The sequence below is a fragment of the Mugil cephalus genome, chromosome 8, assembly GCF_022458985.1.
Source record: "Mugil cephalus isolate CIBA_MC_2020 chromosome 8, CIBA_Mcephalus_1.1, whole genome shotgun sequence".
NCBI lineage: Eukaryota > Metazoa > Chordata > Actinopteri > Mugiliformes > Mugilidae > Mugil > Mugil cephalus.
The window spans coordinates 17,640,458-17,757,662 of record NC_061777.1 but is presented as its reverse complement, the minus strand read 5'-3'; the positions used below and the strand labels follow the sequence as shown (position 1 = coordinate 17,757,662).

Genomic DNA, 117,205 nt, shown 5'->3' with positions numbered 1-117,205 from the left:
ACACTAGTATAAGAGATAATTTACGATCAGTTTACCTTCCAATACAAATGGGAGTGGGCTTCAAACAGAATAGGACGTTCAAATAATGTGGATTTGTGTATTTTTATGTAACAGTTTTTGTTTTGTTTTCGTGCCGTGCTTCATTTAGACAATTTCCTCTACTGTACTTTAAATAGCCCACGAGACAGGGTGATACATTTTGATGAAGGTGTGTGAATTGAGTCCAGGTGGCCACATGTGAAACCTCCTCTCTGTCTGACTCACTCTGTCTGAGCCGGATGCGCTAGGACCGCGGGGACCAGAGCGCAGACGAAGACGGAATGGGCGCACTTAGGGTAGTAACTAAGTGAGTTTAGAGTGTGACAGAGACAAGCAGGCAAAAACCGCTAGATTCTGGGAATTACGCAGGAGCCTATGCAGACTGGGTCACGTCTCATCCGAACTAAAACTTTTTTTTCCCCCCACTCTCCAATGGTTCAATTTTTAAAATTGCGCGTGAGAGCAATGAGACATCCTGGACTGGAGAAACTACCGAGGAAAACTCTTAGGAGCAGGGAAGCATCTGAGAAAAGTTAGCCACTATACTTTTTTTTCTTCTTCTCCATTTTACTTCTTGATATAAATGAAACGGCGGCTCTGACAGTGACTGCTCCGTCTCTTTTTACCTCTGGATTAACTTTAAAGGGGCGAGAGAACGGTTTTCTGGACACTCCCAAGTGTCCCAAAAGAGATGTAAACCTCTTAAGGTAATCAATACAAGCAGTAACTTTCTAAGACGGGGTGCTGCGCGTGTTTGTAGCTGTTAGAGGCGTTTGGATGGACACACATCAGCTGGATTTATTAGCCGTTTGGACCAAAGCGAGCCGTGCGCCCGGGCAGCCATGACATAACGGGACACTTGGAAAATCAACGGTGCTGAATATTTCTGGAGTGACCGGGTGGTGCGTGTTCGTCGCCGAGCGCTGGAACTCCAACTTCACCATACGTCCAAGGCCTGAAATATAATCGTGCTACTTCCAGCCCTTCTTACACCCCTTTGAGAGCTTCATGGTGGAGATATGGGATGACTGGAGGCGGAGGTGCAGCTGAGGTGAGATCCAGCCGAAGGACAATGTTTGCGCCCGACGTTGGCATCCCTCTGCTGCCGGGGCGTCTGGTACTGATGCTGCTCCTCCTGTCCGCCTCGGAGCCGAGGCTCTCCCAGGCTTGCCCCGGGCCGCTCGCCTCCACCAGCGGCTGCGTCTGCTCGGAGGAGCGCCCCAAGGCGCACGGCGTCCAGGCGATGGGTAAAAAGGTCAGCTGCAGCAAAGAAGAGTTGACTGAACTTCCGGATGCCAGTTTGCTGCCCAACAGGACGATGACACTGTGAGTTGGAGTAGTTTGAAATTTATTCTAATCAATCCACGATCAGTATAACTCGCTCTGGTGGTGCCACTGGACTTTGATAATATAGTAAAACATATTTTGTTGAAAAAGTAAGAACCAATCAATACATTTTGGATGACAACTTTATTTCCTGATCGTATTTCTAACATGCGTGCGTTCTAGGATGGTGAGAATTAGTTTTAGTTGAGTAATTTATCTCATAATGAACTGGTTCTTAGAGTTCAGTGTTCAATATCAGGCCCACACACCCACGACCTCGTGACCTTAGTTTTAACTGTATTGGGGACCTGCTGCAGTAATAAGGCTTGTTAGGTCACAAGTTTACATCTTGATCTACTTTAACTCTGTAGAGGGCTGAGCAGTTGCCTCTCTGTAAAGCATTAAGAGGATCGGTGAGGCCAGGCTGACTGTAGCCATCATCTGGTCCTGCCTCTCTGACACAACTCTGTCACTTTAAATTCTGCTCAGCCAGACGCTCCATGTTCAGCTCACACTTTCTCCCTCCGCAACCGTCTCTTCTGTGCACATGGTCCAGCTGACTTGGCCTCGGAAAACTAGAATAAACAGAAACACATTCAGATTTAATTTTTTCAGACCCGTTGCTTTATTGGTGGGTTGGCTCCCACTTTAAATACTGCAACACCCTGTCTCGCTGTCTCACTCTGGTTGGGAGTAAAAAAAAACAAAAAAACACACATCTGGGACGAGCTGGACAGCACTAATTCTAGGCCCGTTTACTGTGATATATTTAATTATGAGGCAGATATTTGTGTGGTCTGTTTGGACCAAACTTGAAAGGGCCACAACCTTGGCCAAAACACACTGTTGCTCGTGGTGCACGGCCTTCCAATGTCTTACTGACACATCTTTGGGGTGGTGATTGTGTTCTGTTGTAACGCAGCACTTTCTTCAGACTTTCTGAAGACGCTGCACGTTCCCACAGTATGTTACAGACTGCAGGCAGCACATGGGCACAGTAAAAAAAAAAAAGAAGAAAGAAAAAAGAGAGAGAAAAGAGAACATGTTCAGCTGCCCCTCTGCAGCAAGCATATGAGGTAAAGTAAGGGGATTTATGCCCCAGGAGAGCTAAAGCCAGCCAGCAGTCCATTTATAGGGCCTTATGTTTCTTGGTTAATAAAGGCGGGATAAACATCTGGGGAACACATTGCTAAAAACCAGAGGGAAAAAAATGGCTTGGGTAGCAGTGGTCGAGGTGATTGAAGATAATCTTCTATCCACGCACCTACTAATTTTGGTCGAGTTGTTTTTGCGCAGATGTTTTGCATTCTGCGACACGTTTACGAGGCTCCGTACGAGGAACAAACAATTCCCCTCGCCATTTTCTTTACCTTTCCCGGGCAACGGGTTTGTTTTCCTGAACGTTCGGCAAGTTCTCCGAGCGCCCGTGTTCCCATCGCTGCTCATGACATTAGCTCCAGATGTGGAATGCGAGGAGTTGTGTGTTGATATTCGTGTTATTCCTGACATTCCTCAGTCCTCTCGGAGGCTGCAAAACTGTATCCCAGGTGCAGCAGGGGAGCCTTTCCCCCGTGCCCTGCGCCGCCCTGGATCCTCCTCGCGATCGGAGGGGCCGACAGCCGGACCCGCCGCCTTTTCTCCTCTCCTGGAAGGATCCTCTCCTCCACGCTGAGCGGGCGGAGGCTGCAGGACACAAGGCCCGAGGCTTCCGGGGCCGGCTGCTATGTGTAATGCACAACAGCTGGCCCCTGTGAACATTCCAGCTGAGGCCCCTCAGCCTCATGGGAAATCACAACGGGGATTTGTTTATTAAAACTATTAGTTGGCTGTTTGTTGTTCCTGCCAGCCATAAAGGAGCAAACAGTCGCCCCGATATTGTCACCTTCTCTTTTGGCCTCTAAGTGCCTGCGCTGCACTCGGCTCTCTGCCGGCTACGCTGCCGCCTGTCAGATTGCACAAATCACCGCTTCCGCAAACTCACACTTATCAGTCCTTTAACAATGCATAATTCTGGTCTCAGCCGTCTTCCATGAGCTCCAGTCGCCCGTCCCACTTTCCCTCTTCTTCTTTATCTCCAGCTCCCCACTTCCCTCCCCCACCCCACCCCCTCTGTCATGAGTTCATCCACATGCAGTAACTCTCAACCTAAATATTTAGTCGTCTTGGTAGGAAACTGCCATGTCCAAACTCCTTCCAGATGTGAGCCTGCGCAGGCTTGTGTTTTGGCCTAATTATGCACGGCTGCAAGGGAGCTGGATCACTTGCGAGAGGAAGAGGAGCGGAAGGGCAGAGAGGGGAAAATAGATAAGAGTGTGAAGCTGAAAAGTGCTGTTGTTGAGGGGGTAACTGGGAACGAGGGGCGGAAGTGGAGACGGAGGCCGACGCGGAGGAGAAAGTTGAGCGAGGGGAGCAGGAGAAGAAGTGGGAACCAAGAGGGGAGCGAGAGAAAAAAAAAATTAAAAAAAAGAGTGCTGAGCAAGAATGAGGATGGAGGAGAAGCTTGGCAGGCGGTTCAGAGGGATGTGCCCCTGGAGACCGAAAACTCCCCAGCCCCTGACCAACAGATCTTCAACACTGGGGTGAGAGGGAGTAGGAGGAGGAGGAGGAGGAGGAGGAGGATCCTCAATGTAGCAGCGCAGCTTCACTTCCAAAGCAGGGCTCCACGTCTCTATTGTTATCGCCTGACTGGAGAGTGCGAATGAGAAACCGCTGTCATTTTGAAGTTTAAAATAAATAAATAAATCAGCGCCCGGAACGTGCGCGCGTATCGCATGCGCCGAGGCGACAGCTCAGAGACGCGCCGAGAAATAACTCTCCCCGCGCTGCGTGGTGGCAGCTGTATTTGTTTTAATGTTTTAATGGATAACAGGCAAATGAAGGGAACATACGGTACAGTGGCAGTTTATGTGCGAACGCGCTGGTGCTTCTTTGCTTGTGGTTTCTCCCCAAGTCGATGCCGTGCTCCTCCCCCTGCGTATTTTGTTGTCATCGTCCTCGATGACTGATGGCCCCGGGCTCCGTGGGTGCCAGGCTGAATGAGTGGGCACAGATGCTCAGGGTGTGGGGTCAGCACGCCCAGCCTTGCCCTAATGCCCCCTCGCCCAAGACAGCTCCAGTTGCTCCCCGCATGTTTGAGCTTAAGCCCAGTATGTCAGTGTTGCTCGATAGTAATGCAGCGGAAGATAAAAATACCCCATAGGACAACAATATTTTTATCACTAAGGCTCAGCACTAGTAGTATATATTTACAGCATGGCCCGGACTTTGTTTTAACTTGGTTCTTTAACTTCTTAATGCGCTCGATACCACTTTTATAGGGAGCTACAGTTGGCAAACTCTTTGCTTAGCGTGAGGAAAAGCTCAACATCTGCCTACGAGTGCCCGTAAACCTCCACAGTAAAAACATTCACTGCTTAGTAACTACAAAAACCAAAGTGTAACTTTGTTTCTTTTATGTCTTCAGGCCAAGCTAAGATAAGCAGCTGCAAACAGTGATGGCGCGCAACATTTAGCACACGAGCATATTTAGGCAAGCCTCACCACTCTGCATCCATCTTGGTTACACCCACGTGCTTGCAAGAGAATGGGGAGGGAGAGACTGACTGCAGCTCCAGAAGTGCCCGAGACTTTAAATACTGAGGAGCGTCGCTCAAATATGATAAACAGTCTTGCTGACAAAAAAGCATTTCCTTATTCCAGACCTTATACAAGGGGCAAGCTAATTCCTGATATAGATACAGTATAGTCAAGCAAAATGAAGTACACTCACACCTTCCAAGTCTCTCTGTACCTGCTGTTTTACAAATCAACCCTGGTTTTGGGTGGAGAGACAAGATGTGCGTCTTAAAACCTCTAGCGTTGATATTATGCACTTTTCCTATTCTTTACAATTCTGATTTTTTTTTTATTTGATTTAAAAAAAAAAAAAGGTGTCAAACTGTTACAAATTTAGATTATGCAGTCATACAAACTCTTCCTATTGGTCCGTGTTAAAGCTCAATTTAGCAGGACGGATGCTTTTACTGACTCAAAGGGTTGATCTATGGGTTTACTGCAGTAAAAACAATGAAGAACTGAGTTCTCAGCTGCTCTAAAGACACACTGTTACCATGTTAAATGATGCATGGTTATTTTAACACTATAAACCTTTGAGAGTGGTATATTATCGCAAATTGTTTCATTGAATTATCTTGAATAGCCTCTTTTTACTGGATCCCTCGTTAGCCAACAGCTAGGCTACTGTTGCTTCAGCTGGATGCAGATTCTTTCTTTCTTTTTGCTTTACTTGCATAAATTAAACAGATTAATGATTTAGCCTTGCAATTAGCTGGTAGGAAGATGTTGCTACCTTTGGATAAGTGGAAACTTTTGGACTTGGTGGTGGCAACATTGAAATTTGTGTACACAAAGTTGTATGTAGAAACATCAGCCTTGGGTTGTGAGATCACCGCATCGCAAACTAAATAACCAGGTAACTTAATGTGGAAAATGCAAAGTCATAATTAGTATGAGGCCGCTGGGAACCATTTTTCTCCCGATTTAACATTATTTAACTTGTCAGGGGATTTCAACTTACTAAGTTGTGAATATCACAACAAGGTACCGATCATACGAATATGGAAAACATTTAAGACTAGTTGCTCCTTTGTTGCTGGCCCTTGTGATGAGCTAATCGAGCCCTGGGTGGAGTTAACCAGATCTGAGATCATCCAGGAATCAGAGGGGCGAAGTGATTTCTTCAGCATGTTTGTTTAAGTTACCTGAGAATAAAATAATTACAGACAATTTAATTTAAATTTAATTTAATTTAAAGCAACTCTCCAGCGTAGCTTCACTTCATCTTCTGTGTGACTGGCTAGGGTTAAGATTAGGAATGAAATGATTCTCCTGGAGAGGTCGGCTTTTACTATTCATCCAGTTTCTTTGTATTTTTTTAGTTTAGTTCACCGTCATGTAGCCTGTTATCGTTTACTGCGTCTTATGACTCCTCAGTTTATTCAAAGCCCATTCACTCCAGCACTGTCATTTATTGGCCGCATGCTGTGTGTGCCTTTATTCACCGTTACGTCTCCTGAGTCACATTGTCGATCTCTAACTTGTGGCCGTTGCTTGGGCTGAGTACTGAAGGGCCAGCAGATGTGTTGGTGGTTTATGTCGGGTCCGTGAGTCAATGTGTGTTGAGACGGGAGTATGTCGTTGAAACGTCCCAAACCATCACCTTATCAGCAGGAGGAGAATTCCAAAAGCGGGGAGAGCAGAGGACCCCAGGCATTCCTGCAGCGATAGGGTTTATTTATCTGGGGAAAGGTGTTGAGAGGAGGGGGAGCAAGCTCTCCTCCGCACATGTTAGGTGGGGCAGTGGTCAGCAATAAATCAAAAAAGCAAACAAAGGCCTGACACTGGATACTCTGAGCTTTATGCTGCAGCTGCGGCACCTGCTAATGCCATGCAAGCCTCGGATTTTATTGTGCCCCCGCAGGTCAAGGTAACGCGACCGGAGTGGGACGTCTCCCCGCTGTGCGGTGCCGCGCCGTAGCTGCCGTGACGTCCGCCGCGATGAATGCGCGTTTCACTTATCGCCTTGTTGGGTTTGTTGATTAAAAGGCTGCCATATTCCCGGACTTGGCAAAAACAGTGATGTGTTGTCACAGTAATCTCATACCTCAAGAGGCTTTTTGTTATTTTAGTTTTTCCTTTCTCGCCGCTCTCTTCTTATCTTACTCCAAAAACGCCTGACTTTGACTTTTCTTTGCCAGTGCTAACTTCCCTCTCCCTGCGTCTGACCACAGCGGCCCCCGAGGTTCCTGCTCTGGGTCGGCAACACATGGATACTGTTGTAGATAATGGGTGTCTATAGCGGGAATGCCTGTGGCTTGTGTGTGCTTTCGTGTTTCTGATAGGCTTTCTCTTGAGATGTAATCCACAGCAATAGTACATCATTTTCTGGATTTCAGACATTCAGTTATGTTATGTGCTTTATTTACATTTTAACATGCTCTTAATTTGCATTTGAACATGCTACAGTTGTGTTTTCGGAGGTATACGGAGCTTAAAGCGCAAACAAAGCAAGTTAAACAAGGCCATTACCATGTCAATAATGTTTTTAAACAACTTCCTGCAACACATACAAACTGTTCAGAGTTCTGAGAAAATCAGTCTGGATCTTAATGCAAGTGCTGAGAGCCAAAATCATGACACCGCATCCAGGCTGGTCCGTGTTTCACAACTTCATCTCTAATCCAATATCAAATTCAGCTCTCCTTTAATGACTGTGGAACATGAGCCATGTCCTTGGAGTTTTAAACATTTTACAACACTACAGCATCGCACAATTAGCTTTATTCTTAAGTCTGTATCAAAAACCTACCTCTCCCACAAAAAAGACAAAAACAAACGCTTACCAGTGGACCAATGCAACCCTTTGCTCAACTAAGGTGATGTGAGTTATTTAAATGAAAATAAAAGATACAGAGCACTATTAGATTAACAGCCTCATTGAGTATCCAGAGCTGGACTATCAGTCAGTTTAGAGATTTCATCTGAAAATTGGATTTTGAAAGAGATTTTTTTCCTTTGTAACGGGCGAGGACAGAAAGGTTGCGAACAGTTTGACATTTTGGAAAACATTTAGTTTCATTTGCATTTCCAAGAGGAGATCAGTTTTCTTTTAGTATAAATGTGAAGTTTTGACGCCCTAGCTCAGCATGAAGACACGTGGAAGGAGCAGCACAGTCTCACGGCTGTTTATGACATAGTTGCAAAATTTAATGCGTTTAAAAAAAAAGATACAAAATATCATCAGTTAACTCGTGGATGTGGACGCACAATTTTAATTTCTTCTCGCGATGTTGAGCACAACCTGCATGAAGTGGCAGGTAGAAAGACTGAAGTCTACCAGAAGAGCTCGGAGGTGTGTTTGGCTCTAGTCAGACGTGGAACTTTAATCTGAGAGACTTGGACCGTATTCACATTTTTACACTTTTACGCTTAAATTGCCAATCTTGTCTGTTTTTATGTTGCTCTTTTGTGCTGCTTTTCATTTGGTTTAGGTAATAGAAACACTTTGGATAAGATCACTTGTGGCTTGTGTTAAAATGGACCCTTTGCCTGGCTTTGGCAGGAACATTAACGTCAGTTGAATTACATTACGGTGCTTTCAGGGTCGTGCTCTGCTTCATACAAGTCACTTTAATAACATTTTATGGCTATTTCACAAACTCTCCTGATACCGCGCTGGAAACTGCTACCCTAGTACAAATATAGTAGCTCCATATGAAAACATATGAAGTACAACGCATTAACAAGTCAAAATTACAAGGTTTTTTTTTTTACCTTCAAACAAAGTCATACTTGTAAAGGTACCCGTAAAAAACCTAAAAACAAGCAGCAGCTCATCTACATAAATGCTCCACCATCAGTCCAATCCACTTTGCTGTTGCGCTATTACACAGAACCACAAGATATTAAAAATCTGTCACTTCAGTTCTTTTATCCATCGCTCCTTCTGCAAATATACAGCTGCAGTCAGTTGTGAAATGAAGCAATAACGGTTTATTAAAATCCGCGCTGATGGACCAAACCGCTGCTTAAAGATACCGTACACTCGCGAATGCGCATTCCCTCGCCTCGAATCAAATCATTCTTCGGAAGGCATGTTGGCTTACCATGCTTTTATAAAACATTCCTGGTGATTGTTTAATAAATCGTGATAAATTCTGGTGTTGAAACTGGTTGACATGCAGTAAACGCGACTGGGGCAGTGACCACCGATAGCGAGTCTGAAAACGCCGCGGCCACACAGCGAGGGGGAGAGAGAGAAAAAAAAGAAAAAAAAAAGAGCTCTACAAAACAGAAGCTCAACCTTCTCGCAGATGCCTGTAAAGGCAGCGAGTATCTGGGGGCGCGGAGGATTTTGGCCAACCCTTTGAAAAAAGTAGCCTGATTTCCCAGCCCCGTTCTCCGCTCAGAAGCAGAAAACAGAGGCTGGTTATGAGACAGAACAATGAGACAATGTTAGCCAGGCATACACCGCATTCCACTCTCTGTCTCAAACGGCTAAATTCACTAAATTGCCTCATTAAAAGTGTTAAAACACTTCAGACCGTGATTAAATCGGCTATTGTGTTCATTCTCTGCAGCCATAAACTTTCCAATTTGGTTTGTCTCTGACTCTAAATATTGCCGTAATTTATTACAGATTTTACAGTAAGCGCTCGTACTTTAGCTTGTGTTCCGCCGGTGGTTAATATTCCTCGTAGCTACTTGTTTATGTCTTCAAAGTTCACTGCTTGTTCAGCCTTCATAAATTGTGTATAGAAACACACTCCACGGACAGTTCCTGTTAGCAAAACTCGATGAATTGTCTAATATGACCTTCCTCTGCGAAGTGTGTATTGTTAGTCTGCTTGTGCCTGTGCACACACGCACATATGGGAAGGGCGTGCATGGCCACAGCTCTCAAAATAGGCTTCAGTACTCCCCTCTCTAATTAGAGACATTTCAAAAACCCAGATTTTAATTTTAGACTAGTTGCTTTTGGGCCACTTAAGCACACACACACACACACACACACACAAACATGCACACATCGAGTTAAACGTACACACTTTCCGTATAAATAAATCTGATAGGTCAAACACTTGTGCATCTAAATCTGCACACACACACACACACACACTGCCACAAACCACAAAGCCGAACTCCCCGGCCCAGCCTGCTAACCCAAGCACAATGCAGCGCGCTCTATAATAAGTGGTTGCACATATCAGATGCTCAGTCTCCATGCTAAGCTCCGAGGCAAAAACGTACGATGACAAAAAAAAAACAAAAAACGAGCAATGCGAGAGTCTTCACATACTACAAATCATCTAACTCATATAGTTTGTCACACAGGCGGATGACAAGAATCTGTTCCGCTCCTTCATGTGGCTCCTTCCGCCCTCCTCTCCTCTCCCCGTTTGATGGCTGGATTACTCAATCAGGGCTTGCAAAATGATTTCATGAAAAATATTTTGCATGCAATTACACGGACGCTCCTTTCCATGACAGGCGGCAAGTGGGACTTGTAACTTGGCAGCGTTCCCCGGTAGCTGCAGCGAGCCCTCTGGTGGGTCAGGCACAATGGGCACATTCACATCTTGACATGCATTTGCTGCTAAAGTGCCTGTTGTGCTGAAGGGCATTTAGTCTCTCTCGGCTACATTCAGCGCCGTGACTCTCTGAGGACGGGCCCTGGGTGCCGGGGGTGGGAGGCCGGTGTTCGGTTGGGGGTGCTCCTGGGACCGCTGGCTTAGGTGGCTCTCTGTCTCTTTACAGCGAAAGGGTTAAGCTATTTGGACGGACTGAATGGTGAGCCCAGTCTGGAGGCCTCTTATAAAGTACTTATTGTAACAAAAATGACACAACCTCCTCCCAGTCTGAGAGATCTCTCCGCTCATGCTCTCCTTTATTCCTCCTCCCTCCACCTTCCCTTTCTTGTCTCTGCGAGAGTGTCCATTAGCAGCGAGGGCTCTGAGAGAGACTGATGCAGCTTTTTTTTTTTTCGAAGCGTGACACAAACTCCGAGGCCTTAATGCTCGTCGTGCCACTAAAAACCAAGGGCTTTCTCAAGATAAAGATGCGGCGACGGCGCAGACATGAATTTGAAAAACAAACGCATAAAAAAACATCTTCATCATCTTCATTATGCTGGGGGTTGGCTGCCGCACGCCGGGCCGGCGTGGAGTCTTTCGCAGTTTTATTTTTATTTTTCACAGTCTGCTCACACACATTTGCTGCAATGACAGTTTACTTTCCCAAAACTATAAGCCCACTAAAAAAGCCACACTTCGTCTAGCCAAACCTCAGACGTTGGGGGAAAAAAAAATTAAGCATTTTATTCAAAACATGTTATCCTCCATCTACGTGAAAAAAAAAAAAAAAAAAAATCACTTCTCCTGCCAAATACAAAAATACCACAGAAATAAGAATACCATGACAGAAAGGCTGCTCAGCGTTCATGTGTACGTTTTCCTCACTGTTGTGTACGTTGTCTTTTTTCATTGACTCAGGAAATTTTACTTAATATCAATCAATGCACACACGCACACACATCCTGTGTGATATCGCAACCCAGACAGCCCAACCACAAATGAAGGTCCACAACAATTATTCCCTGTTAATTAGTCCCCACAGACAGGAACCCACGCACATCAAGCGGTCACTGTGTGTGTACATGCAAAAGTACTTATTACTGCCTGTAACTGAAGAGGTACACAGGCGTTCCCTCATGGCACAGGTACGATCCTGTTAGCTGAAACGCAACTCCGCGATGGAGGCCAGGCTCCAGTCTGGGAGGTTAAACTGTAATGTCACGGAGGTCTGTCGCGGCGTTTGATCCGTCAGACCCGGCGTTTGGATCGAGGAGGCGGCGTTGGAAAAACCGGTAACAGCCAAATGAAGTAATACAGCTTTTAATCCGTCCTCCGGTTACACCACAATATTTTGTTGATCCGCGACGTCTGCCCGCATCACTCTGAGTGATATGTGTGTGATGTGTATATGAAGAGAAGTGCTGCCATGTTCACTTAGCTCTCCTCCGCGAACTGCCTATATCCTTGAAATGAAACGCCGGGCAAGGAAAAATCACCGAAATGGAAAGCAAAACAGGGGAAAATGCAGTAAAAAAAAAAAAAAAAAAGTCAAGTTTTTGTGTGTTATGTTCTCGGCTGTAAGACACACGTAATAAAGTGCTCCCACAATGCCGTGCTCTTAGCGTGAAAGTGGATAATCGCGGTGCCCTCGGCGGAGTTTCGGTTCCCTCCGGGCTAAATTCTTATTGCTTTTTATTTATACGAACTTGAGCACCGCTGTGACACAGACCAGCATGTGCATTATCAAATCAGCATGCTAATTAAAGCAGGCTTAATTCAATAATGACGCTCTGAGACTCTCATTTAAAATCACTCTCATTATCTGGCTCCCATTGGTCTCTGATTCAGGACTGGATTTATGCCACGTTACCAATCTCTCTCAAGGGTTCTTGTCTTTCAGCTCGCGTGTGGTCCTTGAGGGTAAGAGACCAATCCAAAGTTAAATGATGTTTACACAGCGGCCCATTGGGTTGTTTTAACTCTTTATTACGCCTAACCTTTGCCCCTCTATTCCTTTTGGCCTCGGAGTTAGATCGGAGCCCGGGGTGGGACGGGAGGTCAAGCGTCCAATCAGCTTCTGCATCGTTTCGTCTCTGATCGCGCTGCAGCGGCTCCAGGTGTTGTGCTGGTGATGCTGCAGGAATGCTCCAGAATGACAGGAAACATTACTATTGTTCAAAGAGTAATACATACGTAATGAGAGCAGGCAACTTAGCCTGCAGATGAGTTGTTATTAAAAATAAATCCCTCCTTGAGACCTGTTTTCTGCCTGTGGTTTCTGCAGAGGCCTGCAGCTACACAGAGCTCACTGTCTGAGTCAAGCGTGCTTAAATATTTAGAGGGCAACAGCAGCCAATTGAATTCAGGGCTTTTTTTTTTTTTTTTCATGTGCACCTCGCTGATGTCCCAGACTAAATGCCAAGCCGAGGCTGGAGCATTTCCTGTGTGGGTTTACAAATTTTTCAACGTTTTAAGCGTGTGCAGCAAGGGGCGAAAGAATATCAACACCGAACTCTCAGTGGTGTGTGACGGCACACAGAGCGTCCTGTTGTGTCTGGATTTATGGCTTTCTGACTGCGGTTAGGAGAGGAGATAGTAGGATGTGTTTTCCAGCCCTGTCCGTCGGTGGCAGGTTGTCATTTGGAAAACGCTGGCTAGCTCCCCCATGTGTCGGTGCTGTGTGCCACGCAGCTGGGGGTCTCCCCAGCTCCACCGCCGCGACGATTCCACGGCCAACTGATTGGTTGACAACGGCCTAAAATCAAAAGCAGCTGTACGACGGCTGTTACAGACCTTTACTGTTTACAGTACACACAGGTACACACACACTGCCAGGCCTGGGGCGGCGTGTTACATTGAGACATCCATCCAGCTCCAAGTCAAGGGAAGAGCGGAAGTAAATCAGCGAGCAAATACGATTTGCGACATGCTGTCATGCCCCTGTGTGGCCCTCAAAGGCTTTGCGGGTTTAGGGAGCAAATTGAGCGTACCAACAAAGTGAGCGGCACGGCGCAGGGAGGAGCTGCGGCGGTTTACTAGACAACACTCTTTGTATGGTTTTTACATTTCACACTCCATCGGGCAACAAGTAAAAGCCCCGAAGCTTAAATCGAGTACTACAGAACTTCGGAAAATTGCATTAAAAGAGTAAATCATTACAGAAATTGAAATGTACAGGGCCTATTTAGTACATTTATGCAAATTATATTAAAATTTTAGCAAAATTGAACTAGTTGGGGTCAATCAAGCACAAATGCAGCTAAATGTTCCTTGAGTGCCAGGGGACTTTCAGCTATAAGATGGTGACAGTTTCAGTCGCTCTGCGACAAGAGAGCTCTGGGGAAGGGAAGCCGGTGTCTGTGCTTCTGTTTGACCTGGCTCTTTTCATCTGACCTCCTGCTTTTTGATCTCCATGTAAACGAAATTACATGAAATGGTTGGACAAGATCTCAGAGCCTGACATGTGGCCCTGCTGTTTTTTCTCTTCTTTTTTTTTTTTTTTTTTTTTTTTTTTTACAGAGATGAGATGAATTCAATTAGTCCATCAGATTACTCGGAGGCCTTTGTGGTTTGAAAGGGTTAAGTGAATGAGAGACGGTTAATGCGGCCCTGATATGCCATCCGTAGCCTGGACTGAGTTAGCATGCTGTCATGCCGTGCACCGTTCAACTCACGGACCTCCAAAGCAGATTAACTCTGCTGTCTGATCCGTCGAGACGTTGAGCAGAAAGAAGTCGCTTGTATACAGTCAAACCTCAGTGGCAAAATGGTGGTGAGCCGACGTTAGGCCTACTAGTAGCTCAGCCACCATGACTAAGAAGCCCCCTCATCTTCTCTGCTTGTAAAGCTCTGTTAACCTTTGTCTGCTTCCAGTGATGAAGCGATGCCCTCTCATATGCCTCAGCTGTCACCTGCCTTGGGACACAGCCCCGTCTGTCTGATGGCTGTCCAGGAAGTGCTCTCTCCACAACCCCTGACCTCTGTAACCGGGTTCTGAATAAACAGCTAATTGGCTGGGTTTCCTGTTTAGCCTGTTGGGAACGCGGACTATTTCTGTCTGTTTACAGAGTTCTGCCTGTCTCGCTTTCTCAGAGTTGTACTCCCCATATTGTTTATGAAAGAACAATGTCCTTCACTACCACTGTGCTCCAAACATCGGGCTTTGGGGACTCTTCAGTAGTGTCCAGCCTCTGCTACTCCCTTGCATTCCTGGAAATCTGCCTTTTGTTGTCTGGAAGAGGTTTTCGGTTAGCTCATTTCATAGTTTCTGTTTATTTATGAAGGTCAGCTTTTAAGTCCCGCTTAACCGTGTAGCTAATTGAAATATTGTGGGCTGTAATTAGGATTATTGTGACGGGAAGACACGTGAAAATGTTATTTTTTTTCTAAATAGGCACATCTGTAGAATGAATACGTGTAACTCGTGCCGTAAATGTATGAAAGAGAATATGTTATTCTTATGGGTTATTGGAGCTCACCAAAAACAAACATGTGCATGATCGTCTGACTAATCGTTTTCTGCACAATAAGCTTAGTCAAAGAGGAACTATCTGTATCTAAACTATCTGTGTCGAATTAAATGGCTTGGTTTTTTTTTTTTGCCAGATGTGACTTTCTCTTCTCCTATCTGTATTGAATTATTCAGGCAGTTCCGGATCTTCTGTAGCTTTCATCTTGGGGCCTGCATCCATTTATAGGAGAGATTCAGTGCCCAAAGTTGAGCGAGAGACCTCAAGGCCTAGGAGTCACAGGTTCAAATTCAGGCTATACCACGAGAGGAGTGCTCTCGCCTGACATCCACGCTCAAATGTCTTGACTTAATAACTATGATTTATTTCAGCCGTTCAGTGTGGATTTGTGAACATGACATGTTTTTATTTTTTTTCCAAAGCTAGAAATAATGCTCTCATCTGGGATGACGTTGGTTTCTGGGACTTCGACTTTGGAAATTTTGGGGGAGAGCAAATTCTATTGATAGCATGTTTTCAGGGCACAGCTTAAAATAAACAGTGATTTTGGTCTTAAATGTTGAGCAAACTAGCCAGAGAGGCTTCACTTCCACTATTACAGTCATTATTGGTGGAGCAAATCTATTCTCTTGATTGCAGCCCACTTTAAAAATGCATTTCTCCGGTTTCTAATTTTGGTAGATAATTGTAGGAAGATAATGACGGAGTTGTCCACGATAACTGGAGCAGAAGATGATTTACTTTCCATATTGGCTTATTCTCTTTCCTTTTTTTTTTTTTTCCTCCGCTCGTTTTAATATTGTGGCTGTCAGTGAAGTTGCTCAAGTGAAGACGTAAGTCAGGCCAGTTTATCCCTGTACACCAAGATTGGACGATTAAATCTGGTCATTAACTGAGTTGGAAGGCGCAGAGCTGAAGGCAGTGTTTTTATTGATGTGGCAGGAAACAGGGGGGCTGACTGCTGCTGCTGAATCTGTAAATCTCTCAGACTGTTCACAGTCAGCTCCCTCCTTTAAAGGCGCACACACAGCTCCACTCTCTCGATTAAGAACACGCTTAATGTCGCAAACAGCCCATTAAACGCCATGTGGTAGGGGCGAGGATGATGTGAAACTGAAGGGTGTGTTAATGATGGCAGGCTGTCGCCATGGCAGGGCCTCCGCTGTACCCTGAGCCCTTGCTGAGCAGACGTGGGCTGGTCAGTGGATCCACAGGGCCAGACACTGTAATTGTATAAAATTTTAAATCTGTCTCCTGAAAATTAGTTGGGACGCACTGGTCTTGGTTAAATATTGATGAGTCAACACGGACCTGACGCCTCCTTTCTAATAGTTGAGTAAAACTCGGTCATGTTTGGATCTTTGGTGTCCCACAGCATCACAGGGTACTCTACACAGATGTGATATTGATCTGTTTCTCTGGTGTTGTGTTTTTTCTTTTTTCTCTTTGCTTTGTGTGCCCATCTTCCACCCAGATGTCCTTCTAAACTTTTGTGCACTATACAAACATCAAACTTCTTTAACTGTAAAGCTATTGGTAGCTAATGGTAGCATATTTGTTTCCAACGTTGCCTCTCCTACAAACACCTGGTGTGATAAAAGAGACTAAATAAATGCATCACGTGTTCTTGGTCTGTCAGAGAATAATCTTTCTAGGTTCTGCATTTTCTGAGTTTGTAGAATAGATCACTATAAGCATCCACAAGACTGTAAACACATTCGCTAATACCCAATGTCTCTAGTTAGACGAAATGCATTTAACTCAGGATATTGTCCCTTCAGTCCATATAAGAGTCCATCCTAGCTGCCTTTGAGTAGTAGTAGATATTTAGTATTTCTCTGTCAGACAAACTGATCTCAGCTTTACTTCCACTGTGCCCCGGAGCATTCTGCCCACCGGTCTGATAACAGCCCCATAGTCCAAATGATTCGCCAGCGGGGAAAGGGCTAATTAACATGGTCTGTGCCGCCATTTGTTTGAAGTGGAGTGATACCTTTGATGTAAAAATGTATGCGAAATTATTATCAAGATTACAGCCTCTCTCAGAATCTTGATGTTCTGTTCCCTCTTGTTAACATTTATTAGAAACATCCAGTGTCTCTGGTCGGGCTAATCTCTCAAGTGACCGGTGCTCCAAGAGCACGCTCCGGCTTTCCTGTTCGGTTAAACCGGAACTCTGCCTCGACGATCAAGATATTTATTTAGCATATTTTAGATTCTGTTGCAAATTTCTAATGATATTTTCTCTTTTTTTTTTTTACAGGATACTGAGCCACAACAAAATCAGAGCTCTGAGAAACGGATCCTTCTTTGGACTTTATGCTTTGGAGAAGCTGTGAGTGTCCTGTTTCTTCTTCTTCTTTTTTTGAAGATTGCACCTCTGCAGATGCTCTAATGTCATGTTTATTGCTTATATTAGATTTATGCGTTGCGTCCTCGTGTGTTGCTTTTGGCCTGCACCTGGCCCAGGCCTCGCAGAAACACACAGACAGGCTATCAGGGAGATCTGAATAGATCTGCGGAGATCAGAGCAGCGCTGTGCGCATCTATCCAGTCGTGGGCTACTCTCCAGCAGGGAGGATGATACACTCAGACTGGCTATCACTAAGTTATGTTGAAAACTTCACATAATTACACTTCAGTCCTTCATTATCAGGTAAGCCCCACTCCACAGGACAAGATAAGGGAGATCTCTGGGAGGAGGCGCATGTTGGCAGCTCCACTTGTGGTTTGCAGACAGTCTGGCCCTCCTTAGTATCTCGGCATCTGACTCTCTGAATGGGGTGTGAGACAAGTGATGCATGAGGTAATTTCTTGGGGAGTTATGACAGGATGCGAAGCACTTGTGTTGACAAACAGGATAGGAAGGAAACTGCTATTGGCTCATGTTCAGCCACAGGCTACTACCTCTGTCTCCGCGGATAGTCTGATGTGAGGCTCGCAGACAGTGTGTTTCCCACCAAACACGTTTTTTTTTTTTTTTTTTTAAGGTGTGCTGTTTCACCAGCATCCCAGTAACATTTTGTGGCAACGGCAGACGCGGTGAAGCCTCAGTCAGGATACTGTAGTCTGGCAGACGCTCTTGTTTTGCTGGAAGGAGAAAGGGTAGGTTTATTAGTTCCACATGCCACTCGGGGGCTGCCACCCATGAAGATAACGAGCTTCTCAAAAATGTTGAAAGAAAGAAAAATATGGCAATTTGCTGCAGTTGTTAGGTTGTTAGTACCTACCTACTGGAGATCGCACCAGATGTGCCAGTCGAGACCGAAAGCCGAATTCGCTGAAATTGCTGTTTCTTTATGTCTGGTATGAGAACGCCATAGCTGGACGGTTCCAAGGCCAAGCTGTCAGTTCTCACCTCAGCAGTCTGGCACCGAGGACGCTGATAAAACTGTTGACAGGAAGAGACGACAACAAGATCCCCGGAGCTAATGCTGCTCCGGTAATAGTTGGTATAAAAGGAGAACTAAAGAAGATCCGCAGCTTGAAGTGTTTGATGTAAAATGAGCCGATGTTGCTTGTTTTTGAAAGTGGAGACAAGGCTCCCTGTAGCGCTGTAGGGTCAGTGGGTCGGGTAACCTGAGCTCACCCGCTAACTGCCGCCTGTACCTGGAACAATGATAAAACTAGCGGGGGCAACAGGGTGGAGCTTTCCTGGAGACTTAACTAAAAGCCGGGACCTGGGAGAAAGACACACACACACACACACACACTTTCCAAGGCTCCACAGTGGGGGAGATATAAGTATCTGGTTTAGGGAGAGGACATAACGTAAATCACGCAGGCCCCATTTCACTGCTCTGCCTCAACCTCTGCTGGATCTTTGACACACGGCGGTGGAGGTTTACTCAGTCATCCTGACGTCTCCAACCTTAAATTGAGCCGTGAACGGCTTATAATTACATCTGAGCTCATGGGAAAAATGCTGTGAAAAGCGCCACATTTTACATTGGCCACCGGCGGACGGGGTCGAAGGGACGAATTGAAACGTGAGCGCACGGGAGAGGTCTGCTTGTGAGCTTTTGTCTCTCCGTGCTGCGAGATTTTAGTCGTGTTCGGTCTCCCCGGCCTGAGGCTCTTCTCGTCTCCTCATTGTTTCCAGTATGTGTCGTCTACATGTGCTTGTCATTTGCCGCAGTAGTGAACAGTTACTCATATTATGTGGTCATTGCTGTAATCAAAGGCCAGCCCACTAGGGCTGAGTAAACACACATCAGGGAATTACACTGCACCTCTTCCCCTATGCGACAAGGATAAACAACGGCCCGCTCACACACACACACACACACACACACACACACACACACACTCACACTCTCGGCCCGTCTCTGTTGTCACTGTAACCCTTGAGTGTGTTTTCTAGCACGGGCACCCTCACTTCTTGCCTCGTCATTTCAAAAGTAACTCTCTCGGCAGACGCACACACATCCACGCGCTCACACCAGACCTCTATTCAGAGCTGAATGCAGTCTGATCTGCTGTTGTTAGCGGGAGAATACAGCTCCGGGGCAGGCCACCCTCCTCCGGGCCTGAGCCAGACAGCGCAGCTACACAGTTAGCCCTTTCATTGGGACAAACCTCCTCAAAGCCACTACTGCCTTCATAACCTGCCAAACCACCCAAGTGCAGAGGAGCAATTTAGGCTTGTTTGTTTTTGCCCTCTTACTGGACTACTGTGTTTTTGTAGCTCTTTTAAATAGGCTAACCATCCAACAGCTACATTTAGATCTTGGAATACCTTGAGTGTTTCCATCTCCTGGGATGAACACACCAGTCGAAACGTACCTCGCATCTGTGGCCGTGCTTGCTAAAGGAGCAAATTGTGCATTACGTGCAAAATAAGTCACATTCAGACGCCGCGGGGGGCCCTCGACACTGCACTTGGGCACCTATTCGCGCACCTCCACCTCTTCCGATGGGAGCTTTCGCTGGCAGCCCCACTAACAAGCCGGGACCTTTATGAGTTGCGGACAGATCCCAGCAGCCTGTCCTGCACTGATTTGAGGCAAGGTAATGAGAATAATGAGCGCAGAGGGCCGGGGCAGTCTGGCTCTTGTCCAGCTGGGCCCCACTGCACCATGGGACACAGGACAGGCAGGCAGGGCACAAGGGGCCCTCATTACCAGGTCTGTTCGCCCTACGGGGAGAGAGGGAGCATGGAGCAGGGAGGGAGACCGGAGGGCAGTGATGATGATGGATGAGGGAACAGCAGGGTGTTTGAAGCCGACAGGTCTGAAAGGCAGAAGTGAGACTTGTGGTTAGGACTGTTTAGAGGCTCGAGGTGTTGTCAGCACGATAGACTTCTAAAAGGACCCCTACCTATTCTAATTGATATGACTGCACTTTTACTTATTGCACCACAGGGGAGTATGTGTGCAGGAAATATTATGTAAGCAGGAAATAAGGAGTTGCTGGTGATTTATACTCGTATGCTCACGACAAGAATGAAGGGAAGTTTGTGACCAATAAACCACACAGGGCACGAGAAGAGCGACGATTTGTTTAGGAAAACGTCACGCGTGATGGAACAGACACCGCTCCGACACCACGGTTGTCATTATTGGGGCCGGTTTATTACATTTTTGACCTGATCGCATGCGTTTTACAGAGGCGGGGACACGGGTCACTCGGTCTTCGCCCCGGCTGTCTCTGAAACCAACCTTGAAATCGTCTCGCTGCCATTCTGAGCTGCCGGGGTTAGGAAGGAGTCCAACTTAAACAACTTTGCCATCTGACACAAGAGAAGGGGAGCCGAGATGGCTAAAGATGGTATGGTGGCGGCTGCAGGGAGAGGGAAATGGAGGAAGAAGGAGGGAGAGGGAGGGAGAGAAGGAAAACACGCTCCTTCCGTTTGTCTTATATAAATCTGAGGTTGTTTTTCTTAGCAGGAGATTAACATTATTTCCACGTAGGCTAAGCGGAATTACCTTGATGAGTGGGAACAAAAAAAGAGGTGGGCAGCTCTATAGCATGTAAAAACAGTGGAGAATGTGTAGACATGGCAAGGAGCCTTTCTGTCTAGACCAGTCTGGGTAGGACAAGGTTCAGATTGTACCGGCCCGTCGCTCTGAAGGGAGCTAAGGGAAGCTGCAGAGGTTGCATATGGGAGCCTCGCTTCCCCCCTCGCAGGAAAAATGAACATTTGTGTTAGTGTGTTTTCCCGCACACGCCATTGAGTGGTTCCTGGTTAGGCAACGGTCAACTAATGAGAGTGCATGACATTAAGGGGTGGAGAGGGTGAGGAAGGGGTTAAGCGTGCTGGAGAGTGGAAACAGAAAGGGGGTGCTGCTGGAGTTGATAGACTCCAGATGTGTCTTTCAGATAAACTGAAGGAACGGGGTGTGTTTGTATTGCAAGCCTAGCTCAGTCATGGCTCTGGGGGTTTATTGAAACAGCGAGCAAGCCCGCTCATAAGCCCATTACCAAATCGTACGCTTTATGTGCCAGTAACTCCCTGTCACACACTCCCGCAGCAAACTTGATATGGTTTCAATGGCATTTTCCTCTGGAGGAACTTGAGCTTTCTGTGGACTTGCTTCCTTTTCTGCTTTATTTTTGCATCTTCCTTCTCGCCGCGCACTGGGTCTCTTGCTGTTCCTCCCCTTTGACACTTTCTGCATCCTGTAGTCCACCTACTGGCTGAAAATATCTTCTCATTGATAATTTGAATGAAAGACGCCGGCCTTTGTTTCCTTCCCAGTTACACATTGTTTCAATTCCATCAACATTAACATACAGATGAAGACTGAATGACTCGATTCGAAAGCTCGGACTTTACACGATCACTCATCTCAGAGACAAATATTACAATCTAAAGTATGTCACATCAGATTTATAAACAGACTTTCATTGTTTCCGAAGCCTTGCATGCTGGAAGGTCTCATGAAAACGAACGGGGCTGCCAAAGAGGGCATCGCCCCCTTCGCTCGGCCACTCCAAAAACCAGAACTAGAGTCAATAAAGGTCCACGGTTCCAGAGTTTTCCTTGGCAGAACAACCTTCATCTCCTCTCCCTTCACATTATAGAAGCGTATAATCAACTTAGGGAATTTTACACATCCAATAAAAGTATTGCTTTTTCTGTACATCCCGCTAACGGCAGTGCGCTTGGTTAGATCCGCAGTTTATGTTATAATCAGTCATGAGCAGAGTTGAGAGCCTTATTTGTTTTAACCACGGTGTAGTACAGAGGATAATAAGTTGGGGGGGTTTGAAAGGAAATATCTTAAGCATGTGTCCAGCGCATATAAGCTAGCCCTTGTATCCTTTAGCTTCCTGGCCGAACTAAAGCAATTGGTTTCCTGATGAACACAGACAAAAAGTTGATCAGGTGTAGCCAATCTGAGAGGAACCAGAAAAAGCAAAGAAAATAATCTGGGGAAGGGGCAGCAAAGCAGGAAATTAGTAGAAAAACAAGAGCTCGGCAGATCCTGGTTTCCTGTTTTGGGGGGAAGGCAAGAGTACGTTTGGGGCCTGTGTTACAGAGCCCCCATTGTGAGCAAGTGTGTTGAGGAGCAGGGAGGTGGGGGTCTACGGGGCCATACACAGGGACGATTCTGCTTCGTTCTGAGTCCCTAACCCACCTGCCCCTCCCTACAGGGGAAAGCTAACTAGTAAAAAAGGAGAAAAAGGAAACTGTAAAAATAAACGAGCAAGGGCCTCTGCGAGCGACGCCAACCAGACAGGAAATGACACGCGGCACAAAAATGGTCTCCACTGACCTCTGTCAGGAACCAAGGTGGCAGTTAAACCCTCGTGCGTTTTTCCTTTAATCCGCGGGCATTTTTGTTTCTGTCTCCTGCTCTGCTTCTGCTTATTTGTCTTTTATATTCAGCGTGTGTACAGTATAGGAATTAGCCCGATGTAAAGATTTCCATTAAAAAAATTCCAGCAACAGGAAATTCTTGATTCCAGTCTGGTGATAATGAGTGGCCATTCCTGGCTTCAGTCATTTTCCCAGCTCCCCCCGGGGCCAGGGCCCAAACAATGTCAGCACTCCAGTCCCTGCTGCTGTGCTCCTGATAATGGAGCACTCCATGTCTGAAGCGCTTTACAGACCATGTCTTCATTATTACCCTCTCGCTGCCCTACAAGCACGTCGCTCCTCTCCAGTCTGGTCTGCATGGGGCCCAGGTGCTCATCCCCTATACCCACAGAGCAATGACTCTTCAGAATGGCAGAGGACCAACCCCATTGATCAGGAGGGGGGGAAAAAAACGTAGATTCTTAATGGCAGCTTCTGGTATTAGCCCCGGCAGCAGCAGACAATAGCCCTTTTTGGGTTGGTAGTGAGCTTGAGTCTGCCACAATCCAATCGTACAGGCCACATGTGGCGAAGGGGATAAAGCCCCGCACTCAGGAGGTTACAAAGCATAACTCAAACAGAAAGGCCGTGGACACAGTAATAATACGTTGGAGAAGTCCATGCTACTATGGAGGAGGATAACAACAAGTAATAGCTGCAGTTCAAATGTCTGGGATTTTAGACAGCGATACTTTCGGGATCAGAAAGCGCGAGGCTTTGAAGTTTTCCTTGCCTGCGTTGTTATCCTCTTGCTCGGTGATAGCTGTTGTCATCAGTGTCAAGGCCGCTGAGCTGTGAAGCTGTTGTCAGCGAGGGCACTGTCTACTCCAGAGGGCACGCGGACGAGTCATCGCCTGAGCGCGAGGCCTGCAAGGAGATGCAGCTCGCACTCGACTGTAGGTCTGAAATAAAGCTGGACGCGAATCAGAGAGCGCAGGAACATGGTGATTGGCCGCAGCAGGGGAGATTTGGGTTGGATCGCGGCGGCGAACAAGCGCTGACATTTTGGGCTACCGTAAAGGCTCCGTTCTTGGCCGGCGCGTCGAGCCGTGTTGACTCTGGTGAGCTCCTTTGCATTCCCCAGCTTGGTGATAAGAGAGTGTGTCAGAATTCGATAATTCGGCGGGCCAAAACACACAGAGCGCTGTCCCCTTTCAAACCAGACAGGAAACGCAATATGATTTAGCGCTTGAAAATTGGTCACTCGCTCGTCTTCAGAAAGCTCAAGCAACATATGATCTCTGCTCTGTCACATGTGGCCGCCTGCGTCATTGGATCTGTTTAAGTGTGGCCTGGTTATGGTTAGGATCATATATGCATGTGTAACATTAAGTGCTGCTCAATGTAACATCATCTATGAACAGCGAATGCAACTTTTCCGTGCTTGTCTGCGTGTATGCATTTGATCTTTTGATAGAATTATTGAGATTTGGAGCTGTTTTCCGTTTTGTAGTGCAGTTGAGTACAGAGGATCTCAGTCACAAAAAAAGAAACATTTTAATCTTCACTTCAACAGAAAAATTAAGGACGGAAGAGGTGAGATTGCTGTCTAGCAGACTCTTCTGGATTTGGCCTTCACTTGAGCTCCGCTTTAGCCGTCGATTTAATCCAAATACGAACGCATGTTTGATACAGGTTACACATGGATGTCAGTGTTGCGAGTGCACGCTCGTCCATGAGTGTGAAAGACATGGAAAGAGAGGGAGTGACAGACCTCAGTGAAAGGAAACAGTGGGCAGTGCCTCGTCTTTCATCGCCGCACTAATGAGCCCCGGGACGCACAGGCTGGAAACAGCAGTATTGTTCTCCCCCCGCCCTGGTCAACAAATCCTATACAGCTACTGACACACAGAAACACATGTATATTCAGAGAGGTACACAGGCACACAAAGATCAGCACATACAGTGCATTGTGACACGCATATACAAACACACACACACAGTAGATTATTGTTATTGTCAGAATCATAGAGGTGGAAATATCTCTTCCTTTTTTTAAAAAGCTGTGAAATTGTTGCAAAATGTTCTGTCTGAAAATCTGGCATCCTCTCAAAGAGCCGGGCTGAGCTGTCAGAGGCAATATTTTGAGGCAAACACAAATAGACTTCAGCCTCATTGGTCTGAGGCCAGATCGCTCCATCATTATAACCTGTCTCCTGTTTGCAATCTAAATACGAGCCACGGCGGAGCGGGATCTTGGAACGAAAGCACAAAAACCTCTGATCACTTGAGTGCATCCTAGCCCATACCGCACGGTATAATCATTCTGCTGGAAGCCATTTTGTAAGAGCGATTTCCCTGGCCTAGATTCACCAGACAAGTTCTTGGAAAGTGGACAAAACAATGGCTAAGAGATGCCTGAGGTCGTATGTGGTGTGAGGCCTCTCGGTGGAGAGCAGCACTGACAGATAATCTCTGCGGAAAAAAGAAAACACCAGAAAGTCCCCGATACCACGAGGCATCTCCACGAGAAATGCCGGCTCTGCGTTGGTGCTTGTGAAGTCCTGAAAGGAAATCCCTCTCTGGTCCCGACTGGTCCGATGGGAGCAGACATTTTTCATGGAATAGGAACACGCGTTGTCAATAACCGTCCATCTCCTGACCTGATCTAACCCCACTATTCCCGCCTGACCAATAAAAAAGAAAAGAGAGAAGAAAAAAGGGCTCGGATTCATAATCTAATGCAGGTTAGCTGATGGGGAAGGGTTATCTGGTCGAAGAGTTTAACTCATGGGTGTGGAGTGGGAAAAGGGTGGAGATAAGTGCAGCGGATAGTATGAAACCAGATATTCAAAGGCAGCTACAGAGATGAATATTTATGGTTTGCAGTGGTCAAGTTTACTGTGGGAAGACCCACTTTGAACCGAGCAGAAGAAATGACGAACCCTCGCGCTAGCTGTTTTAGATTCCGCTGATATCTTATTTGTTTAAGCATCTGCGTGCTGCTTCTCTCAAACCCAGGTGGCTGCTGGGATAAGATTTCAGATCTGTGGGCTGAGGTATCCCGCTGTGTCCCGCTAGAGGAGCCAGGTTTGGGAAACGAGTCTGCACTACCGTTTGTTTGAAACTCGCAGACGCCTCTCTCTGTGTGTTAAAAGAAGTGTTCAACATTTTTAGAAAACCCACCGCAGAAATCAGAGAGTGAAACGGATCGTTTTGGCAATTTTCTGCCAGTTATGTGCTGAACGGCTTCTTGGCCATGAGCGGTAACTTCCTGGAATCTCTACTAGTTGTTTGTGCTTGTGGCCAAGAGTTACATGCTCTTACGCTTTGGTTTCGTCAACGTAAAACAGGATTTAATTTGTTAATTAGTAACCTTTTGTGGTACGGATTTTATTACTATTTAGGGCAGCACCTGGCAAACCGTTTCCCCTTAACTCCAGTTTTTATGCTAAGCTAACTAACTCCAGAGCATAAAATGTGTCAATGTGAAGATCTGACCGCCAGCAAGAAGTGTGGAACAATTCTATAGCCAGCATCGTACTTAAGTGCATTTTCATGGTAACTAAATATTTTCTCTCTCTTTCTCTCCCAGGGACCTCAAGCACAACTTAATCAGCACCATCATGCCTGGAGCCTTCCAGGGCTTATCTGAGCTTCGGAAACTGTAAGTACACATCAGCATAAAAATCACATTCCAATCGGGTTCAGAGCAACAAACATAAACATTGATGGAAGTCGGGGACACAGGCTCATAAATTCTGGCTTAAACGTATGAGACAAGCTAGTTTGTTTAAGATTGTTCACAGGCTGACAGTAGCCGAGGCAAACCCATGATAGTATATACTGTTTTGGCAGCTCATGGCAGCGTGCGTTATATTGAGCTCCTGGGGTTAGTGTGACCATAAAGGCCTCTTCACTGCTGATCTCTGGAGAGGCCCCGGGATGTCATCTCCATACCCGGCTTTCAAACCCTGAGGAAAACCTCAGGATTACGCCGAGGCTCCTCAGACTTCATTGAATGTGACAAGGCGACTGCTTGCAGCCGCTCGCTGCCTCACTCGTCGAGTTTTTGGACGCGGGGGTCTGGTTGCAGCGTGGGCCGAAAACCGTTCGTCTGCGCCGCTCGGTGTGACTCCCCTTCCCTCCTCCTCCTGCTTGTGTTTTCCCTGCAAGGTCTGGGGCTTCTCAAAACAAACAGGGGGAGATAAACACATGCTCTGGACAGCTCTCTGCCGGGTAGTGTCAGGGGTGCAACAGAGCAGATCCCTCTCTGGCTGCAGCCATACATCACACTCAGAGGTGGACAACAGAGCAGGGGCCTTGCTTTTACCCCTCTGGTGATAAACTTTTACTCAGATCCTATGGAGTCCTGATAAGGGAAAGTGGCCGGGGCTGCAGGCCTGCTTATTTAAACCTTTAGCTTCACAGCCTGGAACGTAAAATTGCAAACTTTAGCAGAATAACACTGATTGGTTTTGCTATAAAGACGAAGGAGGTCCGACGAAGTTTCGCATGCATATGCACGTATACGTACAAGACATCATCCTCCGAGGCTTGAGCGGTTGAGACAAGCGCTCGTAATTTGAAAATAACTAACACATTCCTCTGTTGTTTTTTCTTACACTTTAAGCGACCTTTCCAACAACCGCATTGGCTGCCTGACTGCAGACATGTTCCAGGGGCTGACCAATCTCACTAAACTGTAAGAGACAGATTCATTGATTCCATAAAAATCCCGAACTCTCTGTGGTAAAGCTGACTTGTTCGTATCCAATTTGTCTCCCGTTAGGAACCTCTCCGGCAACATCGTGTCCACCATGGATTCAGGGGTGTTCGAAGAGCTACCGTCCCTCAAGCTAGTGTGAGTGTTAAACTCCGTCAGCATTTACACACTGCTAACAAAGCTCAGTCTCACAGTACGCTATTCCACATCTGAAGGGTCTGCTTAATGTGTTGTACATTGTATAACAACATGATTTGTCGCTGGTGGTATATTACTTAAGCTGTGATAAATCAGAGGATGACTCTACAAATATTCCAAATCTAAACAAATTAGATTTTCATGTACAGTACTGAAAATAAGTGAGCCTCTTTATGTACGGGTGGAAACAAGAAATCTCAATCATAAAACAATTCAACGGTGGGTGTCAGCCCTGTTTTTCATAAACACGTATCATGTGTTGTGGTGGTGGAGCCGAACCTGAATACGATATTCGGCATATGATATTTTTTTTTACAAATACTCATTTTGAACAAATCATTTTGAAGTTATTTGTATTCTAGAAGAAGACAAACATCCTATCATTAAGCTGCCGTTCCTCAAGTGACCGCAGTGAATGTTTGTGCGTCTGCCTGGATTGAGTGACGTTCAGGAGTCAGGGTGAAAAGTCTTGACTAACTGAGTGGACGAAACACAACTTAACTGCATCAGTAGTTTTGTCGAATGGAGAAACATAACTTTTAGGAAGCAGGGTTTGACCGAGAGGTTATTCTGTTAAGTTACATTAGTATTGAGACGTCTGCTGTCAGGTTCTCTCACATTAAGCATTCATGTTCTTGCTTTTATGTACCTCCAAGTGCTTTATAGTCACAGACACATCTACCCATTCACACACACATTCGCACACCTGTGCCACACAACTGGAGGTTGGAGCCACAGTCTCCCACAAGCACCAAATCATCTATATTAGCTGCATTTAATGGTAAACACCAACCAGCATTGCATATACATCCATAATTATTATAATGGCAAATTAAAGAATACTTATTTTTACACCTACATATCTAAAATTAGAAGTGTAACTTAAAAAACAGGATTATTACACATGTTTTGGATTTTATTTGAATACAAATAAAACTACTTTTTTTCCCCTCAACAAATACAGATACTGGATGGTTTGCACAGCCCTAATGTGTTGATACTGTACTGTGATGACGTGGTGCTGTCGTTCAGTTAAAACGGTTTCTGAGCCTCCTCAGGTCGAGTGAATCCTAAAAACCCCCCACTGATGATTTATGATCATGTCTCCCTTTAGGAACTTCAACTCCGAGTACCTGTCGTGCGACTGCGGGCTGCGCTGGGTCCCAGGCTTCTTGCGCACCAGTTCAGTACGTTTAGGAGAGGAAACCTTGTGCGCCTTCCCCAAGAGCCTGAGAGGAAAGCCTCTGCGTGGACTAAAGGAAAACCAGCTGAGCTGTGGTGAGAGCTCCTCCACAGTGAGGCGGGCGAACGCAGCGGTTCACCACCTTATTTCAAACAACTTTGCCCTTGTAAATGACAGTGACAGTGCAGTCATAATAACGTTCAAGATCATTTCAGCTATTTCAAGAATCGTTGGAGCAAACGAGTCAAAAGCGTTTTAATCCCAGCAGCTCAGAAGGCGCATATTTGTGAAAGCATCAGTGAGCTGCGCTGACAGCTAATCCTGTGGGTTGCATTTACGAATTGGTGCAGGCTGCATCCAATCTGTTGAAGAACAGCCGACTTATAATAGCTTCTGTGGAAACATTTAGCTGAGGTTGGATAATGAGAGAGCAGCAGAAATAATTCAGAGTGGTGTGTAACGGTCACATCTGCGTCTCTTCCCTCCGCGTTGCTCAGACGGCCCTCTGGAGCTGCACACCCTGTCGCTTCTGCCCTCCCAACGTCAGGTGGTCTTCAGGGGTGATCGGCTGCCCTTCCACTGCACCGCTGCTCTGGTGGATAAGATGACCACCTTACACTGGCGTTTCAACGGTCAGCTGGTGACGTCCGACCCAGAAATGGATATCCAGCTTGAGAACAGTGTGCTGCATGACTGCACCTTCATCACCAGGTGGAGTAGCAGGGTACAAATGGGCTCTGAGTGCCTCGGTTTGCCCTAATTTGTTCTGTTGATGCTGCCTTTCAGTCTTTATTCAGTCTCTCAGCTGCCCTTTCAGCTGAAAAGACATTGCTGGGCAAATAGAGATGATTGCTTTCTCTTGCTGAAGCGGTATGTGGTAATTATGTGTTATAATGAGCTTTTCTTATTGTCTTTGTCCAGTGAACTTATCTTATTCAACGTACATGTGGAGGCCAGCGGAAAGTGGGAGTGTGTGGTTTCTACTGGGCGGGGCAACACCTCTCAGGCTGTGGAAATAGTTGTGCTGGAGAACAGCGCCTCCTTCTGTCCAGAAGATAAAGTTGTAAACAACCGTGGGGAGTTCAGGTTAGTTACAGTCACAGTGGCACATTATTATGTATCATACGATACACATCATATCACATATATATATATATATCATCACAAAACTGCAGATCTAGCATTCTAATTATTCAGTGGTGTTAATGCACAGGTGGCCCAGAACTGTGGCAGGCATCACCTCTTATCAGTACTGCCTGCAGCTGCGTTATCCCTCCCTGACCATCGAAGGGGGCATGGAGCAGAAAAAAGCTTCTCGATACTGTGACCGTACTGGAAAGTGGCAGGACGGCGACTACTCAAACTGTCACTACACCAATGGCATCACCCGTGTCCTGCACACTTTCATCCTGGTCAGTATGCTGGTCAGACCACGGCGCGTGGTTCCTCTTCAGCACATAACGCAGACTTAGTGTCTTGACGTGACAGCTCATGTCCTTGTTGTATTTTTGCCTTTTTCGTCTCAGAGGCCCATCAACGCCTCCAACGCTGTCACAGTCGCACATCAGGTCCGCACCTACACGCTGGAGGCTGCAGGTTTCACCGACTCAGTAGACGTGATGTATGTGGCACAGATCATGGAGAAGTTTATGGAATATGTCAAGCCGCTGCGAGAGGTGAGAACCATTTAATTGCGTAATTAAAAGAGCCTTTTACGAATGGGGGCCAGGTGTAACATTATTACCCTCGTAAATCTGCTCCAGTTGTCAGAGGTGATGGTCGAGATGGGCAGTAACCTGATGCAGGTGGATGACCAGATCCTTGCCCTCGCTCAGAGAGAGAAGAGAGCCTGTAGCTCCATCGTCTACTCCCTAGAGACGCTGGCCTGGCCGCAGCTACACAGCCATGCTCAGGACTTCTCCATGGTACAAATATAGCCATAGTTTATTGTGAGATATATTTACGTTTGTGTAATTTGTTAGTAAATCGGAAACTTGATTTCTACAGGTGTCTAAGAACATTGTGATGGAGGCCCACCTAATTCGACCGGCCCACTTCACTGGTATAACCTGCACCGTGTATCAGCGGCGCGAGGTGTCAGCGGGAAGCCCAGGAATGGAAATTCCAGAGTCAGCTCATGAACAACAGCTTAATTTCCGCTGCAGCACTGGCTCCCATAACACCTCCCTCAACAATTTCCCCATAAAGGTGAAGAATAAGTATTTGTCCTTGCACTGCCTTGTTCCCTCTGTTACCACATGCTCATGTACCCAACACGTTTTAATTTCAATATTCATTACATGATTTGCATGTGTCCTCCAGAGTTCTGTAGCCCTGGCGTCAGTGACTCTCCCGGCAACTCTGTTTCCTCCTGATGCCACAGCGGACTGTAAGCTACAGTTTGTGGCTTTCCGAACTGGCAGCTTTTTCCCTTTGTCTGGGAACTCGAGCAGCGCTGCCTCTCGCAGACGTAGCGTCAACACTCCTGTCGTCTTTGTTGGACTCGGTACGGAAAGACATCAGCACATTTAATTTAGAAAAATATAATTAAATTTTTAGTTTGTCAAAATAAACAAATATTGGAATGAGATTTTCAAAGTAGATAATAGCTGGAAATGAATATAAATTTCGTGTTTGTCGTTCACGTTCAAATAGAAATAGTGGAATTAGCCTACAGTGTAGTGGCACTGGAAATAACACGTGTAAAGTGAACAACTCAAAAAAAAAAAACTATCATGTTATGTTAACATAATCATGTCTGAGTGTTTTAACTGAATGCCCATTTTTTTGTCTTGATAATTTCCCCCTTATCTTTGCCAGACGGCTGCAGCATGTGGAACTACTCGGAGCCCATCTGGGTGTCGCTGCGCCACTTGTCCCCCGGTACTGATGCCGTGGCAGCTCAGTGGAGTGTTAAGGGGCCGGAGAAGCAGGGAGGCTGGAGCCAGGAGGGTTGCCAGCTGGTCCATAGCGACAGCAGCACCTCCACAATGCGCTGCTACGTGCTTAGCAATTATGCTGTCCTGCAGGTGCAGTAGACTCGAGTATTTAATCAGTTCCTCCAGGCTGGCAGAGGTTGAATGAGACTTTCATTTGACTTGTGTGTGATTTCTCTCTAGGAGGTGCCCGACTTCCCCAACTCCACAGGCAGTTCCATAAAGGTGCTCCACCCCGTGGTGTATGCCTGCACTGCGCTGCTGCTCCTGTGCCTCTTCACCATCATCATTACGCATATATTACACCACAGGTAGTGTTGTCTTCATGACTTCTTGCTGCATTCTCTTATTTCCTACAAATTCTCACGATTTGACTTCATCTTCCTGCAGCTCAATTCACATATCAAGAAAAAGCTGGCACACATTGCTGAATACCTGCTTCCACATCGCCATGACAACAGCCATCTACGCAGGAGGCATAAGCTTGACCAGCTACCCAGTGGTTTGTCAAGCAGTAAGTTTTGAATTTGTTGTTTTAAATATTGTCAATCCAATTTAAGCAGTTTACCTGTGGACCCGGTGTCTAATCTGACTGCATTACAGGTGGGCATTGCCCTGCACTACTCCTCGCTGTCAACCCTGCTGTGGATCGGAGTCAGCGCCAGGGTCATTTACAAAGAAACCGTGTGGAGAATGCCACGGCAGCCAGAGGGAGATTCTCCTACTCCGCCTACTCAGCGACCCATGCTCAGGTCAGTGAACAAGCTACAGCTCACCTTCACACCCTCCCTTTACCATGGGATTATTGTTTCCCGTCAATATGGTGCTTTTGAGTGGCTACTCAAAGGTGGTCATTGTGCTCAACAACCATACAACCATCCCTCTGTTTTTAAGAAACCTTGGGGGGGACATAACAGTGTGTTTGCTGTAAGGCAAAAAAAAAAAAGAAAAAGTCAGATGAACTCTGATCAGGGGAGGTGAGGAATGTAAGAGTCCAACACAACAGAAGCAGTGGGCGTTGTAATAAATCTGCGCTCAGGAGCTTCAAGGAGTGCACTGTCTTCTCCAATGTTCCCTTCTATTTCTTCTCTCGCTTTCCTACCTCTGTGATCTTGAAGCGGCAATCATACGCTGTGCCCCTGACCTCGCTGGACCTCCAGCCACCCCTTTGTTACCCACTTGGCCACATGGGACCAGGCTGCAATAAATCTCAGACTTTGGGAGCCTATATTGACCCTTGTAACCCTCTGCCCACTAAGAGAGTGAAAGGTCTCACAGCCCTGTGCAGATTATAGACAGCCGGAGAGACATTAAAACACAAAAAGGAAAATGACACGGTCATGCTCACTTTCAAAAACATCGTAGCAGCCAAAGGTCACATAGCATCCTGTGGCACAAACAAGAACTGCTTTTTATTTCTGAAACTGCAGCTGGGAACGTTTGTTTGATATGGTGTTCACTGTCGTTCAAGGTTCTATTTGATAGCTGATGGAGTTCCCCTCATCATTTGTGGGATCACCGCAGCTGTCAATGTCAACAACTATGGAGACAACAGCCCTTAGTAAGCCATTTTCTGTTTTATCCTTGAATCACTTTGTATTATTTTATTTGGTGCTGAAGTGAATAATTCAGAGAGACATGCTGAATGCACAAAGATGTCCTTGTTTTGCGCTGACTTCCATCTTTTCTGCTCATACAGCTGCTGGCTGGTCTGGCGCTCGAGTCTGGGGTCATTCTTTGTCCCCGCCGGCCTAGTTGTGTTGGTGACCTGGATCTACTTCCTGTGCACTGTGTTTCGCCTGAAGCACCGTGTGGCCAAAGAATGCACAGGAACCACCTTGTCCTCTCCTGTGACTGAGAGCCATCCTGCGCTGGCAGGAAGCACCAGCCTGCTGTCCACAGACTCGGTGGTGGGACCTATAAACCCCATTGTGCCTCCAGAGGACGAGTACTCTCTGAAGACACAGTTCTCTGTGCTGGTGGCCACCCACTTCCTGTTTGTGGTTCTGTGGTGTTGTGGAGCCATGGCAATGTGGCTAACGGGCCACACAAGCTTGTTATTCAGCTGTCTCTATGGGGTGACCGCCATCGTTTTGGGGGTGTTTCTGGTGGTGCACCACTGCTTTCGACGTCTGGATGTGCAGGCCTCGTGGCTGGCTTGTTGCCCGGGCTATCAGCGCGCGCATCCCATCTCTACTTACACACACACCTGCACTACTGGGAGTGGAGTTCAGACGTCTGAGCAGGGATCCCAGCTTTTCATCAACTGCCACCCACCTGGCGATTCTCACAACTCTTCATCAGCCAGGTCATCGTCCACGCCGAGTGGGATCAGCAGCGTTGGCCCTGGGCCTTGCAAGCTCACCAACCTGCTGCAGGTGGCACAAGACAGTCCAAACAACACCTCACGTGTCACTACCGGCAACAACACTAGCACCAGTACTGACAACGTCACCAAGCCAACAAACAATGTTCCTCCCATCATTAACTCTGCAGCGCCTGTACACCCCCAGAGAAGGAAAGTGAGTAGCAGAACTAAACAAGGGAGTAGCCAGTATTATCATCGGGGTGAAGGCAGAGGTCACTACCGTCTCAAAGCTCTAAGGACTGCGGGAGGTGGGGGCAGTCTTGGAGCTCTGGGCCCCACAGGTTTAGAGCACCTCAACTCATCACATGCTGTTTACAAAGCGGCCACCAGTGAGAATGGCAGCCTCCACCACAGCCTCTCAGAGAACCAGGGTAGTCCACTGACGAATGGGAAGCGGGTGGGAGAGTCGGTCGCCACCAGCCCCTCAGAGGGTAGTGACGGAAGCAGCGGAAGCCGCAAACCCTTCCCGCTGCTGCCGTCCATGGCCAGCAGAGCGGCCATGCACGGAGCTCAGCGCCGATGCGCCAGCAGAGACAATTTGAAACTGGCCGCATCCGCAGAACGTGAGACTAAGCGCTGCTCGTACCCTTTGAACAGTGTCACCACCACTGTGCCGGGGGCCGCGGCGCCAAATGGCACCCTAAAAAACTCTGTGCTAGAGCTGGAGCAGGACATGAGCGGCACCGACCAATCCCAGAGCTCTGTTGGAATGAAGAGTGGTTTGTGGAAAAGCGAAACCACAGTATAAAATATACCTACATGTGAACATCTATGCATGACCTTAATGAACTCTTAAATGACAGGGTTATGTTGTATGGTCTTTTAATAATTATATAATTTAAGATATAATATCACAAAGGCAGCCAGGACCCTAAACTGGTACTTTTGCCTCTGTAGCATTGTAAGAGTTTGCTGTGAAATGGAAAAAAATAATAACGCAGGTTTTTTTTTTTAATTGTCATTTTCAAACATAAGATACGCATTTATTTTATTCACTTTCCAAAAATATACAAGATATCTCTGAAATTGACATGTAATGTTGATTTTGGATGTCTAATGAAAGCTTTATTGTTGCAGATGTGATTTTTCTATGCATATCAACTATAGCATGAAATGGAACGCAAGATGGCCCATTTCCGAAGTACGGCTGTATGCATTTAATCTGTGGACAATCTTTCACCATTACGTTTGCTTCAAGTAACTGTTTGTGTGTGCTCACTTATGCACTTGTACATTCTCTCTGTGTTTATGCATGTGTGTGTGTGTGTTTGTGCACAGTCAGAGTGAGAGAGAGAATTTGCATGAATGTGGTTGTACAGAATGTCAGAGTGAATTAAAAACACTATGCGAGACTTTTGATTATAAAAAAATGTTTCCTTTTTTTCTGTGTATTCCCATCAGCACTGAAAGAGATTCTGGTGTGGTAAATTTAGAAAGAATAAAAATGTTTGATTGACTGCCCCCTGCTGGATAGCAGAAACGCTTCTCAGTTGGTGCTGCACTAAAAAACGGATTAACCTTACAGGCTACTGGTATACCACAGGTTTTACAGTGACAAATTCATCCAACAATAGAATCCAATTCTGGTGGCATAAGTGTAATTTCTCGAAAGAGTATTCCTAAAATACTTTCTACTTACCAGACCAGAATGACCAGAATATGAACAGTGCATTTCACCAGACTTACAAAAGCCTAAGTCATACTTCCGTTTTTTAGTCCATTTGATAAACTTCCAATTCAGGAAATTACAGCATCAGGAAGTTGTATTTCTATTGTGCACTTCGTTGTCAAGGCTCTTTCCATTGTTCTCTCGGCCACTTACTCTATATTGTTGTAGTACACTTGGTGTTTTACTGTGTCACCAGCCTGTGGCATGTGGGCTTACCACTACATACTCTGAGCATTTTGATCAGCCCCAACAACCATGTGACTCTGACTTTTACTGAACCTCTAATGGAAAATAAACAAAAGATGTGTCCTGTTGATGATTCAGTATGTATTTTAAGAACCGTAAATATAATCTGATCTTAACTTTGCCTCTACATCACTAACTACAATTTTGTCCAAGTCCAAAGTTGTTCAATGTATTTAAGGGAAAGTATTGAACCTCATAAGGCACTTTTTGAATAAGAAGTAGTCACATTAGCATTTCTATCTAGGTACTAGATGCTACTAGCTACTTACATTTCTTAAACTTGTGCCGAAATCCAAATCCACTGACAATTGTTTTTACGATAATTCACATTTAAAATTATTAATGACACATTTCACTAAATGTTTCAAAACATTCAGTTTGTGGAGCTAACTCCGCTTTGCATATTATGCCATAAAAAAAAACATGAATGCGAGGAGTTGTCACTGTGACATGTGTGTTTTCATCCTGCAGTTTAACACGTGAGGAAATCTAACAAACAACATTATATTTGTTTAGGCGTTTGTGTGCTACACCAGGCCGGTAACTAACAATGTGTTTTTTAGGAGGTGTATATTTGCATTTTATTATTTATTTATTCGTAGTCGCAATGTGGGAGTTTTATTTTCAGCTCTTGCGTTGTCATTTTAGGTCCACAGTAAAATAAAATGAGACAACTCATGTATTCTATTTGTTAAGTACTAAACTCTCATCACTGGGCTCAGGTCAGAATTACTTGTTGTCATATTCACGTTTTCAAGACTTTTGCCTCGATAAACTGATCTCTGATCAGGGGCTAATGCTGCTTAACGGTCTTCCATGTCGCGACGCCCTCCTCCTCAGCCGACCAATCACAGAGCGGCCTCGAAGATTGACAGGCGAGTTAACCAATCAGAGAGCGCTGTGTAGAGTATGGGTGGGAACTCATAACATCAGGGAAGTATAGTGTTCAACTTAGCAGAAAAACAAAGCAGGGGAATTGTGTTGATGAAAGCCTCTTAAAGGAATTAGTCCCACTGCCCTGATGTCCTGGGTGTGTTACCCGGGCTAGCACCAGCGTCACTTTAGTTCACCGGGTGTTACTCAACTCAAATGTCATCAGAGGCTTAGGTGTAGCGCTGCGAAGAGGAGGGAGAAGTATTACGACATCCAGTCGAGCTTCCTGAACTCAAGGGAAGCTAGGTAACCAAAGACCTGAAGCCACAGAGGACGCAGGTCTGAGTACAGGAAGAGGTTAACCAACAGTCCGAAGTTTTAAACGAATCCTACAAAACTATCAGGACTGACTTTTGATAGAAGCTGACCGTCTTTCCGCGATGTCTCTGGCCGACCAGAGCCAGCAGTGGTTTCCTACGAGTGTCCAGGTAACGGTGCACCAGGCTCGGAGCCTGCGTGTTAAGGGCAAGAATGGCACCAACGACGCCTATGCCATCATCCAGGTGGCCAAGGACAAGTTTTCCACATCCGTGGCGGAGAAATGTGTCGCTCCGGTGTGGAAGGAGGAGGCTTCCTTCGACCTGCCGCTCTTCCACCCGGGAAACGCCGAGCGCTGTACGCTGTATGTGGTAGTTATGCACCGAGCCCAGGTGGGACTGGACAAGTTCCTGGGACAAGCCGTGGTCAACTTACTGGACCTCCATGACAACAAGTCCCGCAAGAAGACAGAGTGAGTGATTATTGTTATACAGACACGGTCGGCCTTTAAATTGCTCTCAACAATGTTCATATGTGTTGTTATTTTTTTTATTTGTGAGGGTATGTGTTGTAGTTTAGGGTCACATGTATTTATCCACAAGTTCAGATAAAGTCATCTCAAAGTTCAATTTACTTCGATCTGGGTCAAGTTACAGAGCAGTGCACCACATAAACAAAGACTGACAAATTGTCCCTCCTAGAAACAGGTTAACAAACATTAGTTTGCTCTAACCTCCAGCAGACACTGCTCTTTCCCTCTAGCATTCATTTACGTTTCTTTCTAGTATTCATTTACATTTCCTTTCCTATATTGTTTAGAGCCAGGGCTTCTTTTTCAGTGAAACGTATTTCCATTTCCCACTGAGTGATCCAGTCTGACGCGGTGCAGGTTCAAGTTTTCCAGTTGCACCTACCTCATTGCTTAACTTATTCACAATGGGACATTGCATCATTTGGATTTTTCCTAAAATACAAAACATTTCACTCATTTCGCAGGTTGGTCTTACTACAAACACAGTGGCAAACACAGTTTGTAGTAAGACAAAGCCAAATTAAATTGTAAAACGCACTCAGATCACATGGCCAGGGTTACTCCTTGAGTGATAATGAATATTACATTAGTCATAGTTAGACTTTACTCCGTATCATGGCCCTCTATATCACAAAGGGTTTTGGCATTGCAGAGCAAATAAGAACTGGTTTCTGAGACAATGGGATACGCAAATGAATGATTGAGTCTTGTCGTGGCACCGTTTACACATCACTTATAGTCAAATTAATGTAGATATTATCATCAGGCCGTGAACATGCTGATAGACTCCCTCTTCCTATCAGTGTCTGGTATGACAAACAGTCAACGGATATTATTCTGTTTTTCCTTTGTCTGTTTTCATTGGACCAACCCTATAAACGGTTGGCTGAGACTCCTACTTGATAAGTTGGTGTGACACCTACGTTGTCACTGCCAGCTACATGACAGAGGCCTGTCTCCAGATCATTTTGCACATTCCTCCAGGCTATTGACTAGCTTGCAAGGCGTGTGCTCACACCCTTGTGCGTTATATATTAATCAGGATGACACGTTCGGTTTGACGTAGCGTGGGTGCACCGTGGGCGTAGCAGGAACCAAAATAAAACATGGTCTTAGTGTGGAATTGGTGTACACACGCCCCTTTATGTAAGAGGAAGTTTAAAAATAATTATAGTCTAATATAGACTTTTTCCACAGTGGCAAAACCTTTCTCATGGCTCGCAATTGTGAAGTGACCGTTAGCAAACAGTGAGCCAGAGATTGTACATTCTCACTAATCACTCAAACTGGGACAGCTAAGATACGGTGCCGGAATGACCTAATCCGCTCGTTGTTTTACCGTCACATCGCGTCATATCATAAATGTTATCTCGTGTTTTCCCAGTAGGGTTTTACATGTTTCAGGCAAAGTTCATATCTTTGCACTTCCTTTTCATGTCTGAGCTCCTGCGCTCTGCTCGCTTGTCTCGCTCCCTCCGTCTCCTTTAAGGATCCGGTATGCACGCTGGGCCCTGGATGTTGCTTTTCTTTTTCTTTTTTTTTTTTTTTTGCCTCGAAGTGTGTGGTGTTAGATTACTATCCTGCCTCCCCATTGTGCTGATGCAGGGTGTGACACTGAAGACTTTGTTTTCCATCTGGATGGGAACCCCACTGATGCCTCTGGCACAAAAGAACGAATTCGAGTAGAAATGGCATTTTAAGGCCACATCATCTGAGCTTGTTAAAGAATATGATAAGAAATAATTAAGTTATAGTTGAATAATTCACATTTTCTCATTTTTGCAGCTCCATTTTTTTTTCTTAATCTGTTCAACAGCATATTTGATATTTTTGCCAGTAACTGATAGAAACAAACCGTGATTATTTTCATTCAGTTGTGACATTATTTTTTGTCCAGTACTAACAAATGATGCACACAAGCAACGACAGTGCAGAATAGTTCATCTGCCACAGTAGTAAAAGCACAGTATCCTCACATTTATATATTTAAACATATTAATACTGCAAGTTTTTACTTCAAATATAACTTGGAGTACATTTCCAATTTCCTGTCACTCAGCCAGTGGAGAGCTCCAGATATTTTGGAGTTGTTATATTGGACCACTTCCAATCATTGCAGAACTGGTTCCCTGAGTCAGGTTCATTTGTTCAGACACCCGAGCCACCGTATTTATTTTGTAAACAAACAGAAGAGAATTAGCAGTAAAGCATTTCCCATTCTGATATATGATATCCACCCAGCATTACAATCGACGTCACTGAATACAAATAAAGCTTTCCTCCTGTGGTATTAAGATATTATTTATTAATGAGCCTTTGTAATGCAATTAAGTGACAGATCATGACATCAGTGTCGGGTGTCTGGGTATATGGCGATTTGTTTTTTTTTCTTTGCTGAAAGCCTCTCAGGTGGCCACTCACAGGCCTCTCTGTTAATCATTTCACATCTAAGAGAAGCGTATTCAACGGTAAACAGAGGGAACCTGTCCTGCAGGACCAATGAGAACATGCACCAAAGGCAGGGCTCTGTATTTCTGTCCCAACAATACAGAACGTATACACCCTGACTGCCTGTTAATAATCGCAGCAACGCATTGTGTCGTTTCATTGTACACCCTCCCGTAATTGATGTAGACGAGAACAACGACAAACAACTTCTGGAACATTTTGAGAATGTGTTATCTCCCCCGTCTTTGTGCTTTGACTCGGTTAGCGATTGTTTGCCTTGGCAGTCTCTGTTCAGATTGGGAGAAGAGGAATGTTTGAATTAGACTCAGAGTAACTTTCATTACATCACGTACCGCGCAGCACCTCCCTGCGTCTGTGAAAGTGTGAGGAATGCTGGTTCACTCCCATGCCTGCTTCCTGGCTGTTATCCCCACAAGAGACCGTCTGGACGTCTGCCTCGCGACACTAAAAACGAATGCCGTGACACTAAACTCCGTATGAACTGTCTGGTTGATAGATGCCGTGCTTAAAAACAGACATGGCTATCTTACATTTATCTCATTTTATCACTCACGGTGTTACACCGAACCTTACAGTGTCTCGCATTTTGTACAAAATAAGGCTGGGGATTCACACATTTTCTTGAGGCGAAGCAGTTGAAAGACGGAATTAAAATTCTAAAAAGGGAAAAGGCTTTTCATAAGGGGCACTTCTGCCACAGTATTAGCACGTCTAATAGCAGAAAGACTTGAAATGGACAAGAAAACGCTCGTATGTAATGGCGGTAATTGCTTGTTTGGGGTCGGTTTTAAGTAGTGCCCTCCAGAACACTCTTACCTTTCCCTTGCAGACAATAAGTGCTGATCCTGTACAACAGAGAGGACATGAGAGGGGAGAGCTCAAACAAAGCTGTAATTGTCAGGCTTTATCTGCCGTTGGCATGGTACTCCCAACAGGAACTGGAACAAGCTGTGCACTAGTTAATGATATATATCAGTGTGTGTTGTGACTAGATACAGCAGGCTAACGATAATACATCTGACATACTGTACATACTGTCATATGGAGCAAAAACCATATCTGTATCTACCGAGTGATGATGCTCATTACATGTGTAGGCGTATTTTACAAAGCGGTATTAATGTTTACTTGTAGGCAAAGGCCAAGTGCTAGATGTCAAAAACACTTCTTATTAAAACAGACTGCAGTGAACTGTCTCCCTCACACTCACACCAGGAAGACTGGTAATATGCATTATACATATTACCAGTCTTCCTTCTCCTTTTGTTGATTGTTGGTGTGTTATGTTAATGTCTGAGTATGTTTGTGTACACGCTACTGGACACTTGAATTTCCCCCAGGGGATGAGTAAAGTGTTTTTCTATTCTAGTCTCACGCTGCGGAAGTGCTAGACACTGTGTGTTTACATGCCAGGTTTATAGGACCGACTCATAATGAAATAAAAAATACCATATCATAAAAAGTATGGTTTTGAAACTACAACGATGTACCGTAGTCATTTTGAAAAGCTTAAATGTTTTTCGTTGTTTTTCCCAATAAATGACGTAAACAATTACACCATCATCAAAATGAATCTTCTTGAAGTATTTGCATGAATTTAACCTGAAACAAACGTGCAACATGCTGCATGTTCTTTTATTTTTTTATAAGCTCAGTTAAATACCTGATGAATCTATGTAATGTCACAATCTAGTATAACATGACCATCACATGGTCTGAAATCATAAATCAAGCACAATAAAGGTAAATCATTACTTTTTCTGCAAATACTATGCAGCGTCATATTTTTTATATTCGCCGACATCAAGACGAGGCCCAGAACAAGAGTTTTCGTTTGGGGACCTTTTATGTTGTCCTAACAACGTATCATGCGTAGAGGACAAATGGAAGTCAGGCTTAGTTTGTACCCTTGCACCTGGTCTACGCAGAGCCTCCCTGTGCGCTGGTGTGGGCGCATTGTTTCTTTAATTAGGTAATTAAAATTCTAGGAGGCCAAGGGTCAGCCTTCAGTTACTAAACTGGAAATGGAAGTGAGAAGCTCATGTTGGAGTTTAAGATAATAAATGTGGATCATCAGTAACTTTTACAGACATCGCTGAAACACCTGATGTAGAGAAGACATCTGAGCTGGTGTGTAGTAGCCAGAATAAAAGAGATACTTTTTTAAACCAATCACAGTCTTTACTGTGACATGTGGTTACATTTCTGAGGAGGCCGGGCTTTAGTGTAGGAGACCCAGGCTTATAAATTAGGTGTCAAAGGTGATAAAACGGGGCTTTAATTCAGTGTAACAGTCTGTGTCTGCGCACAACAGTTTTGATCATTAATTCTGAAAGAGATTCTTTCCAAACGTCTGATCATCATTCCTTCTGTCGTTTTCAGATGGTTCAAGCTGGTGGACAAGAGTGGAAAGCAGGACAAGGAGCGAGGGGAGGTGCTGCTTGATATTCAGTTTATGAGAAACAACATGTCAGCCAGCATGTTTGACCTTTCCATGCAGGACAAGCCGCGCTCTCGCATCTCCAAGCTGAAGGATAAAGTCCGTGGGAAGAAGAAAGATGGCTTCTCAGACTCCGCTTCGGCTATTGTTCCATCTGTCAGCCAGGTCCTCACTGACAGCGAGGGGGAGGCTGATGCACAGTCACTTAATCAAATACCAGGAACAAAAAAGAAATCTAAACTCAAAACCCTCTTTGCGCCCAAGTCCAACTTGCAGCGTAACGTCTCTCAGTCCATGTCTACGCTGGGTACTCTCCCCGAGAAGAATTCATCTCTCAGTAGCAGCCGCTCATCTGGCCTCAATGTGGACTCTCCCGAAGGTAATGAACCCTTTCTGTGCTCTTTACCGTTTGATGACTGCATGTTGACAGTGATAGCTTTCCTCTTTCCACAGTAAATAAAGGTATTTTGTAGTTCAACAATGACTTCATGCTTCACTGTCTCTCTTCCTACAGTCAAAAAGAAGTTCAAATTACTGGGACACAAGCGAACAGGCAGCTCAGACAGCAAGGTGTCTCAGGGTCCATTTTCCTTACTGGGTCGCTCCAAGCAGAGCAACAGTGACCTGAACAACTTGTGCATCAACGGCAGCCATGTGTACACGGAGGAGACCGAGCCCAAGAGTGGATCTACGCTGAGTCTGAACAGCTCAGGCCAAGGCTCCGTTGAGGATATTCGCAAACACACCTCTGATCTCCCTGCAGATTCATTTAATGCTGCTCCCCCCCCACGTGCGTCTTCAGATAAGGTTTTAATGGAGCAACAGCGCCATCAAGAGGAGGAGGATAGAAGGAAGGCAGAGGAAAAGCGTTTAGCAGAAGCAAAGAGGCTGGAGGAAGAGGAGAAATACAGGGTAGAGATGAAGAGGCTGCAGGAGGAAGAGGAGCGCAGGTCCCAAGAGGAACAGGAGAGGAAAAGACGCTTCCTCGAGGATGAAGCAAGGAGGAAGAAACAGAAGGAAGAGGAGGAGGAAAGGAGGAGGCAAGAACAAGATCGCAGCATCCTGGAAGCACAAGAAAACCAGAAGGCTGAGGAGGAACGGCGCAAAGCCGAGGAGCAGAAACGCCAGGAGGAGGCTTCCATGAGTGACAGGCTGTCGTCCCTGTTTGGTATGATCAGAAAGAAGGAGGAGAAAAAGGAGGAGGTGCAGCAACAAACTAAGGAGGAGCAGCTTCCCACCCCAGCCCCTCGGCTCTCCCACCGCTCCGACAACCCATTTGATGACGCTCCTCTCAGGTCCGATCCTCCACTAAGCACTAACCAAAGCCAGGAGGATCCTCAGAAATCCAGCGTCAAACCACAAAACCCCTCTGCCATGGTCTTCCTCAACCGCAACGCTAAAGTGTCTGCAGTCAAACCCAGGTAGGTCCAGTTTGGTATTAAATGTAGATATTAAGGCAAATCAGCTGTACTGGCCAAGTGCATATACACACACACACAAACAAGTTGTTTTTGCTGTACTCACAAAGAGTAGCAAGGTTGCCTGGGGACTAGATACCTTGCTCAAGGACATTTCAGCCAATGAATTGGTGAGCCGACAGTTTCAATAAATCACTGGTAATAATAATGTTAGTCTTATACTTCTTGGGATGCTATTGTTTTTTTTTGTTTTTTTGTTTTTTTTGCAGTCACACTGCAATACTTAGTCTGTCTTCAGGTTAGACTGTCTTCATCGGCACTGCAAAATAAACTGAAAAACTGTCCCTGGCACTGTTTTGATTGTGTAGCTATTGTATTTAACATTTTCTTTCTTTCTTTTTTTAATTTCTGTCCATTTATAGTATATAATTAACACGTAACTGATACCAGTCAGAAATATTATTTCAGAAACCTGAAACACTCTGTTCACCGTCTCTGTCAACATTGAAACTTTGGCAAAGAAAACACAACTTTCTGTCCTTTTTGCGTTAACAATGACTCAGCCTCGCAATTGTCTGAATTCCTTCCCATGGCTGACGGACTTGTTTCACCAGTTTGGTCTCCTTACGGATGAGAGATTAGGTGTGGCTTCTGTTACTGAAGATGTTGTGAAACAGGTTGTGGAGTGAACAGAGCTCAAAAAGACTGACTGAGCCACAGTGTTTCTTTCTGCGTGTCGGTTCGGTTAACTTTTTAGATTAGATTCGTTGTAGTAGTTTGTGGACTGGATCGGACTGGAGTCGAAATGGTAAGAAGATTTAGCTTTTTGTCTGCCTCTGTTTCCCAGAAGGCCTTGTTTTCAAAAATGTTCGTTAGCCGAGGCAGTTTAAGTTGTTGGTAGCATTTGGTTGTAAGTTGTGTCTCTTTGCAGGGTGATTTCTTTGCAGCAGAGATTCATTTCTCAGTGTGACCAAGTCACATCTAAAATGAGTTATTGCAAATCATGTGACTAGCAGAAGCTGTGTGTGTAGATTGGCCATTGACATTACACTGTGGATCATTTTAGGACCAAATTATTTTGTTGTATTTTAGTGGCTGCCCCTTTTGGTGCATTACTGTGATAATGTTTTTGTGAGGGATCACAGAAACATCACATTATTCTCTCTTTATGTGGTTTGGGATAGTTGTGAAGAGCTATGCATTCTTGTGTTATATATGAAGAATAAGGTCTAAATTATGAAAAGCTGTGGCTGGGTATGAGTTAAATTAGTTATCAACTTGTTGACATGAAATGCTCTGGTTTGACTGGTGATGGGTTTTACATTGGTGACGTGACTTGTGGTCACACTGACCTGTAGGCCTTTGTTTTCACTCCTTGGCAGATTGGCTTTGGAGTCTGAACCCACTGACTGCCAAAACTCTGATCAGCTGTGCCCTTCTCCTGCCAACTCAGAGTCCACCCTTTCTAGTGTCCCGTTCGAGTCCCCTGATACTTTCTCCACCCTCCACACATCCCTAGCTCCGCAAAACGTAAGGCGAAGCTTGTCCGACAGCACGGAGAATTTGTCGTCTGGGGGATCTTCATCCACAATGGCAGATCAGAAGAAAAGAGCCCCCTTTCCACCCAACTATGCTGACAAACAGACAGGAGGAAGTCATGGTCATCTCAGAGAGATAAACAACCCTGCATACGTAGAGGCTGATGGATCGCAACAAGCCATAAATAAGTCTCTACCACTTCCTGATTATGAAAGCCTCTTTCCTCAGAAAAGACACGGAGTGCAAGGGCAGACTCGGTGGGATCACATAATAGCTGAGGTCAATCAGAGACACAGAGACGTTCCTGTGTTTCTGGGTCAAGAGATGAGCGTAGATGGCCCAGTAGAGAATGAACCAAGTCCTAGATCTTACGTGTCTCAGGAGAGCCCACGACGCCAGGAGACCAAACCTATGTCATCAAAGAAAGTAGCTGCCCCTGCTCCACCTAAACCAGTGGCTTCCCCAGTCCCACAACCAGTTGTAGATTCCAGTCAAAGACAAAGCCATAACACCACTCACCAATCTGCCATGAAGACTAATCCGCCTTCAGTGTCTGCTGACGCCTCAAACAGAGGGATATCCAAAGATGGAGTAAGAAAGGTGCTGCACCCTTCACCTGCAGCAACACAAGAATCCAGGCAACAGAGCCAAATGGACAAGGACAGAACTCCATCAGACGATCAAAGGAAAGTCGCCGCGACCAAAGAAGCACCCACGGCTAAACCCAGGCAAAGGGTTAGCCAGCCGACACAACAAGAAGGCGGACAGGCTAAGGAGAACTTTGCAGACTTCGACCCATTCCCCAGTACTGACCTCCTTCCCAAAGACCCGTGGGCAAAGCTCAAGCCGAACCAAGGAGCAAAGGACAACGTGACTGGCAAGGTACAGAAAGAGGAAAAACCTGAAGATCGAGGAATGACAGTAGAGGATCTTGATAAAATTTTTGCTCAAGAAAAAATGGCAGATCCCTTCGCAGGTTTTAGTGGCAGCGACGCAAACAAATATAGTCAACACAGGAAAGTAGATGATGGGTCAAGACAAGAGAGTCCTGTTTTTCAAAGAAAGAATTCGCAGAGGGGAAAGAAGATTTTTACACCCGCAACTCACTCAGCTGATAAGGCTTTCATGTCTCAACAAGAACCGGCAAATAAAGAAGGAACAAGCTTACCCACGGCTAATGAGAGTTTCTCCACAAGAGATGTCTCACCGCAGTCTCAAACGGATCTGAAAACACAAAGCGATTTTTCTGAAAGAGAGGACCCATTCGGCGCAGAACCTTTTGTCGCACACTCGGCTTCGATTTCCTCACAGCCACTAGCAGTTGTTATGGAGGAGCCAGCATCCCAGGCAGGAAGTTTGTCTGGGGGAAAGACGCTTTTGAAAGCATGGGTCTCACCCTCCGATGTTCAGCCTGTCAGTACTCAGAATAGCAGTGGAGGTGGGCTAGGCTTGACTCCGCGCAGGTGAGATTGCACTAGGCTGTCTGCAAAGTCTGCCTTTGTGAACATGCCGCATTGCACTGGGCGCTGTTGTGATGCAAATAAGTTGTTGTTGGGATGTATTCTGGGTGTGACTAACTCGAAAGCTTCTTCTTTTCTACTTCCCCCATGCTATTACTGTTGCACTTCAGTCACTTCAATCACGGTGTAATCATATACATAAGCATAAAAAGATGCTATATTGTTGATTCTTTTCAAGAATATACATATATGTATATATACACATATATATACATATATAAAAACATCTAAATATATATATATATATTTAGATGTTTTTCTAACTGTCTTCACTTGCCTATTTAAACTTGTCATCTATACTTTTAGGTCTTTATGATAATATGCACTTTCTTTACAGGCCTCATCCTGTCAAGCCCATGAGCTCAGCTGAGATCCAGCAGCCCATCAGCAATCCTGCTGTGAAAGAAATAAGGGCCCGGGACAGCACACCAGGGAAGATTAAGGTACTGTCTTGTTGTCGTAATTTATATGCTGTGAGGAAAAGCACCAACCGATTTCACACATCCCCTCACAGAAAGAGAGGAGACAAACTAGATTTAGCTGTAAGCGAGAGCCTGTAGAAAAAAAAAAAAAGCATTGTGCTTATTTAATAGTGGTTATTTATTTCCTACAACTGAACTGAATTTAAAAATTATTATCATGAAAAAAATTTAAGTTGACAGCTGAAATCACATCTGGTCTAACATGATTATTGCTCATAGCGGATGTAATGAAGAAATTATCAAAATATCTCATCAGATGGAATCTTCTCAGTTAACAACAAACCAACGAGTTCACTAAATCAGTAAACAATCAGTATGTTTTAATAGTGATGCATGAACTACATCCATGTCTTTTCGTCCCCCCGCTCAGGTGGCAGAAGTGGGAAGTGGGCCTTACAGCCAGCTGACGCAGGAAGAGCTGATCACACTGGTGGTGAAGCAGCAAACTGATCTGTCCAAGAAGGATGCCAAGATCAGCGAACTCGAGGAGTACATAGACAACCTGCTGGTCCGCGTCATCGAGGAGCAGCCCAGTATCCTGCATGCCCTCAACGCTGCCAAGCCGGTGTGAGGGAATGTCTCCCGGGGCCAGAGGGCCTCGCTTACGGACACTAATTTGGTTTCTTGTGTGTTTTTATTCTGTTGTCACTGTGTACTGATAGACAGGATGAAAGTCTTAGAGCATATGCACTTTTTTAGCTTCAGAGTCAAATAGGTTTGAGACTGTTGATAAGCTCTCTCTGAACTTTTGATGGTTAAACACAAGCAAAGAAAAAAATCTTTATATAAGCAAATGAATGTATTTGTTTTGACACTATGGTACTGCGAGGATATATTCAGAGTCTTGATTAATGTACCATACCATCTAATATAATAAGACCTGTGTTGAGCTTTATTTAATATACTTTAAAAACTATTTTATTGACTTTATACACTGGGATATTGCTGCGTGATGAATGATCAAATGCTTAACCTCATGAAGCCATTACTGCATCTTTCCCTCCACCACGTCCCGAGTCTTTTTAAACTTTCTTCTGAGAGCATTGATTTGTTTTTTTTTTTAACCAGACAATCAACACCACACTTACTTTGTACTCACCACAGTCGAATGTCAGAGATATTGTGCCTACTGATGCTTTGAAGAGGTGTTATTTAGAAAACCAGCAAAACTAAAAGCAAGCAGCTATTACGTAATGTATGTATTTTGCAAGTACAGAATCCAGCTCTTCTAACATTTATGCAAGATTATGATCACTGTGATGTTTGCGCTGTATTGATGAGATAGAAAAACCAAGAGATAATCAAAAGCTAATCACCAGAGGAACAATAATGCACTCAGTTTTGTTAATAACCAAGCCTTGTCTTTGTATTTGAACTACACTAATGAATGCCTTTACAAGCTAGAACTGTTTCATGTCTTGGTAGCAATATTAATCTTTCGAACGTACAGACCTGTGCCTTCAAGCCTCCGTTCAGTGTTTGTCCGACACACAAAACAATAATAGTACCGGTGATGTAAACACGTGGAAGCAGCAATGCTGAACACCATGCTTTTATTTGAAATAAAGAAAAATGATGTCACCAAAGTGTTTGTGTGTGGTTGTCTACATGCAGCACATGTGAAAACATACATAAATGAAATGCTGATATACGCAATTAGCACTTCAACATGCTCAGATTATTACACCAGCAGCTCCAGTTGTTGTCCTCCACAGCAACATGTGTGAGAATAAAGCATAGCCATGGAAATGTATTGTACATAGAATCTTTTCTTGTAAAGAACAATTGGCTCTCAGGTCAAGTAACAATGTAGTGTGTTCTTTTTCACAATATTCTTTTCATAGTAATTACAGCGACCAAAAAGACAGTACTGTAAAAGTTACGATAGAAAATGAAATTTATTTTAAAGCCTACAGTTCTGAAGAAATAAATAAGATGGCGATGCATCTGTAATCTTTTATTTTTGTGAATCAGATATTATTCTATATCCTATAACAGTTAATTGGGGAAAAAGAAACCAAATTCTTCCAGTTACAGGCAATTATCTGGTCATTAACAAGAAGAAATATTAGTTTTATGTTCTGACCCACTGATGCTCATAAAAAAACTAAACTCCACCAGTATTTCAGAAATGAAGAATCCACTTAAATAGGAGATAAACATCTCAAAGAAACTCAACAAGTCCAGTTGCCTGTTGTTATTTTCATATAATAGGCAACAACTTCCAGTTGTGTGCTCAGAAAGGACAAAACCCAACAATGACGCGAAACACCAAAATATGTACAGCAACACTATTTTTACACGTTGTTGAGACATTTCAAAAAGAGTGATTTACAGAAGGTAAACTGCTCGGTGTGATTGTGAACAATCAATGAGCTGTGCTCAGGCTTAAAGGGAAACTCCACTGATCCCTCACACGTCTTTAAACGTCTCACAGTATGGAAAGTTGTAGCCTTTAGGCAACAAGACTACACATTGCCACAAGTGATGGTCATGGAGTCTGATGCGACTATGAACAGACATTGGAATATGCAGAATAGTTTGTCAATGGTTGATGGTTTCCCAGATTAAAGGCATCAGGTCGGAAAATGAAATAAATTTGGGTATGTGGAGTTAAAAAAAACCTCAATCTGCCAGATATCTGTAGCCAGTCTTCTTCTCTGCTTAAAACTTCCACCATATGCAAATCTCTTTAAATCATTGCTGGTTTTCCTGCATTGTGGCATTGTGGGTAATGTAGGCACCAGGGTTTGACAGGTCAAGATAAGTGGGAATCACATCTGAGTTTTCTTCTACACGCACTGAAAAACAACAGGGGGCTGTTTTTGCATCATATAGGTCACCCTACAGACACAGAAATCCCATCCGGCCACTTCTGAATTGTCCGAATGTGCTCAGGATACGACCAGGGGGCTTCACAAAACCACGCTTGCTGTGGCACAGTTGTTGGCCGAGATGCCAATGCGACGGCGGCACGTGAACATCTTGCGGAGCTCAGCGCGGAAGCGGTCGTGCAGCCAGGCGTAGAGGAACGGGTTACAGCAGGATGAGCTCATGGCGCACAGGTGACAGAGCAGCTGGATGAGCAGAAAGTACCGCTTGTCAATCAGATCAATGTCAATGTCCCGCAGAACGTTGAACACGCTGATCGGCATCCAGCAGATGCCAAACGCCGCCACCACGAGACTCACCAGCCGGAAGGTCTTGCGCTTGCGCATGCGCTGAGCCTCCGCCTGGCTCTGGGTGTGGTGGCCCGGCACGACACAGTTCCTCAGTTTGACAGAGATGCAGAGGTAGGAGATGCAGAGCGCGGAAAGGGGGAGCACGTAGGTGATGAAGAGGGTGCTGTACGCGTAGGCCAGCCGTCCCCTCTCCTGGCCCATCCAGAACTCCTCGCAGATGGTGAAGCCTTCATTCTTGAACTCCACGTGGTAGGTGTGGGCCACGGCCGGAGCCACCAAACCACAGGACAGCAGCCAAATCCCGGACAGAAGATAGGTACACGCCAAGACCGAGAGGCGCTTTTTCAGCGGGTGCACGGTGGCATAGTATCTGCCGAGAAAGGGAGGAGGTGAAAAGATGGTAGACGAGAAACTGATAGAAACATGTCAAACACAGATGTGATTTGAGGGATGAAGAACAGCACCATTCACCAGTCGAGGTAATCAACAAGCCACCACCCAACCACGGGAACTCAATCAGTGTTAAATTGGCAGTTTCAAACCAATGAAATATGTCATTATGTTTTTAGCTTCATAAACATCCAGTCCCAGTTCAGCCTTTTCGAGCCATACAAAGTCAGCAGGCAAAGCAGGCCACTGAGCAACGTGATGCTGTCTGAAAAGTAATTTTTCATCCTTTTAGCTGCTCATCCAATAAAAACCACCCAGAAGATGTGTAATATCCCTTCAAAAAAAAAGCTAAAAAAAGGAGAAGAAAGGAACGGTAATGAAAAAGTAAAGCACAGAGAACAGTGCTTCTCGATCTGTCTCAGGCATTACTTGTATTATCACATAAGAAAAAATAAAACTTATTAAACCAAATGATCAGAATACATGCTTGTGCTATGCTCACAGCCTTCCTGCAAAGCCAGAGCAATCTTGAATATGTTAAGAGTTCAAGGCACAAGAGTCCAGGTGCGTTTTCAGCTTCCTCTGCAATCTCGTGTAATTTTCTTTAACAGATAGTGATATTCATTGTGAGGCATTCTGAGCAGTACGAGCTCTATATTTAGGTGTAGCATATAAAAGGAGGACTGAAGTTATTTGCAATAAATGTTTCAAGTGGAAAACCATCATCTGATGATTAGGGTTTGGACATACGCTGGATGCATTTTTATAAATTGTCCGCAGTTCTCACTATGGCTCATTCCGACTTACCTGTCCACGCCGATGGCAGTGAGGGTGAAGACTGACACGTACACGGTCACCGGCTGGATGAGATACACCAGGTAGCACATGAAGCGGCCGAAGACCCAGCCGTGTGGGTTGAAGGCGTAGGCCAGTGTGAAGGGGACGCACGTGGCGCACATCAGCATGTCGGAGAAAGCCAGGTTCCCGATGAAAAAGTTGGTGACATTGTGCATCTTGTGGGTGCGGCAGATGACATAGAGGAGCAGGTAATTGCCGAAGACTCCCACCAGAGCCACCAGAGTGTAGCAGGGAATGATGAGCAGCTTGAAAGACTGCAGCAGCTCCACGCCCACGAACTGAGGGCTGCGTTTCGTGGAGCCGTTCTGCAGCGCCACCTCAAACACCGGGCCGGAGTCATTCCCATTCACATCATGAGTCACACAAGAGGGGGTGAGCTCAACTGCCCAGCCGCTGCCTGTGCCCTCCATCGTGAGAGGATGGTGTGCGCCTGGAGGGATGAAATTATGATTAAGTTGAGTCCATGTATTCAAGAACATGCAGTCAAATAGGAAACAAAGCCAAGGCTGACATTTGGAGTCAGGAGTATGCAGTGGGACTGACGACCGCAGATCTAGTTACCGCAGACACCTCTGTAAAGTTAGAAATGAGTCCTGACTTAATTAACACTTGAAGAAATGTTGATTTTTTTATTATAATCAGGTGTAACTGCAGATAAGGCGGCAGTTACCTGAGCCAGTTCAGAACAGAATGAAGTTTTCCCTTCATTACTGTGAAACTACCCCAGAGACGCAGGTTCTATTTCTGTTTCAAGGCTCAAATTAATGGAAGTTATTGCTCCAAATGTAATTCTGTCATCCTGTAGGCAGCGTGCAACGCCGGGCAAGGTGCCTCAGCTATTTCCACACAACTTCAAAAATGAATATTAAAGCAAATGCTGCTGCGTCACTCGGGCTTGCTTGAAGGACGGTAAATCCAGCTGGTAGGCCGTGCTTTCAATCAACAGGGACACATTTGCCTGTAATTTATTATTGTTATTAATTCTGTGCAGACTTGTAGAAGATGTTAATTTTTTCTTTCTGTTTTTTTTTCACAGTAAATGAAAATGTTTGCTGCATTTTCACCCAAAGGTCTCAAAGTTCCTTTCTTGATGCCAGTTCATCAAAAATATCTATGTTACCACTATAAAGCAGTCAGTGTAATACTGGAAAATTTCAAATCAGATAATGTTAACTGTTACAGTTTACTCAGCTGTTATTTATTTATTTTTTTTCAATTTCTTGAATATTGCTTATTCCTGATTTTTCTTTCTTCAATACATTATTTCTGAGAATTCTCCTTTAAAAACACTGTACGGGCTGCAGCAGCAGAATGTGCGCGGCACTGACACCACAATATCAGACAGATAAGTGGGCAGTGGACAGAGAAAAGTAATTGCATTTCATTAGCCATTAGTGTGGCTATTATTTTTTATCAACGCGTTTAAACGCAAAATAAAATAATGACTTTTGTTGCATCTGTTCCACCGCGGTGAGATTTGGTTTTTAACATTGCCGTATTCTGACACGGAATTAATGAGCAATCATCTGAACTCATTCACAGTGTTGCCTTAGAATGGCGCTCAGAGCTTATCAAGTCAAGGCACCTGTGCAGATTTTTGAAAAGTGTATTTGGAACATATCAGTAACACACAATGAGCTATTAAAAGCCCCCAAACTTGAGCATGCGTTAACTTTAAAGACGAATATAAGGAGAAATGCGTTTTACGCATGTTCGCATCGTTTTTCACTCTTCTCACGTCAAATATTCGATTCGAAATCGACCTACCGTGTGCTGGTTTCTCCGTTTTCAGACGCAGAGTATCAGAGCAGAGGATATCCGACGCGCAGCTCGTGTGCGCCTCTGGAGAGATCGCGCTTTCCTCTCAAATGGACGCGTGCGTTTCTGGACAGCAACTAAAGCCATGCATTCGCTGTCTGAAACTAGACAGCACTGAAATTACTTTGACGTCGACGAGGGGCTGCGTGTTGCCAGGCGATCCGTCTGATAGGGGATGGGTCGGCGTTTATATGTGCTTTAAACTTGACTGAAAGCTCTGATGATTGAAGGAGTTTTTCTGACCCGGAACATAATTTATTATCAAACCCTAAACAGCCTATATAGCATGTGCAGATGGAAGTCTGCTCATTCAGTACACGGTATACACAAATGACAGCACATTACAGTACATTACAGTATATTTCTGCATTCTCCTCCATGCGGATCCATTCAATTTGAATTCTATACTGGTCTTTTATTTATATGGTTTCTTCTCCTTGTGGAGTTGGTCATATGTAGACTACTCTTCTCTAAACGAATAAATGTGATATCCAAATGTTAAATGTACAGTAAATGTCACACGTTATATCTAAACGTTAAATGCAAATTCTAACTTTTATATCTAAATGGTGAAAAGTATTCTTGGTGGGGCTGGTGTGACAATACATTTCTCTGCCCAGTCCATCACATAAGAATTACAATCAACAGTCCGACAAAGGCTACAATTAAACAATGATTTAATTTCCTTTTCAAAATCACCAGTTAAACAAAGTAAATTAACCATTGACAATTGTGTAAGACTCCATCCCTGCTTTATAAAGGATATCAAGGGTATCAAAAACAATACAATATTGTAGTTCTTGAGAGGACTTTACAGCAAAGCTATGAGCAGCTGAAACTATACAAATCAACAGTGAGTGAGTGCGTGAGTGAAAGAGATAAAGACCTCGTGTTTCTAAAGTGAGTGTAATGTGAGTGAGTGGGTGGACAGTTCTCATTTGTATAAGAACTTTGCTCATCTGTCTTGCTGAGCGGCAAATTTCTCAATGACCCTGATCTTATCGACCTCTTCATTGTGTCGTCTCACCGCAGCGCGGTGTCCGTCATCCAGCTGCTATGCTAATCTTTCCTAGCACAGCTAGCTTGATGCAGTTTTCCATACGGACTCTTGATCGTTCATGCTTCTTGATGCGTTTGGAGAGGTGCTTTAAGTCGGTTTGTCCTGACTGTGTCCACAGTTCATTTTTAAATAAGAACACAGGGAAAACACAAAAGTGCACTGGCTATTCCACAGCATGTCACTTACGCTCCAACCAACTCCGGCAAAAACTCCGGCTGTAGGCTTTATTTTTCTCCTTGGTCCGCTGACTCTTGATAAAATCCGGTCCGAGCTCCTTAACACGGATTTTCTCCTCCATCGTCCTTCTTACAAACGGGCAGATAAGTAAGGATGTCACCGAACTTGGCGGAAGCTGCTGATCGCTCATTAAGTTCTCCATCACTCCTCTGCCTGACTGACTTAACTGCGCAGGCGCGCCGCACGAGCTTTTTTAAAACCAAGATATTCGCGGCATTTTCTGTTGCTGGGGCGATATTTTCAGCGCCCCAAGGCCACGATTGGTCGTTTATTTATTAATTTTCCTTGGCAACCGTACATGATTGGCTATTTCGCTGCACTTCTGGGGCGCAGGTAGATGGATATATATAGCTCCTAACCACGACAACAACGGGTAAGTTTGTCATCCAGCTAGCATCCAGGTGTGGGACAGATAGTTCAGCCTTAGCTGACATGGTCAATTACGATATGATCAGGGGTCAATTTGAGCCGGATCCATTGACTGTATATACTAGGCCGGATCCTGCCGGAACAAGATCCGGCACCTCTTAATTTTGGCCTCCCTGGGTTCCGGTATTTGGGCAGATCCGGTACCTCTCATATAACGCATATATATATATATTGAATAAATAATATTGCATATATTATATTAATTTATAGAACAAATTCCAAGAATTTCGTGTTGTTAAGATTTAACATCATTTGAAAGAGTCGGAGATCTGTTGCTGGGCCAACAAACCACGCCCCTGACAGAAAAAGAAAAAGTTTTGAAATTCGCTGCACCTGAGGAGCAAGCAGTGAGATAAAAACGGTTACCATTTCAACGCAAACATGTCAAAAAGACAATTAAATTTACTTTCAAAAAGAAGAGAATTGCATGACACTTAAAAACGAGTCAGAAAAGCCTCCACAAACGGCGACGAGGGCAGTTGCAGCGGTCACGTTGATGGTCAGACCGACTGCAGCAGGAGGCTAGCGCCGCAACAGCTAGCCGGGGTCACCGACAGCTAGCAGCCAGTCAGGTGGAGCCGGAGCAACAAGCATGTACCGGAATCCGTTGCTGTCGTGACAACTAAATATGGTGAGCATACTGTCTATTAATAGGGCGCCGTGCCAACCTTTGAATAATAATAATGGAAGATATATGTGATTTTTTTTGACTGTACACTCTAAGTCCCACATGTGGTGATGTGGGCATTTGCCTGTGATGTGCGGAGTATAGCCTGTGCTATTAGTAAACACAAACAGTTCTGTTAGTTTATTTAAAGGTAAAGCTTTTAGCTATAAGCTATACTGTATGGTCTGTGATAAAGTTTTACTGTAGCAGATTGCCCTGAGCAACATCAAATCGGGTACGTACATAATTTTCCTCGAAATACTAATTTTGAACTTTTGGTACGATAATTTGCCATTTCCCAACTGGCAACACTGTAGCTGACTCTTTGCTAGATTAGTTAGTAATGAATGTGCTCTGTGCAGAGTACTTTTGTTTTGATGTCTGCTGGACATCTACATATTTAAAATGTATTGTTTACAAAGCTAATGATACCTATACATAAATGTCTCCTCAGGACTCCCCTGACACTGCACCGGGGTAAGACAATTTAAAAAGCATACTTACATGAAGTGAGAGTTGGCTCAGTCTTAATACATTTAAATATTGTAAAACACCAACACTTTATAAGGGAATAACTGTGATGGTGCTTTTTTTCTTTGTATTAAAGCTTCAGGGCTCCTTTAGGCTAAACAAAACCGCATCAACAGTATAGACAATTTTCACCTGTTGAACCATAGACAGTATGAAGGTCAGTATCTCTAAAGACTCTGATCTAATCTAAAATCCAGCTCCAAAAATGTGAAGCCAAAGTAGTTAGAGCTCCTCCTGGTGACTGGCTGCAGTATAGCTCCACCTCCTCCATATGCTGAAATAAAACACCAAAATGGTTTATTTAATTTTACATAGTTAATATAACATTAACACATGTTCACGTGTAATTATTTTTTAATAAGTTTCATTTTAGTTAGTTATTTGACACTACAGAAACAGGACGTCTCATAACGACGGTCACCAGTTGACGTGCTGACCACTCTGTAGAGCGTGAGAGTTGCAAAATAACAATAAAAATAAATACAGTGTATAATCCAAGATTTCCTTGCAATTGGTGGAGGCAGAGCACAGTATTTATTAAGCGAAAACTTAAGTGAGTGTGGCTCCACTCTGGGACTATACTTATTAGAGTAAGTTTGGCCAGTGCAGGGAAGTGGTGAGACATCGTCCATATTCACACAGTCTATGTGTTGACGTGTTGACCGATTGATATTTCACAATCAAGATATTGATGACTAGAAGATATAAACATTTTGCTAAACATTTTGCTAAAACTAAATGTTTTTATTATTATTATATGCCTGATATGGCAAACTTTTCTTTATGGGAGTTACCAACAGTGTTGTTTTGGGCAGCCATTTTAGATTTAGTCTTAGCCTTTTGGACGAAAATGCTTTTAGTTTGAGTCATGTGATAGTTTTAGTCAAGTCTCAAAAAAGTTTTGGTCAGTTTTAGTAGAAAAATAAATAAAAGAGGGAGAGAGAGAATATATTAGTCTTCTAATAACATAATTTACGTCAGTCAGTATTGGAATTTGAAATCGAGGTTGACAAGCATTTCAATTCATAAACAACAGTTAACCTTAACGCTTTTGTATAATAACCAGATTCCTCTGGCCTAGACTTTCCCATTGATGGAGATGCAGTGCTGCCGTGCTGTTATTCATTGCTGTTGGGCAGAAACCTTTTATCTCCATATTTCAACTTGTGTTTATTGCATGAATTTATGCCCTGCTGCATCATACAAGGGTGTCACACAAAAGTTGTGAAAATAGCAGATCTACAAGATCAACACATTTCAACACATTGTGAGCTTGTAGATCGGCTATTTTTTTCAGTGATTACAATAATAAAGGAATGGTTTTAGACATACCATGTTTCCACACGACAGCAAATACTTTCTGCTCTACTGAGGATTATGCATTACACCAAGATAAGGTGGTGACATTGGAATCAATGTTCATTACTCCAAAACAGCCACGAACAAAAACAGTCTTACTTTGGCAATTGTGACTGAATTTCTGGGAATTTGCTAAAGTGAAATAAACATACACATGCCCAAAATATGAGCAATGGATGAGGAACACATATGCTCAACTTGACCTTGTCTGCCAGACCAGACCAGACCAGACCAGACTGAATGTAAACATGGCTAAACATGCTGCTAACGTTACATTAGCTATAGAAGTGTCATTTAGACACATGGGAAACAGCAACAGGCCTGAAATGCTACATTTATGCTGTATGTTCTGCACATAACAGTAACACACACATAAGCTATTGAATGATGTTTGCGCAACCAAGCTAACTTTAGCCTGATGTTAGCGCCAGGAGTTATATGGAAAACTTTAAGCTTACTATGAAATTTATCACAAGCTGATTGACAGAGAGCCGAGTAACATCGTATAGCAACACTGAATTAATAAACTTAAATGCGCTGCATGGTGGTGTGCGTAACCAAACAAAGATAGGATGCAGCAGCATTGCTGATACTTTTTAGCTTTTGACAGACAGATTACACGCACAATAGGCAGAAATGTCATACGTTTTGAACGTCAGACCACCCACTGACATTTACGTCCAATTTCAGCTCAGCAGTTTTCTTATCTAGGAGAAGGAATGGCTGCAGCTCGTTGAGTACATCGTTTCCAAATTTCATATGTCCACTGATGCCTCTTGAGAACTTCCTGAGTCAATGCTCTGTCTTATTATGAGGTCATGTATACAACCAAAGCACAACAAAATCTTGAGCAACTGCAGCCATTTTTTATGAAACGAAACCCTTTGGTTTTCTGGACGTCAAATCTGGATGTAACAGTGACTCTATTTCACCAGAAAAACACAGAACTTCTGTCCGGCTTTTTACACTGGATGGTGATCTGCTTTATCTTCAAACTTATCATATCAAACAAGAGCAGCACTATAATAATCATCTGAATACTGAATGTCATAGAAATGTAATGTAGAGAAGGATCTTCCTCCAGCTTAACTTTTTATGCCCTATGCCAAGCAAGGTGGTTGACGGTGGCTATGTGAACAACATATTGAGTAATTGATGGATTGATGGATTATATATTGGGAGTCTGGTGAGAAAGCTCCAATGTTCTTTGAGTACAAGAATGGGTAAGATGTCAGTAAGCACAAATGTATTCTTCTGTTTGAGATATATTAACAGGCCAAGAGTAAGTTCATCAATCATAAAGATTACATTTAACTGGACAGAGTCTCAAACAGTCTTTAGTTTAAAATGCTGCACGTCACCTTTTTGACATTCTTCTTTGACTCAAGGTCACTTATGTGAAGTGCGACCTGGACGATGTCCCCTGACACAATGTAGGACACTACACACAATGATAGGTTAACTGGAAGCTGAATGAAAAGCAAGTACAATTCTTGGTTACAACACAGTCTATAGAAAACAAGTCAGGGTTAATGCCCGACGAGGTCTCCATTATCTGAAATTAATGGATGACGCGGAGGCATGAACGGAGGACGGTTGCTTCCGTGAATGTCCAAAGATATTAAAAAAAAAATGATTACAATTTTTTTTTAAATATCTTTGGACATTCACTTCAACATGCTCAACTTTACAAACGGCCTCCATAGCCATGAGTAATGGTTGGTGACACGTTCCCAACAGGTCACACTCCTATCTGGTTCAGTGCAGGAGAGGTCACTTAATGCCTGAGCTGTCATCCTTCCTCGGTCACAAATATTTGCAAAAGGGACAGAGGAGCAGACTGATAAGGAGGTGACGTAATGTGGCATCTGATTGTCGAGTGGCCTTTGTGAGGAGGACAACCAGAGACGGAGCTCTGTAAGCGTGGTGCTTCATTTGTGCAAACTAACTCTCAGCTTCTCTGAAACAAGCCAAGGTGGAGACAAAACAGGCCTGGCTGTGTGCTGTCATTAGTGGGATTGATTCTGAATCAAAAGCCACGCACGAAGCCAGATGAACAGGCCTCGGAGAGGAGATCCCGATGTGATGTTGGCCATGGCCGGGATATTCAGTGTGTCTGAGGTTTCGGTGCATTCATTTAAAGCATTTAAAGTTTGGTTGTGGTCAATGAAGGCTAACTCAACCCACTCTTCTCTCCGTATGCAGTCGATCGCTGTCCAGTTCACAGGTCTCCTGTCAGCACGCTCTGTTGTGACAGAAACAAACCACATCTTATCTTCAAGGTTACTCGGAGAAGCATGGCAAGAACAACGACGACAACATCAACAACAAAAAACAAACAAAACACATTATTCAGTTATGTAAGGTTAACGTTAATCTCTTGACTCAGCTCTCAAGGGAGCTTTTACGAAACTAAATTATTTTCTGATTTTTTTCTGAAACTGTATGGGAGATTAAAACAGCAGAAGCTACCGGAGAAATTGTGGCAACGCTCGTTAAATTAAAAGACAGTTGACATTGAATTTTTATGGGGAGCTTCTATATTTTGCAGAATTGCCTCTTCTTTCAACATTGTTAAAGGGCTTTTACAGCATTTACTTCTCCCAAATGTACCGGCAAGTAATAAATAAACATTCGTGGGCGTTGTTGTCCCTTATAGATTTAAATGGCAAACAGTTAAATTCTAATAACAGCAGTTTGGCATTCAGTCCTGCCACAGAACAAGTTGTTCTTAGAGCTGCACGTTGTCGTACTACTCTAGTTTTGTTTTGTTCACCCTTGTGTGTGGCCTCGCAAAGGTCCAACACACAAGGGTGAACAAAACAAAACTAGGGTAGTACACCGGAGCAGTAAATGGCCAGAGGATGTGATCAGCCTCTGCTGTGTATTTCTCTGCAGATGGATTTACTTTGGGATTGTTATCAAGTACAATCTTCAAAGCTTGTGTGCTGCTGTATGCTCAGAGGAACACAAGCAACTTTTGAATTACACTATTTTACAGCATTTATTCCGTCACATTTTTAGACGTGTCCTTTGCGGCGGTGAAGCGATTTTGAATTTATTATTTGTTTTATTTCACTATTCTCTGTGGTGGCAGTTATACATGAGCAGCATTTGAATGCAAGAGAAATTTCCTCATGGGCACAGTAACTTGCATCGTATCAACCCGTTTGCATAATCAAAGTAAAGAGGATTCAGGTAGAATTAGTTACCTGCTGACTGTAAGTGCTGTGTGATCAGGTTAGAGTTTAGCTTGAAGAGCATGCGAAAAATCCATTGCTTGCAGATGGAAATGTCGATAAATGTTAAACAGACTGATATCTTGCTCATTCTTGGTCCCCAGAGGATAAATCTTGATACTTAAATGTTTTTCCCTGAATTTATGAGGTTGACTGTTTTAATTTCCAATGAAATAATTCCGTAGCTATTGAATCAATAGCCCTAAGATGAGGACATGACCCCGGTCGATTCTGGATAAAATGAAACCTCAGTTGATCCGTAGATCTGAATTGAGTGGCTGTTTAGTGCAGCAGGTGTTTGATGAAGTTATCGCTTTCTACTAAACACTGGTGTATAACACTTGTCATTGTGACAAGCTATTAATACTGCTATTAAGACACATATGTTTATGACCTGCGCCTCGAAGCCTCTACCTCAAGCGCAGCTGTTACATTTCCCACGATGAACAGACGAGGTCAGTCGGCAGATCCGGTCACAACTAATTAAACACGCATTATACAATTGTCAGTCAATTGTGCTAACATTTTTTTAATGAATGCCTTTCGCAGATTAGAACGGCATGCGCGTTTCCAGTTACTGCAGAAGAGGACCCCATGAGGCATTCACACCCCACTCGAAATGATGACTGTATTCCCAGAAAACGTATCTCTCAGTAACTGTCAATTAGATGGCATTATGTTCTCTTTTTGTTTGAAGCTGATAGCATCTGTTCAGTTCAGCACCCGTCATTATTTAATCACAGATTACCGCCAATCAGCGCGTTAGGGCTGAGACAGCTGCACGCCTGAAATTGATTGCGATGACGAAGCTCATCCTCAGTGGTTCCTGTGTGTGTCTCAAAGCGGCTGCTCAACAAAGTTGTTTCTTGGGCTATAGGTTCTCTGGTATATGACGATCAGTGATGCTGCTTGTGCGTGCAGAGAAAATTAAATAGTGGACGCACGTGCACTTTTCAATTTTGCAACTTGTGAATTTTCGTAGATTTAGTCAATCCCCTTTATTCATACAGTATGCGGGCATAACTACAAGATGCACTTAAACGACTTCTCACAAACTTGTTATGAGCAAATATCGGCCACACTGTGTACATGCAAGCATGTTCAAATGCAAATCAAAGCAGAATCTAATGGCTCAGACTCTGCATGATGGTGCGCGATTATTATCCTTGTTGTTCACCTAGGGTCAGTGAAATGAAAAGAGCGAGGACGCTGCCTCCATTAAATACCTTGTCGCAGCCTGTTTCTGAGAACTGAACAGCACACAGCAACAATAATGGCACATCTCACAAATGAATGGAGGGCTCCCGAGAATATAAAGTTAGTTAGATAAAAGCCTCATAAGTACATGTTTCTTTTTTTAAAAAAAAAAAATCAGAAAATAACACAAATTTTTGTATTGCTTTATTACCGCCACACAGATATGCATGATAGAGGAGAGGATTACTCACTGGTGTGTCCAGACGAACAAGCATTTACTGTTAAATAGATTCATATCATTTGGGAATGTTTGTTAGCTAAGTGGAAGGGAAATGCACCGGAACTCCTTGTGCCTCGGTAAAATAATCCAATATAAATAAAAGCTCGAAACTTGGTAATCCTGTGGTGACCGTGAAATGAGTTTGGAAATAAGATGAGAATCATTTGACTTCTTGTGTTTCTAGTCTCTGATCTTTCTGCCGTATGAGCATTAGTCACATATGAATGTGAACCTTATTGGTGGGAGGAAATTTGTAATATGAGGCAGGCAAAATAGTCATTTGCCATTGTGACTGGTAACGTTTAAATAAAAATGAGGATGGTAAAAAGGGAAGAATACGACTTCTAGAGGCATCAGAGAACATAACACCTGAGCTCAGTTCAGACACACCCAGACCTGATCACTGCCACACATGTTCTCACCACAGGCCGTGTAGGTTTGGGTTTAGTTTTCCCTTAATAATAAAAAACTTAATTTAAAAACTGTATTTTGTGTTTATTTGTGTTACCTTTGACTAATAGTTGAATTTGTCAGATGATCTGAAACATTTAAGTGTGACAAACATGCAGAAAAATGAGAAATCAGGAAGTGGGCCACCACTATCACACCGCTATGGTTCAGTGTCTAAGGCTTATTCCTCCAGAGTGATTCACAGATAAGTCAGTGCGGTTTGATTCAGTGCTCCCAGGGACCTCATCTGTTCCTGAAAATAGACAATATGCATGCACACTACACTGCCCTTGACTCAGTTTAATATAAAATGACTCATTTCCAGTCATGACAGTCAACACACATACACTTCACACTGTGCATAAAACAAATGTTTTACGTTACAGAAAATATTCCGCTGAGGGTACACTACATTTGAGAAGACTAACATCATGATTGCTGTTAAATACTAGTAAATTCCAAGAATTTACATGTTGAATTAAAGAGGCACAGGCCATTATCTGGCCCAAATCTGAGCCTCAATTTTTTTTTCCCAACATAATTAGGCAGTCCAACCAGGAGAGAGACGGCAACTTGGCTTGGGTGGACCAACACGTATCTCAGTACACCAGCGGCCACAGTGACTGACAAGGTAAGCAGAATTTTTATTCGTTTACTGCACAAATTTAAGTGTTTCCGAGCGTGGTTTGGTTCTCTAACAAAGTAGTTAATGGGTTAATGTTTTAACAAACCTAGCCAAGTTAATATTATTAGCAGAAAAACTAGATTGGACCACTAACTCTTAAAAATGCAGTTAAAACTGTGGATGGAGTCTGATGCATAGCATGCATCAGAGGGGAATCGTGCACCAAGGTGAGAAGGGGATCTATCTGTTCTTTCTTTCACAGAATGAGGGAATTTAATATGCATTATGTGTAATTACAGTGAACATGAAACAGAATATTCAACATAACAAGCCAAAGGCTCAGTTTCCGTGTGTTTCAGTCCGACACTGAATCCCCAGTTGCGGCCGGTGCATGGCACTGGTGTGTGATATGTGTGTGTGCTTTTGTGCGTGAATGGATAGATATGTCACTGTGACATTAAAGGACTTTAACTGTTAGAGGCCTCATGGTCCAGGTCAAGTGGTCAGAGCCAGATGAATGGACTCGGCTATATACCCCAGATTAGAGCCATTGATTGCGCTCACGTTCAGGCATCCGCTGGGGAGCAGGTACACGTGCCTCCTGTTTGACAGAAAGTCCACTTGGTGACCTAAAATGAACCAAAAGGTAAAAAAAGAAATAATAATAATAATAATAAAAAAAATTAAGTCATACAAGTGAAAGTGCATCAGCATATAATTAATGAAACGAATAATGAGTTTTATTGTTACATACTAGTAGTATTCAACTTAAAATTCTGGAAAAAAGTCTGGAAAATGAATAAATAATCATATATTTAGCACTCATAAAAATATCCCTTCAAATAACCCCTCTGAGGTTAAAGTTTCATGACAATGTACGAAGTGCAGTATTTCCATAATAATCTTAAACAGAGGCAGAATGGCAGACCTTGATTCAATTCATGTACAGGAAAAAATGTGCCGTCAAAGCCAATTATCTTTTTGAAAAGATCATACGGATTAGCACAGAAAAGCAGGAGCTATGGAAACGAGTTGTCTGACAGCTTTTCATTTCGCCCTTGGGTTGTGCAGTGAATATGTGATGTTAGGAAAATCTTTTCAAAAACACAAAACTGCGCTGTACGCTCCTCACCGTTCAGGCCTGTACAACAGAAGAGTCCACCTTGGTGAGTCAGGTGGTCCCAGCTTCCCGGAGTTCCCAAAAGTCTCATCTTTTCTCTTAAAATGGCTCTAATCAGCATGCACCTCTCCACAATGTGCTTAACTTCTCCCTGCCTGGAAACATATCAAATATACAATCACAAAATATCAAAAGATCCATTTTTGCAACAGGCGCATTTAACAGATGCTACTGTCATGATCTTGTGTTTTTTGGTACCTCTGTTCATCTTGTCTGGTTTGTTTGTGTGTGTTTTTATTTTGTAAGCCTCCTCCTTGGTGTTTCTTGTCCTGTTTTCTCTTTGATTGTTGGATTGGTTTCTACTTGTGTGCTCCACCATCATTAGTGTGCCCTCTACTCAGGTGTGCTATTATAGTCCTGCCTTTAGCTTTGTCCTCTCCCAGTTTGTTTGTGTTTTTCCAGCCTCTGTTCAGTTTCTAGTAATTTCCTTGTGTCTTGACACTTCCTTTTGGATTTGTTGATTGTTGAGCTACTTTGTGTTGGATTACCTGCCTTGCTTTATTTTTATCACATTAAAGCGAATACCCTCGCCTCCTTGTGTGTGTCCTGCGTTTGGGTCCTACCTCGCCATGCTGCACCATCACAAAACGTGACCGTTACCAACTTTATGAAACCTTTCATGTCCAGCCTCAGCTGTCAAACCACACTGTATAAATGCCAGAGAATTCCTTCAAGTGGAACGCGTCTAACCATTCGACAAGATGTGCTGAGTTACTGAGCACGGAGGCGACAACGCGAGCTCCCCCCACGGACGGTTGGGACCACAGTGCTCTCACTATTGTCTCTACTTGAGACTGCACAGGCAGTAGGAGTGAGTTCTGCTTGAATACGCACAGGAGGTGTCCAACAGACTCACCTGGGGAAGGAGAAGAAAATGAGGCAAAGGTACATTGTAATCCAGAACAGAAATCACATGGACATATTTTACAGAAGAAAAAAATCACTCTCAATGTTATGGAGGGGGAAATGCAAAGGGGGAAATACATGGCATTCAAGCCTACTGATTGTCGTGCCTTTGTTGATGCACAATGACTAAGACATGAATGCATACATTCATATACTGTCTACCATCCATTCATATAAATTTTACTTCGTATGCACTACTACCCACCTAGACCAGGTGGACCCAAAGACCCCCCCCAAAAAAAAAACATTCAGTTGCCAGACACCACAGGACATCCTCAGGAGGCCCATGTCCGTTCTCTGATGAGTCCCAACTGTTTTAGAGGCACAAGGGAGACCTACACTATATGAGGACGGTGGCCATAGTGCTTTGCTTCATTGTGTAGGACAGACACTGTCTTAGTGCATGAGTTCTGATTGACTTCACTGATTTAACGTCATCAAAGTCAATCTTAGTTAATTAATGCCAACAATAGTTTCTCACCATACAGTCCGAAGCAAGAGGAGAATGACTGGGCACAGAGGAGCTCCATTCCCTGCGACTCACAGAACTGGACAGGCCACGCGTCTCTCCCTAAATCTCCATAACATAGCCCATGAGCAGGCAGCAAGAGGAAAGGAAAGAGTCTGCGTCTCTGTTGGAGACAGTGTCAAGACAGCAAACGAGGGTCTAAGTCGTTTTAGCCTCTCCTGATAAGCATAAATGTACAAAGTCATTACCTTGAGAAGTTGTGTAACCACGGCCCATTGATCCTGGGAAATGTCAGCGCCGGTCGGGTAGTGCGCAGACGCCGACAGAACGACAACACTTTGCTCAGGAGCTTTCTCCAAATCCTCCAGAAGCTTCTCCAAACAGACGCCCTGCTGCCTGTCGTCCCAGTAATAATACTCGCGGATATCTTTGATCCCTGCTCCCTGAAAGACACCGGCCAGTGACTCTGCGGGGAGGATCAAGACAATACATTATATTAGATGCTTAAAGCTGTATAAATCCCATAAGATCAATGCATCCATGATGCTTTCATCCCCTACATGTAATTACAATGGGCTGCCATTTCTGTTAGCACATGCAGAGTATTAGTAGCTCTACAAACCATATTAAAATAAAAATTAAGAGAGCAATCCAAGTACAAAAATATTAATTTTCAATTCTGCTGATAACATATTTGCAGTCTTAATTCTTAATCTTAATTAGTTTTTCACTGAGATTTCTCGTTACATGTTTTCTCCGCGTTCTCTATAAATACGCACATTTTTTCTCATTGTCTGATGTGTTTACTAATGGCAAATTAACACCTCTTCATATTGACAATGTTCTTTATCAACTCTTAGTGAGCTTCTGTCCTTTGGAAGCATGTCGCAGTAATAAAAAATTGCTATGGATACAGCTGCTATTTTTGAATCAACCTTTCAGTTTGTTGTGGTATATGAGTCATCCACTCCTGCTATTTGTACTATCATTGTGTACCACTATAGCACTGGATCTTTGGCCTTGTCATGTATGGGCAATATTCTAAAACGAGGTGTTTTATGTCCTCAAAATGAAAGTTACGCTTTATTTACCATCACAAGGAGCGGAGAGGTAAACTGGCCCACTCCAAGCCTGACGGCCATCGGGCCAAAGCCTCAGGAATTCAGCTCCAAGGCGCACAGCGGCGATAAAACCAGGAGTCTGCACGCCTAACACCTGCAACAAACACCCAGACCTGATGTTAAAATGCTTGTGCTTTGTGGTATTGATTCATTCTGGGGTTGAGGGTGTAGAAATCGATGGCTTAACAATTATAGATTCTTTTTCACAGTACCTCCAAGTAATGATTGATTTGCTTGATAAGCTGCTCGTACGGCTTCATCTCTGTGTGTTTGGTAGTGTGCCTATTCAGGTGCCAATATATATATATGTGTGTGTGTATATACATATATATATGTACAGTAAATGTAGTATGTTGCTGCTATAATGAGCTACAGTTTATAGAATGGACCGCTGAGGTTACCCGGTTCTCCACTACAGCTCTGGAGCTCTTCCCCAGAGAAACCTCGGTGGCTTGCCGCGTGAATTCTGCCAGTCCAAGAGACGAAGGAAACTCTGGACGAAGAGTTGGATCGGCGCTTAACTGTCGCTTGATTTTTCCAACAAGACACAGTTCAAAGGTCGTCCCCTCCTCATTGAAACACTCTGTGAAAGACAGCGAAAGGATTTAAATCAAATAAAACTGCATTCAACTGATATCGTGTTTTTTTTTTTCTTTTTCTAGTGATTCAAATTTTCTGTAGGTGTACTAACAATTAGCTGCAGCCCCACGTGATCCTGTACGAGATACTAAGTGGTTGCAGATAATGGGTGGGTGTCATAGAAACAAACACTAAGGCACAGGTCCTTGGTCAGTTGTTGTTGCATTATCTCCACAGACGGTCTTACTGTACCAATAAACAGTGGTATAAAGCGTATCTATCTATCTGGCGGCCGCTGTCAGCACCTAACAGCTGATTATAGTGACAAGGAGCTCACCCTGCAGGCTTTAAAATGCACCTCCAACAACCTAATGGTGCAATCACATCCACATTTTGTCCCCGTTTTCCAAAAAGCACCGAATCTTAGTGCAGCTGCTCTGTGAATGCTGACTGCCAGAATCAATGAGAAGGGGATTGATTTTACTGAAATTCTTCTGGCTCACTCTGAACTCTCCATCTAAAGTAAGTAAGCGCAACTTTCACAGTGAATGGGTAATTTTATGTAGTAATTCACTGTAAAGGACCACAGGTGACTTACTGTAGTGCTGTGATTTAAAGCTGAGGCAGCCAGATACAGAGAATTTTTTTTTTTTTTTTTCTGCTTAAGCCTGAAAGAAACATGACTGACACATGTTCTATGCTGCGCTTATTTCTAGAAAAACTCTAAAAGGAGGATTTAGTGGGTGAACCCTCCTCTCTTTTCTCATTTGTTGGTCAAAGGGAAACACAAAAAGCCTAATGAAACGAGCAGACTCACCTCTCCCTGCCAGGTAAACCTTCCGTGCCCGTGTGTCTTTCTTGAAGGCGGACAGCAGCCTTGTTTCAGTGCTCGATGCCGACGTGTGAGTATCGGCGAACGCGGGGAGGTGACCTCCCGGATCTCCATTCTGGTTGACCCCTTTTTCATCGAGGCTGCTGCCGGGTCGGCTCATCTTGATCCCAGCTAAACAAAACAGTCCACTGGCTGGGAGCCCTTTTTGTTTAGACACTGTTGCTAAGCTACAGCATGTATTTGGCTACTGTCACCCAGGCAACGGTGATGGATGAGTTTGTCACTCCCTAATTTGTAGGTCTGGTGAGTTTACCTTTGTCATCATCAGACTGGTGAGGCTGTCTGCAGATGAGAGCGTCGGTTATCAGTTTGGATAGGGAGACTGGCCCCGGATGCATTTTCCTCAACGTATAACTCAAGTCAGCAAGTCGGTTCAAAGAGGACACTCGTGTCCTCCTTAAATTTTGTTTTGAGGCTTTTTAGCTGACCTGAAGCTGCAGTTATTTAATGAAAACACAATTTGGAAGGAGAGGCGGCATTTAATAACGGCAGATCAGTGCACATATTTTTGCAAAGAACTTCCAGCAGTCGTGGCTTTCGCCGACACCTGTCTCCAACAACGTCTTCATTGTGCCGCTGGCTGTCATTTGACATTTAAATATGCTTTTAGGAGTAATTGGTTGTGTATGTGTGTTTATTTTCTTAAAAGCCCATTAAAAAAAGTCATGTCCAGCCTCCTTTTCTTCATATAATAATCCACCACCGGGGCTTGTGCATTATGCCTCTGGGATATAGAGAGTTTCTTCCTGACAGAGAATTGAAGAGCAGCCATTTCGAGGGGATGAACAAGCGGCACTGAATCTTACGGCGAATGAAAACCCCACAATCAAAGTAAACATCTCGCAGCTATTATTGTTGTGAAGAAGAGAAATAAGTGAGCCGGGCTTTGCAGTTCACTTTATGAAGCTGGAAATCACAAATCACTGCACTAGGTGGCAGTAGATGGCCAAACCAGTCAGATGGGTTCGTCAATTAGCAGAGCAGAGGGGTTCTTTAAGAAACTGTAATTTGCTTCTCAAGGGACACTTGAGCAGCTGGCCCAGAGAACCGCACTCCAAGACAGCTCCTAGACCTCATAGCATTACTGCATGTTAAACAGCAGCATTTTCTCAGGGGAAAGATAGAGAAGGTTGGATCTGCCTTAGTAGGGAACTGGAGTCTAGGGTCCTCTGTCTGTGGAGAGATCTGTGTCTGTGCCTTTGCTCTTTCCTTTTTCTTTTTTTTTTTTTTTTTTTTTGACTTTTGACTTTTATTTTATTCTGAGAGCAACAGCCGAGCCTTTATCTTTGGCTTTGTAGTCTGATGCACGCTGCTCCACGTTGGTGGCTGCACATACAATATGTGTGTGATGTCATGTTATCTGCGTTTGCTCAGTTGTCCTCTGGAGTGACGCAAATTACAGGCAACAAAAAGATCAAACTGAACCACAGTCAAAAAGGTGCGAATGCCATTTAATAAGAAAACTAATTAAAAAAAACAAAACAAAAAAAATTTGTATATATATATGACTCTTCGGGAGATGTGTGAAAAACACGAAAGCGTATGCGCCTCAGTCGCTCTACCCCATGAACAGAATGTGCCTGCAATACTTTATTTAGTTAAGGTGCTGTAGATCTCGGTTTGTGTGTTTCTGAGGAGAAGCACTTCGCACACTAGCAGATCCAAGACTAACAAACCAAATTTAATCAAACATGACAGTGCCTCTGTACTCATCAGAAAAGTTGGAGAATGAAATACATTTTCATTTTACCCCTGAACGTTTAGTGTTAGTCACCTCTCATTACTTTAACTTCATGTGTGCGCTGGTAAATTTGTGCTTTAACAAAATAATGAAGCGCACGGGCTGTTAAAAAGCTTTTTCTTCCCTACGCTCGTATCTTATCAAACCCTCACAGTTGTACCTGAAGTGGTGACTTCTCTTTTATTTTTGTCTCTTTTATTTTGCCCCCCCCACACACACACACACACAAAAAGTGTTTAGAATTGATTTCAATCAAACAGTCATGCTCATGGAAAACATTGTAACAGGAATCAGCTGATAAGAATGCAGCCTAACATCAGACGGCATAATTGTTTCCACTCCGAGTTGTTTTTTTGTTGGATGATATTTTCAGTAGTGGCACAGACCATCTGGCAGAACTAATGCTGCTCACAGTTTGTTTTCAGATGTCTTGCTCTCTAGGCTTCGTTTATTGGTTTAAGTCTCAAATCTTGTGAATTCCTCTCATAATATTGCTTCTGTGGAAGGCAGTGGGGTGGCGGGCGGGCATATACAGTATATACTGTATTACTTAGTGTACTAAGTTTTTGTTGGAAATGACCTTTCGTTATTTAATATAAAAGTCTCACCTCAGCTTATCTCATCTTTTACTACCGCTACCGTCTATCTAGAGTTGAGAGACATTCACACTTACACTCACACCTATGGGGCAAGTTAGAATCACCTATTAACCTGTGTGTCTTTAGAGGGTGAGAGGGAAACCCACACAGATACAAGGAAAACATACAACCTCCACCCAGAAAGTCATTCAGGTAAAAAAATCTGTGAAAACTACATAAAAGGAAAAACGTAGAAATCAGGTCCACAGTGAAACCATTACGTGCTGCTACTGTCACGGAGAACGATGGATAATTGGACATTTTATTTCTTAATCTTTTGAGCCCAGATGTTCGAGTTGCTTCTTGAATTTGAAAATGTGGGAGTCTGTTGCAACAGATGTGACTGACATCAGAGTGTTAAATTAAACGGTGTTCAGTTGACACACACACACACACAGGGAGAGAGCACACAGGATCAGTTCGTCACACTGTAGAATATTTTATTTTTCAATGCAGCAGATGTTGTTTCGTAAGTAATGAAACAACTCAATGTGTTTCCATACAGCAAAACAACGGATGAAGTGGAGGCAGAGTTTCCTCGATCGAGTCCATCATTTTTCCGTATTTGAACGTTTCAGAACGTGTTACTGAGCTTACACCATGGCTACTCGTCAAGGAAAACAGGCAGAGAGTTTGCTAGCAATGTTAGTCGATAGCAGACTTTTTTCGTTATTTTACTACTGTTTTCCAGCAGTGTTATAATACTGTACCTTGTACAACATCATATATACTGATGGTTAAACCAGAATTGTGTTATTTCCACAGCCATGGTATAATTTAACATAGATCAGGGGTTTTAAGCAACATAACTATTGTGCGGATACAGAGCCCAGGCTCTAAACATTAAGATTTTAAACAAACATGAGAGTATATCAACGACCAGCTCACCGGTTTAGTTGATATCACACTGAAAGGTGATGAAAATGCTTCTACAGTGAAGACAGCCTTGCCACATGTATGCTTTAGACAGCATTTGTATCTTGCTACAGATTCAGTGTATCATAAATACATAACTTACCATATAATATACTGTACAAAATCACTTTAAATTTATGCTTTTGACCACAGGCCATATACGCAGTGTCCAAACGTTTACTGGAATGCATTTAAAATTGTTATCAGGAACAAAATCTTTTGCAAACAGTATGCAGACGACACTGGGTGGTCTCTCTGTGGTGTCACCTAATGTCTGCGAAGGTCTGATCTGCAGTCCCTCGACAAGAGCAAAAGTCAGAGTCCAAAATCAGCTGTTTCAGTCCAGTCCTTGGGTTTAACTTCCTTCAGAAGAGTTTTCCGTGACTTGGTGCTTGTACAGTACTTTTCTTTAGCTTCCCTATCGTTTGGTCTCAGACTTTGCAGGAATCACAGTGACAACTTGGAGAATGTAGCTTGCTTCAGTAGATTGACATTTTACGGTTCATCCATCCTTTTCCTGCAACATAAAGCTGAAAAGAGAAACACATATCAGCATGTCGCAACCAAAGACATCAGCAAATCCCTCAAATATTTTACATGCACCGTGTGTGTTTTATAGCCGTTTCAGCAGATTTCTTTGTTCGACTCTAAATTGAAGTATTAAAGTATTACTGATACATTGCCTATTGCTAGCTGTTGCATTATGAAACTCCTTATCTCTTTGATTTGCGCTGGGAGATGTGACCATACAAACAAATCTTTTCAACATGTTATTGTTTGACTTGGTGGTGGTTGTTTCTGGTTACACCCTGTACCGCATTTCATTTTCTATCAGATAAAAAAAAAAGAAAAATCTCCGAGACAGCAGCAGTGGTTTGTTGTCTTTCAGGTTATTTCTGACTACAGCATGTTGGTGTTTGTCATGCGAAAAACAGCGTCGATATCATCAGCCCACCTCTTCCCTTTTTTTTTTTCTAGCTAATTACAGAAAGTTATAGGAAATCTGCCCTCATCCTTTTATCGTTTGTGAAACTTCTTTCCCCCCCAACAAGACAGGAATTCTGATACTATCACCTCCACTCGACATGTCTCCACAGGAAGACATAAACTACCTTTAACTGGAAGCTTCACAGAAAATTTGACTGCATATGGAAAAGTATATGTAGGAAACTGTTTACATTCTGGTTTTAGTTCAAAATGATCCAAGGGTTTTTGGAGCTAAAGCAATTTTACTGCGAGTAGAATGAGAACCTTGAACTCCTGTAGTTTTCTTTCTGTTTAATCTGTTTCCCGTGAACACGCAACACGATGCATTTGGATGATTTAATGGAAAGAAAGAAAAAAAAAATAACGAAACTCTTCCGTGATATCTTCTGTTGAGTCTCACATTCACACATGCGTCCATGGATTATTTTAAATAACCAAACACAGGCGTGCATGCACATATTTTGCAGCCTCGGTCGAGGTCGAAGGAGCTGAGCTCATCAGAGCAAAGGAAAATCTCTGACATAAATTATCAGTCTCTAAATTTGTCCAAGAAGAATTTGCTGATGCAAGGATTGCAAAAATTTGCATTATTTCTAATTTTGTGGATGATTTTTTTTTCTCCCATTAGAGAATAGATTTCAAACCTTCGCAATAAATAACAAAAGAAAAATCTCCAAGTCTCTCTACGTAAATGTATTACTAAACTCAAAAAGTCTTTATCCAATCAAATTAAACTTTGTAGAGCCAGCACCAACCACCAGTGACATAGCCAGACATTAATCTATTATAGAAGTCCACGCGTTTTAACGGGTCATTCTGAAATTAACATATAAAACTTGTCCCGTCATTATTGGAAGCACATCCAGTTAATCTCCCCGTACTTGGACTTCAAGTACTTTTACAATTTTTTTAAAAGTACATCAGTTAAATTATTATTGACTGCTTAAATTGTAAATAAAGGGTACTGATAACTTTTACGGCTCTTAGCGTTGTCATAAATCGCGTGAAATAGCCGCTGTTGCTAGGATAGAGCACAATAATATCCAGCAACTTTTTATTGCCTTATTTTTTTATCTCTCCAAACCTTAACAATTTAGAGTTATACTGTTCTTGAGTGTTTGCCCAACTCCCGGATGCCTCCATTTACAGACCGTGAGGCGGTGTGATTGCCTCTGATATCAGCCGGGCTTGAAAGGGAGCGTTGGAGGTTTCCCACAGGTCACCGCCATGTTTTGCTTCATTCTGCTCCTTGTTTCATGCTCTCTTGGGAACTGATTGCACTCTAAGCTAACTAAATGCACACTATGGAAGCCGGGACTGAGGCACAATTAGCATACTGCGGAGAAAAGCTCAGAATTACAGGGTTCACAGCACAGGAAAGAAAGCATTAGTGCACATCAGCCCCTCCTAAAACACACTCAGAACATCAACTTTCCCTCAAGTGTGCTTAATGATACGGGCTCGTTGACTTGTTACACCAGCCATACTGAAACCACAGGTAATCAGAGTTTGTCCAGGAAATATTTATTAAAGTATATTCATATATCATACGCCCAATTCACGACTTAAACAAAGTAGAAATGACTGTTTAAACATTTCCTCAACTCTTAGCGCGATGCTGTATTTTTACACTAACAGAGTGTCCATTAATAAAACATTGAGCACTCTGGGAGGATGCAGCATGTGTGGGAAATGCAATTATATTGCATTTACAGCTACATATTTAACCTGCATAATGATACAGTTTCTTCCAGTAACACAGTCAGGTGCTGTGTAAACCGGAGATGCCAGGCTTATAAACACGACGTCCTTTTAAATGTGTTCTTCTGAGTTGTCAGCCCATTCGTCTGAAATATTTAAGCGATCATTTGGAGTAATGAGCCACTTAATGTGACTTCACTGAGGCGATATTTACACGGCAAATCTCATTCTCCGCTGTGTCTCTGTGCTTTGTCTACTGTCATGCTGTGGGCTTAGTTGTTTTCTATGAGCTCAGCTTTAGAAAATTCACAAGGTGACAACAGATTATGCTACAGTTTCCTATGAACATTTTTTTTTCTGTGTGTGTGTGTGTGTGTGTGTGTGTGTGTGTGTGTGCGTGCGTGTGTGTGTTAGCCATGGAAACAGCATCTCTTTCATTAGCCAGTACAAATACCTGCATTATATGTTGTTTGGAGCTAAATCTGGATCTCAGCTATTTTATTTTTGTCCTGGTGCAGTTTTAGTTCTTGATTCTATGTTCCTTTATTTCAGTCTTAAATACAGTTTTCTTGGTTGACGGTTCATTTCCTCAACTATGTCTCTTTATTCTTCAGCTCTGATGCACCAACACGGCTAGAAGAGCAGTGTGTTTCTGTAGAGATTGAGCTCACTAACAATAGCAATGATTCCCTCACACGCCTGTATGGCTCCTGAAATGTATCTCTGCATGTACACTGGTCCTGTGCACAGACTCACTCTTCCTGCTCCAGATCCAGACCACAATTTAGTCCACAACCTAGTTGACAGCACGGCCCTCTGTTAGCTTAATTTTAGTGTTCTCAATCACGGATAAACCGTGCTCAAAAACACAAAGCAGTGCCGTTCAAATACATGTCTCAGATATGTCTGGTCCATTTGCTGCCACTAAGTGAGCGACCGAGCGACAAAGGGGAACGCTAACGCCGACTCATTACGTGAATCACTAGGACATTACGGCGTGTTGTTAGGAAGGGGATCCATGAAGAATCGTGTTTGTCATATAACATGGGGCATGCGTGACAGAAGCTGAAGGTTGGTCTGGATGTTGATAAGGGCGGCGCTGATATGCCGGCATGTATTTAAATGAAAACAAACTATTGATAATGCCTCCTCCGCGCAGCCAATGAGCTTGTTTCTCCCTAGTAACCATTTCTCGTTCTATTTTCGTCAGCCCCCCGGCACCTGACTTAACCATCCATGCTGCATTGTGTTGTCTCAAGGTTTAAAGGAAATATGCTGCTCAATAGCTCTTTTGTGTCACTGGTTAAACAGACGCAGAACGTTGACGGGGACAAGTGTGGAGATTCGTGATTTCTGACAGGGGTTTAAGGCGGCGACGTTGGCAGTTTAAATCAGCCTCTTCTGCAGTCCAGACTGTACCTGGAACGGTTTGTCGTATCCCTTCATTAAACCTGTCTTTAAGGCCTTCAGAGTCATTCTTGAACGGCTGATCTCACTTACATTTATAATCCTGCTCAAAGCGCAGAGTGAGTCTGCTGAGCCTTCCCCTTGGGCTGATTTACTACAGAACCCGCCAGGCTCCTTTTAAGGAAGGCTTTTATACGCTTCTAAATGTCTCCCGTTTTACAGCTCCATTGATTATGCCTGTAAAAAGTTCACCAATGGAGTATCAAGGATTGAAAATGATATATAGAGCGCAGAGTAAATATTTAAATTGAGACATTTCCCCCTCCATAAAACTGTACTCATGGGAATTCACAAGCCGTAGTGTAACTAAGTGCCACTTGTCAGATAAAAATGAATCACGAGTTCTGAATTTATTCTGCAAAGAATTAACGTCTATATATATTTTCTATTTGTTTTTATTTGTATGTATTTGTGCTGCATTTGCTAATATAAATTTGCAGGGACAAGTATCCCAGTCATGCGAAACCTCTCAATTTGTGACGGCTGTGACACCACTTTAAATCTTCACTTGTGTGTTTCAGACATCAAACAAACATGGTGAATAAATACTGGCTGTAGTCTTAAGTTTATAATAACCACATCCCTTCTCTTGCCTGCTGCTGTAAACAGTTCAGCTGGAAATTGAATTAGGAATCTCCCAGGATATTTTCTGGTGAGATTTTGTTTATCATTATTATTATTCTTATTCTTAAAAGGAAATTTGAAATAATAATAATAATATAAAAAAAAAAACTCTAGACCATAGAATTAAAACTGGTGGCGACTACTGCAGATGAGTTATGTAAGAGTAAAGAAAGCATTACCTTGTGTTTAGAATCTGCTGTATGCAATAATGACATAACGTAATTTCTGCTGGTGGCTGCGTAGTAAAGAAGCTGTCCAACCTCAGTTAACCTGTGTTAACCGGAGCGCTCCTATTGGCTGTCCGTCTTGTAAACAGCCCCTCCAGTTATGGGGGAACTCTTGTGCATGAGTGATAAAGATTTATCTGCTGCAGGGGGTGTTGGGCAGGGCGTACTGAGGCCCACTGACAGGCGCGCAGACACGCTAATATTTGGAAAGATGTGCTGCACGTTTCTCCAAATCAGCCTTCGACAGAGTCGTATGGAGCCACTTCATGGCAAACTTTATCATTACGGGACACCTTTTTTTTTTTTTTTTTTTCAATCAGATAACAGATGGAAGTGACAAAAAAATAACCTTACATTTATAATATCGGTGTTTCTATAAAGTAACTTATGGTTAGTAATATGCTGAATTGTTGCACTATTAAAACCACTACTTGTAACATCCGTCCCAAGCATATTACCAGCAGCTGTTGGCTATTTTACTGCACTGGCATTAGCTTGATTTAAAGATTGATTACAGGTAACACAGTGCAGTAAGTAAGTGAACCTAGAGGTTTATTATATCATGCAGGCAAATCCTGATATTAAGTTCCATTTCTTTTTGAGCAGTAATACTGCGAGAGCAGCTGTAATAGCAGCCAATACTTGAAAAGTTATTTATTTTTCCGAACTGTTCAACTCAATATATTTCACCCCTGCACTACGACGTATTAGAACATGTCCAAATATGGATTTCTTCTTTCATTAAACGAACAAATCAGTGGCCAAGTCTTTATGGGTGGTTTTCTGAGTTTACTTCACTTGATACATGCTTAAAATAATTTTGAAAAGTTCCTCGAAAATAAGTGTCTTTTGCAGTTTGCAGTTTCTTCATCATCTTTGTATTTTTTCTATTGTCTGTGATTTTATAATCAGAATTATAGCTACTCAGTCTGCATCAAGAGAGTAATTTTTAGGATTTGAGCCTAGGTGACACTGATTATGTAACTTTTCCCACAGTTACTTCACAGTTCCCAGCAATCCCCTCACATGTCATATGATCAAAGGTGTAGCACTTAGCTCTGTGCGATTAACAGAAAACATGACAAAGGCATTATATTACTTATATGTAACATAACCTAGATTTCAATCAGCTGCCAACGTCACAGACTCCCTGATACAGTTCCATAAAGTTTTGAACAAAGATCTTTGAGCTACTCATCAGTAATGTTTGACTTAAATTTCTGGCTGAAGCGTGATGGTGATACATAAAATAATTGATAAAATCTAGTTAATTGTCTTTTTTAATCTAAATGACCAGAAAAGTAAAACACTTTGCATGGCTTTGTTTAAAAGTGTGTTAATGCTCGATGACTAGATGACGGCATTTGTGGCATTTAGGTGCGTTTCTGTGAGCTATTACGTACTCTGCTTTTTACACTTGAGTAGCTGCGCATGTTTGTAGAAAATGGCATATTTAAAACTGTTACAAAAGTTTAAAACACTGACGACATGGAAATAATAATAAAATACATACATATATATATTTTACATATAAAAAAAGAAACTTACAGTTTCTCCTCTGGTTCTGAAAAGTCACCAGAGGGTGTGCTGCCGTTGGACTGCAGAGGACAAGGCGAAGCCTCCTCACTTTTTCTGTGTTCGTGTGTACTGGCCAGGCTCTCCGTGCCCTCCGTTCTACTGGTTGAAGTCTTTTGGAAAGAGCCAGCTGAGCCTGACTCAGCTTGCCATAGAAAGCAGGGGCAGCGAGTCCGCAGCTCTTTATAGAAAGCGTTGAGCCACATGGTGGACAGCCACGGGCAGCCCAACAAGTTCTTGAAAGCAGCACGAAACTCTGGACTCCTGCAGTAGATGATGGGATTGAGACCCGAGTTGATGTAACCCAGCCAGTTTAACAGTCGGAAAAGCCACCCTATGGAGGCCTCTCTGTTGAACACGTTGATGATGTTGGCTACAAAGAACGGCAGCCAGCAAACAGTGAAGGTCCCCATGATGATGCCCAAAGTCTTAAGGGCCTTGTGCTCTTTGACGAGCATCAGCCGCGACGGCCTCCGCTTGGTGCTCTTCGTCCTCGCCGCGCTGTTGCAGTTGCTGGAGCTCGTACACGTCGACGGCAGGATGTTGTTAAAGTGGGAGCCGACTTGCATCTGCATTGTTGGACACTCGTTCTGGAATCGCATCCGACTCTTATCAATGAGCTTGACTTGCTGTCTCGCTATTTTAAAGACTTTAGCATACACAAATATCATGATGAGCAGCGGAATGTAAAAAGACACTGTTGAAGATGCAATAGCATAGCCCTTGTTGGTCACAAAGTCACAGCATTCGTTATTAGCATAGCACCTCTCTGCTTCTGGGTCAGAGTCTCTGTAGTACTCTTGCATAATTGGTACAAAGGAAATTAAGGTAGACACTACCCAAACTGAACAAACTATTACTCGGGCTCGCCACTTACTGAGTAGGACCTTGTATCGTAGCGGCCTTGTAATGGCTATGTATCTGTCTACTGCTATGACACAAAGTGTCTCAATGCTCGCAGTCACGCAGAGCACGTCGACAGACGTCCAGAGTTCACACATTTTCCTATCTAGCATCCAGCGACCTGTCACCACAATAGTGGTCCCAAGAGGCACCACAAGGACCCCCATGATGAGATCAGCGCAGGCTAGGGACATAATGAAGATGTTCGTCGTCGTTTGTAGCTGTGCCGTACGCGCCACAGCGATGATGACCAGAAGGTTTCCCACCACTATGGTCAGTATGATGGTTAACATTACAATCAATATCCAGAGTCCCAGGGCGCCTGATCCGCTCTCAGAGGGAGGTGTAGGAGTGCTTTCATTGAAATCCATTATTTACTGGCTCAATTCAGTCCCACAAAGTGAGGGCGTTTTCACATAAAAGTTTCTTAAGAGTTTCTTTCTTTTTGCCGTTCATTGCTTACATTTCACGCCTCAGAAGTCTCGTCCTGCACGGCTCGAAGTCCTTTCAGAAAACCAAAACAACATGTTTTCCTTCCAAAAAGGGGAATCCAAAAGGCTCACAAAGTTGAAGCGATATTAGTTTGTGGCGTGGAAGTGCTGTTATCAGTCCAAGAAAAGTGGAGGAGAAAACCTAGCCGTGTCCATTTGAATACGTCCACTGGAATTAGTCTTAAACGCTGAGTCTTCTTGCATGAACCACAGTTCCACAGTTGAACTGTTTGAAGATCAGGCAAACAGTGACGCTGCTACAAGAACCACCAGAGTGCAGAGTGGCTGCCCACTCTTTCTTTTGGTCTCTCTCTCTCTCTCTCCCTCTCACTCTCTCTCTCTCTCTCTCTCTCTCTCTCTCTCTCTCTCTCTCTCTCTCTCTCTCTCTCTCTCTCTCTCTCTCTCTCTCTCTCTCTCTCTCTAACTCTAACTCTCTCTCTCTCAGTGCAGGTTACCCAAGACTGTATCGGCTGTAATCACACCCTGGCTGAAAGCAGAGGGGAGGAGTTGAAAAGTGTGTATGTGTGCTGCAGCCACATAGGGATCAGTACCCAGCAGAACCACACACATGTGAACAATCACACACACACACACACACACACACAGACTTAAAGTACATAACTGCCGGCAAAGAGCAACTTCTGCATTAGATCATGCAAAATATGTGTCACACGTTTCGCATTACAACTGCGAAACTTTTGATACACTCCCGTTGATGTGTGTGTGTCTCCTCAGAAGTAGATGTCCGTCACCAGATCTTTATTCCTTCATCTAACGGGTGCTGAATGTAACAGCTGAGGACGGCATGTTAACCCATTAATGATATCTGTCCACTGACTTTTGTTCTGATTGTTAAATGATGTTTTTGTCAAACACACACCTCCAAGGCTCAATAACTGTTTTTTTTTGTGCATGTGTGGTTGGACACCAGTTCTCCAGTAAACATGAAAATTGATTGGACTATCTCTCAAGTTAAGCTGTTACACCGTGACTACATGTCATTATCCCAGCTTTAATAGTGCAGCTGTAAAGGTCTCCCTAAGTTTATCTGTAATACGGTTTGTGGTTAGGTGTTCAGACCACAAGGCGCGAGGCACCCCGAACCGTAGGGAGCAGGAAACGAGTGCCCTCTTGTTGACTCGGAGGAGTTAAAGAAAATAATAGATGGCTATCTTTCTGTTACTCAGGACGGAGCACTGAAGAAGAACAATCAGGCGAATGCCTTCCATGCGATTCGCCTCAGATATCCAGAGCTCGACTGCAGTGCTTAGCTGTCTAGCCGCCGAGCAGTTTCTTCTTTGGTCTGACTGTCTGCCATTACTCTCTCCGTCAGGTTTTTTTTCTGTCAGATTGCTTGATATTGTACAGTATCTTCTTTAAAGCGGCCGAGATATTCAAATATTTTTAACATAAGGTTGTGTCAACTGAACCGATTATAGTTTATAGTGAATATGAGCTCATGTCTATTGGTTCCACTTCACTGCTTTTTTGCCATTAAGGTCCATAAAGGTCCCACTATTTGACCTGGTCATTAACATAATGTGGGTTTTGGTAGGTGCGTTCTCTTCACTAGTGATGAAACCAGACTAGCTGTTTCCCTTGTTTATGTTTAAGCCCAGCTGAGGTAACTAGTCCCTTCATGATTTAAATGTTCCTTTCTAGCTTTGTTCATGACAGCAAACAAGCATATTATTAGTGTAATGTTACGCTATTCCACTATTTCCTATTAAGTGGTCTTCTGAGTGCCTATGGCAGGGTCACTTTTTAAACATCGTCTCGAGACGGAGCCCAGAAATGCGTCTAATTTGGACCATGTTTTGTTTTGCCATCATATACCTCACGTCTTCCTTCCCTTTTGACGTACAAGCGGCTTTTTTTTTTTCTTCGTCACTCAACTGACAGGAAGTTGTGGAGCTGTGAGTGCATTCACAAAGGGAAAAAGCAAGCAAAAGCAAAACATTGTTGCTTTTCCAAACTTGATGACCAAGAGGCCCCCCTCTGACAGCATTTCTGTTGATGAAGGTCACCAGAGTGGGGCTGACAACTTGACAGCTGCTCATTCGTCTTCGCGTGAGAAGATGCCGTTGGTGGATCTGGACGTGGTCCTAGTCTAGTCGAGCACGGCAGCTGGCACAAGCTGAGCCGCTGATAGTGGATTCAGCCGTGACCGCTTTCTCACCAGACATTCCTGTAGTGTTAACTAACACTGGGGTATTGTGCACTGTAATGCTACATAGTGTTAAGCCATTTCCAAGAATTTTACATTCACTTTAAACAGCTGATAAGACTGTAATATGTTAGTGATGAATTACATTTAGTCATTTTTATTACATAAGGTGTCATGTAAATATTGCTGCCGTGTGAGTTATCGGTGCACTCGCGCTCTTACTGCACCCTTACCTGTGAAATATATGTTTAACAGCGACTGCCTACTTCCTCGAAAGAAAAAAAACGACTGACAGTGAACACAGCAGTCCAGGATTTGCTGAGTTCACTATTGTCGTAAATCATCGGCGTATTCCTAAGTTTATACAGAGCCTGTTTATTACACTATCTGTATTACACCATGGGCTGTTTCCCTCTCCACGGAAACGTCCAAAGCGCTGAATTCCTATCTGCGGCATTCGAAAAGCTCCTGTTATTTCTTCACTCAAACCAATAGTATATAGCTGAGACCTGTTTCGTGGCGGCCATCTGGACTTTGCAAACTTCCATTTCAGTTCACAACGCAATCCATCAGGCTTTTGCCAGCGCTCCCATGCTTGGAAAAGACTACGCCATCACTCCCACTGGTTTTCGATGGCAAAAGCCAAAGGGGGTAAACCTTTGCTGAAGTCTGCGTTCGCTCATATCCAGCAGTAATGATTGTAGGCTGCTTGCCTAACACTTCATCTGGATCCTCAAGTCGTTGTTTGGATCTGCTGTAGTGTCGTCCATTGGTTTTCCAGAAGGAGGCAATGGAGATGTTTTAATCTTGTCAAATTAAAGAAGAACAGGAGTCAGCAGTGCAAGTGGAAACACAGTAAAAAAAAAATATATATATGTATGTGTAAACGTGTGAATACTAACTGTCCATACTGCATATACTGACCTTTTTTAAACCATTATTGTATTGTTGTTCCCTACTATGGGGTTAATTTTGTACTTTTTGCTATTTGCAGTTCGGGTTAGATATCTAACTGCGTTTTGTTGTGTATGTGCCTATACTATAAGAAATGACAGTAAAGTTGAATGTAATCATTCTGTGTCATGATTGTTACCCCGTTTGTTTCCAAGACTGCAACAGGAACCCAGTTCCAGTCAGATATTAATTTTATTCATGCACACCTTCATCAAAGTAACTGTATTATACGTCAGATGTTTATGAATACCTCCTGTGAGTTTGTTGGGCTGCTCCTTTTCTCTCTTTTATACAGGAAACTCTCCATTAACTGGAGAAGCTAATCAAGCCTGGAAGGAGAGGCAGCAAGAGCAAAACAAAACCTCCGACCAAAGTGCACCAACAATGGCTCTACTCATCTTGTGAGGGGGGGATGATGTATAGAAATGTGTTTTTTATATATATATAATAATGTGAATATCTTATTTTGTAACAAAAATTGGTTGAAAACAAGTCGCGGAAATTACATTTGACCAGAGAACATTTCTTCCTCATGTTTGCTTCCTGTGGGGGATTAAGCCAACGCAGAGTATGAGACCATGTGTTGAGGTGAGAAAGGGTGGTTCAGACCCCGAGCTGTTCAGCCTTCCGCAGCTATCATGTCGTGGGTAAATCATGGTCATTACACACTGAGTGGAACCACATGCTGAGGTTTTTTGGGGATGTATACAGGGAACACTGATGGTTTAAGGCAGCAATGTCCTCTCACACACAGAGCTCTCTCGAGAGAGGCGTCCGAGACCAATGGCTATTTTTGGGGCAGTCCGATAAGTGCTTTATTCTGACAGCCCCCCATGAATACATGCAGATGCTTCCGATCTCAGGCTCATGTTCTTAAGGATGATGATAAATCCAATGAAAATTGAGTATCAGCAAATGTGACACCATCCACAGCCCCTTTTCTTAATAACTCGTGTAATTGGATTTAAAAGGAAACTTCATTAAGGGGAAATTGATTTTCTTTTTAGTGATTCATGTACGTTCTCATACACACTGACGCTAACGTATTTAACAGACATATTCTTTGTGGGGTCATAGACGAATGCTCACACAGATTAAAGAAGGATGTCTCTAGGCTGTAAAAGTGAAACATGCGATGAATCAACTGTGAGAATATAACAGGTGGACACAGTGGTTTAAAAACAAGCTTTTGAATTGCGAGTAGTTTCCATTTGGCCTTTTCTTTTAACCTTATTTTTATTGATTGCAACACTAGACAAAGTTACATACGTACATCAAACAACTTACAGATCTAATCAAAATTAACCCCCCTTTTTTATATAAACACTCATCCTGTTCAAGGTTAGGATCATAGAGATTGCTTTGTAAGCAGTTCATTATCAATATCATTAAGGATCAGTGAGTTTGCATTCATGTGTGCACAGCATGTATGAAGGAGAATACAGTCTCCTCATGGAAACCCTCCTCTTTAACATCTCCCCTTGAACAACCTGTTATTCCTCAGTGTATGAAGCCCTGCTTGTGTTTTCTTTGAGGGTATTGATACATCACACAGCTTCTAATGACCAGTTAGTGGCGTACAAAACAAAATACGGGCTACAGGCAGCAGGCCACCTAATTGAGCCTCTTGTCTGGTTGATTTTCAAAGCAAAAACACCGTCACGACACAGAATGAGTGAAACCCACGCTGGGATTTCTGTTTGCTGAACGGCACAACTAAAATAAATGTGACCTCCTCTACCCTGCTGCTTGTGATCAAACTTCTAAATCCCGTGTCAGTAGGATCAGGTCAATACAAGGCTGTAAATATGTGAGGCTGCTGACGATGACCATTACAACATGCTATTAAAAGCACATACAGCCACAAGGTCTGCCATTATCGCAGCAAGGCGAACCATAAATTAGGGGTGAAGGATGACACCGGCTCTATATCTTCATAAAAGAAGAGGTTTGCATCTGATCATCCTCTGAATCAGTGTCAGAGGGAGGAAGCCAGGGGCGCACGGTGCCGGCGCCAGGGACAGAGACTCACAGACGGGGAGGAGGTTCAGTGGGGATCGGTGACTACAGCTGGTCCTGCTGACCCTCTGCAGTCAGCCAGAGTTTACCTCGCATTAATCACCAATAATTACTCATTATTGCCCGTGATCTCAGTCGACTACTAAAGGCAGCGTAGGTGAGATCCCGCAGTAGGTTGAGTTCTCCGTCATGAAAATATTCCAGATAAAGTTTAGTCACATGGGGAACGTGGATGTCCAAAGACAGGCGGCTTCATGAGTACAAACGATGAATGTGAGACAAAACAACACGCACTTAATTGAGCGTAGGAGGGTTAAATAAGGGAACAGGAAAAGCAGTGTATGATTGAAGGGTAAATAGAGTGGGACAGACGACTTGTCAAACCTTATAACTTTGTGGGATTTAACTCTGTTTCTGGATGATTAATTTTAATTAAGTGCAGCACTGTGCAAAAGTTACTGGTAAAGATTAAAAAAATAAATAAATACTGGCTTGTTATTATCTTCTTCTAGATACTCCTGTGCATCTTTTTCCTTTTATTAAAAGGCCATTCTGTTTAATCCCAGAACCTCCCTATAAAGCTGAGGTTAGGGGAACATCATTATACATGAACTGATCAGTGTAAATATATTGAAGATTTACACAGTCAAAGTACTCTTTCAGGTCTCTCTTGATTCTCAGGAACTTATACCTAAATATTGTGAATATTGTTGTCATTTTATCATAATTTTCAGCGTGTTGAGACGGACACCATAGTTAATTCAATCCCATGCATCTATAAAATACAAAAAGCAGCACACAAGGGTTTAGGATATGTGCAGTATATTGATATATGAGATTTTTTATGGGATTGCTTCTTATTACCATATAACTTTATGTAGCTTATTCACATGTGATTAGTTTTACCTGTTTGAAATTAAATAACCATTAATACGTTCATCTGCAAAGGTGGAACTGATTTTAATACTGACAGGTTGTTGTCAGTTGCTTGGTGATTTCTTCCCCGGGATAAATAGCATCAAAAATATATTTTTGTCATCCATTCTAATTTGCAAAGTAATTAAAACTCTGTCTCTGACAGACAGTGGAGAAAGGTGGAAAGTAGCAGAGTCATAACAACGGAAGTGAATTTGAATTAAGCACAGAGGTGTTTATTCCGTGTGAATGAACCACAGGAAACACAGACGTAGGGGGGAATTTCTGAATGACGGGACTTCCTCAGGTAAAACTAATCGAATCCGTCTTTTTTTCTGCCTCTTGTCACTTAATGTCGCTGAACTATTCACCTGTTTGAAAATCATTAAATCAACCATTAATGTGTTCATCTGCAAAGGTGGGGCTGATTTTAATACCGACAGGTTGCAGGTAATTTCTTCCCCGGGATAAATAGTATCAAAAATATATTTTTGTCATCCGTTATAATTTGCAAAGTAATTAAAACTGTCTCTGACAGACAGTGGAGAAAGGTGGAAAGTAGCAGAGTCATAACAATGGAAGTAAATTTGAATAAAACAGTTTGTTTATTCGGTATGAATGAACCACATGAAACACAGATGGGGGGGTAAACAAAATCTCCTTTCAGACTCGTCCACAAGCCACTTCTTCTTCTACTGTTATTTATAGGATTTAATAAAAGAAAAAGCAGCAGACAAGTCAACTTATTTTTTTCTTTTTATATATATATATATATATATATATATATATATATATATACATATAAAATGTCCTGCAACATTTTTTAGTCACAGGGCTTCTTCACGTAAAACTAATCCCATGCGAATAAGGTTTATGGTGTTGCTTAAATACATTTAAGTTCTCATCTGGCATTTCTCACAATCATGTGCTGTGAGTGTCCTCATGACCGAGCAACTAATTCATCCATGTTGACGCTAACAATCATTTACATCGATCAGGCACAACATCATGACCACCTTCCTAATATTGTGTAGGTCTCCCTTGTGCCTCCAAAACAGCTGTGACCCGTCAGAGAGTGGACATGGTCCTTCTGAGGGTGGCCTGTGGTGTCTGGAAACAGGATGTTGTTAGCGAGGGCCTTTGGGTCCTATATGGGTTGTGAGGAGGGGCCTCTGTGGATCAGGTTTGTTCCAGTTCATCCCACAGATACTTGACGAGTTTGGGAACTAGTGAATTTAGAGGCCAGGTCTTGTGTTTTGCCATATCAGCAGCTGAATGATGGTAAACGTGGAAGGTGATTGCTTGCAAACTAAGACAGGTTTGAACAAACTTGACAGCGTGAACAACATGTTCATGATTACAAGATATGGGTAGTTCTAGGAATCACATTGTTGGCCAGTCATGCTTATCCTTTAAACAGTTAATCAGTTCAAGTTCAGATACAAGATATTCTATGCTGTTGCTCCCTTTCAATTTGTATTTATACTGTAGATTATGTTGCTCCTCTTCTGTTTTTGTAAGAGTCTTATTCAAAAGAAGAGCATGTACAGTTGTTAGAAGCAGAAGCTTTCCACAGCAGCCACTCTGCCCTGCAAAACTCTCATTGGCCTGCTCTCATTTTCACACTGCAGACATTACTTTGAGCGACATGCTGACAAGCTCTCACACACAGTGTGTCCAGTCACAGTGAAAGAGGAGTAGATATACACTCTTTTTCCAGCCCAGCCCAGTTTGAGCGAGCACTTTGGGTCTTACTCAATTAACTAGGTGTGCCACGCATGTTCTCTCCCTGGCTGCATGAAGTCCAGCCTATGATAATTAAGACCTGAGAAGTCTGTTGTTTGTTGTAATCAGGACATAAATAGTACTCATTTTGGCTCACAGAAACCCTTTTGACCGGTCTGCATTTCATCCACCAACATTTCATGTTGCATTTGCATGAACAGTGCTACAGCCACAGTGCTTTCAAGGCGAGTCCTTGTATCTTGCATGGCAGCAAACCACCCACATTAAGCTTTCTCATTACAGATTTGGTCATTTATTGCATTTTAAGGGTCAGGAGGAAGGCTCCCATAAGACTTCTCGTAAAAATGCTGTTTTCCACACAGCCGTTGTGTGTTTGGTGATGCCACAGATTATTTTGACTGGAATATAGACATCCTGCTCTATGAGCAGTGTCAAGCGGTAGAACAGATTTGATAAACACACCCACACAGGTACACATACATCCTTGATTTATTAAAAAATTGTGGCGACATGACGGCGACCTCCATTCATCCTCTTATCTCAGTCTCTAACCTGAGCCTGAATCCGTCCCCCGTCACCTATCCATAATATGTGTGAAATGACCAAGCCCCCATGTGTAACACATTCCTCTGTTTTTAACCCTCCTATTATAATCAATGTCCATTATTCAAAAAATAACAGTAGAGAGAAGGTCAACTCACTGGTAGCAAGGGGTTATTTATGTAGTCAACAAATAAACAAAAACTTGGTCATCAAGTTTAATTTTGCATAATTTTCTTGAGGTAAAATGTGTTAGTAATATTTGAGGATAATAGGTTAAGCATACATGCAGCGGCTATATGCATCGAGTGTGTAAACATGACTTTCAGCATACGTGCGAAGCGTATTGGAATGCAAGAAACCTTCATGGAAAGATAGCGACAGATAATCTCAGTTGTGTGGGTGGAGAGTGGAAACTGAGGGCAAACCTTTACAAGTCAAATATGTGCGCGGGTATCGCTGAAGTCGACTAACAGCAAACAAATAATGTGTTTTCCTGGGACAGCTCGTCACGCTGTGCATTTTTGTCACAGTGACATATTGAAACGCAACAGACAATGTAAAAAAACAACAACAAAAATCGTAGTTGTTTTTGTTTTGTTTTTAGAAGCGGGCCATAAAACTGCACTTACTATGCTAAATGAGATTCAATATGGTCATGTGGTAATAGCACAACATGGTTTAATACTACAGCTCAGTCAAACTATCATTGTTTTAATTAAGAAGTCGTGTAATAACCCGCTTTGCGTAATTCTGTGAGCAACAATGATCTTTCTTTCCTCTTTTTCCATTACTGCCTGAGATATTTCAAAACTGAACCTCTGTTAGAAACTGTGGAAAAGACTGTTGTCTTGGTCTGTAGATGCATGTTTGATGAATATTTGGGGTCGGGGCATATGTTAAGATCACTGATGCGCACACGCTGCATTTGCAGACTGCTACATGATATGAAGTTTTTAATGTGAACTTGCTGCTATTGACAGTTTCACACTCTCCGGATATCAGTAACGCCCTCTGCTTCCTGGTCTCAGGGCTCCTTTTCTCCTCTCTGTTTACTTTGTTCTTAATTGCAGGAGTGGAGTCAGTTCTCAAGCTGCCAGCGATTCAATCAAACACCACTACCTAAACCAGGGTTCCACTTTATCTCATCGCAGTCACCTGGCAGACATGCTCAGCCCACATTCTCACATTTTTCCTTCTTTTTTTTTTTTAGGTGACTTTTTGTTGCTTAACTCTGCTCCTCTGCTCATTATTTTTGGCAGCCCCCTGCTTGTTTTGCCCGTACCTGTTGGTTCTGGATGCCCTAGAAATTACAAAACAGACAAGAAGCGCCCTCTGCTTCTCCGTTAGAGTGCCTTTTAAAGCAATAAACACCTGTTGAATCCTGAAACCCGGCGTGCTGTGTTTTCAGTGGTTAGCCTGCACCCTGACAGTATCAGTTTATAGTGATTGCATTAGCAGTAACTTAATACAATATTTTTCCGTAACTCAATACTGCATTTTTTCACCATAATTGGTAGTTTGTTGTTCGTTCTATAAATAATATTATGCCTTCCTCTGTTGGGGACACCGTTTCTTTAAAGGGATGCTTGCTTTGTTTTTCTAAGCTAGCAGTCTGTTTTTTATTTTTGTTGTTTTGTGGTTAGGGATTTAAATAAAGATCCTGTCCATATACAACTGAAATGTTTTTGTTTCCCGGATGAAGGACAGCTGATGAAAAAAAAAAAAAAATGCAATTTTGCCAAAATCCTGCATGTTTGTCACTTGCGTTGCATCCAGTTAAAATACTTGTAGGAATACGCAAGTGGAAAAAGCATAAGAGTTTTCTTAAGCTGGGGACACACTCCACACCTTTCACAGTCTTCACAGATTTTGAAAAGGCTAGGTACAAACTAACAGACTGGTTTCAGCAGATTTTTTTATTACCATGATTTGTCGAACCAACTAAATCCAACTTAACGCATCAAACCCTAGCGAGTTTCCTCAGACCGGTGCAGACCTTTCCCAACTGTGTGTCCTCGGCTTTAGACCATAAAAGACCTTTCGCCAGTCACTGTGTGTTTTGTAAATAAGGCCAAAGTTGTGTTCACCTAATGGCTGCGTAATGGAAGTCAACCAACCGTATGTAGCCTGCAATGCATCACATCACATTTTTAACAGATGACATGTGACTCCGTACTGGACCATGAATAATAAACAAGGCTTTATGAAAATGTTGACAAGTCCAGAAGAGCAGGTCTTCGTGTGTTGCTGCCAGCTCGTCATCATGCCAGGGCGTCCATGCCAAATTCAACCTCATCTGGAGTGCAGCCTCGTCTTTGTGCGTGCTGAAAACATGACCGTAGAGCAAAGTGTATTTAATATCAGGATAACAGTAGAAAACACAACACGCCAATAGATGTGGTTTTGGCAGCCAGGCAGTGCTGTACCATGTTGTTTGTTTTGAGAATGTAGCTACTAGATTGATAAAGTCTTTAGGCTTGTGCCAAAGGCTTTTTTTTTTTTTTTTTTAAACCCAAGTGAAAAAACTGAAAAGGACGTGACTAACATTTTCTGTCAGCTGCTTCCCTGACATCAGATAAAGGCAGGACATAATTCCAGCCCAATAAAACAGGACACGATAACACCTTTAAACATTAACTGTGAACAAAGTCATGGTATAGACATGCTACACAAATCTGTTTTTTTATTTTTTTATAGAAGATGTCAAAACACCTTGGTAACTTGCCAAATGTTGTCCCTGTTGTGAAGAGTAATTACAATACACTGTGGATCACACTCGATTACGTGAGAGAGGGTTAGAGCATCTGCATATGTTCGCAGACGACCATCACATTTACATTAGCCTCCATTGTGTCTGTGTTTTCAGCAAGAACAAGAAGTTGTAAACAAGACTTATAGAAGTGTGCTTTTTTTAGCTGCTCTTCGTGGAATGAAGTCAGTGTTACAAATAAAGTAGGGGTGGAGGAGGGGCTTCTTCTGTTGTATTTGTGACTGTTCCATATAAATGCCCCCCAAAAAGTTTTGATTTGACTAATGCTTTGAGGCATTTGAATGCAAATATCTAATCTGTGTCATTTAAATCCCATCTATTTCATCAATTTGTTAAAATATTCTAATAAACATAGTCATTGTTACTTATTGAATCTGTTATAAAACGTGAATGCTGGTTTATAGAAATCAGCCAAACAGATTTCTTTCTCTTTAAAGAATTGAAAACCCTGTAGGCTCTTAGATCTTTAGGTATCAGATGATGGTCATGCCCAGAGTTAGATTTAATCAGTGTGAAGTTGTTTTTGTCCACGACTTCTTTTAGTTAAATAATCTAGTGGCTGCAACAGCTTTACGAGCTGTTTATTAGCTGCTTTTTACCCAGAAAAGGAGAGTGTTTCCATCCACAGTTTTCCCTAATTTGCTTATGTTTTTGTGTGTGATCAGCCCAGTGATGTGGGAGAGGAAGCTGGCATGTGAATTTTGAAAATACTCAGGCACCTTTTGTCTGGCTGTCCCCCTCCAGCCTTTTTTTTCTATCATGTAGAACTTATCTATCGGAGCCTGTGACTTAGACATGAGGTGAAATCTCATAGATGTTAGCACGGAAAACCTTAAAAACTTGTGTTCTTATAATGTCCTGAACACTCTCTAATCCACATTATTTGCACAGAACTAATATGCAAATCGTTTGCCTGGAAAATCTTTTTTTTGCAAACATCTTTGGGAAGTGATGTCACATACGCACAATGGCATATCTGACACATTTTAAGAGTATGAAATTTTTATTTGAGTTTGGAGCCTCCCCCTTCATGTGTCTGTTTCAACTCTCACCCTGCACTTTTAATTTTAATGACAAGCACGTCATTATGCTATGCTTGTAGGTCTCTCGAGGACATTCTGTCTGGGCTCTTGTCTCTCAACATGCATTGGCTAATTATCAGGACTGAAAATTCATCAGCATTCGAATTTCTGTGCTGGTCATGATAAATGCGCCGTATGTGTCCGTGTTTTTCTTCTGATACCAAGGTAACGCCAGCACGTCCTCTGCAGTCTCCAACAACACAGAAAGGCTACACACAGACACAAACAGACACATATGTAAATACCGATGTTATTATGAAACTTTCACAATGTTTTTTACCTAAAGTCCCGGTCTTGTTTGCGTTCACTTTTACAATTGCAGGGCCCTAGCATATCCTTTTAAGGCATTTTCTTTTCAACTCTAATTGCTCTTACCCTCTGCCTATCACGGCCCCATCAAAAAACACAAGCTTTCTGCAAAACGCCTATTATCAGCGGCGCTGAGAAACTTTTGGCACGCTTCCACGCATTCAGTGTAATATTTAGATTTTTCCTGAAACTTGTCATACGTGCGCATGTGACGCAGTGTTTGCTCTTCTTTATTCGGTTATCTTTTTCTTCTTCAAAAGAGAAAATTGCCCCTTGTGTTAAGCATCCTGCCTTATTCGTGCAGCCCTTGTTCTACAACAAGAAAACAGAATGAGTGTTGTTTCTGTTACGACATTTGTACATGTTTTGAAGCAGACTTTTGACGGCGTAGACTGAAAGGCTGACCGCACAACTTTTGTTCAACCAGGGCAATCGCTGGCAAGCATTTTAGTTGTATGGCTTCCAGCTTGCAAGTCATCACTTGTTCTAACCACTGTCCTTTTTCTGTACCATACTTGAAACATGACAGCTGTATTTTCTCTGGTAGCAGATGCAGACGACTGAAAGAGATTGTTAAGTTGGGGAGTTTGGGCTCGTGAAAGGAGACAGAAACGTTGTTATTTAATATTAACAATGGCTTACATGATCACATTATAATGGCCTTCCTCTGAATGGTGGATTCAAATACAACACTTAAGTTCTATTCATATCTATGTTTTGTATGCGTTTCAGTGTCTTTAAGTTCAGTGTTTTGTGGCACTGTAGCTTGAAATCAAATCAGCCTAGCATTAAAGTGAAGACAGACATCGTATCAGCGAAAAGGTGATTCTATGCCTGTTCGTGTGTAAAGAAGATAGTTTTGCCTTTTAGTAGTAATTATGTCCATCTGGCTGCCTTTGAAAAGTTTTAAAGTCCCCACCTGAAATCTGCCCACGCGTAGCGTAAAGGAAAAAAGTGTTTTGCAACGGAAATTGGTTGTTTTTTCCACCACCCTTGTGTCATTTGAAAATCCAAGTTAACGAGGAGGGGAACAAATGTCCATTTCTGCCTCGCGTGGCTGCGTCTTCAAGACTTTTGTAGAGGGCTCGGCCCCTGGCGCCATGAAAGTATATTGTAATAAGGCTTAACATGCTGATTGAAGATAAAGCTGAGAAAAGGAAATGTCGAGGAAGGGGAACTGAGTTATGCAATCTTCCTATTGAATGATGCCTTATTGAAGAAGAACAACATAGTGAAGTATTATGACATTATTTTTTTTAGACCATGCTGCACGAAGCCAAATCATTCTGCGAGTTGTTACTTTGCTTAAGCTCTGTCCTCTAATTGCTCTGTTGTTGATCCCAAGAAGCTTTAGAGATAAAGGGACAAGCCAAGAGCAGTCGGGGGAAGGCGGCATCTGCCTTCCTTTGTTCCAAAATTCCTGTGCTGCACGCAAGTCCCCTGACATGCTCACCTCCTCAATGCCCGTTAGATTCAGATTAGAAGGACACACCTTAACGTTTTCTCTCTAATGCGAGAAGACCTGTTTACCTGTATGGTTGCAAGAATCTTGACAGGTCAGTTTATGCTTCATTTACACCGGGGAGACAGAGCGACAGGACAAGCAAAGTGATAGGTAGATAGTTGTAATGCGTGGGCGGAGGAGGGATAAGCTTGAAAGAGAAGATAGGTAGCAGAGGTTTTGAGTCTCAGCTCGAGACAGCTGAGGGACAAGAATGGCATGAAAACATGAGAGTGCGCCCTGTGATAGGATCTCTTCAACTAGCTTCCTCTTGCTTTGGAACATTGCTCACATTGCTAATGGTATATGTAGGCAGTCGACAAGCTAAAACCTGTTCCTCTGACTTTTAAATAGAACAGCCAGCCCCTGTGTTTGGTTCTTCCTTTGCGGCAAAACCAATCTAGTACCAGCCCAAAAATGCAAACAGGACATCTCATTGCTCAGGGGAAACCAATCCTCATTATGTGGGGGAAAAAAACAACATGGTTGGAGAAACATGCCTCGTTATCCGTAAGTCATTAGAGGTACTGCCAGTGAGCCAGAATAATAGGCAGCAAATGCTCGCCTTTTTAGAGAAACTGGCATGAAACGCTTAACCTTTGGATGCTACGCTGCACCGACTAACACACACATAGCTTGACACCTTAGGAAGATTTTATATGTCATGCTCATGGACACCCACCTCCTCTTTCACAACGTCCAATGTAAGTTTACAAGTGGTTGAGTATTTCGGTCTGTTATCTTATTTCCAACTAGTCAAGCTGGTTAGAAGCATTCAATGTCAATGAGGTCAGGCAAAAGCTAGACAAGTGGGAAACTGAACCAAGATTACACAGTGTTGATGACGGACCCCTAATGGAATTACATGTCACTGAGACTTTGATTGCTCCTGTAATTACCAGCTTATCAGCAACAGACTAATGGCAATATGATCAGGTGGGCAGCATTACCCCAATGGCCTGCTTTGTTTTTCCATGTGGCAATTTAAACACAGATCAGATATTAATGTATGACACTGGGAGACGCGGAGATAGAAATCTGATCATCTAAAATCTGCTCTTTGGAAATGACGGCCGAGATCAAGAGCCACTTGACGCTTGTGCTTGAAGTTTTCAACTTGGAGATAAATAGACTATTTTGACTGCTCTTAAGTAATGGACTTAAGTTAAAAAAGTCACATTTGGACATTTAACGCCGAGTGATTTCTCTGTCGGGTGCTAATTATATTAAACATGATGAATCGGTTTCAGTGCTTCCATCAGGGGTCAGACTACGGTCAACAGTGTGAGACACATCACAAAGAAACAAAAACCATGGCCACAAGGACTCCTAAAAGGCATGTCTAGACATGTCTTACATAACAACACACTTTGAATATTTTGGAATACTTAAAATTAGAAAGACGGTGTTTAATGCCTCGAAAGAATGTCAAAATGTTAATCACTAAGGCATTATCACCTCTCTACGTGTAAGAAATATTTTTTTTTTTATCATTTGTGAGACTGGTGACAGAATCCTTTTGATTGGACCAACAACACATGATCCAGTGTAGGATCTCATCATCAGTAACCAGCGGGTTAAATGAACCAGTTCCAATTTATATATGTGTAAAAAAAATATATATATATATTTTTTTCAGAATCAATTTACAGAATCAAGGTAGCTGATGACTGCACAAAGATTCATAGCTGTAACCTATTCAGTGTTGAATCACTTATCCTTTTTTTTACCCTGAAAAAAGTGATCTCATTACAGATTCCTGATTACTCCTTTAAAAACTTACTTTAAGGCTTTCTTGCAGTAAGCAATATTGCACCAAAGTCAAGCTTTTGTTGTTTGGGTGGTGGGCGACCTCCTGACCTTCTTTAGGTGTAGCTCTCCGCTTCACACCACCTGGTGGGCCTTGCTCCGTCAGCCATGCTGCAACTCATTCTTTAAATTCGATGAAGCTAGATAGGACTTTGTCGCCAGCACAGAGTGTACAGCGAACCTTAATACTGTTTTCTTTAGCCGGCACGGTGGTTACCACTGATGCCTCCCAGCAAGAAGGTCTGGGTTTGAGTCCAGCAGATTTTAATCTTGCTGAAAAAAGTGGTCGGATTAGAGCAACGTACCACTGCCCATTTTGTATGAAAAATACTATGCAGTGGAGTCTGGGTTCTTCATAGACTGAGCTTTAGACTAGACCAGTGGTTGGCAACCTTCAACACTCAAAGAGCCATTTGGACCCATTTCCAACAGAAAGGTGTTGCCAACCCCTGGACTAGACTGACAGTTTGATGGGTATCATGATCCCTTTCACCTCCATATTGTTGATCTGTGGTATAAATATTCACATCCTGATTTTAAGAAAGTTGCGATGACTTATTTTATCACAATTATTTTCGCTGCATGACTCAAATGAGCTCAGTCTGAGTGGGATGTAACTTTTGTTGTCATGGAGCACGGTCAAAATGTTTTTGGCTCACATATGTCGTCATGTACAGTTTAATGAACATCAGTCGGTTTAAATTAACAGTGTTTGAGTTCAACTTCAATCCTTTGTAAATTATGAAGGTGTAATGAGGTTGATTAGACCTGGAGATTTGCATACTTAAAGTAGCAGAAGAAATATGGGTGCTTGATAGATTTCCTTTTCTCTTATTGTCTCTTGTGCTTATCAGCTGTCAGTAGTGTCACATCTGAGTGATTCCTGGTTCCTGTGCTAAATTGTGAAATAAAAAAGTAACTTCTGTTTTTCATGTTTGTGCCTTCGGTAGTTTGGTTTCCAATTCCAGTGATTTGAACCTTGTCCCGTTTTCCTTGATTTCCCATTGCTTTTTTTTTCTTCTGCAAACCATGAGATGTCTTCAAAATATGTGAAGAGTGTTGGAACAACTGGCTGGAACAGATGTGAACTACTGTCTTAAACTTGAGAACAAATTCAGTGCTCCCCATAGTTCTATAATTCACTTTGCGAATGTGCAGCTTTGCTGTGGCTTTCTTGCTTTTCATCTTCAGTCCCGAGCATGCTCTGTCACTCTCCAGTACCCTCTGGTCAAATATTAAGCTGAGCGGCAGACCATGATCCTATGCGCATCCGTGCACAGAAGTTTTGTCCATCATTTCATGCACTCCGCACGTGTGTCTGTTTGTTCAAATTCTCAGTATGTGTACGTGTCTGACGTGCAGAACGCCACATGCATAAAGTTTGCGGTGATGGTCCCCCCCGCCCCCCCAATGTGCCAAGTGAGACATGTCAGCGGGGGCAGCGAAAAGAAGGAGGCAAGCTGCTAAAGTGAAAACAAATATTTGTACATAGACGATTTTCCCTGCTGTGTTGAATTGATTGCCAGTTTTCCAAGTGAGGAACCACAAATGCGGACGCGCAGGAGGTTAAGCTTAGTAACTAATCATGAGATTGTGTGATTTTACACAGGTGTCCTTCCCACCAGGAGACGGAGGTGTACATATAGCCAAGACTGTAGTCTTTAAAATCAAATAAAGAGATGGGATTATCCTGTCTATTGTGGTGAGCCACTTAGCCTTGATAGAGTGGATGGCGAAGCCTGTGTGCACTACTGTTAATACTCCTCTTGAAGAGATGACAAAAAGTTCATTAAATGTGCTTCAGTGATTTCTCAGGCATTTTTGGAACACCCATCATTCCCGTCGCTTCGGAAAGAGTTGATCTAACGTGAACCATGGGAAACCAAGAGGGTCATCCAGCAGTGCCCATGAATTACCTTTGTCTGTTTTGGTCTGTCATAGTTTTGAGTGAGCGAGTTAACTGGTCCTTTATATTCATAAACCGAGGATTGGCAGAGTGTAATAGCGGATTTGCGCTGTAGTGTACAAACATGCGCTCCAACACTCCGCAGCTCTTTAGTCTCGCTCCGATGTTTGCTTCCTTATTTTTTTTTCTGATGTCTCACAGAGCGTCTTCTAATTGAATTCCTCTTTTATCTCATCGTGAAATCGTGCTTCCTTCTAGAGTTAGAGTTTCCTGGGTTGTTGTCTGTGTGGTTGTCTGCAGCATTCCCCTATCCTCCGCCCCTGACATGATAGATCCCTGATGCCAGCAGGGCAGGTCCAGGCTTAAGCCAAAGATGATTTGATGCTTGAGAGGTTGGCTGAGTTTTACCATGTGCTCTTTGTACTGTCTGATTTCTGTCTGTATTAGTGCCGCGGCTCAAGGGTGAGCTCCATGTACAGTATAATGTGAGTCTGAGTTGTCTGTTTAGGAATCAGTCAGGCTGCTTCTGACTTTACTCTGAAACCATGATGACGCTCACTGCTTGATGACACCTGCATTTTTCACATTCTTCAACAGGTGCGGGACACTTTAGATCTCAGTGTTGGTCACATACTGTCTCTGTCTAATTTTATGTAATACTAAGGCTTGAAAGCTGACCTTTTCTGATTGTGGCCTTAAAAGGAGCAGAATATGCCGTAATTATTACTCTATTATACAGTACTTTTATATAGTGAAACGTGTCAGATATTATGCATCAGAAATTATGCCACCTAATAATAGTGTAGCAGTGAACGCCACTAGGCTTTATGAACATGTAGTTTGTCAAAACTATGTGTTAATTCAGAACAGGTGCATGCTCTCATGCATGTCATTGAAAATTTCCAGAACCACACTGAATCAAGTTTCCCCACTGAGCTGTTTTTAAACCCTCAATGTGATCATGGTACAAAGGAAATTTCCAGTGCTGCGCGTCGGTGTGTTGAAAGAATGGTGTGGCAGTGTGTGCTGTGTAAACTCTGCCTCCATCTGTGGGTCCTAAAGCAGGTAAAGCCCAGATGGCAAGATTGCAACTGACCACGTTTTGACCCCAAAAACCACGACCCTAGGAAAACAAAGTATTTTACCGTGTACACGGGTTGTATTACTGGTGAGGCATCGACTTGCTTTTTATTCCATATGTGTCCAATTTCCTATCCATCCTGATATGAAAGCAGTTGAGTGATGTGGTTGACAAACTTACATATGTAGTAATTTAAGAGGATTGATTTTACAAGTGATTCAGTGCCTTATATATTTAAATATATATACACTTAATAAACAGATTAAATGACATCGACTTATCTAATTAGATATTAATGTCAACTGCAGCAGCAGTAAAAAGGGACTTTTCTATTCCTCACGTCTGAATGAGCAGAAATAGCATGTGTTTGATGGGGCGACACACAATCCGCTGTATGAAACAGCTGTACTTGTTAGTGTGTGGTCTGTCCATTTCAAAACACTGCATTGTGTTTTCCCCCTCACTGTGTCATCTCTCCCCGGATTTAGGGAGTGACCTAGGTCTGCGCAGCGGTATGCCACTTGAGTCAGGCGCCATTTCTAAATCCAGACACGTTACATCAGATGATCAGATTCCTTCTGGTTTTCATTTCAGATCAGATAAACGTGCGTTTCACCTCTCACCCTACGGCCTACACGGCTCATCCGCGTCCATAAATGAGTCAGCATCGGAGAGACGATTCCACATGACATACCTGCATAGCCGCGTGATTATCAGCACATAAATTCTGAAACTAAAAGTATGTGATGAGGCTTTGAGGTTCGTGATTAACAAGCTGTACATCGAGTGCAGGGAGCAGTCTCATCGCAGCTGGTCCAGGTGGATCTCATGGGGAAGTCTGTTTCGTAGGCTTGCGTAATAAATTTCATTCCAATAGTTGCTGCAAAGTACAGAGGCTTTTCTGGGGGAATTCAGCCCATAATGGCTGAACAAACAGTGTTGCATTTGCTAGACTAGCATTATCAGCAACCCAGGAGATAACACAGGGTGTTTTTACTGGAGGAGACAATGTGAAATGAGGGCTTGGGGTGGGGATGGAGGGACTGAAGGGTGGGGGTATATGAGACCATTGTGAACTTGGAAATGTCTGGATTTGCTTACACCAGCGTGATTGATGTCACACACACACACACGCACTCATGCACAGCTGTGAGCTGTGGCCAATGGTATTTTGTGGGAACTTTTCATAGGCCAATGGGAATCCTCAGTACAGTTATATTCTTCAAAGTCTCGTTCCCTTGAGATGCAAGGTATATATGCTGTAAATAGAAAAAACAAGAGATAGTTGCATAAACCTATATATTTATTTATAATGCCTTTGGGGTTTATTTTAAGCCCACTAGTGCAGTTTAGAGTTGTCTAATTGGTACACACTGACATTCCAGTCTTGTTCTCAGGCCCTCACGCTGGTCTCCACGTGGCCATCCCCTGGGCCGACCCCTGCCACAAAGCAGCCACAGTTGACTCAAGTTCATGTTTTCTCACTCAAGGACCGAGAGACAGTTGATGAAATAAAAAAAGCCTGAATGATTTTTCCTGCGGCTCTCAAACCCAAATAATATATGGGGCAGGAAATGTAATAATTTAGTTAAGAGTTAAATTTGATTAGTTTTGGTCAAATACTGTGGAAGGAACAGTGTTGGGCATTGGGTACTAATGTGATTAATGTGGGGAATTACTGTTTGAAATTTCAAAATTACATTAGAGTTTCTGAAAATAAGGCTTTGGGTTACGTTGTTTATCGGCGGATGAATGGACGGTTGAAGTTAGTTTGGTCTCTCTGTATGAAGTGGACATACTGGACTGGTAGATGGCTCGATGATTGATGTTTAACTTCATAATGCGTGATGTGTGTGACAGTGTAAAGTTATGTACTTATTTCATGAGCAATAAGTAAAATTTTATAATGCTGATAAAATAGACAACATTAGTCATTCCAGTGGAAGAAATGTTAATATTTCAAAGTGGAAAACACTTGAAATAATGATGGTTAAATTGTATTTAAAGGTCCCGTGTACAGGATTGAGAGTGACATTTAGCAGTGATGTTGCGAACAACCGAATACCTCTCCCTCAACGTGGCTCTATTGGATATAAAAAGCTAATTTGAAAGACACGGAACACAAACCATTTACAAGTGATTCATTCACTTTTGAAAACATAAAAAATGGCGTGTGGTTGTTCCTAGTTATACCAATAGAGCCATTGTTACTGTTATTAATGGGACCGACAATTGTTCTGCTTTGTCATGTGAAAATGTCCACTGTGGAAATGGGACATTTCATAATTCTGACCAAATGCAAAAACATATTGCTGGTTAGTAAATGTTAAATGTTTGTAATGATTAACTACTAAATAGCTTTCAATCACAGAGTAAATAATAGTTGATGTTAGACACGAGATAATTGGAAAATTACGACACTTCCTGGGAATACTTCATGATTCCCTTAGCTAACATGAAACACGGTCTTGCACAAGTGCGGCTGTAAAAGCAGCTGTGTTGTCACAGATAATCCTTGCTTCACTTTGCTGGGATCATTTTACTAGGATGACTTCATGCAGACTTTTGCAGAACTTTCTATCTATCTATCTATCTATTTATCCGTCTGTTATCTGTCTAAACAAAGGAAAGTCTAGTTGTAAATTTCACCGGTCCTTGTTTCAAAGCTCAAATCTCCCATTTTTTCCCTCTTATTTTGTCAGTTCCAATGGTTTTAAAACAACTATTTGTCCAGAAGAGGCGCATCAAAGATCCATTAAATGTGTGTCTTACATGTGCGATTGTAAAGCGCCGGACCCTGTGAATCTGAAAGAGCAGCTTTTTCAAGTATGACCACATCTCTGGAGAGGAGTTGATAGCTCCCTTGGATAATATCTCATTAATGGATGTGATGTTATCAGCAGTGACATATTGGCGTGCTGCCACACTGAGGCTCATTTCTGCTCCCTTCCCTCATGATAATTGGCTTGACTACAGGACACATTAGGCATTCATGATTAGATTGGGAAATGGCTTTTTGAAGACGCTGAATTGCCCCATGTAGGTGGGAGAGTAGCTTTGGGAGACGACATGCAGACCATGCTCCTCACGCCGTCGGCAAATGAAGGCAGGCAATTTGGGGTATTAGCCTGCTAAGTGACACTGATAATGTGATGATGTTGTGATGGCTCCTCAGGTGACCGAAGAAGCTGCTTGACGAGTGGCGAAACATCTTCTCAAAACTCTACAAGTCCTGTTCCCCTCTTTTAAACACCTTTTTGGGCATTTCTTAGCACAAATACAAAGCAATGAAATGAGTTGTGTCTTTTGAGGTGAAGTGAACTTTCTGGTGCTTCCACTCTACTTGGCGGAGGGCACTGAGCCCAATCTCATACTTCATTAATCCTTTCCTAGCCCGATGTTGCTCTCAACCAGTGATCTGTTGGAACAGAGGTTATTTTAAATTGACACGGCTTTACCCATCCATCTGGTACTATGATTTATAACCTGCCCCAGCCAAGGAAAAACACGAGGAATTTTTCTTCTATGTGGTTTACTTTGACGACATCCGTAGACTTCTAATGGAGACAAACATGTCCCTCCATCATAGCAGTTAATAGCTGAATGCCAGTGATTTATTGAATTTGGTCAGAAACAGAGACAGAAACAAAATCCCTTCAGTTTCAAAAACTTTCTTTCTTTTTTTTTCAGTTTAAAAGCCAGAGAGCTTTCTTCCATATTTCCTCTGGATCAATCTTATCTGCCCTACTGATGAAAATAGCTTTAAAACATGGAGACAAACACTGGCTTCCAGAGGCTCAGGTTCATAAAGCGGGACTGAGGCTTGAAGTAATCGGGTTCCCACAATAACATGGGCTACGTTATTGTTATTTGAACACGGTCAATTGCCTCTCTTTAGTAAGTAATTACTCTGGATGTACTCGCAGATAGGTTATCACCTCTCACTGCCACTCATAATGAAAACATTAACATTTAGCCAACTTTGACACAGACAAGACTTTCTGATCCAGCTTAGCAGCGAGTGGTAATGGGCGCTCGGTGCAGTTCTTCTACCCCTTATGGGATCTCGGTATAATTTCAGTTTAATATAATATTGATCCTTTTCAGTGGTATTTTGATACTGTTTTCACCAAAGTAATTGCTGATTTCTGGGAACACTGTACCATGGTCCCTTAAGATGGGCACGTCGCCCATGTTTTCTGTCCCCATGTTTAAGAGATCCTGATTACAGATTGTTGTTTTAGGGATGTTTCTCATACAGAAACAGAGGACAGAGACATCTCCGTGTCCCTCAATACTCAGGAGTATACCAGTTACTTGTTACTGGTTATTGCATGATGTTTGCGCAGTTGCCTGTGATGTTCACAATACAACCTACAATGAATGAATGAAAAATACTGAGCATTTGCTGTATATGAGCCGACGTTAACTGAACAGAAACCGTAATGTCATTTTTAAACTTTATGCAACTAGCCTGGATTTGATGTGTCACCCTACGGACGCTCAGCATCAAATGCACAAGGAAAGCCAATGTCAACACCACCTGAACCTGCAGTGACGACTTTATTTTCGCATTGTGATTTTGCCGTAATGTTTGTTCACTCGTCTATTTCTAACTAAAACTGCCAAGTATAAGGGAATTTTTTCATCACCAGAAAACAAAATTGAGTTTTTCCACCACTCCACAACTACAGTCCTTTCTTTACAGCCATTATGTGTTTTTCTATTACATCACTTTGCTTGCCTCACACCACAAACATATTTTTCCATTACTTTCAGTGTGAGGCTCTATTACTGTTCGGCCTTTACTAATGCGTTGCACATTATGAAGCTGTACCTGTTTACCAAACTGCTTCAAGTCAAATGTTGGACTTAAACAAAAGGTGAACACACCAACACACTAAATCTGAGCACGCCACATTTAAAAGAGATCCAGATGTCTCCGAGTAGATAAAGGAAGGCTGCAGACAGAGACTGCATTATTTGGAAAGACTGTGCCGTATATTACTGGCAATTCCGAACATTATATTATCTGTAGGAATATGTGTGATTCCTCGTGGAGAAGCTGCAGCTGCAGCAGCTGCTGTCCAGAAAGCGGATCTTTCCAAATTCACTGATGATATGTTGTTGTGCTGTGTCTCACTGTATGCACCTGCCATTGCAGGTGTGTTCAAAAAGTGTGAGCCTTTGATTTAACGAACCTAAATTTAATAAGTTGCATCAGCTACTAAGTAAAGCATCAAATAAAACAAACTCCTAAAAAAGTACATGAAATCTATAGTTGCCTTTCATTAATATGATACAATTTACAGTGTCAGAAGTATCAGAAGTATTGACAGCCTGACTCACTTACTGTTGGTTATGTTCTTTCGAATTGAATTAATATGTTAATATTAAGTTAATAATAAGAGGGCTTTTGTCCTTAGTCTTTTTATCAGTCTCACATGTGTGTTGGTTCACATGCATATTTCAGCAGAAGTTTTCTCGGGACAAGGAGCCGTCGCACCCACAGCTCCATCCCTGCCAGCCACGCTGCACGCCACCGTGTGCTTCTTTGCTCATGCGCACATACTGTGTATCACTAGCCATAATATATCACTTTGGCCATTTCCATATTATTAATCATTTGTAGCGTCTTCACCGATTTAGCATCGCACTTGTTTTACAGCTTCACAGCCGTTTCCTGCGCTCTCTCCCAACCTTCACTCGTTTAAAATAGTGATAGATGTGTTTGTTTAAGTCGGAGAATGTGAAAACTAAATTCGAAAGGCATTCTTTAACAGAATATAGACATGAACATGTGTAATGGCATTCTGGTTTCTGAATTCAGGCTGTGAGCAGGAGAAAGCATTATCTGCCTACCGCCGCTCAGTTGTTATTTCAATCTGAGGCGCTTCGCCAGACAGAACCTACGTGTTTCTGGCCAGAGATGAGATGTCAGGCTCAGGAAGCATTGCTGATGCGTATTACAACCCCCTTAATGCCTGCTTCAATTCACACCATCCATCTCATTTTACAGTGACTGGTCATTCATCTTGTGTTTGTCAACCCTTTCCCTCAGCCAAGCATGAAGTAGGCTGAGCCTCCTCTTTGAAGAACTAAGATCTGCACGTACGCAATGAAGGTTCAGGGATGGACTTTGGACTTTGGTCCATCCCTGAACCCTCAGAAACCTTTTAATACACTTTCTGTGATAAATTAATGGCAGCATTCAGATTATAAAGTTTTAGATGTATGTTTATTTTTTTCATTGAGCAGATATAGAATTATCTTCAGCATCAATAGTAACATTTCCTCGATGAAATGGGCACACGTACAAGTCTTACCAAAGGTCCATAGTAGTTTCCTTTTCAGCGGAGAGACAGGAAGTGAGGGGACGTGGCCTGCATCTACCAAAAGAGGACAAATCCCACTCCGACTAACCCAAGTTGTCATATTTATACACTGTGTTCTTTTGCTATCCAAAGATGGAGTCCGTGTGAACCCTGCAGTTTTACTGTGTGGTTGGGATTTCTGGATTGCCTTGTGAGGTCAAAACATTGTGATAACATTAATCTGTCTAATGACGGTCAGTAAATCACTCCAAAACATAGGCTGGCTACATGCTAGACCCTAATGTTTCATACACTTATGTAGTTTTCAGCTTCAGCAAGCAAAACATTGCATACGATGTATCAGATACAAATCTCGAGTGTGTTTCTGAGCCGTTTTCCCTATAGCGTTGGGCACTGATGTGACACAGTACGTCATTATGGTTTATCCTACAAGATGTTTGTACAAAGAACAGAACAGGGAACTTGTACAGTAATTGTCACGTTAGAACTTCATAAAAACAAAGCGATTACAAGATGAAAGTCCATGCCATCAAAAACAAGTAAACCAAAAAAAAAAAATAAAAATAATTACCCTACTGTTACCCATTGCTCAGAAAGACAAACCGGCCGGTCCTTTCTCACCTCACAGTTCCTTTCATCTCTGAAGGAGAAGCCTACATTCTCTCTAATATTGACTCAGACATGGTCCCTTTCCTTTTATAGCTCTCTAAACCTCGTGGATGATAAAGAAGGGTTGGCTTTGCCATGTTGTTGGTCACCACTTTTGCAGTCAGCTTTCTCGTCCCGTTTTGTAGGCGTGTGTCTTGTCTTGTTTAGCCTGCAGTGTGTGTGTGTGTGTGTGTGTGTTTATTTGTCTGGAGCCGGGCGGAGCTGGAGTTAACTACTCACCATCAGCCATCTTCAATCAAGCCACCTGCCAACAATCAGCAACTTCCACTCTCCCCTGCATATAGGCCGAGCTCAGCTCACCACCTCATCGCCGGATTGTCACCTCACCTCCATGGTGGTGTTGTGTACATTGGCTCTGTAGCGTCATCTCGCTACCAGTTTGTCCTACTAATCCTGTTTGTGCTTCCTGTCCTCATTTCCTGCCTTCGCCTCCTCGCTTCTCCCCGGACTCAAACTGCAACCTCCGTTGCTCCAGCTCAGCAAAGCCACAAACAAGTCTTTTTTTTGCAGCTATTCCTTAGGTCTTGTTGTCTGCATTGTAGGTCCAGCTCTCGTGACAATCTAATGTGCAAATCTGCAAATGATCTTGTGATTGCAGAGTGTTGCCTTATATACAAACGTTACCTATGGCAAACCTATGGGAATAAAATAAAAACACATAACTATAGTAATGTTCTAGCCCTACATAAAATATGAAATTAATAAACTCAACATCATTCCAGAGAAACTCAGTGCTGAACACGCTTATATACACTATATTAATATTTCATTTATGCTTGCATGAGCGCGTAGATGAGTGCGGTAACGGGGCTGTGTTCACATTTAGAAATGTCAGGGTTTTTCTTTCATTTGATAAAAATAGAACGTGTAGAAGTGCTGTGTACCCTGCAATTCAAAAAATCTACCTTCTATTTATAGCGTTTATGTGGATAGAAATCTCAACGACATGCAGCACATTCTTGAACCATGATTGTGCAGAAATAAGGCTTTTATAGGACAGCTGATTTTCCACTTCATGACTTGTGTCTGTGCCATCTAATCTCCGCGTCCTCGGGGGAGGTGGACCTGAGGTCAGGTCGAAGAACTCAGCTGACTACTCATTAGTGTGAAATTACCATCCACCAGGGGTTTGTTGTACATTTGATGAATGCAGTTTGTTGTGCCAGGGGGTAGATGAAAGTGGTGAGGATATCTGTTTCATTCACTCCTGGGAACAGGAGTGAATGAAACACGCAGTTGTGTCTGAATGTGGTGTGAGTTTTCCACACACATACACACAGACGAACACAAAATAACCACATCTGAAGCAGTTGAAAGGACCTGTTATAATCCACACAGCCGATTGTGCTTTTTTTGTTGTTGTTGTTGTAATTTGAAAACAAATTACAGCATGTGCACCATCTATCAGGAATAACAGGAGCTCATTTGAATTGAGTCAGAAAAAGTGTAACCTTGAACAAATGAATTATTAAAGTGCTAATTTTGTCAGACTCTGTTATCAATGGCTGCTGTATCCGGCATTTTTTCTGTTGATTTCCTGTAGTGAATTCTTTTGAATGCAAATGAGCACATGAGAAAGTTGTTTCAGATAAATCCTGAAGTGCCCTTTGTTTTGACAGTTTCCCCACAGGGCCGGTGATTTCAGGGTCGTCTTAATATACTCTGAGAGAATCTGTTATCGCAGAGATGGACGGCGGGTTCTTACTATGTTTCGCTCAGTAATCCTCTCTGATCAGACAGATAAACAAAACAAACATGAGACGATTTAACACTGGGGAATATCTCCGATGACATTGTGTTTTAGGCCATGAAATAGCTCGAAACTTATTCACCAATATCGTTTTTTCACCGCCCGCACTGTGACTTTTATTTTGTTGACTTGTATAAATTCACTGAACAAATCTGCACTTAACGCCTTCTCCTTCTCCCTTTAAACACAACTTCGCACGCAGGTTGTTGCCATCAGCATCTCGTTATGTCACATTCCTATTATGTAAGGAACTGGACACTTACTAAAACCTGGAGTCATGCCACACTTAAAAGAGAGGAAACCTGAAAAGGAAACAACTAAAGAAAGAAAGAAACTCCATCAACTTCTAAGAAAAAATGAAATACACACTCCCCCCCATGTCACATGGATCTAAATTCAATATATTGTGAAGATTTGTGATTAAAAGATTTAAAGCTTAGGCCATAATTGACACAGCTGGCAGCTCACTCTGACTAAAGACTATTTTAAATGCCTGATGAAATACATTATTTAAAGTAATATGAATCATCTGACATGAAAGCCGCCGATGGCTGAGTGAGTGAAGTCCGGACCTTGACATCACACGGTCATTTCCTCATTTGTGGGAAAAAAAAAAGCCTTATCTTCCAAAACCACTGTCTCTGTTTACTAACAAAAGGAAGTATTCCTGCTTAGTGTTTTGTGGCCAAAAAGAAAAAAAAAAAAAAAAGAAATAGGGTAAAATGCTCCCCTCTTCTGTCGGTAAGAAGCACTCCACCCTTCGCCGGAGAAAAGAGCCACATTCCACAGGAAGTTTATCCGTCTCCTCTTCCCTTCATTCGTCTCTCTTCCTGCCACAACCGATCTTAACTGATTGCTGTTGGCTGCATGGTGGGCTGATAAGAGATGCTAATGAGGAGAGGAGATCCTCGGCCATTTAGTGGTGCAAAACATTTTTCACACGCAGATGAGTCCTTGCACTTAGAACTTGCTAAAAACATATTGTCAGATATTAAACGCACTCAGCACACAGAGGGTTTAAAGACTCAGACACCATCTCCACACTGATTCGTCCATATTCGCGGTCAAACATCCCGACCTCCATCCAAGGGGTCAGAGATTTGATTTGATTTTTCTCCTTTACAGCTGCCACAAGTTCCATCAGATAGCACGATTGTTCCAGCCAGGTCGGCTGTTTGTCACCGCGACCGTCAACACCATCGAGTGCCGGCCAGCACACCTGCTGCCCCTGCAATCAGGGGGCTAATCCGAAAGCCGCTGCCGCATTGTCAGTCACTGACACAGTGGCAGCCTGTCATCGCGCCCCGTGAAAAGAAGCACGTCTCGAAGCCGCAAACACTATGGGCGCATTCAGTATCTCCGTGTTAGAGCAGGTGGGAAAGACAAAGACTTCGATTCAGGGCGGCGGCACCATCACAACAACGGCGGCTCGGGGGGTATTTATGTTTGTATCACATCGTGTCTGCACAGCTCTCCTCATGAATTTAAATCCACGTGCGGATCAGTTGTGTTTATGAGTGCTAGTGGTCATCCATCTGTGTTAGTGTCAACACAGTTTTTTTCCCCCTGCCCGTTGATTCGCTGGGTGCCACACGAGGCTGTGGTTGGGATTTTAGAAATGGTGCATTCATAGTAGGTGTTTGGCTGATGAGATGAGTGCACGCAGACACATTTTATCTGACGTATGTTTCGGGAAAAGATTAGTCAAGCATTAAATAAATCTATTGCAGGAGCCGCGTTGCTGATTCCACTGACGACCACCAACTTCTCAACCAACTTTTATATCAGGAAAATATGTGTTTTTACATGACATTGCATCATCTACCTTAACATTTTTTCTTTTTGCACCCTTGTTATCTAAATAAAATTTTAGACTCATTTCACACACCGTTAATGCAGCTCTGTGGCGAGAAGGCCTTCCAGCTACGTTTGGCTAAGTGCCTTGAGAAGCACCCAACCCCTAAACTACACTCCAGGCTTTTTGTGAACAGAAAGAGAGATGATTTGCGTGCTTTTAAATGCATTTCTTGCTGAGATTTCTGCATTAACAGTGCAAACAAATAATCAACTAATCTTTGTTGAAAGCAAAATTCAAACTGATTTATTAAAAGTGTTTCAGAAAAGGAGCATGGTGGTACGGGCCTGTTCTGTAGGATGGGTTACTGGTCTGACCTATTGGTAATGTCAACGTCCAAGTTTTTCCTCAGATTGTGAGAAATTGTCTGTGTGCGGCAATAAGAGTTAAAAGCCAAAAGTTCCCTTCATAGGATTTTTTTTTTTTTACCCAAATGTTGCCCTTTTGGGTCATTTTTCCGGGACATTTCAATTACCCAGCGACTCCGTGCTGGATCACTCATCCCTAGTGACAGATCACTGTCTCCCCAGCCACTGGGTCAGTTTCAGTACTTTTGGGCTTTCCAGCCACAAAAGACAGCTTGTCCTCTACTAAATATAAGGAAAAATACAGCGAACAACTTGGCCTGTTTACACATTTGCTCTTACTTAAGTCACATAGGACTAAAAAGTATCACTCTATTTCTATTTAACATTCAGGGCTTCTTAGTTTATTCTTAGTCTATTAATTGCAGGCTGAAAATGATGGTGTGATGAATGATGAGTGATAACCGCTGGAGCATTTCGGTTGCTAGCGTTAGCAACAACATTAGCATTAGACCATTTCAAAGTATGATAACTAACTTCTGTATGTAAGTCATGCATACAGGAGGCAGCCCTCTTATGACTCTGGCTCAATTACTTCTCTGTCATCTCACCAACTTCAGGAGGAACAAACTACAGTAGAGGTTTTAGATTTCATTTGGACTAATTGTACTGTGAAGCTAACAATACATTTGCTTTGACAGAATTAAATTAACTGTTCATCCAGACCAAACTGATAGTAGTTACGTAACAATAATTCACAACATGTTTGCAGCTATGTTTATTGTATTTTACATCTGTTGTATTTCTAGGAAATAGAGAAGCCTAATTGAAAGTAATAGTGTGTTTATCTGTATGTTATATCAAAGCAGGGCTGCATAATTTTGATAGCATGATCATCAAGTCAAAGAGAGATTATATTATTATGTTATTGTATTTTACTTCAGATAACGAGCTGCTTGCGAGTAATCATTTATTAATAATGTTACTATTGATGAACATTTCCAATCTGCTCTTGCATTGTTGAAATATAAATACTTTTACTTTCGTAGTGGGTTGTTTCTGACTCAGCATGTTTTAGTCAGAGCATGATAACTTTGACGACCATCAAAAATACACATTTCATTAAATTTATTCACTGCATTTGTGACATGAGTCAGGACTAGAGGTTGCACACTTTCAGATTTTTTTAACGTCAACTATTATGTGATGAAAGTCGAGACACGCTAGTCACTAATAATGTCACTAATAAAAACACTGCAGAAAGAAAATGCTTTGCAACAATGAAATCTATATTCTTCATCTGATACACATGACAAGAACAGACGTCTCATGCTACATACTGTTCGCTGCAGGTATGTTTCAAACAGGCTGCAACTTAAACAGCATTTAATAGTTCTGCAGAGCACGTTGTAAGATGCCACAGTGTTGGCCGGGCTAAAAAAAGAAGCTTTCTCAGTGTCCTGCAACTAAAGCTCTAATAACCAAGATATTTTGCATGTCATGGTGGAGTATGGGTTTCATCTTAAGTGAATTATTTCCACACACTGGACTCCTCACCTCCCTTGAGGACACTGAGACAACTCATGAAGTGGAAAATCAGCCTTCTTTATGCATAATCATGGTTCAAGAATGTACTGCGTGTTGCTGAAGTTTCTATCCACATAAATACCATAAACAGAAAGCAGATTTTTGTTGAATTACAGGGTACATAATGCTTCAGACATCGGATGTGAATTGCAGCTTGACTGGTTGATGCAGTCGTACATCCACCGAGGGGTAATTCTGTCTGGATAAACTGCTGCATTTGTGGGCTGAAAGCTAAAATCATTTTATACATTTGCCAGCTCCAAAATGAATTGACACAGAGGCTTTAACACAGACCCAAATTCTCACCCAAACCCAAATATGGATAATGTCATATTCAAGGAGACAACATGGCTGACTAACACTGCTTTTTGTTGGAAAGTGTGTTCAGGAAAATAATTAATGTGTTTTAACTAGACATCATTTGGATTAAAACTTAAATCTCACAGTACAGTACTGGACTAAACAAATCAGTCTGCACATCTCCTATATCCTGGGCGCAGGATGAAATAGTCATGATATCACAAAAATCATAAAATGAATCGACACTAACAGGCTGAGTTGACCTTAAACAGTATTCATGCTGCCTGATGGTCATAATGAACTTCATAGGTGCAGTGCTCACTGTCACAGGCATGTTACAGTGGAGGACCTGATGTCAGTGATCTGTGAGTTTCCCCACAGACTAATGCTAAGAAATAAGTACATAAACTTCCATCCATCCAGACAGAATGAGTTATAGTTTTGTTTTGCTGTTTATTTAGAGAAGCAGACACACTCAGAAATATGACGGGTGCTATTTAATAGATTTTTTGTTGCAGTGTTGACCAACCTCTGTGCTGCCCTGAATAGAAACGGGGTAATGGGTGAGGAGGTTCTTCTAATGGGCCCAGCACCAGAACCCCTTCTTCTTCTCTTTCTTCTCTCTTAGCTCTTTAGTTCTTCCTTCTCTTTCTCTAGCTCTTTTTTCATCTTGTAATATTGTGAGTTGTTTATTTCTCTCCTCCAGTTTGTTCGGTGATGTTGCTGAGCTCCCTGGAGAGACTCTTGTTCTTCTTCTGGTGGTGCAGGATGCTGTTGCCTCTCTGGCGGAGCTGCTCCTTCATCTCAGCGAACTCTTGCTGGAAGTTGTTGGACATATCCAGACGCTCTAAAGAGGCCTCCTCTTTGAGATGATTGTTTTTGGAGTTTTTCTGCTTTTCTATGTCCAGCAGTTCCTGCAGCCCGTTGGGCTCCAGCTGGACCACGTGGAGGTGTTCGCAGCGCCCGTCTCTCTCAAGGAGAAGGTGACGGTTGCTCTGGGGCAGTATTTGTATTTGACACTTCAGGTGGTAGTTTTCTTCATGGGAGGCATCAAACTCCCATTAGTTCAGATGTAATATCCAAATATGCTCAGCTAACATGTTTTCCAGTTCACACTGTTTATGTTACAAATATAAATTCTGACATTGATGTCCTCATAAGCGCTTATAACGTGCTGGGATTTCTATACATAGATATGAACTCACTCTGCTTAGTGCAAGCACACAGTGTAGGTTTAGGATTACAACACACTGACAGATTGTGTATAATTATCATAAAGCAAAACCAGGTAAGCAGCAAGTTTTAAGTTTTAAGTAAGTAAGCAGGGTGACCCTGTTTGTTTTTGACTACACATTTTAAACATTTTACTATTATGTATCTGTCTTTTGGGATTTTAAAATACATTTTTATAAATATTGTATTAGCACTTGAAGGGGAATGGAAATTAAATTAGCTTGAATGGCAATGAGGTATTACAGTAACCCATTAACCACAGCCAACTTAAACTTAAAATCCAAAAAGGGCAATCTGTTCCCAATTTCCCGTACTATTACTCCCCTTTTCTAAAATGAATTCAGTGCAACGTGGGAGAAAATGGTTGGAAAATCACTGGAATAAAAAAAAAAAAATTTTTTTAAAGGATTCAAACACACCCAGGCAAAGGCCCCCAGCCATGATCTACGACACTGACATATTTGAAAGTAAAATAAGGGTTCGCCTATGCTCACACTCCCAGCTAGGATTTGAAGCGACTGGGTGACTCTGGTGAAAATTACAGGACAAAGCACGACCTGGGCCAGGATACAATATAAAGACAGTGATCAAAATGTTCCTCTAAAAGTTTCCCTTTCATACACAAGATGCACTTTACTGCACAATGTCAATGTTTTTCAAGGAGCCAGATTTCTTTCAGAACGTACCTGCTTGGCTTCCAGAGTCCTGAGTCTCTATATGGTGTCAGAGTTTGGAACGCACCGATGGAAATCTTTCTACTTCTGACAAATGTGCGCAGTAATTAAGGCTTGAACCTCTCCACTGTTGAACCCCAAGAAAGTCAGGAGTGTTTGCTCAGGTATGTGATGGTTGGCGTTCCCTTACTGGGGTATGAGATCCAGATGTGTGGTGCGTCTGCTGCTTGAATGAAGAAGGTACTGCAGCTCTCACATGTGGGTACGTTATGTCTCACACACTCCAAGTCTAATAATCAGCTACTCTAGCAGCAGCGAACGCCAAAACAAGCCAGCAGATAGGAAAGAATCTGACAGTACCTCTTGTGGCAAGTGTGTGAGATCCGTTTTTCAAAAATAAATCTGCGTACAGTCTATCAGGAGCTGTTTTTACTGGGATTTAATATACACAGATATGTCTACATAAGTACTGTTCTGCTTTTATCAAGCTTGATTGATACAATATTGGTACAATATTTTTCTTGCGTAATGCAAGCTTTGCATTTGTGACCAGTATGAAGGATTGGATTACCATTAAGGGAGAGTAATGTTTTTTAAGTGTTACCTGAGAGCTGATTTACTGAAGCCAACATCCACAAATGGCACCTACTGAGCAGTTAGCTGTGGCAGAGAATAGACACTTAACAATATAAAACATGATATCACTGACAGAACAATTGCAAGATAATGAAATGCCATTTCAAGCTGAAAAAACAAGAACTGTCTTGACAAGAACAGCTGCCTGGAATCCAGGAAAGATAAAGGTCAGACCGTGTCGTTAATGGTAATTGGTTTCTTTTTGTGTGTGTGTACACCATGGAGGGCAGACAAAACATTATATCTTTTAATGAATTTCACCTGAGAAGATTCAAGAAGGCACTGTGTTTTCATTCTGGTTATTTAAAAAATACTTTTTAAGAAGGGGAGCCATAAAAGGTGAAAAACATTAATGACACTTTCACATCCCCTTGATCACCATAAATAATGACAATAAAAAAAACTACTTTAAACTATTTTATTTTAGTCTAATCTTATTTTATCTTTCTTGTGGTTTTTAAGAGTGTTTACTTTTATGTGCAACGAAGCTACTGTGAAAAATAAATTTCCCAAGGTTGTGTTAAATTCACATGAGAAAAAGAAAAATCCACTGCTGGCATGTTTTAAACCAGAATGTAATGATACAAGTTAGTTTGATATATTTCTACCTATCTTTCAAAATTTGTGCTTTATATTACATGTCTGGTGGTTCATTAACTGATTATTAATTAACCACAAATCTGGTAAGATACAAAAAAAAACCCACTTAATATCAATGTTGACTTTAACTTTTTCAGCTTCGCTATGATGTAACTGTAGCTTGGCTCAGTTCACATAAGCGTCTGCTCTTATACTGGGTATACATACACAATGCCTGTTTTTATGACCTTTTTTGCCTTTTCACATTATCTAAATCTAGATGCCAATTGTGAGGATGTTTTGGTTCTCAGGAGACCACACAAAATGAGAACAAAGTATGTTTACCTTCAGCTTTTGGGTCAGCAGAGATCCAGCATATTGTGGATGATCAGAGAGGAAAGAATGCATCAGAGCTTTGTCATTTATCACCAGAGCACTAACAACTCTCGGGCTGAAATAGCTTAATGGCTCAATTATTTTAGCGAAATGGGCACCACATGTTTAAAGTGTGGCTATATTGATTCCAAGGCACTGGCTCTGCTCAAATAAATGTCCCATATGCTTTAAACAAATAATCCTAAAATATGTACTGTATTACAGTGGAAAGGACAAACACAAATTCTTGGCGTTTAGATTTCTGCTGTGAATGCTTGAGGTGGCACTAGTAGTCAGGAATTTGAAGAAAGAATGTTTTAATTTGACTCCCTCCAAAAAAAAGGCATGCACACATAAAAAAAATCAAGCTCTTCTATTGAGATGTCAGATGAATGCTGTGTTAGCCTTGAATCAAGATTTTAGAAATAGGTAAAAAAAAAAAAAAAAAGTGCGTTTACCTTTGCACATTTATTTTGTGATGAAACAGTGACCCCTGCAGGAGACCTTTGATAATAACAAGCAAGCAGCAAACCAATCATTTTGATTCATTTTAAAAGTTAAGACTTTAAAATATATTAATCAAACATAATATTTTTGAATATTGATATCAAATGTTGGTTTATATCAGACAGCAGGTAAAAACAAACCCAGACGAATAGACAGCTAGGTGTCATTTCATGAACTCTTCTGCTTATATTTAAATCTGATGCTGTGGTCACAAAAAAAATATAACAATGTGGCATCTACTCACTGTATCATCAGTCACTTTCCACAGCATACATTTAGGGACAGCAGGGTTTTCATAACTGCTTTTGTCACTTGCTTAACTCCTGATACCTATGGCATTATGTTAAAACTTTACATGGTACAGCTGCAAAGACTTTTGAATTACCATTTAACATCAATAGATACAATATATGAAAATCACATTCTAATATTACCTGTCACAAGCTTGATGTACAGGGAAATCCATGAAATGGCATCAACTCCCAACCAGATCAGGTGAAAAGATGGTTCTTAATTTCACACTTGCAGATGTTAAGATGTTAAGATTTTTTTAAAAAAACAAATAAATAAATAAAGCTTTGAATGGGTGTATAGACAAAAGTATTGATGTTTCAATGGCTGCAGATCATGGCAGGTGTTTTGAAGACTAGCATGGCCTTTGCCCTTACCCGGTGAAGATGAAAAAAAATGGTCATTGTTAAATCAAGAAAGAAGAGTCTTCATCGTCATTGTGAGAACATAATGACATTTTGCAGAGAGCCCTGGCTTAAAAGACACACATATAATACACAGACATTTAAATAAAACACCTGGAGAGGACTGATGATCCGTTTGGTTGGTTGTCAGCATCGGCGAGTGTGTGTGTTTATTTTAAAATGTTCTAACTGAGATTAAAAATCTCGTTTTCCAGAGAGACCTGTCCAAGACAGCCGTGCCTCCAAAACACAAAGTGACTGACAGAGAAACAACAAAAAACACACATACAACAGGAAGTCACTTGATGATTATGCTAAAAGGAAAAACACCAGTTAAATCCATCTCCAAGAAACTTAAACATGGACTTAAAAACATCAAACATTTGATCATTCTGCAGCAACATATTCCAGGCGGAAGGAGCTGAATAACTGAAAGTCATTTTTACCCTTTTCTGTTCTAACTTTAGGAAAAGTAAAATGTCACGTGACCTCAAAGAATAGTTTCCAGTGCTTTTTTTTGTGCTTTTTTTTTTTTTTTT

General features: G+C 42.7%; 5 protein-coding genes across 7 annotated transcripts; 2 read left to right on the top strand and 3 right to left on the bottom strand.

Moving 5' to 3' along the window:
- The first annotated feature begins 229 nt into the window (after positions 1–229).
- On the top strand, positions 230–36,103 carry adgra2 (adhesion G protein-coupled receptor A2). The gene is made up of 19 exons (XM_047590823.1): positions 230–1,365; positions 17,229–17,300; positions 26,305–26,376; positions 27,343–27,414; positions 27,502–27,573; positions 28,748–28,911; positions 29,314–29,527; positions 29,738–29,902; positions 30,030–30,228; positions 30,343–30,492; positions 30,580–30,741; positions 30,824–31,024; positions 31,139–31,322; positions 31,637–31,845; positions 31,936–32,063; positions 32,143–32,266; positions 32,356–32,504; positions 33,224–33,313; positions 33,452–36,103. The coding sequence occupies exons 1-19, from the start codon at positions 1,064–1,066 to the stop codon at positions 34,866–34,868; spliced, it is 4,146 nt and encodes a 1,381-aa protein (XP_047446779.1). The 5' UTR covers positions 230–1,063; the 3' UTR covers positions 34,869–36,103.
- Positions 36,104–36,968: 865 nt separating this feature from the next.
- rab11fip1a (RAB11 family interacting protein 1 (class I) a) lies at positions 36,969–49,207 on the top strand. 2 transcript variants are annotated; one of them, XM_047590824.1, is made up of 6 exons: positions 36,969–37,698; positions 42,610–43,046; positions 43,182–44,088; positions 45,468–47,087; positions 47,482–47,587; positions 47,997–49,207. In XM_047590824.1, exons 1-6 carry the CDS (start codon positions 37,349–37,351, stop codon positions 48,195–48,197), a joined length of 3,621 nt encoding a protein of 1,206 aa, XP_047446780.1. In that variant the 5' UTR covers positions 36,969–37,348; the 3' UTR covers positions 48,198–49,207. The 2 variants fall into 2 exon arrangements, with proteins under 2 accessions (XP_047446780.1, XP_047446781.1); XM_047590825.1 differs by lacking the exon at positions 45,468–47,087 and having other exon boundaries at positions 36,977–37,698.
- A 360-nt stretch (positions 49,208–49,567) lies between these two features.
- Positions 49,568–53,952, bottom strand: prlhr2a (prolactin releasing hormone receptor 2a). Of its 2 annotated transcripts, XM_047590827.1 has the most exons (3): positions 53,824–53,952; positions 52,006–52,486; positions 49,568–51,178 (listed from the first exon to the last, which is right to left on the bottom strand). In XM_047590827.1, the coding sequence occupies exons 2-3, from the start codon at positions 52,464–52,466 to the stop codon at positions 50,542–50,544; spliced, it is 1,098 nt and encodes a 365-aa protein (XP_047446783.1). In that variant the 5' UTR covers positions 52,467–52,486; positions 53,824–53,952; the 3' UTR covers positions 49,568–50,541. The 2 variants fall into 2 exon arrangements, with proteins under 2 accessions (XP_047446783.1, XP_047446782.1); XM_047590826.1 differs by lacking the exon at positions 53,824–53,952 and having other exon boundaries at positions 52,006–53,067.
- A 9,996-nt stretch (positions 53,953–63,948) lies between these two features.
- got1l1 (glutamic-oxaloacetic transaminase 1 like 1) lies at positions 63,949–69,223 on the bottom strand. Its single transcript, XM_047592327.1, has 8 exons — positions 69,021–69,223; positions 68,026–68,207; positions 67,595–67,718; positions 66,752–66,969; positions 66,516–66,666; positions 65,819–65,984; positions 65,081–65,223; positions 63,949–64,577 (listed from the first exon to the last, which is right to left on the bottom strand). The coding sequence occupies exons 1-8, from the start codon at positions 69,193–69,195 to the stop codon at positions 64,444–64,446; spliced, it is 1,293 nt and encodes a 430-aa protein (XP_047448283.1). The 5' UTR covers positions 69,196–69,223; the 3' UTR covers positions 63,949–64,443.
- Positions 69,224–71,889: 2,666 nt separating this feature from the next.
- adrb3a (adrenoceptor beta 3a) lies at positions 71,890–80,697 on the bottom strand. Its single transcript, XM_047593023.1, has 2 exons — positions 78,944–80,697; positions 71,890–72,919 (listed from the first exon to the last, which is right to left on the bottom strand). Exons 1-2 carry the CDS (start codon positions 80,242–80,244, stop codon positions 72,892–72,894), a joined length of 1,329 nt encoding a protein of 442 aa, XP_047448979.1. The 5' UTR covers positions 80,245–80,697; the 3' UTR covers positions 71,890–72,891.
- Positions 80,698–117,205: the final 36,508 nt, after the last annotated feature.

Excerpts from the sequence above, each read along its gene's own strand:
- adgra2 (XM_047590823.1), top strand. The coding sequence starts at position 1,064 with ATGACTGGAGGCGGAGGTGCAGCTGAGGTGAGATCCAGCCGAAGGACA. Across the intron at positions 28,912-29,313 it reads GGAAAACCAGCTGAGCTGTG|ACGGCCCTCTGGAGCTGCAC; the intron begins GTGAGAGCTCCT and ends CGCGTTGCTCAG. Across the intron at positions 31,025-31,138 it reads TCAACAATTTCCCCATAAAG|AGTTCTGTAGCCCTGGCGTC; the intron begins GTGAAGAATAAG and ends TGTGTCCTCCAG.
- rab11fip1a (XM_047590824.1), top strand. The coding sequence starts at position 37,349 with ATGTCTCTGGCCGACCAGAGCCAGCAGTGGTTTCCTACGAGTGTCCAG. Across the intron at positions 43,047-43,181 it reads CAATGTGGACTCTCCCGAAG|TCAAAAAGAAGTTCAAATTA; the intron begins GTAATGAACCCT and ends CTCTTCCTACAG. Across the intron at positions 44,089-45,467 it reads GTGTCTGCAGTCAAACCCAG|ATTGGCTTTGGAGTCTGAAC; the intron begins GTAGGTCCAGTT and ends ACTCCTTGGCAG.
- prlhr2a (XM_047590826.1), bottom strand. The coding sequence starts at position 52,535 with ATGTTCTTGAATACATGGACTCAACTTAATCATAATTTCATCCCTCCA. Across the intron at positions 51,179-52,005 it reads ACTGCCATCGGCGTGGACAG|ATACTATGCCACCGTGCACC; the intron begins GTAAGTCGGAAT and ends CTTTCTCGGCAG.
- got1l1 (XM_047592327.1), bottom strand. The coding sequence starts at position 69,195 with ATGAGCCGACCCGGCAGCAGCCTCGATGAAAAAGGGGTCAACCAGAAT. Across the intron at positions 67,719-68,025 it reads GAGCTGTAGTGGAGAACCGG|GTGTTAGGCGTGCAGACTCC; the intron begins GTAACCTCAGCG and ends TGTTTGTTGCAG. Across the intron at positions 64,578-65,080 it reads CTGTTGTACAGGCCTGAACG|GTCACCAAGTGGACTTTCTG; the intron begins GTGAGGAGCGTA and ends GGTTCATTTTAG.
- adrb3a (XM_047593023.1), bottom strand. The coding sequence starts at position 80,244 with ATGGATTTCAATGAAAGCACTCCTACACCTCCCTCTGAGAGCGGATCA. Across the intron at positions 72,920-78,943 it reads TCAGAACCAGAGGAGAAACT|CTTTATGTTGCAGGAAAAGG; the intron begins GTAAGTTTCTTT and ends TTCTCTTTTCAG.